A 143,490-nucleotide genomic window follows, 5' to 3' on the forward strand; every position below is an offset into this window, starting at 1 on the left:
GCATAGCTCAACCCAGCATCACACTCTGCATGGGCTGACATTCCCCATCACCTCTGCTGGCCCACTGGCTGGAGGAGACACTCCTGGCACTGAGTCATCACACATCACCCAGCTTGTACATCTCTGCAAGGAATCCAATAATGAGCATATTTTCTGTACCCTTTTCTCTTTTATTATCTTGTTTAAAAATCCAGAGGAGATGGGGTGTGTAGAGAAAAGAGGAAAGGGGCTGATGCACAGGAGATACCTGTGACTTTATAGGTCAAACAGGAAAAAAAAGCCACATATCAGCAAGTAAGTGCTGGTGTTTGTGACTGGCTCCTTTGCATCTAAATAAGAAAAAATTCAAGGTAACCTGCTTAAGATGCAGAGTCAAATATATAAATGAAACAATGAAAAAATCTGAATGTTTTACTGGATGACAAACTGTGCAGGAATCAGTGTCATGTTTGCTACAGAGAACTGAAAAATGTATCAGGCCTTTATAATTAGTACTAAAGATACAGAAAATAATTTTTCTCTGCTGCTCCATGTGATGTGGCTTCAGCTTTTAGGCACACTGCAAAAAAAATGTAGGACAATTGGAAAAAGATTAAGCAAAATTAACAAAACCAAGAGGATTAGAAGTGATGGCTGCCAAAGAGCGAGCTGGTCTTGTTTGGTGTGCAACAGAGATGATTAAAGAGGGGGTTATAGTAAATAATACCCTCTAGTCTAAGTGCAGCTGCTGTTAAGAGGATGTTGATCAATTCACTTTTTCGTTTGCTTCTTGGTGCAGTGAGGAGAGTTCGGTCCAGTTTTCAGGGAAAATTGATAATTTATTCTTTTTTTTTTTTTGGGGGGGGGGACGGAAGAAAAAAGAGCTAAGCGATTAAAAGGGCACTGAAGCACCACCGGAGGCTGCCTGTGAGGAGCTGTGTTTACAGGACGGATTTGAGCCGACAGCCCCCCGAGAACGATGCCAGCCCAGGCAGGGCAGGTTTCCCCGCCTCACACCCCCGGAGGGGCAGCAGCGGCCCCCAGGGCCCGGCGCGAACGCCGCGGCAGTTCCGGGTACCCGCACCGCCGGGCGCGGTGCCCGCACCCACTGCCCCCCGGCAGCGCCAGGCACGGAGCGCAGCCCCGGCAGAACAGGGCGGCAGCAGGGCTCCTGCCCGAGCCCGGAACCCCCCCGGGGCTGGAAGGGAACCCCCCCGGGGCTGGAAGGGGCCCCCGCACCGGGACAGGCTGCCCCTGCTGCCCCGCCCCGCGCGCGGCCGTGGCCCCCGCCTTGCACCGTCACACCCCCCCCACACGACTACAACTCCCGTCAGCCCCCTCTCCCGAGGACGGCGCATGCGCCAGCCGGCTCCCGGCGTGCCCCCGGCCCCAAGGCCTTTTGGGCTTTGTAGTCCAAAATGGCCAATCGGGCCCTTGCCTCCGGCGCGGCAGGGACTCCGTTTCCCGTGGGCCTGCGGGTGGCGCATGCGCTGTGCGGGCAGCGGGGCGAGGGGAAGGGGGGGGAGCGGGGCAGCGCAGGTTCCTGTCTGCGCTGGCTGCGGCCTGGCGCTGAGAGGAGGGGCGGCCGCGGCCCCGGCGCAAGGCTATGGACCCGGCCGAGGCCGTGCTGCAGGAGAAGGCCCTCAAGTTCATGGTGAGGGGTCGCGGCGGTTGTTGGCGGCGGGGGAGGGCACCGGTGTGTGTGTGTGTGGAGGAGGAGCCGGGGGAAGGGGCGAGGGATGAGGAGGGACAGTGGGGGAGGGCCCGGAGAGGGGAAGACGAGGCTGGGGGCGATGGAGAAGGGGAACCTGAGGGTGTGCGAGGCCGGGGGGCGCCGGGCTGGGGGGTGCCGCTCGGCCTGCGGGCGGGAGAGGGCGGTGAGCGGGCCCCGGAGGCGCCGTGGGGGGCGGGAAGGGGCTGCCTGCTGGGGAGGGCTGGGAGCGGGTCCCCAGGTCCGTGGAAAAGTATCAGCTTGTTTGAGCGGGCATCGGGGGGCTGCAAGTACCGCTTAGGAGCGGGAGAGGTTAAATTCAAGTGAGGCAGGCAGTTGGCACAGGGGCCCTGGGAGGAGCAGTGCGTGTAATTCTTGGGGTTTTCTCTTTATTTATACACCTTAGACTGTCCTTCTGTACTGCACACCATCTCTCAGCAATTTTGTTTTGTTTTTCCTTCCATTCTGCCATGAGAGCTGTAAATAGTGACACTTAAATCTTTCACCTGCTGCTGCAGCAGCATATCCTTGATAGTGAGTGTTAGTTAAAAGCATCTACGTTGTTTTAAGTTTTCGAGTTGGCCTTTGGCATGGAAAACAGCTTTGGGGGTACTTTCATCTAAGATTCCCTTCAGATGTGGGTAGTTTACTTAAATTCGAGGCATGGTGCACTTAAGCTTTAGTTTTATTCTCTCTTTCTTAATTTGTTGATATTTTTAAGTGTTTTGTCTGGAAACAAGATTTAGAAATGAAAACAAACTGGTGCCAGCTGATTGAGTGTAAGTTTCAGGTGCCCAAAACTGTTTCTTATCCTAAGGATATAGTTTCAATGACTGGCAATACTTGCTAAAAGTTTGTTTTGGATTAGTGCTTCCAGTAATATAGAATTAAATCTAAGCTCATCAAGAAGAAGCAATTCTATTAAACCTTCAGAACATATGAAATCCCAAAACGAAACTGAGGAAACACTAGTTGCAAATTTTAATTTTTTAGTTGAGCTTCAAAACACTTGTTTGGTTTCTCTTTTTTAATCTTGTAGAACTTGTTTCTCTTGAGACTTTTTGACCCCTTTGCTAGTAGTCTCCAAGTTTGTCAGATTTATTGAGTCTCCGCTCAGTGAAGCGGGAAAATGCTATGGATACCTAAATAGGCAAGGTAGCAATTAGTAATAATAAACGATCCTCTTTGGTGTGTGATTGGCCAAAGGAGTGTCCCAGATCCTGTTGCACTTGTGTTTGGCCAACCTTGGTAATTACAACCTGCCTCTAGATAGTGAGTTTCATATACAGAAAAGTTTCTGCTGAAATTTTTGTCTTCTGCCAGACAGCATTATGAACGTGCTATGCTGACTTCTCTCATATGCTGCTTTTTTCACTCCCCTCCGTTAAAATTCCCATCCAAGGGCTTATTTCAGGTGTTTGAGATCTTGAATAAGATTGGGCCTGGGACCCGAGGGAATCCCTATCTGTCTTGCAGCTGGCTGTGTTCCACTTGAACAATAAACTCCCTGACACTGGGGAGAGATCTGAGCATGAGAGAGCTTCTCTTACAGGAGATGCATCTGTTGAGAGCACCAGATAAAGGCAGGAGTTATTAATATTAGTCTACCCTGATTGTCTGAGAGCTAAAAGCTAAACCAAGTTCCTCAGTGTTTTATTAAAATGCCTCTTGTATGCAAAATGCTTGTAAGAAGTACAGTGAAAGATGTGGCTTCTCTCTGTGCCCTCTGAACTTTTTAGGTTATTTTTGCTTACAGGTTGAAGGGAGAGTGAGAAAAGCTTTTGTTTGACACATCTCAGGCTTTTGCTTTAGCACAGGTCTACCCAGAACATGACTCTTTAATTATGCTGATGAAGTAAAGTTTTTGTCAGCCTTGGTGGGGCCTTTGGGTATTTGTGGAGGTGTGGACCAGGGATATTGTTTTGATACCTGAAGTATCTGTTGCAAGAATCAGCTTGACCCTCCTAGGAAGGGTCTTGGTTCTGCCTTTTAACTTCCAGAAAGTGCTTAAGTGCTGCAGTAATGGTATTGGTACAATTATCTACATAGAGGTAGTAGATCAGCTTGTGCATCCTCTCAACTCGTGCTGAATCATTCACAGTGTATTATCTTGCTCATCCAAGTGTGTGATACACTTCATGTACATCTCCTTTAATAGGTGGCCCACAGTTTGGGCTGAGCAGAGCTTTGCTATTAATTATTGGTTTTCCCTGAGAGTTTCCCTCTTGCCATTGTAGGTAAATACTCAAATAGGCATGAGACTTATTATCTCTCCAGATGTTGGTAGTTTTGTTTTTGATATGGATTTGTGGCAGGTTTTATTTTATGTTAAAAAGCAACCTTGTAGGTGGTAGTATTTTTGTGCTTCTCTAGCAAAGAGTATTCTTTCCACTTAAAATTCTACTTACCTAATTTTCAGCCTAGAGTTAAGTTGCTTTCTTGAGTTACAAGACATCAGGCAAGATGAACCTGGTGAATTTGTTTTTTCATTTGAATGTCTAACTCTAATAGAAAAATGTCATGTGAAGGCTTCATCCAATGCTAATGTTATGAATGAAATCTTATAATCTTATCTTGCTTTAGAGTATCTACTTTTGATGCTTTGAAAGATAAACTGGACTATTTTTTTTTTTTCTTCCCCCCTCCTTCTGTGTGTTTGTGTCATTGTAACTTTTTGATAGGAGTAAAAGAGAATAGCCTTCACACTGGTTGGTGTTGGTTTGATAACTTGCCAATGAAACAAGTTACATTTACCTAATATCTGCTACCAGATTCCCAGTTATCCACGGTCAGCTACAATATGTATAATCTAATGCTTTAAGTAATTTTATTTAACTTCATTTGCCTACTCGGTTTACTTTTACATTTTAAGAAGGCCTAACTTATTTCTGATATTAAATTGCTTTGTATTAGTATTATGCAGTACTAAGCAACTGCTCACCAAGGAAGACTGGTTTTGTTGGTGAATTAGTGTTTTCTATAGTGTATTCTACATGCCATCTTTCAAAGTTTTTTTTTATGAATACCAGTTCATAGATTTAAAATATGATCTTGTAAATGATCAGTCCAGTGTTCTGTAGCTGTGCCAGGCATTTTACCAGAGAGGAACCCACCTCAGTTCACCTCAGCCCCTTTTTATGTTTCTACAATGCTACAGATAAAACTACACTCTTCATAAATTACAGTGTGTACACACAAGCTGAAAAGAGAGATTAATGTGCCCATCAGCTTAAAAAGACCCACACAAAAACCCTCCCAAAAACTCTTGCCTTACAGAGCTCTCTTTTTATGCCTTCAAGAATGTTGGATTTCTGTTGTCATAACCGTTTACAAAAGTACTAGAAACGAGGTGCTCAATAAGTAACTTTCATATTTGAAGGAAGTGTTTTAAACTGTAGATACAGTATTTAAAGTATGAGTGCGGTAGGCTCAACTGAGACTTTGATTAAATGTCATATAAACTACATATGCCTGCATAGAATAGTAGATATTTTTTCAAAGTAGCTTTAAATGGTTCTGTTAAGTGTACGAATGTTCTGATGATTATCTTTTTAATTAAAATGAGAAATCTTTGTTTAAAGTGGCATTCTTTTTTTACGGCCTGTTACAGTCTCTGTAACAATCATTTCTTAAGTCTGAACGTTTTTAATTCCAGGAATCCATTTATATAAAACTATGTTTAGGCTTAATTAAGGAATGATTCTTACAAAGCTTGTAAATAGCCAGGAAAAAAGGGACAGAAAATAAAACTGACATTCACACTTAACAGAATGATTGTTACAAGGTATGTAATATGCTATAAAAATACAATAAAGCCCTTTTTATAAGAGTTCATATTTTTTGTTCCTCATTTTGAAAGGTATTTAAGAAAAATATCAAAGCTCTGTGAAGCAACATCTGTTTTCTTGAATGGACTAGTGACAACTTCAGTTGTGTTTAATTAGCAGTGCTTGGAGCTGTACCTGACCAGCTCGGCTTCCTGTCCAGGATGGTTTGGGAGGCAATATCTTGATATTTAATGAAGTTTCACTTTCTCTTGTTTTTCTGAATGAGCTAATTTGGAGTACTTCATTTAATTTCCTGGCTTGTGAATAGGAAGGTGTTGATACTAGTGTTCTTCATGAATGCCTTTTTTTTTTTTTTTTTTTTTTTTTTAATTTCAACCCCAAATTAGCATTTTCCTGCTCTTTCTGGGACATGTGATTCTGGGAGGTCCTGATGGCCTTCCACTTTCACAGGAGAACTAAAACTTTTGTTTATCTTTTAAGATGCATCTGAAAGTGTGTTTTTTATTTTTAAGGAAACCCCTGAAGGTTCCTTCATTTTTATTTTCTGCTGTTGTAAGAGCTTCCATATAACTGGCAGCTAATGTAGTAAGGAATAGCCAGTGTAATAATTGGAGGCTGAAGGGCAATAGAATTGGAATATCTTTTTTTTTTCTCTCTATTTTCGTGTGTGTGTGTGTGCGTGTATATATATATATATATATATATATATATATATAAAAAAAGGAACAGATGGACAAAAGCTTATATTTTAAAAGAGGTTCCATTTGTATAGAACCTGTACAATTTATGGTGTCAGTAGGACTGGGATTTGTAGGACCTAGGACTTGTTAGTTGTTGTTATAAAACTCGGCTTTGAGAACCTTAAGGTCTTTCTAGTAACATATTTGTGTCATGATCATTGTGAGAATCCAAAGCAAGGTGTTAAAGCCATTAAACCACCTGGGATAACAGTGAGTTGCCTCCTAAACGTGGGGTTGCAAATCTTGCTTAAATATTACATAGATACTTAGTAATTTTTTTTCCAGTAGAACTGAAATAGCATCTTAGTTTGAGGATTTGTTGTGACTAGTATATAACAAAGAAGCTGTTGATTTATTTTCTTCTACACCAAACTCTGTGCTGTAGATTTTTCTACACTCAGTATAGGCCTTTGGTACTTCAGTAACTTCACCCCTGCTTCTCTAGTAATGTTTCATTTCAGCCACTTTGCTCCATTAAATGTATGCAATTAGAAAAGCAAATGGCAAATTTGCTATCGCATCACTGAAGTATTTAGTTTCATAGACTTAAAAAGCAGAATTTGTTGCACCATGCTCTCCACACTATAATATATACCATAAGCATCAGAGAGAATAGGATGACCTTAATATTTGCATCCCAGACTAAATCGCCGCCTTGCAGCAGTTATTTCCCACTGAATAAAAAGTTTAATTTCACGCCCTGATTAGTGCTAGTATGTGCAGGTGGATATTTATTTTATGCAGCTAAACTAATCTGCCTTGGCAAATTATGTGCCAGTCAGCAGAGCTATAATTCCTCATGAGTATTTGATACTAAATTATCATTCTCATTAGTAAGATAAAGGAGACTGTTCTGACCACAAAGTTTAGTTAGGCAAAGAGTTTCCTAACTAATCCTGGGAAGATACAAGAAACGTGCAGTGGCCTCAACATTCCCAATATTCTGCAGTGGTTTGTGATGTGGAAAGAGGTAAGGAAAATTTCAGAGGAAGAAAATAAAATTATTCTGTAGTTGTGTACTATCTCTAGAGGCAAGGTGGGAATGTACAGTGTTGGGAAGTTGCATCTGTAAGAGGTACCTAGTGAAAAAAAAAAAGTAACGGTGATCTTTGGAGCATTTCCAGTGGCCAACCAAGCTCTAATCTCTGTGCTGTAAATGGATTAAAAGATAGTTTTATTGTTTTCTTGTTATTTTCAGTGTTAGTAGCTACTGAGGTAGGGGAAAGAATGACTGAAGACTAGAAGTTAAATGGCAAAGGAAACTTCATGGTCTGTTCTCAGTTAAAATTCACTTCATGCTCTAAAAGCATTTAAAGTGGGGATCAGAAAGTATTTCCTGATGTATGAATGTTGTCTGGAAACACTTGGCAAGTGGATGTGTTGATCCATTGTATTGTTTTATTCGGATTTTATGTGCTGGTAGTTTGTATCATAAAGCTTGGTAATGATAAGTACTGTTTTGTTTTTTTTTTTTCTGCAAGGAAAGTAATTTATACCTGGAGATTATGAATTTTCATTAAGAATTGAGTGAAGGAATTCCACTGACTCTTTTTCCATTTGTATAGGTGGATTTCTTGTCATACTCATTTTCTCAGTCATCACTGCAACAGTATTTAGGACATTTAAGACCAGCAAAACCAGCAAGCCAAGCAACTTGATTTTGTTGTATTATAATTTTCATACTAAATTCAACAATGCAGATGAAATAAGCTGTTTCCTCACTTCTTGCTTACGTTGTGTCATCTCTGTGCTGGTGAGGTTTGTGTAATATTCAACCATTATTAGTGGCAAACTTAACTAGTGTTTCTAATACTCTATTTCCTTCAGTCTTCCTCATCTCCTTCTTTCTGCAATTCAGGAGATGTTCAACAAGAGGTATTATATATTTTAAGTGATTTTGTACAGAAGGGATGTGTGTGTTTAGTGTGGAAACTGAAAATTACTTGTAGCAGAGTCCAGTGGCTGCAGCTAAAATAGTGCTCAGAATACAGTTAATAAGCAATAAAACAAGAATCTGTTTTCTTGAGAGGATGCCGATTAGTGCTGAGAAAAACTTCTTGATCCCTCAGAAACTGTTGAAAATAAACATCCTGGGAGTTGCATTAAATATGTCCCTGCTTATTAAGCTACAATGCTTTCTAATGTTTTAAGGAACTCTGGTGTTGGACAAATACTACCCCTGCTTTGCAGAAAGAGAATGCTGAAGCTCAGAAATTTGCCTGGGGTCATGGGCTGGAGGAATTTGTGAAGGGTCATATGGTAGACTGATAATAGAAGACAGAATAAAAAGAAACAAGTTCTTCTAATAGCTAGCCGTGTGCTTCTGACCATGTTTTGGTTAATTTTACAATTGGCTAGCCACCTGTTAAGATAACACATTTTATCATTAAACAAAATTAATTTAAAAAATGGCTTGAAACTGTCTGTTTTTAATGGAATCTGAATATTCTTAGTTTTAATCTGCCTCATGAGGCTTGTCTTTCTTCTGGGAAGTACATTGTTACATCATTAAAGTATCATCCCCTACTGAGAGAGAAATCGGTCCCATTCACTAAATGGCCATGCTGAAACAATGACAAGTATTTCTAAAAACTGCATTAAAATTCAGTTTTTTCCTCTTTTATCTGCAAGTTCTGTGGTTCCATTAGCCAATGGATGCTCAGCGTGTTTGCAGCTGCATGTGCATAGCCAAATTTGTCAGCTGTGGTGGCAGAAGGTTTGCGAAGTGGCATTGAAGAGTTTCCTTTTTAAATTATTTCACTTTTCCACAATGATTTTGCTTGGAAGCAAATGATTGATCATAATTTTGTGCTCCCTAACTGCTTTTAATTCTCCTCTGTACTAAGAACTGGGAAACATCCGATTTAATTTTCCCTCCCCCCACTGCTGAAACAGGGTATGTGCATTCATCTTGATGAGAGCAGCAGGAAGGAGAGAATGAGGAAGAATGGGAAAACTCAGCAAGGGGTCTTTCCAGTGGTCTTGAGGGAAGGACAGAAGTGTTTACAGTCTGGAGCAGGAGCCATGCAAGCTCTTGGCAGAATCCACTGGAGTAACAAGTTTGGACTAGCAGAAGCAAAGAGCCTTAAGAGCTGCGTAGATTTCCTTTATCCCATGGTAAGATATGGACATGGTAAGACGTGGACATGTTGCAGGGACATACAATGAAGGAATGAAGAGGTTCCTAAGTGCAGTTGTATATTAGTTAGTGGAACAGTAGTAAGTGTATTTCTAACTGTGGTCTAAATAACCCGTCTTCAGAAGCACCTGGACCAAAAGATCTGAAGAATATTGTAGAAAGGGAGTCTGGGAGGTACCAGCCAATGCAGAACTCTGATACCATGTTTCTATCATCTGGCACTATGCCTGTGTATGGATTCTCTTAGTTTTTATAAGTCTTCTTCCTGCTTGTTTCCAGCTAAGGACACAGTTATTTTTACAGATTGTATTTTTCAAGAGGATGGATTAAATGCTTAGGAGAAAGGTGATGGCTGTCTTTGTTTGGGTACAAAGCAGGGCTAGATTGGATTCTGGCTAGAAAAGAAAATGTTAATGTTTCAAGATTTGCCCGTATAGGAACCAAAACAGCCTCTAGTTGTTTCAGAGAAACATGGCCTAGCATGGAAGTCTGTCATACAGTGTAGTCACTCTCCCTCTCTGCACACATTGTTTGCAATTTATTGTGAGAGCGATGCAGAACGGAACAGTGTTTGTGTGGGAGTTGCATTTAGTTCATGGATAGTTGGCCTTGAATCCTCTCTGTTAGGAAGCTGCTGGCAATTCTCCAGGGAGGTTGTTCATTGGGTCTTCTCAATGCCCTTCCTTCTTATATGGCAAAGCTCTCAACTGGATTGTGAAATGCAGCCAGCTATCATTCATCTCCTGCAAATTAGAACAATGAGAAGGAGGTGCAGTTGGAATAAATGATGGATCAATCTTTTGTTTTAGAAGATGGGTCTTAGAAGCCTCTCAACAGTTTTTTTTAAGAATTCCAGTCAATGATAATACCCCCTTCAGATATGTCAGAAGGTGTTTTCTGTTGCTCATAGGTTCAAAAGAACAAAAATCTAAATTGACTGTTGATTTTCTTTTTGCAACTTTTTCCCTTTTTTTGTGCTCCTTTTGCCTGGGATGACTCCAGTGAAGTGTGTTGCTTTTGTACTTTGTCACAGCTGGGTTTTATAAACAAGCACAAATGTCCTGTAAGTTTTTTACTGACAAGAAGATATTCCTATATGTCTGTATCTCACTGATCTTAAAATAAGACTTTATGCAGAGGCAAAGCAGTACAGACCCCATCAGTGAGAGGAAACATCTCCACATGGGATTGGAACAAGTCTTATGTTCAAGTCCATTACTGGGAGAAGTGTACGCTCTGTCCCTTTTGCAACCTGCTTAAAGCAGTTCTTTAGAGAGTGGAATTGTCTCTGCTACTCCATTGTAGAGCTATTCTGAATCTGACTCCTATGAAAGCTAGAATCCTAATTCTTATTTTTCAGCTTAACTTCTTTCATGGCTAATTCATTCTCATTTGCTCTTGTGCTAATGTTGTCCTTGAGCTTAAACATCCCTTCTTACTCTCCTGTGTTCATCTGCATCTATTTGTGGAGAGCAATCATATTCTCCTCTGAGCTGAATCTGGTCAGGCCAAACAAATTTTTTTACTTTTACTTTTACTTTTTTTTTTTTTTTAAATTCTATGATGTTTCCTGTAACTCTTGATCATCTTAACAGATCATAAACAACTGCAGAATTTGATTAATCTATCTGGAATGAGAGTGACTAGAGCTATACAGAATATTCTAGTAAAAGTTTATTTGTTCCTTGTACAAAAGCAGTATTCCTAATTTACCTCTTCTAGGAATTTTTCACTTTATACAATGTCAGATAGTAGTCTTTGCCATCTTCATGGCTGTGTCTTATTGGTGAACTGTCATGATCGAATGAGTAACATACTCCAGGGCCTCTTCCCCTCTTAGTTACTGAGTTTCTAGTTTACAATGGAAATAATGTTACTTTTTAATTTATGTAAGTCTTGTGTTGGTTCTGTTACTGAAGTTTACAAAATGCTATGTCCTATGTATTTATAATGTCTTTTAAACTTTGTCTTCAGCCAATTTCATTAGCACATTGGTAATTACTGGGTTATCTGATGATATTTTAGTATTAATTTCAAGATTAATAATGAATTTCAACAAAGATCAATCTCTACACAACTTGATGGTTCTCTTTTGAAAATAGCCTGTGATCCTTTACCCTTTTTAGTTTCTTATCCTCCTTACAAATCTGGAATTAATCCTAATCCTCTCCATTTTAACTAGTAACTTCCTACATGTCATCTATCAAATGCTTAACTACTTCTAATTTGTCTGGACTTCAGTGATCTTCTTAAAGAAGGAGATTGGGCTGGTCTAGCACTAATTCTAATTTGTTCTAAATTGGGACTAGACTTACTTAGACCTCCCATGGTGACTGCTTTGTGTTGGCAATAATTGTCAGTACTCGGTCTCAGTAGATTTCCTTTCTTGGGAGACATGACATACTGTCTGTGTTTAATTTTTTTTTTTTTTTTTCATTTCAAAGGTTGTCCAGTCAATTCCAGAATATTTTAGACTTATTCTAGTTAGTTTTCTTACTGATATTCTGTTTGGCAGTGCTGCCGAAGGCTGCATGTTAGGTATCTTCAACTGATTCTGTTGCCCTCACTTTAGTCTTGTGTCAGTCCTCTGAGACAGGCTTCTTTGATACTTGTTTTCTGTAGGAGTTTCCTCTAGTTAAGCAAAGCAGCATTTAAATCTTGTGTCACTCTCCAGGAGTTGAGGGCTGAACTCAGTACAGGGCTGTTTAGGTCAGGAAAGGAAATTTAATATATCTTGGTAAGTACTTGGACAATTAGTTATGGATTCCAAGTTGCTTATGAGAGGTAAATAGGTCCCACACTGTAACTGCAGCACAGGACTTTGTGAGGGAAATTAATCAGGATATAATGGCCATTCCTGCAAAAAGGAAGTTTTTTGGTTACTTTATTGAACAGAAGTCGAGTTTGGCTTGAGTGCTGGAGTCTGCGCAGAAATGGAGTGCTCACTAGCTAACAGAAAATGTTGTTGAGTGCTGGAGACTGCTCTTGAGAGCATTTACATTTCTTTAGAAAAAAAAGAACTCCACTTATAAATTTGACTACTTAATATGTGAACTTCAGATTTCCCTTCAGGATAGTTAGCACAGACCTGTAACCTATCTGTTCTCCATACTTTTTGTGTGCTACATAATGTTCAGCAGATCAGGAAAGAGAAAGTAAGCAGTATAGGTTATTTTTCTGATTATGGAGATCATAGTTTTTCAGACTTTAGTTCTGTTCACATTTATTTTTTTCTTGAGTACAGAATTTTCTATTTCTGGTGTTCTGAATCTCAGTGAAAAATCAGAATCCAAGGTGAGCTTTCTGGCTTTTCTATTGACTTTATGAAAAAGAGACAAGATGCTTAAGGCATCAACTTTTATTGATATCTAGACAAGCTTCTGTTTTATACATAATGCTTGCACTGTTGATGTCACTGTTCTTGTTGCTTACTTACCTGCCACAAGCTCAGACGGTAGCATGAGAAATGTAGGTTCTTTTTTCTTGACCACAGATCTTGCAGTCTTGAAGAATGCTGAATTTCAGACCTAAAATGTCAAGTGGTTGCGGAATCAAGTAGGTTTTTACTAATGGGCACAAAAAGAATCTCTTTCCACTGTTGTAGTAAGCATGTTTGCAGAGCATGCTGTTACACAGTCCTTAGAGATTAATGGAGTGCCATCCTGGATCTCCACTTGGTTTGGAATGCTGTAAATTTGTATTCTTGTGAGAGGGTATCCAGTTGTTTCATGTTACAAAAGTAGTTTTCCTGGTAGCTGCTGCTCTTGCAGGATGTGAAAACTTGTCTTTTTATCTGTCAGGGAATATAAATAGATATTCTCCAGTGCGAGTTCGTTTTCAGCAGATCTTGGTCATCTCACTCTAAACAGCTTCACTAAAGAACCAGGGTAGCCATGTTCGCCATGTGTGGTGAGTTCATTACATTTCCAGGCAGTCAGAGCCTACTGTTTGAGAGTGCTGTATCTATCTGAAGGAGTTTGATACAGACAGTGAGACCTGACAGTCAACTTACTCAGCGTTCATTCCTCCTCTAAAATCTCACAAAGGGCACACTGAAATATTGGCAGCTTATGGCTTCAGAATCAGAGAGCTCCTGCTTTTTTCTCTCCTAATAAGAATGAAAGAGTTTGAAATCCTGCCTTTGATTTTGTTGAATTGCAGCCCACAGATCTCACTGTGCTTTATTTTATGTACTACTTTGGACAGTGAATAAGGTATATATTTGGGCCATGAAGTTGTATATTCTGTAACAGGAATTCAATTTATTGCTGTAATGCATAGAAACTGATTAACAAGTTCTAGGCCACAGGGGATATTTTCCTTTGCTGTGGAAGTCATCTCAACTGGACAGTCTTCACTGCAACTGGTCAGGCCCTCCCATGTCAGTGACTGACAGATCTAATTCTGCCTTTGTAGCCAAGAGCCTATTAGTTAATATAGTCATGAATGTTGTTACTCAGATGCAGCCTTCAGAGTATTAAAATGTATTATTCCTGTTTTTCACTTTATATTTATCAAACAAAGTGTTATATCTAATGAATGCAATGTTACCGTCAAATAAATACTGCCTGTAGATCATAACTTAAAAGGAATGAAAATATGCGTAGCTTCACAGATGCTTTGCAGTCACAGAGGGAGATGGGTTTAGCTTGCCTGTTTAAATTGTATGTGATAGAAACCCAGAGTGAATGTCCTCTCTGAGGGAAAAGGAAGCATTATGGGTTATTTGGTCAGATTCATGAGATCCTTAGTACATATATATTTCATACAGGTTTCACTTTTTTTCCTCTCCCATTTCTTCTTACATGGAAGCAGATGAAATGGAGAAGCAGCAGTACTGCCTCACAAGTACCATAGTAGGTTTCCTTTTATAATTATCATTCTTGACATATTTATCCTGTCTTATGGAAGTGAAGATGCAGATATTTAAGAACCCTTCTTGCACAAAAAAGCCTAATTTCCATTCAGTACTTAATTAGCACTTGTTTATGACATGGCATCTGATTTGATTTTCAAAACAAATTGCACAGTAAAGAGGCTGATATTTAAACTGTATAGTAACCACAGCTCCAGCTGTGACTCGAATATTGTAAGCCTTCAGGGGTTGTGTTTAGGCTTAGAAAATAGGAACTCAGGCCTGTAATTAAATGTCCTCTAAAAATCAGCCTTTGTAGGGAAGGAAAGAGGGTACCACTGAATTCTGAATTACTGAATTGTTTTCAGAAATCATCCTGTTGTTTTGAGTCTTACTAGGAACTGTGGAAATAAAATGGATTAAAAATGGAAGAGTAGATGACTAAAGGGAAAAAGTCAGGAGTTGCAGAAAAAAAGATGAGCAAAGTAAGCTATTCAGCTCATGAGTTTATAGACAATTGCAATACATATAATAATATAACTTAATCTATGGGTAATGTATAGATTATAAGTTCTGTAGCCACCAAAAAGATTAAAGAGAAAGTAGACATTTCATATAGAGTAAAATTGCATTTCAGAACTGTGAGTCGCTGCTGGTTATGGAATAAGCAGTCTGTGGTGATCGGAGGCTCATTTTTAAAACAAGCCCTCAATAATAAATGTGAAAGTCTTGGAAAAGGAAGTTGTCAGGGTTGTATTACATATTAATCACTCACCTAAATAAAAATGTGGAATAGTAATGAAACAGTGTGATAGAAGTTAGTGGCTATGGTGCTTTCAGAGTTACTTCTTGAGGTGGCTACTGAAAGAGAGGAAAATTATGCTATCAGTCTGACTTCTAGTCATGGAAAATGCTGGAGCAGATGCCATGAGAAACTGTGCTTACGAATTATATTGAACAATGAATGTAAATGGTGTGTGCTCATGAAAGTACAGAAATGAGTAGATCTTGCTGAACAATTAATTGTATTGCTGATAGAATTGCCTTGAATGAATCATAATCATGGAAGATTTTACTGATTGTTAAACCACTGAAGCTTTCAAACAGGACAGTTACCTGTGTTCCAAATCTTTTAAAGGCTGGGGGAAGAGGGCAAATTCTATTTTATTTTTGTAAGTTACCAAGCATGTATGAGTTCCTCTTTGTAATTTTGTAGTAGTGTGTCTGCTGCCATTTGGACACGGCAATTTGGGAAGTTTTGACCAGATCTACTTATTGAATTGCTTTCCCTTGCTGAATGAGAAGTTCCTGGGTGTCATTCACAATGTGTCTAGGAGAACCACAGAAATGTAAAAATTAGGAGATTGGTTGTAAAAGTTTAGACAATGGTATGTTTGCATTAAAAGCTTGTGAGAGCTCCAAATATTTTAATAAGTTATACTTTTCTATTGGTGCTTACCTTTGATATGACTGGGGGCTTGTGTGTGTAAATATCCCACTTTAATGGTATAAGCAGCAGTATGAGGGTAATGACATGCTTTGTACTGGCAAAATTTGCTTCTCTTCTGTATAGTTTGTTTTCTTCTTAAATGAGGGTAGGCTTATCAACTATACAGACATACTTCACTGAGGGGACTTTTCAAGTATGGTGCTGAGGAATGGGTGATGGGTCTTAGTTTCTCATTTCTATATTTAACTTGTAAGCATTGAAAAATAAATGGAGTTTACACTAGCTGCTAATCTGCTGAAAGTCCTGATTAGTTCTATTGCTAATACTCAAGGAACTTTGTTTCAAATTCACAAAGAACTGGTGTGGGTTAGAGTTGTCTAAATAGAAATACAGTGTTATCTTTGATATTTGAGACACTTTTGAATGAGAGTAATCCTGTTGATGGCATTAGACCTATTAACACACATTTTCAGGACCAAGGTCTTCAAATTAAATGGTTTAAGCCAGTGTCTTAAATCAATTACTCAAACTACTCTGGGCTGATAGGCTTTACAAATGTTAAGCAGCCTGCTGGTCCTAAGAGAAAGCTTTGCTATTATCCTTTAATTTGTAGGTTGGGTGACAGAAACAGAAAGAAATTAAGTAATTTTTCACAGATGTTTTCTGTGATCATGGGCAGATCTGAGACTGGTATTCTGTCTCTTTCCCATGGGTTTCTATAGTATTCTCGCTAAGACACATAGCACTTGATATAAGTTGCTTCCATTTTCAATGCACATCGAAATGTCAGCAGTTCCTCAGCAAACCTGTGAGGTGGGTTAAATGAGTGTTGTCCTCATTTTACAGTAGTAGAGAGACTAACCACCCATGAAGCTAGTGCTGAAGTAAGGATTAGGTCTTGGAGCATGATGCTTCTAGCTGTGTGTCCCCTAAAATGTAGTTTGTTAATGTGTTAAGCATTGCAAATCCAAACTCAGCAGGTGAATGCAGTAATCAGATATACTTGACTTTAATTTATCAGCACAATGATGGTTATTAAAATTCATGTTTAACTGAGATCACTGGCTAGGACGCCAGGACATAATGCTACTACTGCGTTGAAAGATTTTGGAGGTTTTCAATTCAAACTGGAGAGAGACAAAAATAACTGCTCTTCAAAGCATGTTGTAAAATCCCGTGTATGTACTTCTCTGTAGAGGCAAGGTTTTAGTCTGCTCTAGTTCTTGTTTCAATTTCAAATTCCAAGGCTGGAGTGCCTTCCCACCATAGGTGTGAAAGTTTGTCATTCAGGGGTGACAAACTTTTCCACTTCAACTATTTGGGTTTTTTTAGTGTTACAAGTACCAAGACAGACACAGTTTTTACAAACAAAATATTGTGCTGACACAAGGACAAATGGGGATAAACTCTCCTTGAACAGGGCTAATCTGAAAATGAGAAAGATGTTTCCAGCCTTTGAAGAGTGGTAGGAGCACACATCTGTTGGTTTGGAGAGGAACTACAGTGACTTAAGAAAGGGATTGTGAGGTAGTTTCCAGGATTAGGAGAGGTCTCTGGACTGGGTGTCCACAGATGTTCTCTCTGGTCCTGCTGCTTTTTTTTCTGTGGGGGTGGGAAAGAGTTGAATCCACTTGGTTGTGAAAGTATCTTTTTTCTAACTGTAGATTATATATATCTTGTGCTTCCAGAGCAATTGGATGTCTTGCCTTTTCCTCAACTCAATAAAGCATGAAAACAATAAATGGGGAGGAGATTGTATTTGTCTTTCAGTTTGAGGTGTAATTTATGGCTATGTGTGAGTATAGTTTCCTGTTACCCTGGTATTAAGGCTGCACCTCTTCAGGGATTTTCCTTAATCTTTTCATGTTGTCCAGTGTCTGGTCTGAACGTGTTGAGGATGGTGGCTGTAAAAACATTCTCATAGCTTGACTGCTGCAGTTTTGACACCATTTTGCTTTATGTAGTGGCAAAAGCATTAATGACCATTAGCCTCTGCTACAGCACCCACCACAGAGGTGTATTTATCCAAGTGTATTTGTGTGGAAATATTATAGAAATACCTATATATACTGAATTGAAATGTATAAAGGTGGAAATCATGAGAACGGTGGTGGCTTTGTTGGAAAAGTGTTCCTAAAGCAGCTCATATCAGAGGAATAAACAGGAACTAATCCGGGGACTAAACCTTCATATGTGGTTAAAAAAATCTGCATTGTTTAAAATGCTCCAGAGTTTAGATTTAGGATAGCTAGGTCCCAGTGTAAAAGGAGGTCTCTCTTTATGTCTATTCTCTCCTAGCCCCGAATACACATGCCAAAAGATGGATTCCAACTTATATCTTCTGGATACCAAGCATGGCTAAAGCAGGTTGGACTGTATTATTGTTATTCATCTCATGTAAGGGACCGTGTTGGACACCTGTGATTGTCTCATTAGTGAAGTACATAAATGAGGGTGTAATGAAGTTACAGTGCCATGTTAGTTGATACCCCTCATAGCCATCTCTGTTTTGTGTTTATGCATGCTGTGTTTGTATAACATTTTCTCACCAGTCTTACGAATGTGCACTTCCTGTACATAAAAGTTCAAAATGCAGTCACCTGAAAGTGAAAAGGGTTGGAGTGTGAAAAGAAATCTGCAACAAGAGCTCAAATTACAGAATTAAAATGAGCCTTCAAACACAAAGCTGCATGGTGGTGGTGCTGGTAATAATGGGGAGGCCACTGGGTTAAAACTCAAGAGAATTGCATCTAGCATCTAATTCAGATCTGCCTGGGTGAAACAAGTATGGACACCTACATCACATAACAATTGTGCAGTTTGACACAGTCTGACACTGTGGGGACTCCCCACTCGGAAGTGGCCTAATGTTATATTACTCTGGCTATTATTAAAGGCCAGGCTTTAGATGTCTCAGCAGTCTGCCTCTAGCAATTGCTGTCAGCTTTTCACTTTTGTGAGTGAAAAATCCCCCTTCAGAAAAAAATAGCTTAATTTACAAATTGCCTGTACAAATCTCTTCTCTCATGAAGATACATGTATGATGAACCCTGTGTCCTTGAGAATACATGGTTTAAAGTTGCTGTTTTTGTAGAAAGCCAGAATGATTGTGTTGTTATGGCAACAAAAACTGTAAATATGAAAACAGCACAGATAAGCTGCATCCTGTTGTCGTGGCAACGTGTGAAATGATGGAACGTGGTGAAGGGATCTATGGTACTGTGAGCCCAACAGAAACAAAGAGCCGAGTCACGTGCAGAGTGAGCGAACATTACAAACTACATCAGCAAACCCCCTTAAAGCAAACAAGAGTTTCATTGCAGGTGCTAACAGGATGGCTTTGACTTTCTCCAGTCTTGTTTCAGTATCTTACAAGTAATTGTAACTTGTTTGTGCAAGTTATTTGCTGCTGTCGACTTACATTGACTTCTGTGAAACTGAGAAGAGCTGAAACACCTATAAGAAGATGAGCATTAAGTTCTGTATTACATTTGCAAATAATTTCTTTGGGTAACTGATGTGTTGCAAAGGTGAAGAGTGCTTTGGAGCTTCTCTCAGAGAGACCATTTCTCTCTCCAAGTCCACACTATTGGACTAGTGAAGGTCGGCTGGGACACTGAAGCTGATGTTTTCTTGAGTTAAACTTTGCTGAGCTGAAAGCAAGGTATCTCAGAGGAATCTCAACTCTGCAATTATCTTCTCACAGAGCTCAAGTTTGTTGACCTGTGGGGCATGGCATCAGTTTCTGTTTCTCGTGTGTTAGGTTGGGAGAACAATAGGAAGAGAAAGGTGTGACTGTTCTGTTTTTCTTTTACTTCTGAGGCAAACAGACCTGTGTCTGTTCTTGCTATGTCATATTACCAGTGCTCTGATGCTTTGACTGAAAAATACTGAGGGGAAAAAGCCCAAAATGCTCAGGTGGTGAATTTTCTAAGGTGTCTTTCACATTGGGCAGCCTCCAATAATACAAGAATTTACACTTAAAAAACCATATTTTTCTCTGTGGGTGCATTCCTTTTGATTTTTAGTTTACTGTTATTGGTTCTAAACTATTTATCTTAAGTCTTCTTACTCCTCCTTGATCAAAGGAAAAGGTATGAACTGTGTCGTCCGCGGATGCTGCCATGGAATTAGTTTGCTATTCCAATTTCAGTTCTGTGATTTTGCCACAGGAAGTAAACGGGTTAGAGAGTTGATAGTAAGGGTGGAAACATTTGATCAAAAGAAAGAGCTCTTATGAGAAACCCAGAGGTTAATTTTTCTTTGAGGTGAGACTGATTTATTATAGGATATATACCAAGGGTCTTACCTGTAGGATTCTTTAAAAATGTGTATTGGAAAGAAAGCTACTTTTGTTGTATTTAAATACAGGAAACTACTTATGCATCCAGATGGAATGGTGCCTATGCATCAGGTGTATCCTCCTGGTGACTGTTTTTAACAGGATCCTAACATAATGATTTTATTTTATTATCCTCAGCATAGCTGAGTATTGATCTGCTGCCTGGCTTATACATAATGTGAGAAGTATCCCAGTAACACATTGTATTAATGCGGGCTAAAAGCATTTGGTATTACAGATGAGGTGGAGAAAGATGGAGTTCTGCAAGACTGGACACATACTATAAATATCCATAAAACTGACAATTTTATCTGAAAATGGTGCTGGCTGGGTTTGCGTATTTTTAGCCTACTTACTGGAGGTAATAGTTGAACACTACCTGAGCATGGGTCGCCCACACTGATGTGATTACCCTCTGCCCTTTAGTGACAGTTTTTTGTATTTAATGTTACTGCACTGCACTGCAGAGCTACATTTTGTTCTTCTGTGGGCTAAAGGAAATACAGAATCAGTGGCCAACAACACATGTTGCACAGAATCACCTAAGAATAGCATTTTAAGTAACCTATAAAGCTCTCTACTCCATCTGTTTCCTGAGAGTTTATTTTTTTAGAAAAAGTCAAATACCCACAGTTCATTCAGCCTTGATCTTCATTTAAGCCTTTCTTTGAATGGCAGTGTTGTGCTGCCAGCAGTCTAAAAGGTTCTGTTAGGTAAATGTTGCCCCTTTGAAGACAAGCTGCAATTGACTTCTGAGGGGAGGAAGGGGGGAATGTTTGTGTATAAATATGATCCATAGACATGACATTCCAATTCCTGTATTGTATTTATATCTTCTATGATTTAAGCTGTGAAATTGGGCAAATTAAGCTCTTAATTAGCTAAAACACTTACAAAATATTATTTTTATATATAAACAGGGAAGTTAAAAGTATCATTTTCAATGGCTGTGAAACATGGTAATTTAGAGTTAAAGCTAATCCCCTCCCCTTTGCATACCATAGTGAGAAAGTATGCATTACATAGGATCTGTAATGTAATGCACTCATCTGAGCCTTTCTGTCTCCCACTGTCTTTTTGAGTAGAATTTTTAAAGCCAAGTTATAAACCTGTAAATGTGTTTTATGCTGGAAATTCTTGGTGCTACCTGAACTAGATTGGTACCAGCAAATGGTGCTATAATCAAAACAAGGCAGCTCAGGTAATGGTGTGCACTTAAGTCAGCTGTGAAAGAGTGTAAAAAGCAGGCTGTGGTGAAACCAGGGCTCTTGCACTAGAATTGCACTTTTCCAAGGGGAAAAATGCAATGATTTTGGAAATATTTTGGGTTTGTAACTTTGTCATTTAGCATCTCCTCCTTAACTTCTAAAATATATATCCTATTTTCAGTAGATCCATATGTTTTTTAAGATTCAGATACTAATTCTTTGGGTGGAAAGTAGAAATAACCTTTCTTTCTACCATTCATCATTAGTACTTGGCCCTCATAGTACTTTGAGAATGCAAAATGCTATGCAGGTATATTGGTTATCTTTGAAACAGTTTTGTGTGTTAGGTGCCTAAGATGATAATCCTGAGAGATTTTACAGAATTAAATAAAACTAGAGGTAGTGGAAGTCTAATGAAACCTTCATTTCATCTCTCTGCCAATGTAGGTTAGTTTTCTGAAGAAGTCTGACTGAAATTGTACAAGTGCCCAAACTCTTGGAAGTGTCTTAGTTAAAGAATTAAATCTTACTATGCCATTAGAAATAAACTTAAAAAATTTTGATTGCTGCAAAATCAAACTTTGGACATGATGGAGCTTAATAGCAACTATGTTTTCTCACTTGTGATAGAACCTAATGTTCTTGATCTTGTAAGATTTTAAGCCTTCAGATAGTTTTATGGTTTAGACTTCGAGGTTACTTTCAGTAAGTTTGGGTAGGGCTTGCTTTTAACAACATCATTTTTTGGTGTTGCTTCAAGAAGCATGTACAAGTCTCTGCATGTTAACACTCCTTAAATAAGAGTATGGCATCTGAATCTTAAAGCTCTGCAAGTGCACTGTTTAGATTAATCTGCTTCATGGATTAAAGAGCTGTAATTATGAAAACAGTATTGTCTAGTTCAGATATGATCAACAGAACTCCCCTCATGCACTTGGCAATCGAGGATCTTGTACGCCTTATAGATGGGAAGTTGGCCCCTTTCTGAGATGTGTAATTTCTGTTTTTCTGGAATCCCAGAGGTTGAATTCTGGGAGTCACTTTCTGGGATGACATTTCTTCACAAACATTTACCTAAAAGCTGTGATTTGATCCTTCCAGATCCCACTAAGGTAAGAAATTATCTGGATAATCTGAATATGCAAACCTTTTTCTATGTCCCTTATCTTTGATATATAAGAATAGTTAGTGAACTGGAATCCCGTGTAAAAAGTTACTGCAAGCTAAGGAGTTACCAGAAGATTAGGGAAGAGCTGTGTGTACACAGCAAAGCTTGCAGAATGTAGTAACCCTCTGAGCCACAGGATGAAGGGGAAAACTGCTTCACTGAAGTCAGTGATCTGTACTGGGGTAAGAAGTCCAGTATTTCTTATGTTTGGAATCTAGGTAGAGTGTTATAACTGAACCCTTGTAGCATGTTCCAGCCTCTGATTTGTGAGGTGTAGTTGTTTCTAAGACAGATCCTACTGTTGTCCCAGGAACATATTCTCAGTTTTCCCTAAAGTGAGGTATTGGTTTTCTTGATTTGCAGTTTGTGAAAATGCTTCAAGGGTCTTTAATGAGAGAGCTCAATTACTTGAATTGTAGTACAACAGGAGCACAAACCACTTTAATTGTCTCCATACATGCTTGTTGAAATGTAACCAAAATGTCTGAACAAAATAGAAGCTGAGAAATTGTGAAAAGCCCTGGTTATGACAGCAACTGTGTGTTGCCCTTCATAATTCTGGTGCAATATGTGCCAGCTAGAAGAGCTGACAGTTTGCAGGCTAGCTGAACCCTGGGAATGCCTTCTTAGGGTCACACTCTGAGGAGTACTGGAGATGCCTCTTTTTATTTTATAAATTTATCCTCTTACTATGGAAAAACTGCCAAGGAAAACTGCTAGTGGCAAAGAATTACCTTGGTTTAAGTGGAGGGAACAGTGGTCTTGGGTGTAAGGAGGTATAAATTCTGTGTGGGTTTGGGCTATTGTTTTTTGACTTAATTAAGACTTACAGCTTTTAACATTTTTCTAATTTTCAAATGAAAACAGTAAAAAACTTTTGGAGAAAGTTATAAAAGTATTAATTTGCTCTGAGCATGCTAATCTCTTTGGTAAGTTCATAATTAGGCAGGAATTTTTTTTTTTTAAATGAGTATTTTTGTCTCTCAGGTATATAACTGCTCTATAACTGGTAAATCTGTATTCATATGTTAGGGATTCTAAAGGCATATTATTTACACAATTCACTGGAATGGCTCCTTTGAAAGTTGGGTGGCTCTCTCATGTAATTATGTATTTAGTATGCCTTGCATCCACTGTTGGGATAGGAGGGAAAAGAAAAAGCAAAGCCCCACAAAAATCTATTAAGTTAATAATAAAAATCTCATTCCTCTTTTGCAAATTTTTTTTTAAGTTATGTCACATAACTTTTCAGAGAAGAGGTCTGTATGATCAGGTGCTACCCAAGCTATCAAATGAAGTATCTGTGGCAGGTTTTTAAATTGTGAAAGTACAAAAGATGCATGGGAAATTCCTTTGCTTTCTTATTTTTTTAATCATATTTATTTAATCAAAGAGAACACTTACCTGAGCAGTAATGGGAGAAATAAAATAATGCTTTTCATATTTGTGTATTTTTTGGGAGGCTGAAAGGATGAAAAGCAGACCAATGAAGGCAACAAAAAAAAACTTTTTAGCCAGAAGTAAATTTCTGGAATTGTTACTAAGTTTCATGAGACCAAAGTTTGTATGTAAATAGCAGCTGATACATTTCATACAATATGTTGCATTCTGTGGTGACGGGAAGAGTACGCATTGGACAACATGTGAAAGTGATTTGTGTTATATTTTGGCACTAATGAGCTTAAATATTTAATCAAAAAACTGTAAGAGGAACTGAGTAGGTCTGAAAATTATTTGTTTTATTCTCCCATTGGTGGTGTTATATTATAAAAATATTTGTGAATATTAGGAATTCTGTTAACATCTGAGCATGTGTTTGATGAAACATGGTAAAGGATCAAAATTCCTAGGGCACATTTCTTGATCATTATCTCATAGAGAGAATGCAGGAAAATATTACAAAAGAGACTTTCAGGGAGAGCTGTACTTGCCAGCCGTCCCATATTTGCTTTCTAAAGTGATGAAAACAAGAAGGGGGGGAAGATCTGTCTCCTCATATCAAGATCAGGTCTGGTATAAGTAGTTTTACTACTCTTTGGAGCATCCCTTATGTTTTATCTGCTTCTGTTTCATTAGCAGAATTTCTAGCACTTACTTTCCCTTCTTGTCCTATGTCTTTTAATAGTTAAAACTTCTGTTTTTCTTGGCACAACCATATCCAGTCCCATGGCTTATGATCAGCTGGACCAACCAGAAAAAGCCCCATGTCTCTGTTTGTAAACTCTTCAGCTCTAGTCAACATATGTCATGTTCTGCTTACACTCTTTAATGAAAATATTGGGAGAACAGGATCTAAATTTCCATCTCCCAAGATAAGTAGAATTTATTTGCTTATCTTTAGAGTTCAACTGTATCAAGCACTGAGCACTGTTCTAGACTGGAAATAATTCTAAACTGGGGAAGGATTAAAATAGATGTGGTTGGCAACTGGAATTTGCATTATGTAGAGTTGACCAAAACCCAGGCCTCTGAAAAAAGTCTATTTCACTTTGCCACTAACTTGTGAAGATGTGCAAAAATATATATTAGGTTGCCTGCGAATCAAAGGTGTTTTAGGCATGTAGGTTATCATAAGGTTGAGTGCAGGGTGCAGGCAGGGATAATAGTCTATTACACTTTAATATGTTAAAATGCACTATAATTAAAGACAGTAATTCTGCTCTACTGTCTAATTAATTTCTCAAGTGTTTATAAAGGAAATGTCTTTAAACTATTGTTTGGTTGTTGTTCTTGTTTCTCCGAGAGTTCAGTGAAGTGAGTTTGTATTTTCATGCCTGTTCACTATAGTTGTAAATTTTAGTAGTTCTAGAACTTCTATTTTTTTTTTTTCCCCATGTAGAGCCACTTAGTTTTACAGGACAAGGTGATACATTTCTGACCTGTAACACAATTTACTAAAACTGTGTTAGTTACCCCTAGTATATTGTATTTGCTGAAGGACTGGAAGAGAACAAATTTGATTAAAAAAACCCAGTCCGAAATAGTAATGTATAATCTTGTTATGCACTAGCAAATAAGGTAAATAACCAATTTTTAGCAGTGGCAAAAATTTAGCTACTGAGTGTGTATTGAGATTTGTCTTTAGGACATCAAATAATTGGAAGAGAGGGAAGGCTATTAGAGGCACAACATCTGATGTAGTAAAATATGTTCTTGAAATATAGTTACTATAATAATTGAATAGGTTAAAATATGACTTCCTTTCAGCTCATGGTTACTGCCCACTCAGCTCAGCCAGTGACTGTGGATGATTTTAGCCTGTGTTAATTCAAAATAAGACAAGCCCATTTTAATCACCAGTGCAGCAGTTGGTACCGGCTTCTGTCAGTAGGAGGATGATGGTCCTGAAACTGTATTCCCTGTATTTCTTTAGTGGCAAAATGTATTTCAGAGTTCAGGGAATAGGGCACAAAATAAGTTGGAAAAATAAATTCTGCTTTTTTTTTTTTTTCTCCAAATCCCTGTTTTATGCCAGTCAATGTGTATTAAAGATGCTTAGCTTCTATAAATTAAAAGCTTTATTTCTCTATGTCTGAAAGCTGTGCAGACATCCAGAGTATTAATGCAATCAGGAGTCAGGAAGGTAAGGGAGTCCGCTGAATCCTGGCCCAGTACTTTGCAAGCAATATCAGCATTCCCATTTGGCTGTAGTCCAAACGTGGTGCCTCTGTATCTTTGCTTTGAAGAGTCAATGTAGATTGACTTGAGTTCAGGAGAGGATTTTGTCAGTCAGCTTTCAAATATTGAGCGTTGAGGCCAGTCCCTTGTTTGTGGAGTTGACAGTACAAAAGTGAGTGTTTGACACGTGGGTTGCTCAGTTGCTGGGAATAGAGGCTGTTGAGATTTTTCAGAGATTGGGCTGTAAATGAAGTTGTTCCATTGGGTCACTCATCTGATTTACTCACAAGCTGTTTCTATTGAAGCACCTGAGGCCTTTTGTTCATGCTTGTGAATAAGCCTCTTTCAGACACCAACAGTAATTTAAAGTCTCTGCTTCCTTCAATAGGTAAAAGGCAAGTACAGGAATGACATTTTCTCCCACACTGTGTGCAACTGCACACGTATTTTTTAAGATAGGTAGCAGTAGTATAAATTTTGTTATATACTAGAGCAGATTCGGAAGTCATGTAAGGTGTTGGTAATTTTTTTTACTGCATACTTCCTGTCTGTGGAATAACACTAACCAGCGAGAGTGCATGGATGGGTAGCAATATCCTCTGTAGGTGCAGGGAGGTCAGCAGAGTAGTCCTCCAATGTTTTCCTTTGTTACCATGCCAATTTTAGAGAAAGACATTACCTTGTAAGTGCCCTGGTGCAATGGAGTGCCATACCTGCAGCTTGTAGTGACTGACTTGAGCCATAATCTGACATAAACTCTGAAGCAACATAAGATTGCCTTTCCACTGACAGAGTAGTCCTCATTTCTGCTGATGCTGTGTATTTTCATGCTTTGGTCAGGACAAATATTTAAAGTAAGCTCTTGCATCTTGTCAGTTGAGTTTTAATGGCAAACAGTTATTTGAGTTCATTATCACAGCATGAATACTTGAGCCAGCGCAAGGGATAGGAAAGCCTGAGAAGAGGGAATAAATGGTTGGATCAAGACTTTGTTAAGCCTTTATGCAAAAAAAATTTTAAAAATCACCTCATTTATTTTGTATGATGTTATGAATCCTAGGATAGGTAGTAGTAAGCAGGTAATACTTACCTAGTGAATTTGCTCTGCATCATCAGAGGTACCATGTTGTCATTAACCTCCCTTATTACTTATTTACTGTGACATTCTTGAAGAGTGATAAACAACTTTCGTTTAAGTAGATCTATTATTTAATCAATGAAATGCTTAATCGTAGATGTCCACTGTAATATATATACATATATATTTACACACACACTTTTTTTAAAGCTGTCACAACAGCTTTTAATAGCTGGAGTGATACATACTATATTACAAACAAAAGATTGCTGGCATTTGGGAGGTTTTCACGTGTGGGGGTGTTTGTATTCTAGGAGATTAGGATAGCAGACAAGGAAGCATGGCTCAGATTTTTGTTGCTAGTTATAATACTATGGCTGCAATTTTGTCATCAGGAGGGGCATTATCTGCAATTTCATGTGTAATATTAAAAAGTACTCCAATTCTCAAGTTTCAGTATCTCTGTAAAGTGAAGAGTTCTTTTAAAAGAAGTAAAAATGAACGGAGGAATTTATTTTAAGGTATTGTAAACTTCCAATATGCACATTTGTGAAGGTTGTGTTCCTCAGCAGTCTTTTAATACTGTTTCTGGAACAGCAATGTAAAAGGCAACAAAGTACAGCAAAGAACGTGGTGATAGACAGGGTTAATCTCTCTCTGGCTGTCTGCACCATACCAGCTTATGGAGACTGGTGATCACTTTTCTGCTCATTCAAGGATGGGTTATGTTGCTTCTACATACTAATTTAGTGCAAGATTGTGCAAGGTTTTCTAGCCTTTTTAAGAGCAAGAGACTATGGTTCAAAAGGCAGCTGTCATTTCATACCCCTTCCACCTGCCCTTTCCACTCAGATTTCCTCCCATCCCCCCCCTTTTTTTTTTTTTTTAAAAAAAAAAAGGGTGAAAGGAGAGGGCTGCAAAAAAGAAGAGTATGAGGATTTGAAATCTCTAACATCTAATATATCACATCCTACAATTTTCATAGCTATCTGTGAATTTAAAATACACTTTTTTCCCCTGCTTTGCCGGTAACTGGACAAATGCAACAGTGCTAATGGCATAAAAAACTCTGTGGCTAGTAAAAGCAATTGGTAGCATAATGCATCCTTAAATTTTATAATAGTGGTGTAAAATGAACAAGCAACTCTGTATTTCAGGGGACTTTTAACTGGCTTTAATGGCTTTTAACTGTCAAAATGGCTGGTATTTTTCTTGATTGGCTACTTTGATTTCTTTTCTGTATTGGTGTTTGGAGGAACAAAATTAATATATTGGAGTAGCTGTATTTTATGTAACCAATAACAAGGCAAGCAGAAACGTGAAACTACTATAAAGTGACACCAAGTTCTGATACACCTTGGATTGCAAGTTTTTCCTTTCATCCCCTTTATGGGCAAAACCCAAATATTTACTTTCCTTGCCAGTATTACACTTGAAGTTGTCATTTTCTTTTCTGCTTCCCTTGCAAAATTGCTTGCTTTGTGTTGTGCCTGGAGCATGCTTGTGCACGGAGAAGAGGTCTAATTAATTGGAAATAAACTTTTTGTTACTGGAAAAACTCGCACACTGGTGTAGAAAATTAATTTTAAAAATTTACTTTCTTGATCCATAGTGCCTTTTTCTTGCTTCTATAACATCTGTAAAGCTTCTCTCAAGGAAAAGATTCATCAGCAGTTTGTATTTTCTTAAGGATGTCTCAGTCTTTGAGGTCAGCTGCAGTAGTGTTGATGGCTAAGCCTTGAAAGTTCCTGTAATCTGTGCCATCCTGTCTCATACAGTCCCATCTCATAGTTGTCCTTTCTCTGCAGTGCTCTATGCCCAGATCTCTGTGGCTGGGCTGCTCCAGCCTGGCGGACAGCATGCCCTCGCTACGATGCCTGTATAACCCAGGGACTGGCGCACTCCCAGCTTTCCAGGTACTTTCTGTCTCTCCTCACTCCTTTCCTCTCCATCTGTGTACGTGAGCATCTCCTCCTTCACTTGCTTGCTTTATCTTGGTTTATTCTGCTTCATACTGTATGCCTCTCCTATGTTATTCAGATCCCTGGTATTTAAACCCGTCTCATGTAGATTTAGGGCAGCTCAGTACTGGGGCATTTCCATTACCTCGGTATAATGATGTTGTCAAAATTGGCTTGGTACCATCTTTTCCGTTGGCTTTCAACTGTGTCAAGAATATACCACTTAATTATATTTGGCAAACGGTATCCATCACACAGTCTCCAATCTGGCTATTCATGCAGTGATTCCCCTCCTATCTAAATTTTCTGTGTGCCACTTAAAGGACTGAGGGGGTGGGTTCGTTGCCTTACTGATAATTGATGCCAGCATTTGTTTACTTCCATTTATTAGCAGTAGTCTGGACATTTTGATTACAGAAAATTATTGTACAAGCAAGCTGTCAATCAAAAGGCAAATAAAGGAAACCTGTTTTTTCTTTGATCACTGAATTTGTTAGATTCAAGCTTTTCCCTGTATTGAGACAGCTCTCTGCCAAACAGGTTTGTTCAGATGCTTTGGGTAACTTGTCAATCTTACAAAATGCAGACGCTCTCCTGTGGGCTAAGAAGGCTATTGGGTGAGTATCTAGAAACCTAGACAGGGCTCTCAAGATCATTGCAAGCATTTTATCATGACATGTGGCTACAAACAGCAGAGTCTGGGTAGCAGAGATGTTATGTTCAGGTTGGACAGGTGTCTCTGAGATGTTGTGTGAACTGCAGTGACAGAGGGGCCTTAGGAATATCTTAGAGAGCGTGTTTATTGGACCTCATGGAAGTATGGACTTTCACTTCAAGATTTATGCTGCTGGATTACACTACTGCTGACCTAATCTGTGGCAGGCAGTTTTATTCATCAATATATTGCAAAACCAAGCTTAATGAATAAGATAGAATATTTCTAAAATTAAAAGTAATTTGGTGAATGTTCATTATCTGCCTCTGAAGGACTGTATGCGAAGATTATTTTGAATTTGACTTCTTGCTCCCAGGGCTAGGAGAGTTCTATGGAAATAATCCTCTCAGTCTCAGGGGAGGCTTAAGTGTCTTACATCATTTTGCTGCAACTCTTTTTGCTGATCCAGCAGTAGCACTGATGGACTCTGGAAGATGTCTTGCCAGGCCTCCTTTGCTGAAACAAGCTTTTAGCAGAGCTTTCCATGGGGGAGGGAGAAGATGACTTTTTATTAGTCTAAGAGGACTCTGGAGACAACAGGGAGAATTTAGGCTCCTACTTCTAATCCTGATTTGCCTAATTTGACTAAATCGGATGGGCCTCTTTTTTGGGCTTTCTGCTGTTGAATAAATCTCAGATCTCTTTAAGCTCAGGTTTTAGAGAACCTTAGCAGTACATGGAAAGCAATTTATAAACTCAAATTGGTACTCCTTTCTTTCTACTTGAATTATTTTTGATTACTCAGAATAAGCATGTATTTTAGCTCAAGGTATTCTTCCTGATGATAGATATAAACAGTAGTTTTTCTTCTAATGCAGTGCATTGATTTTGGGTCTGAGGAGTCAGCTGCATAGCTATTCACTACGTGCTGCCTTATTGGGAGAGTAGTAGGACTTGGACTTTTGCATTCCTCCAGATTTTGAGAGACATCTCCATGCTTATTTAGTGACTGTGGGAACTGGGGAAGTCTGCCTCACTTACCACCTGAAATGGTATACTGGTATTGTTTCAAAACACTCTGTGTTGAGGAACACATTTAGTACTGACTGAGAGAGAAACTAAACTGCCAGCAACAGCTTCTGCAGCAGTGAGTCATCCATATTTCAGTCTGTTGGGTTTTTTTTAAATTTTATTTCAATGGGCTTTGACCCGATTAACTTGCATGGTTTGAAGAAAAACTCCCCACTATGAGGCATGGCTTCTGCATTTTCCAGTGCAGAAGTCTACATGGGAGTGGTTTGGAGCCTGTTTGGTGTTGTCATGTTGCAACATTTCATTGTTCTTTAATGCTTTCTTTTGATACTGAATCTTCAGGAAGGCATTAAAGACTTTATTGTAGCCCAGCAAATTTTCTCGTGTTATTTTCCTTTTTCCATAGCAAGCTTGAAGTAACTGGAGAAGCATATCAATGTTCTTTGCTTGTGGCAAAAGAGAAGATGCCATCTGGAAGGCTACTTAGTCACTGCTGAATTTGTCTAGTTATTTACATGCTTACCTTCAGATGCTCAGACAGAAACGTGGAAAAAGGCTCTTTTTTAATAGTTCAGTTAAAGCCCTGCTGACTTCTCATGGGAAACATTGGCAGATAGTTGATTTAGAGATTATTCTGTTAATATGTCAGACAACTTCATTTTTCTTTGTGTGTTTTTATTATTGGATGCACTTGTGTAAAAACGGGATCTTCTGGTTCCTCAGCTCTATTTGGCAGTCCTCCCACAGTGGGAAGGGTTTTAAGGCAGGAATAAGGAGCTAGAAATGGTTCTTTTGGACATCTTTTAACTCAAAGGGCTTTGCAACTGATAGGCTATTGTGTTATTGCATTTCATAGAGATCATGGTGGAAGATGGCAGCAAATTGGAGCATGACCTCCTATAAGGCACTGTGGGAAGGGGTCAAGGAGGATATTATAACTAGAGAAAAAGGCCAGCTATTCCATTTTCCGTGTCTTGGATGTCAAATCTTACTGTACTGTTCTTGTGCAAAGCAACAGAAAATTAGGTTGCATGTAAATTCTCCTAATAATAGAAACATAAAATTTTGTAGAGTATGTTCTTTTTCCTAGAAACCATGCTTTGGAAGTTTCTAGATGTACCTGTTGGTGTCTGTTCTCATGACATTTTTTGTTTTAAGCTAATATTCTTTCTCTTTTAAATTTTTTCCATGCATGCTCACAGGTTCAGTTTATGTTGGTTTTAATAGTTGCAGTTCTTTGAAAATTCTGTTTTACAATTACACCCATCAAGTATGACAAGGAAATGATCGTATTAATTACTTCCGTGTTTGCAGAAGACCACGATATTTCCTTGAATTTATTTCTGTAAGATATTTTGTAAATGAGGAGACTTAAGGAGCAATTTTAGTTTTGCCAAAGGTTATGCATCAGGGTAATCACAGAGAACAATCCAGCTTTTCCTTTTTACCTCATTGACACCCATCACAAACATCAGCTTCAGTTTAGATTGTAAACTTTTTGAGACAAGAGTCATGCTTTGTTTTCTTTGTCTGGAACCATGTCTTGTCAGCTTTGTTTTGCCAGATCTGAAACTCTATTTCTGTTAACAGGCTCTAGTAGTCCAAGGGGAGCATTAGGTTTTGTGGTGGAGGAAGCAGTATCTTGTTGTATATGGAACTGTCTGGAGTGCCAGAAATTCACATTTTGCTTTTCCTGTAATGAAGGTCTTGATCATAAAGAACTGCACATCAGGGTTTGATGGGTGAAGGGGATTACCTTCTGCTTGGCTTTGGAGAAGCAAAGTTTGTCTTCCTTGGTTCTGGCAGAAAGCTCTCTCCTGGTTGAGGAAGGTGTGGGTGTACTGTGCTAGGCAAATTGAAGTGAGCAGGAACGCACTAGAGGTTGTGCAGCATGTACACTGCTCCTTTCTTTGGACTGAGATCACTTTTGGAGAGAGTATGAAAGATGTAAATGATCTGTAGTAATGGAAGCCTTTTGCACCCACAAGGAAGAGATGAACTAATTTCTCAAATGATTTTTACACCTGGTTTTTTCTAATATTTATATTTTTGTGTTAGGAAGTGGATCATTTGTTAAAGAAGCATCGACAGTAACTAGAAACACTCATCTTTGTAAATTTCTTTCAGCCTGTTAATGCATTTTTGCTTTGAAAGTTTACACTGTATTTCTCACCAATAAAATGTCAGCGTGAGAAGTAGTAGTACATTATTTATGGTCTTACAGGAGGCTAAAGCTAAAGTCTTGGGGTGGGCAAGCTGTGCATGCTCAGAATGCGTTTGTGAGAAATACGTTTGAAGGAAGTTGTTCAGCTTTGTAGCCAATGTTGGCTGGTGTGTATAGTCCTATCTCTAATTGGGAGAGAGATGGGGTGTCCAGTTGGTAGACTCCATCAGTGTGGAGACATGGCTGCCCTCGTCCCAGCCTGCTTTGCGTTCTCCCTTGCACTCTCCCAGTGGCCGTGTGAAATCTGCCCGCAGGCTGTTTATGGTGTGTCTCTAAAAGGGAATCATAATTTTGGTGACTAATAGCCAGAGCATGTGGCTCCAGCACCCCCCGGCTGGTGGCAGGCTCTGCCCTGGTTATGAATGTAGTTAGGTGGCCCCCAACTGTTTACAAGACAGCAGAGGTGAGATCTTTGATTGACAAGTCAGAAATGCATTAGATCATTCCCTCTGCCAGTCTCTGGTTCATGCTGTTAAAAATGTCAGCCTCTCCAAGTTTGAATGGCAGCCCGAGGGCCTCAGAAGCTTTTTGTTTTCTGAGATGGAAACACAAATTGGATGTGTGCCTGAGCGCTTCATCCTGGGCTGTAATTTCATCTTTTAGCTAAGAACCACAAGGTACATGAGCAAAGCACCCTGTAAACAATAATACTGGGGAAAAAAATAAACAAGGTCGTGTTTCTGGAACGTTGATCCACTGGTGTCCTGACCTCTATCACGTTGAACATCTCCACTCTGATTGCTGTTCCCTTTGGCATTACAATGAGAGGAGAGAGACTGACACTGGAGGCAAACATTTAAAGTTGCAGTGTTGTTGCACATTTCTTGTATTGGCTATGAAATATTGAACTGCCACAATGTCACACCTGTTTTTTTAAGCAAAGTTTCTTGTTGGAGTTGTTTGGCAGCAGTTTCTCCTGTTCCTCCTCATCTTACCACCTGGCAGGAGCAATTATAAAGGCATGAGAGGGGATATGAGAAGGAGCAGAAGTGAAGCCAAATTAATAGCATAATTTTTGCCCCCATCTGTGGTTCAGACTTCTGGGAGCTTCACTGCAGGAGGACCAAGAGGGTTATCCTAGCTGGGGATTTATTTTATTTTTTATTTAATAAAATAGATGCCCAGTGCCTAGAGAACAACTTTAGTAAACAAATGTATTTAAGGTTTTATCCCTCTTTAAATCTAATGGCCTTACCTTTCTGGTGGCATAACCTGCTCTGCGCTGTTACATGTTGGTGCTGGGAAGCCCACTGAGCTCTGACAGCCCCTAGTTTGTGCTGCAAGATCTTGGCTCTCAGGTGGCAGCAAAGAGATGCTTCCCTCCTTTCATGTGGCAAAAAAATCCACTTGTCTGTGGATGAGTGGAGATGGACTGGGGTTTTTTTTGTAGTGTTTAGTAATTAGAAATCTGCATTTATTTTTCACATGTATTGATTGTTTAAAGTTGCACATGTGTTTATTAGTTCTTCAGTCTGAGTATCAGGAAGTGTGGCAGTATCTGTCTCTGAGAAATGCCACCCCAGGATGCCCACCATGATGATTAATTTTAAACTGCACTGTAGCTAAAAAGCCTCCCCTCCTTCAGCCTCTGTTAGTTACTGTGCAACGCACCCGACCTGGTACAGAGAGGGTGAGGTCTTCAGCACACCGGCATTAGTTTGGCGTGGTTTAAAATAAAGGAAACAAAACTCATCCGAGTTTTCTTTCCTCCCTCGTTAGAAGTCAGAAAGGTGTGTAAAACCGTAGTGACAAATGGCATACGCAGCGCCGTGCTGAAGGCGTACAGGTATTTTTAAAGCTAGCTCCAGTTCCTCAGGACTCTGAACATCTGCTTGGAGGTATTGTAGAGCTGCACAATGCACTAATTGAATTACTCTTTTCTGGAGTTGCAGACTGCACTAATTGAATTAGAATCAGGCTGCGCGTGTGCGCGCCCCCGCCTGTGCGCGAGTGTCCGGGAGGGGAGCGGGGGAGTGCGGGGGGGCCCGGCCATCCCACGTCCTGTGCTGCGCTCTCACGGCCCCGGCGGGTACTGCAGGGCCGGGGGGGCTGCCCACCCACCCCCTCCTGCCGCTCCCGGGGGCTCCGGCCCTTCGGAGATCTCTTAACAAAACGGCCTCTTCGCGCGATTTCATTTATTTTCTTTTTTTAAACAACATTTTAGTGACTTTTCCGTGCTCTTCCGAATTCTAACTGTTGTCTAATCTTAAATCTGTCTTGCTTTATATGACGAAGGCATTAAATACACCCCACTGCAGTCCCCTCACAGCAGTTATGTTTCTATGTGTTTAGCACCCGTGTAGCCCCGCTGTAAATCGCTCGGCTCGGTTATCATTTTGAATTCGATGGTTCCATAGGCAGTGCTTCAGAGGAAGCCAGTTGCACAAGATCAAGTTTCCCTAGTTCTTCAGAACTGGCAAAGAGCTAATACCATATTAAATAATAATCTTAATTTAAAAATTAAAATATGGATTTTTAAAACAAATTTTGAGACGTCATGAAATACTTGATCCTCCAGCATTTAAGCCAATGTTAGAATCCAGTGACTCGTGGGAAATACAACATGCAGAGGTAGTTCTGAATAACTTTAAAGGCATGCATGTATAGGGAGAACAAAGTGAAATAATTCTTCCTTGAAATCAGATGTTTATGTGACCACATGCACATTTCAGAGGGACTGACCCAAATATGCAGTGTAGAAATGCACTTCCCAATCTTAAAATTCATAGTGTGAAGTGATAATTACTGTGCTACACTCCATTGGATGGGTTTCTTTTTATTTTTCCTGCTTTCTGTTGGCTAATACTTACATGGTGCCTAAAAGTAGTCAGATACTCCTCTTTTCTATATTCTTTCTTCCACAGACAACCAGATTACTCAGTTTTCCATAAGATTTCAACCATTTCCACTTTCTGTAGGTCATTCTCATAAACATTGAGATAAGATGGTATTTATTTTGTTTCAACGGTTGTTTTAGATTTTTTTTTACTTTTCAAATAGGTGAAAATAATTTACTCAAATGCTCTGCAAACTAAATAAAATTAAACTATGCTTGTCAAAATACATAAACAATACTCTGTGATGTGCATGATTTTTTTGTTTGTGTATTTGCCCCATGTCTGGTGATGTTAAACAGGGCTTCTAATTACCACTGAGAATTAGCAAAGTGCTGCTGTACACAGAACTTGGGAATTTTCAGTTTCGCTGAAATTTGTTTAATAACCTGCTTCCCTCCAAAATGGAAAGCAAGGGGTTTTTTTTAAAATGCATACAATGGTTTTGTGTTGCTTTTGGAGGAGAACTCCCAAACAAATATATCCATTAAATGGATTTTGTTTTTATTTACATTTTTAGTTGCTTCTCTTAGGTGTTTTTATTTTTTTATATATATACACACACATATATATAAGTATAAAAAAAGTAAAATCAGATTGTCAGCCTTCTTGGCTCCCTTTCCAATTAGACTGCTTCTAGTAGTCATTTCTCATGAAATATCCCAGAAACTCATTGGTCTTGGCCAACTGTTTATTTGGGGTTTATGTTTAGTTCTTAAATGATCACGAATGTGATATGGTACTATTACGGAATTTTCTTAATTGTGTCTGTACGTAGTAAGATCAGCCATTCACCTTTTGCCTACCTTCTACAAAAATCCTTGTGATTTATTCTCTCAAGGTACAACCATATGTCCAGCAAACAAAGGAAGCAACTCTTCATTCAGCCAATAAAGCTGCATATGTTTTTACTCTTTCAGGAATATGCCTTGCTCTTCATCTTCAGAGTAATAAACTGTGCAGCAACCCTTTGATGTAGGTAATAACATTTGACCTTGCAACAGAGTACGTTCCCTTGTTGAAATGAAGACAACTAGCATGATGATGTTTTGGGTTGTTCTTAATTTTAAAATAATAAGTTGTATAGCGTAAGACACCTACATACAGTGCCTTCTTTTGGCAGAAGTCAGAAGTGAAGATGGCTGTGTTGGGGGCTTTGGGGTTGTCACCTTTAAAATAATGTGGGAATGAGTTTGTTGCTGCCTTAAGAAAAAGCTGTAAGTGGGAAATAATCTATTCCATCCACTGTATAAAGTGCTTTTGAAAACAATCTATTTCTAGAACCTAAATTGTCCTGGGACCAGTTCTTGATATAAAAATTCATAGAAACCTGTTTTTCTGAGTGTGGTAACTTCTTGCCATAGTGCTGTAGTGTTAGAATTCACATTGGCCAGGTTGTTCTGTAAATTAAACAGTGACAGCTTCCCTCGGGGGAACAGCCAATGTATTTATGATGATGTGCTGATTACAGAAAATACACTGCAAGCAGAAAACAGCTGCAGAGAACAAACCTCTTAAAATAATACAATTACAAATAGCACCCTCAGTATTTCTAGTGGTGAGAGTAAAATACAGCATGCTAATGCAGGCTTCTGGTTTGCTTCCAAAGAAGAAAAGAGATGTGCGAAGAGGAGGTTGAAGTATGGTTGGGTGCACACACAGTGCCAATATGGAGTGGCATGTAATCCCTTTCTGAAGGTGAAGGGCAAGAACATGCCTCAGACCTGCTTTTTAGCTGTCCTTGTTTCTTGAAATTTCTGGGACTGCAACTCCAACAGCACTGGCCAGTGGCACACTGGGGTTCTCTGACTTCTGGGTGAGCATCATACTCACTGTCTTGGTTAAAAAAATTGAGATGTGATTAGATGACCAATAGTTTGTGCTACCAGTCTGATCATTATGAAACCTTGCAGGAGATGTTATGGGGGAGGGAAGTTCTTGGCTTTAAAGCTGATCTTTCTTCTACTGCTAATTGTTTGCTTTGAGGGAGATTTTAGAAATAAATTTCAATTGTTTTTTTTTTTGCCTAGACTGCTGTGTTTAATTTTTAAAAAGTCCCTGGTTTGTATGTTTAGGACAAGGCCTTGTACAGGCCAGTTTTGGACACAGTTTAGGATATGACATTGAAACTTGAAACAAAATGTTACTGGGAAGATAACAGAGGTGGGACTCTGCTCACAGGCTCAGGACACAAACAGACCTTGGAAGACCAGAGTTCCTTTGAACCTTTCTTCATGTGGAAACAAAAAATGAGAAGTAACTAGGGTTGCTTTGTGTGTGGTGGCTGTATGCAAGACAGAAGTTAGAGTAAGGACTGCTGTGGTGGATTTTGTGTGAGGGCTTGTGAAAATCAGGAGAGTGTGGCTGTCGCAGCTCCCAAGGCTGCTAATGTCTCATTTTGGAGGGCTACAAACAACAAAAAAAATGTCCTCAACTGCAAAGCACCTCCTTATGTCTGAGATGAGCTGTCACACTTTAAAATACAACATTCTACTTACGGCTATGTCGTGGATGTATGTGAGAGAGTTCAAATACTGAGAATGCCTTTTCCATCCACTCTTTGAGAGTAATTGATAAATAAGTGTAATGCCTTTTTAGAAGTCTGAGGTGTTTTTTTTGGTGTCTTTGTTATGTTCCAAGACCAGTCTCAGTAAAACATGTTTCAAATGCTGGGCAAGAAATAATCTGCTTAAAATGAAGAAATGTTTCCCTTTCAGAATATAGATCTGATTTTAAAGCAGATGAGATAACAACATTGGCACTCTAATTTGGAAGGACTTTAATTCACTTGCTTAAAAAGAAGAATCAGGTTTTCCATCTATGGGTTGCTGGCATGTACTAATAGACTGTTATTCATCTGTCTGTATTTTCTTTAAATCGTTTTTGAGCCTCCCTGTGTTGTCCTACTCTGCTGACATGTATCCCATGTGGCAAGAAGGAGTTTTGTATAATCACCCTGCTTTAATCAATAGAATAATTGATAAACCAGATAAGATTTAAACTGATTACCTCCCCGAGTAGAACTCCCTGAGGGCCTTGGACTCTCTTAATTTTGACATGTATGTTGTGTACCCCGTGGATGAAGTGCAGTTTGAATTATCTGTTTTTATTTGCTTAATGATGGGGAGGGTGTTAAAGTCAAATGTTTAATTAACCCAGCAATGGGCTGCGCTGTCACTTACACACACATCCAGCTGATTGAGATATCTCACCGAGAATACTGAATAGGAATGATAATGTGGCACTGAGATGGAAGATTGCTTTTTCAATCCATTTGCTGGGTCACTGCTTTGAATGTCTTATTGGATGAAAGGCATTCAGCCTGGGAAAAAAAAAAATCAGCATTTAAGTACATTTTGTTTTCCTGGCCCCTCTCCACCAAGAAGTTAACTAAAACAGATATGTTGTAGGTTTAATAAGCCATTCACATTGTACAAAAAGATGTGAATAGTGGATCTTAATAGGCAGTGATCTAGAGCTGCGTAATTTCCTATAGGAACAAAATGTTTGCTAGCCTCAAGGTATCTGAAGACGAGATGCTATATACACCTTTATCTTTCCTTCTTTGATTGCTTGACTACCCACCCCACTTGATGGTCTCCATAGCAGGTCCAACTGCTCTTCCTTACCCAGCAGAGTGAGATTTACAATAATATTTTGTAACTCCTTGCTATAGTTCAAGAAGATGGCATTTCAGAATTGGAATAATTTTGCAATAGCAGAACCTAGTAGTGGGCTTTTAAATTGCAAGAGGGGCTGTGGTGTCACCACATTCAAATTTGGCATAGCCAAATTAAGAGGATCCAGGGGTTTGTTTCTTGGGTAGCAGCTGTTAAAATTCCATGATGCTTGCCAGCCAAATGTTAAAATGTGCAATGCCTGATCTGTAGTTTTCCATTCTTTTATTAGAAGATAATAAATTTTTTTTGCTTAATGTGATGGAAGGTCAAGACATGTTTAGACCTTTTTTTTTTTTTATCACCGTGAGGGTTTTTAACAGCACTGTATGGAAGTAAACACCATGTATTGGAAGTTAACTAAATTTGCCCCATAGTCTAGCAGTGGATGATGCTTTCTGTAAAAAATACAGCTTTGGAAGCTGGAAACAGCACCAAGGCCTGCCTGTATGGACAAATAACTACTGTGAGGCAAGTCAAGGAGGTGGAGCTATGTTGCCTCAGCTGCTCCATGGTGACTCTGTAGGTGCCTTGAACCTATTCTAGATAGAAGACCTCGTTGCTTTGGCTGCAGGGTCACCTAGTTTACATTGTCTAAGACATAAAGATACAGGTGCCTGTACATACTGTGGTCTAGACAATACGCTGTGAATTCAGATCAATCTCACACTGCAGTGAGATCACTGGCTACCCATTTCTTCAAACAAATGAGCTGCTTTCATTCATTCACTGTTTTGAGGAGGGACTGGGCCTAGAAGGTAACACAGTGTTGTAGACAGAGTTTGGGGTTTGTTCATCTATGTTGTCATTTTTACTTTGGGCAAATAACTTCTGCTTCATTGCTTTTTGTACCTCCTTTCCCCTTCTCTGCAATGAAAACTAGGAAGGAGAAACCAATAAGAAAATAAAACAGTACAGCAAGATGAGGACAGAGTGATTGAGTTATATGTTTGGGAGTGAGAAAGTGACAGGCTATAAGGAAGGGGTGTCATGAGAAGTGGAGATGTTTTTGTCTGCTTGCCAGGAAAGCTCAGAATTAGAGGTTTTGGGGAAAAAAAAAAAAATCAAATTAATAGCTGTAGGCAATGACCAGGGATGCGAGGGGAAGGTGTTTCATAGTGAGACCAGTGAGGCAGTATTGGTCCTTTGATGGAAGTAGTTATAAAAAGTTAGAAAACAATTCTTCAAGGTGGACATGAAATCTACAGCAAAAGTAGCCAGTTTTACAATCCATTTCTTAGAGCACTTGCAGTTCCTATGTAGATGAAGTTGTAATAAATATTGTACCAAGAAAGTTAATCTGTGCCTGGAGAATTTTAATAAATAAAAAGTTTTAAACAACTCTCTCTGGATCCGTTGGCTCTTGCTAACTCTTGTTAGTACTAGAAATACGTTTTTGACATGGTTTTTGGATGTTGGGTTATGTTCAGAGACTGTAAAAGCTGACTTTGTGCTCTTTTTTCCCCCCTCTTACATTTTGGGGAAAAAAAGTCTCATTCCAGCATACAAGCCCACTGATAAAAGCTATGATTCTTGGGAGGGGGAGGAAAGAATCCTGTGATCTGACAATGTATTATTGCAAACTTCACTACTTTAACAATCTGGGAGGAGTGTTGAAAATGATTATTTGTGAAACAAAATGTAGCAAAATGATGGCAACAAAGAGCCAAGCCCTGTTGAGTCTTTTCTTCTTTGAAAAGCTTCTGTTGCATGCACTGTCACTCTTCTTGAAGTACATGTGGCACAACTGCAATCTGGCAGGGAAATTAACATTAGCTAAAACTGTTTGAAGACAAATTTGCGTAATAATTTAAAAAATTGGAGGTAACTTTAAGGTTATGCTGAAGAATAGAAAGGCAATACTCTTTTTAGTCAATGTGGGGAACAGATATGCAGGATAAGCAGCTTGTGAGAGACAAACCAAAGCACAGTGATAACAAGATTCAGAACAAGCCCTGACACCAGTCTTACATAAGTGGCCTGGTTGGATATTTGGAAGTATACCCATATTATGTGTATTATGAAGTTAATTGGATGTTTTCATCCATGCTTTGTGGGTATATGTGCTTTCTGTTCTTAAAAAGATGTAGATAGTCTTGAACTACTATAAGATTTTGGAGTACAAGATGTAAGCTGTAAAGTCATGCACAGAAAGTGCAAGCTATAAAAACATGTATACCTGTGAAGGTGCTGATCGATTTGTGCTATTTAGGAAAAGAAATTCTGAAACAAACCTGGCTGTGAAAAAAAATACAAACAACAAAATTCAACTAGAGGTCCTCAAGGCTTCTTAAGCTCTAACCTTGTTATGAGGAATGGGAAGTTGAACTGCCTAATGCAGATGTCTGAGTTACAAAAATAACCAGATGTCCTGATTAGCAGAAGCAAATGTTCTTCCCTTAATCCACGTGAAATTATATTCAAAGGCTCTCCGGATGTAATGCTTGTGTAAATAAGGCACCAACAAACATTGGAATAGAAAGGGCCATTGGCCAACTAGCTTGCAAGGCTTGAAAGCTTGAATATTAAAAACAAATTTACCACTGCTGACTCTCTTAAATTCACAGAACAGAAATGTTAAGCAGGGCTGCTTCCCAGGGAATGTGGAAGACTGTTCTCATTAGCTGTATTTTCTCCCGCTCTCTCTTCATCTGACTCTCTCACTCTCATGCGAGAAATGCATACAAAGTAAAGCTAGCTTTAAAAAATTTCCCTAAATAGCTTGTACCAAGCACCTGGTTTTTTATTTTTTAACTACAATTAGATTAATGCTCTTCAAAATGCATCTTTTCATCAGATCTTTGATATTTGTGCTGTCAGGGGAGTTGAAACTCAATGATCTTTAAGGTTCCTTCCAACTCTAACCATTCCGTGATTCTATGATTTTAACAAACTGAATTTACTGTTCTTCTCATAATGTTAAGATTCCTACACCCTTAAGTTACCCTTTGTAGCCAAGCAATAATTAAGAAGTTAAATAACTTGCTAATAAACTCTTCTTGATGTAATGAAGTTCCATTTTTCAAATCTCATTGCTTTGAAAATGTGTATTTTTCTAATTATTGATTGGAATGAAAAATAAGGAAAAAATATGAAGGATCCATTCTACAGATGTAAAAAACAGAATCTTGTCCTGGTTTTCAAGTGCAAAAAAGGTTGTTTAAACTTTTGTTGTAATTGACAGCATTAATATAGATGCAGACCAAACTGGGTCCTGCTTGAACATGTGTGTGTGTCTGGTTGGAGGAGCAGGGTTGTACTTCTCCATTGTCACTGCTGTCAGAGCTTCAATTTTAAGAGTTTAGCTTATAGTAAATACCTGATCTGCTCAGGTATGAACTTGAACTTCATTTCTTTAGGTACCACACAAATGTTCCAGGTGGGTATGGCAAAGTCTCTGTCATGGGGAGTTCATAAATATATTGGAGGAAAAAGAAGTCATGATTCTGTTCAGCTAACAGGATAATAGATACATAATCATGATGCATATGTGCATACCAGTCTGCAGGCACTGAGCTGGAAGGCTAGTTAAGCTTATTCCCCTTCCTTTTCTAATACTGGTTGCTGCAAGGCAGGCTGCAGTTTCTCTGCCTTCTCCTTCCATCATTCTAATGCTTAGCCATGAGCCCCTTGCAAAAGTACAATTTAACTTTAAACTTTTAAGAGCTGGGAAACTTGTCTGTGCCTTCATTCTGGGCTGAAGTCACCCCCTTGTGCCTACACATTGCAATTTATGGTGTTCTCTAAAAGGATCTAATCTTGGTGAATGTTCAGAGCAGCAAATGCCAAAGAGGAATAAGGTCTGATACTTATCTCTGCATTTTCATTGCTGTGGATCTCCCTGTGTGTTACAGCTGTCATTTTTATTTTATCTACTGAACAGAGAGAGAATTGCCTTCAAACTTGCAGCTTTCATACTTGTTTTTCTCCAAGAACATTACCATTGTTAAGGACTGCTTTTATATATTGTAGTGACTATCCAAATAAGCATGAATTTGAATGTTTTGGTCTTCATGATACGAGAAAAAAGGAGAGGCTATCCTTAAATGTTTTTAGTGGATGTTAGACACCCTTTTTTTTTTTTTTTTTTCAAGCCCTAATACTGCTTTCAGGCTGACATTGGCTACGCCAGGATTCATCCTAACACTGTTTAGAATTGGCTGAGATATTTATAAACTGACAGACAGCATTTATAAAATTGGGATGCTGACAGTCCCTTAATGATAACAATGGGCTTGGACTCATCTATCACTTACAAAGGTTATTGGAAAGGGAACGTAAGGCTTATGCGTGCCTCTGGTCTTAGACTGGCACTTATTTTCACACATCTCTCTCTCTCCTCCCTTCATCCCCCTCCCTCTTTCAGTCCACTTTGGCTGACATGGGCATCAGGCAATCACAGCTAATTTCTCCATACCTTTACCCAATGTTTTACCCTTGTCCTGTTTCCTCTGAACAATTGATGAAAATTAGAAGATAGGTGACTTTGTAGCACCTTGGCACAGCCCCCTGGCTCCCCTCCTCCTAAACAAGAGAAACATCCTGACTGCTAGCAGGCTGCCGGCTTGAATTGGGAAAGTATAACAGTGCATTGACTGACAGACTTAACCTGGGGCTGGGCGGGGGTTAGACAGGCCTTCTGCTTCCTTTTCTTTTCATGTATCACCAGTCTGCAGGCAGAATGCTGATGTACTTACTTTATTCAGTGGTTCCCTCTTGGCTGAGACACTACCCCTCTGTCCTTGGTGAGGAGGACCAAGTGCAATGTGGGGACACTTCAAGAGACATGAAAGAGGATGTCAGTTATTTTCAAGCTATGATAAATAAAACACTGTATTCAGTCAAGGCACCTAGGAGCCTGAGGGTTGGGTTGTATCAACAGTTTGCCCTGGAAAAGGGGAAATGCACTATTTCACTGGTGGCTGCTAGAGCATCTGTTTTAATGAGGTAACAGAAATACCAAGACAGCTACATCTGGCATCCAGTTTGCCCTTGAAACATTTACTCTACTGTAACTGTTTGGACACTGTGTTCCCACTGTATTATTTGCTTAGAGACCTGAAATACCCAAGTAGATTTCCTACATGCTGCTGGATCTGCTGATACCACTAAAAACATACCCTGACCCGCTTCTGTTGGAGCTGATGTTTATGCACGCAATGGCTGGAGCGAGACTTGATTGGCTTGAGGGGGTCTGTTTATCAGGGAACTCGATTAAAATACAGACTGCACATGACATCAAATTTGTAATCATTTTTCCACAGCAAGCAAGCATTTTCTGTATTGGATGCAGGTGTTTAAAGCAATAGTGTGTTTTAAGGGCCAGTGCAGCACAAATTCTGGCCTTTGGGATAATGATAAGTGTTTTGCCTGCATAAACAATATATATATATATATATAATTTTTTCCCCCTGAGGTCCACACACACCTAGTTTCTCTCAAGCTCATCATCTCTGTCAGGTTAATCAATAGGCACCGTATGGCAGAGGGTCAGTAATCAGTGTCATCGTGCCTTTAAATCGTGTTGAAAATTTGCTTAAAGCCTGGGCCAATTAACATCGAGATGATGAATGGATGGGTAGATGGGAAGAGCCTGGCGCTCAGGGGCTTTGTGAGAAGGAGATGCTCAGCTGTTGAGCAGCAGACACCAGCGAATAAAATCAGCCATTCATGTGAGCTCAGTCCACCCACTCTTAATGATAATGTCAATCTAGCAAAATATATACACATTGGAGTTGTCATGAGTTCATAAATCAAAGGAGTTTGTCAAAGGCATTCAGATTAACGAGGCAGCAGCAATAACAAGTCAAATTTGCATAGAGAATTGCCCGAATCTCAGTAAATTATGATCCTGTTTTTCATTTGATTATTTGCTAATGTCTCAAGAGGGAGAATGATTATATTAGCATGCAAAATCTACTCCAGAAGTAGAAAACTGAGGTATAGCAGACCAGCACATGATGACAATTAATCAGTTTCTGCATACTAGCATAAACGCGCAAGGCCCAGAAATGAACTCCTTTTTTTATTATTATTTCTCTTTGCTACTGATCCAAATGGTTCAGCTTGACAGAGACTTTATATTGCTTTAACAGTGTTCTGAATTGTGCCTGCAGGCAAGACATAGTTATGCAGCTATAACCAACCTATCCATCTGCCAACCAGATTGGAATTCTCCTATCCAAGGCTTCCATTAACCCCCACTGACAGCTCCAAACAGGATTAAGAATTTGAAAGCATAAAAAATAGTTGTGCTCTTCACATAGACACACGCTTCTTCCCCACCCCCGCCTCCCTACGCTTGGAAGAAGGCTGCGTCTGTACTCTTTCATAATTAGTGCAGGGCAGAACAGCACCAAAGAAAGCCTCCCCCAGCTGGCAGGGGTTTGATTTCCACCATGACAAGCGAGGCGGTTCTAAAGGTAGCTCTGCCCAATTGGTAGTCCCTGGGAGTGCATTTCTCTGTGTGTTATATCTCATTCCCAGCAGTGTTTTGCTGGGCTGTGTACACAAAATACTGCATGTCATCTCCCGTCAAACGCTTCCGTCTAGGGATCCCCGTATGCATTGTAGCATGTTGTGTTTAGTGGTGGAGGAGGCTTCATGGGGAGAGTTAAATAGTAATAATTTCATAGTTGTCTTTAAGGCAACCTGCCATGGAGTTATATTCTGTTAATTACAGGCTGAAGTTTTAAATGCAAATCAGATTTAAAAGGATCTCATCACAGACAGTAGCCATTTTAGGAAAAATGAGCTATGGAGGGCAGAGCTCTTTTACAGGAACGTCCTGCTAGAGGGAAATTGTGAAGGTTACAAAAAATGTGAGCTTGGGTTTCCTGGCTTTTCTTCACAGTGCTTCCACTGTCGTTGTGTGACCTTGGGCAAATAAAAATTTTATTTCACTTCTCTGTGGAGGTAGGGAGGCGGGCTGGGGTGGCAGTATTTATCTCACCAAGATTGATCAATTTGTGCTTTGGAGACTTAAGCACTTCTTCCCTTACCTTGCTTGTACTTGCTCAAAAGGAGAGACCCCTGCATTTAAGCGCAAACACCTTTGGCCAGTTTGGCTTTAGTCCGAAGGAGGGCTTGCCTGCAGGGTTTAAAAATTTTCCCTGATAGAAGGGATTTTTCAGCTTTTTGTATGCACTGTTTTTCTTCACTTCTTTCACCCTAATAAATTTCATCATTCCTCTACTCTGTGTCAGCTACAGTCGCTGCAGATCTTTAATATTCCCAGTGAGTACACCCAGCTTACCGTCTGGATGCCAAATGCTACTTTCCAGGTCTGTGCTGGAGATGTGTGTCAGTAACCACGAGAGGGTGCTCAGAGCGGTTCCTCCCTTTGTCTGCCTCTCTTGTGGCCGAGAGGGAGCATCACTGAAGTCCTGCTGAAGCAAACCTTATTCTGACCTCGCACATGTTTATCCCTCCTCCCACCTTGTTCAGCAAGGAGAAATATATAGATGTACTGTTTCAGTCAATTACGTTATGCTCTTCCCATGGCCAGGGCTAAGTGTTTCCCTAAGTGTTTCCACCCAGCTACAGTTAGTCCTGAAATATGCAGGGTCTTTTACCTGCACCAGGATTGATGGGTTTCCTATTCCTGAGAAATGAGCGGGAGTTATAAACATCTGTGCTTTTTCTTAAGTGTAATGCTTTCCAGTCATTCTGTCTTCACCAAGCGTAACTTACTTGTCGACAAAAGTGCACGAGCAGCGCTCCTCTTTAATAGTCTGCTATCGGAGCTGCTGTGTTGGTGCTGCAGAATGGTGAGACGCCAAGCTGTGAACCACCATATGCACTTGGCAGTCTTTGTCTGGTCTTTGTTCAGCCAACCTCTTAGCCTTGCCACCTATAAAGATAATGAATGCAAAATGGTCCTCTGCTTGCTCTTAAAATTAGATGCTAAGCTTAAGGAAAAAGTAGATAACTTGATGCTTTGCAGTAACTAGGAATTTCAAAACAAGGGCTGACAGTTCACCAGCAGCACTGGGTTTTCTGCTTAATGATGTTTTTTGAGGGAGGATCCTTAATGGCTCTGAAAGGCAAGAAGAATCTAGGATTTCACTGTTGTAGATAAATTGTTTGGAAGGGGAAATAATTTTGGCACCTACTGTAGGGATGGGTGTGGATGTTGAAAAAGCATCTAGAAATAGTAAACAGCCCCTCACACACCTGCCCAACAAAATGTATTTCCTGGAAAGGTATAGTAATTCACCTCAGATCTTTATGTTTCTTGTACTTGGTCTTTTTCTCTAAAAGACAAAATATAAACTCCTTACTTGAATTAACCACTTACTAAACTGTTTCATGAGCAGAAAAGAGCAGCTTTAGTACTTGACCTTCCTTTTTTGGAGATACGTGATTCTAGCTTGTATGTTTTTATGATCACAGTCCTTCCTAAGCTGCTTGTAATGTAATAACTTGGTCCTGGCTGAGGCCTCATATGAAAACTATTAAAAGCTGACCTCCAACAGCAATTTATCAGGCCTGTTTAGGATTGATTCCCATTATAAAACCCTTGTTACAGCATCCTGGATGTCATTGTACCATGAAAGTTCTGTGTCTTCTTTAAAAAAAAAACACATCTAGAATCACTAGTTGGTCTGCAAGCCTTGATTTACACAAAATCCTCCTGACCAGTTTATTACATGCCAAGTGGGATTTTTTTTGTTGTGTTTCCCCCTGCTTATCTACTGTTTGTCAGCAAACAGCTTCTACCTCTGTCCTGTGCCTGCTGGCTGTGCTTTTTCTTCCCCTACACCAGACCAGCAAGCCTGAGCTGCCTAGGCAGTGCCTGATCACGCAGCACTGCAGTGGGCACACAAGCACACTGCTCTTCTGATGGCTTCCCGCAGCCTGCTTGCTTTCTGCTAGCCCTGCTCTGCCACACTGGCCATTCACAGGGCCCAGCTCCTCCCATGCCAACAGATGCTACTTCTGTCTCCTGAGGTGCTGGACTGGAAGCTGGCTCTGCAAGAAACCGGACAGAGCTGTGCTCAGGGAAGGACAGGTTATTTGGGGGACATAGGGGGAAAGATACATAATGCAACTTCTGCCTTAAAATGCACACTCCTGAGCTTGTCTCCAAATAACTAGAAAACCACCCTTTTCCTGGCAGAGCTCTCCCTAAGCAGTTTTTCTGTATCTCTTTAAAACCTGTTTAGTTGCTCACTACTGAATTTGTGGGAATGTGGCCTAAGGCTCTGAATACTGTGGTGATCAAACTGATTTTAGATGTGTGTGTGGGATTCCCCCAAAGCTGGCTGTCATTACTCTGTTAACACCATGGCTGAACCCATGCAAAGGACCGCTGTCTTCCAGAGTATCTGACTTTGGCAGTGAGGACAGGATTCTCCCACATACCCAGGAGTTTTTAACCAAACATTTGCTACAGACTGTTCATGTCCTGAGATAAACTGTAGCCCATCTTTACTCTAAGGCAAGTAATAATTGGTTTCAATCATGAGGTTAACAGGGCAAAAGTCTGCTAGTGGTCTTTCTTAGCCATGCTGGAAAAGCCCTTCTATGTCTTCTTGTCCACCTTCTCTTCTTTTACTGATGTTCTTTTTTTGGAGATGGCATCTTAAGTTTTGGAGCATCAGTCTTCCGGGAAATTTTACGTTGCCAACAGTCAGGGGCAGGAGGGAAGAGTTTAGCCATAGTATCATACACTACCTACACAATTTTTATTTTTTTTTAAGAATCTCCTGACTACCTCTTTTACTAGTATTTAGCTCTGTCATAATTTCTTTGTGATTTTTGGCAGACAGACAGACTCAGTGCAATTTATAATTGTTAGGCAGATTAAAAGCATAGGGGCACAGGGAAGTGTTGCACCCATGAACAACCTTTTTTGTTTTCAACAGGTTCCACTGTTTTAAATAGTTATTCCAGGGTGTTCAGGAGCACTGGTGTTGCTATGCTGATCAAACCACCATTTCAGCTTTTCAAAGTGGCCATTATTGGTAGTTTCAGAGTAAATCCCTAAAGCACAGGCTTCTTTAGCAGGTATCTCCACAGTGGTGCATTGTTGTGTTGAGGAGGAGAAATTCTTTCCCTGCCATAACCAGCTATTTGGCTTAAAAGTACAAATTAGCCTCTAGTATTTGTATGTGTAAAATACAGTCTGTGTAGTACAAATATTTTTTCTTTTCTCCTTGCAGAGTAATATTAGGGCTAAGAACTGAATTAAAGCTTACTTTCTTTCACAGAATTCCTCTGAAAGAGAAGACTGTAATAATGATGAGCCCCCTAGGAAGATCATTCCTGAGAAGAATTCACTTAGACAGGTATGTGATCAGTCTCTTTAAAAATGCAATAAAACTTTCTAGCTATTTGAATCCTTAAATGCTTCTGGAAATTGAAGTCTAAGTTGTGGTCATGGAAATCCTTTCTTTTCTCTTTTGAAGTCTGAATGAGTAACATTGTACCCAGAAAAATCAGACATGCAGATTTAGCTTTCTGGAGAGTCTGATGACTCTTCCTGAAGAAATCTAGACTTCTGCATAGTGCAGCCAGCTGTGACTCTCTAGTTTTACCTTCCTCCATTTGATGTTTATCAAGACCTCTTCAGGTTTTTCTTCTGTAGTTGTTCCTGTCTTGTTTGTAGAATATTTTGCCTTCCAATTGTGCGTTCAAGAATCATAAAGTGTTCTAGAACAAGTAAGATTTTCATTGTCCTTGAAGGGAAATTTTCTTGGAGGTGATTTCCAGGTTAATAACCTGAAAAATTGCCTACTTTTGTTTCTTCAGCACTCATATAAATTACTAATGGGTAGAAAGGAGAAAGGGTAGACTGATAAAACAAGATCTCTTTGCCTTTTGTATATAGTAATGCAAACTTCTTTCCAATTCAGAAAAATTACTTTTTTAATGCCTGTGGTCAACAAATGGGGCCTGGCTTGTGATTTCTTTGGAATTTAAGTTGGATTTAGTGATTTCAGATCCTGCTTTACATAGGACCTTGCTCTTCCCACTGCAACCTGCAGGCAGCAGAAACAAAAATATGTCTGTCCTTCAGCTGCCCAAGTTTGCTGCCTGGTGTATCAGAGGAAAACCATTGATGAAAGTGACTGAAGTAAGTACCCCAGGCCACACGTTGCAGGAGGTGAAGAATCAGCACATTTTCTTTCACATCTTAGCTACAGGAGCTGCAGTCTCAGACAGAAGAATAGGATCATAATACACTGCCCCACTGCTATTTCCAAGAGGAAGTGTGTGTCAAAACCATGGTAAAGAAAGGAGTATCTTTCTGATACAGTATGTGTTCCAAGTTGGTTTTGAGAGGGTGGTGGAGTAGGGTATTTTGTTGTGTTGTGTTTTTTTTTAAAAAAACATAGTATTAGAAGTGCTTCAGTTTGTGGGAGTAGGTGTCACGTGAAGAACTGCCCGTGGCTAAGACAGGTCCATCTAACAGACATAGTTCATGTCAGTCTTTTAGACAAGAGGCAATATGCTATGATAATGAGTGAGGTCCCAGATACTGCTGAGAAAATTACCTTGTAGAATTGATTAAATATGTTACACGGGTACACCAGAAAACTGGGTTTTTCTCATCCTAGAGTTATCTTATTGATGGGAAGCCTTCAGGTTCAACAAGATAAGGCATATGTCTCTACTCCAAGAAAAAGTTCATAGTAGGAGATGTTATAGTCAAAAGTAACACAAGTTACCTGTCATGTGTGCCTTCTCATTGTACTGAGTCCTTCATCATGATTATTATTTAAGGAGGAGACAATTACTTACAAGCAGTATTCTACAGATCAGGAAGGTATGGTTTCTTGAGTTGAATTTCCTTTCCATTATATTTCAATCTGCAAAAATGTTCTTAGTGTTCAGGGAAAGCTGTCTTCTCCACAGCCCACAATTCATTGTAACCAAGGTGCCTAGATATCAAGAATACACCTAAAAAACACTGGTACTGTCTAAATATTTCATATTTAAAGTAATTTACAAGGATGTTGTTCATGACAAAGATGGTTGGCTGTGTTTCAGGACATTGTTGAGATGTTGTATTAGTCTCCATCTTTGACCACAACTCTCTTCTTTCCTTCAACCAGTTCACAATTCACCTCACTACCTGATCATCCAGACCATGCTTCCTCAGTTTAGTTGCAAGGACGTTGTGCGAGATTGTGTCAAATGCTTTACTGAAATCAGGATTAACCACATCTACTGCACTACCATAATCTATCCACCTGGTTATGTCCTCATAAAAGGCTATCAGATTGGTTAAACTTGACTTCCCTTTGGTAAAACCATGTTTCTGTTGTCCTTGGCCTCTCTTACAAGGCTTAATTCCAAGGAGGCCTTGGCTTTCCTAGTTGCCTCCCTACATCCTCTGGCAACAGTCTTATATTCCTCCCACCTGGCCAGCCCCTCATTCCATGATCTGTAGACTCTCTTCTTCCACTTGAGTTTGCCCAGCAATTCCCTCTTTAACCATACAGGTCTCCTGGCTCTTCTTCTTCAGGGAATATGTGATGTCTTGACATGTTCAGCTGTCGACAAGTTTATGTAAAGATGCATTACCTTTTCTTGCCTTGTTTCCTGTGCTGGTATGCAGCCTTAGCCATAAAGGGTGGGTTTGTGGAACAGACATACCAGGAGATGAAGATAATAGGAAGGTGTGGTGGTTACTTAAGCATCTGAGGTTGTAAGGAGGGGCTGAAGGCACCCATTGCTCAGTGCTAAGGACCTCTTACTTGGAGAAACAGGTTGATTAAAATGTTTTATGGAGAAGGGTGACTTCAGCAGTCTCAGTGAGTGCAGCTGCGTTGTTGGCATGCTGGAAGTGGGAGGCACAGCCACTCTTAGGTGCTCGAAGGATATGAAGGTAGGAGGGACATGGATATTAGCATTGGGAAAGGAAACAGAAAAAGGCAATGAACTTGACGCTGTTGGCTGGAACAGTGTAAAGATACAAGCTATGACAGTAAGGATTCAAACATTCAGTTGTTGTTGAGTGCTTGATGTGACAAAATTATGTTTTGAAGGGGTAAACAGAAAATCTAAGTATGAAAACACTTTAGAAAAAACAATGACAAGTGACAAAAGTTTTTGGCAACTTTATTTAAGCTAACAAACGAATTTTCACACTACAAAGTTATAAATTAATTTTAATAGGCTGATCCAGATGGTCCATTTGGAAAATGGATAGCTTGATCTGTTGAAAATTAAACTAAATTTATCTCTCTCATACTTCAAACTGAAGTAAGCGTGAGAAGAGTGCCCATTAAGTCCAGCTCATACAGATGGACCAGCAGGTCACACATGGGACTAATCTGATTCATTTTAAAAATAAATGCATGAGTTATTGAATCAGGTTCCTGTTTTCAAGCCCTGCGTGTGAGCGTGTGTGTGTGTGTGCTGCCCTTTCAAAGGGACTCACAAATGCTTCAGTGCCTTTTTAACCTGTGTGTTTCCATTTTAATTCAACTTCCTTGCCAAAAAACATAATTAGTTTTCAGTGCCTATCATTTAGCGTTAGACCCAAACACTAGATTGATTAGGTCAGGCATTTGTTATTTTAAGGGCTATGTCTCCATTCTTTATTTATGAAGAACATGAGCTCAATAGTCTTGGGGAGTGAGCTGGCCTTTAGAAACTGGGAAGGGGAAGCTCTCTGGGGGCCCCTCCAGCCTTTTAGCTTCTGGGTGTTTTTAACAGAGCTATGAATGCAGATTTGTAAATTTATTGCAGTGCCATCTGGTTTTTTTGCAGGAACCGTATTATTGTTGGCTCGTATCTGTCTATTGTGGTGGTCACTCCCTGGGAGCTTGCCCTCATAGTCCTAAGGAAAGTGATGAATAGTGGGGGTCAGCATGAATAGGTCACAGGGCAGCTGTCCGGGGCTGCCCTGAACTTGATTACCCCGCTGGTTTTTAAAGACAACAGGCACAATGCAAGTTGTTTAAAACCCTCCCTCCCTTCTCTTCGGTGCAGCAATAATGAAGTGCCTTTTGCTGCTGTGGTTTGTCTGTGGGTGAAGGTGCCTTGTGGGGAAATGCTGGCAGCAGCGAGGCTGCTGTGCTGTACCTCCTGCAAACCTCACATTGCACTCTGCTGTCTTTCTGTCAGCTTCCAGATGGAAGTCCGGGGGAAAAAAATCCCTGTCTGCTACCCCATTCAAACAGGCCCCTTAGCATTTTCAAGAATTTTACCTCTTACCATTTTGGTGTGGAATATTACCTAAATTCGCTCTTACAGATCTGAGATAATTTTGTAAAATTACATGTGGCACCTAAAACACGCTCTAGGCGCTATTTCAAAGTTAAAATAGGCATAGTTTGATCTTAAGAGTTTAAAGCCAATACAAGCAAACTAAGAATCAGATCACAGTTAAAGAAGGCAGAGCAAAGGAAAGACAGAAAGTAGCAGCCATCAACTGTTTACTTCCAGCTGGTACCCTCATCCTGCATTTAGGGCTCCCCTCCAGGCGTATTTCTCCTCCTCAAAAGTGTTTCTTCCATGCAGACTTGAAGCCCTTTTCAACTGTGCGGAAAGTTATGTACTGGGGAGAGAGTGAGGGTCCTTTAGCTCCCTCCCTGCGAGGAAGACACTGCAGTTTGAACTTGCCTTCTGTTGGAGAGTTGGCAAGGCAGGATATACCTGGTCTGTAAAGTTTTCCTGGTTACCTCATCTTTTACACTATTAATGCCAGTTTGTAAGGTGGTTGAAAAGCCTCCTGAAATTACTACAAATGCATTCTTAGTCTTACTTTTAAGATTATTCTGTTTAATTTTTTTCTTTATTTTCAAACAACAAAAAATAATTTCCATTCCTCTGTGGGACTTAATGCATGTTTAAAAAGTAGCCAAGGTGTGGGTTGTTCTGGAGTCTTAAGTTGCAATGGGCGTGCTGCCTTGTGGCAGTAAGGCCACTGGGCTCTTTCAGCATTAGTGCTAATAGGAATCTGTCACCCCACCGCATTTCTGCATTCCTCTGTAATTGAGTAAATTGCAAGTGTTGTCTGCTCCCCCCTGCCCTTTGTGTCCATGTCCACTTACCATCCCAAGAACGTGGGCAGTGATAAATAAAGCTCTGAACAGGGCTCTCAACTCTTTGAAAGCAGCGTGTTGCCAGCCCCCTAGTTATATTTCTTTAAGTGTTTATGTTTTTCTGTATTCTTTCTCTTGTGTGGCTGGAACCCTGGGGATCCAAAGCCATGAGAGAGGCCAAGAAGCTAACAAAGTAGCTGTCCCCTTGTTAGCTTGTTCTTTTCTTCTTTAAAAAACAAGACAAAAACCATCTGGCTCAGGGCATTACATTTTCCTCCCCCATGCACCTCTATAGATGAAGAGTTTCACCTGCAGTGAGGGTTTACATTGATTAGGGAGAGAGCAGTAATTCAAGCCTCCATCCACTTCAGTGGTACTTTGCAGTCTTTAAAGGTGCTGACCCATTGAGTTAAACTGTCAAGGGAGGATAAAAAAGGATCTTCATCCCAGGAGGTAACAGCTGCCAGGTTTTCAACACCTTGCACGCTGCTGGAAAAATGTCACAAATTGTCAATGGAAAGAAAAATCACTTGGCTGCCATCTTCCCTTAATGATGTGCCTTATAAAATGAAAGATTTAAGGGTTTAAAAATCAGCAAGTAGCTATCAGGGAAAAAAAAAAATAAATCCTGAGGGCTTTTGAAAAATGGGCCCAAGAAGATGTATCCCAAAAGACTGTAAATAATGCATCCAAGTTGGAATAACTGGATCAGGTTGGGGTGACCATGATTATCTTTGCACAGTGGGACAAGAGGGAAGTGAAAGCAGCAGCACACAAGTCTTAACATTACTATGCCTGTATTAAAAAAACAAAAAAGCCTGGTTCATAAGCCAGTGAACTGAGAGAAGACATACTGTATTTCTGCTCTTTTGAGGACAATTTGTTTTCAAGCAGCTACCAGATGGCTAAATACCACGACATTTCCTTTTTCCTTTTTTTTTTTTTCTTCTTTAACAAGAGATCCACTTCTCCTTCTCTTTGTTTTTGTTTGTTTTAATGCTTTTAAATCGCTGAACAACCCTGTGGTGTTTGGGCATTGTGGCATACTCTTTTTTGTTGTTCCCCCCCCCTCCTGCCCCCAAATTGATGGATGAGGAAAAAAAGATCTTCAGCTTTAATGTGATTTCAGATAACGAGCAGATTGAAGTAAAGCTTTTTGTTTGTATTGTCTTGAGTTTTTTTGGTTTAGGGGCCCCTTTTTTTCCCCCCGCTGTTTGTTTTAGGTAAGTCATTTTAATTGTATGGAGTAATTAGAAGGTACACACAGCCAAGGGAGCTTTGTTATGGTAATTGCTCAAGAAAACCCACTCCCCAACTTCCATTGCCATGTGTTGAGACATGCCACGTCTTCCCTCTAGTGGCGATATTAAGGACTCTGGCTTTCACAGTCGGCAAGGTGTAATTGTAGTATGACAAACTGTGCTTTAGGGAAAATCCTGCAAATGATCTAATGTTTTTGTTTAGCTGGTCTTTATTTTGTCTTAAAACGTTGTGTGGAGACTACCCTTCCCAAGGCTGGGCTAGGGATAGCAAAAATTTCATCTTAAGAAAATAATCACAGTGAGTCCTGGATAATGTCTTACAGCTTGACTTAATTCTAGTCTTCTTTTTAATTGCCTTTTTATAAAAACGTTTTTAAATTTGTTGAGATTACTTTATTCTTTCAGAAGAAGCACCTCATTTGAAATAAATAAATAAATTGCATTTATTTTAAATAGTCCATGTGAAAGACCTTTAAAGGGTAATTAATGCAAGTCTCCTAAGACTCTAAGTAAGATGAAAGTGATCTTTCCAAATCTGCTGGAGTGATTTGTTTATATAACTTCCCACTTCTACAGAATTCTTCTGAGTCTAATAACTTTTTTTTTTTGTAACTGTTTGGCAATTTGTGCTTAGCTACAAAAGCCCTTGTTCAAAAAGAACAGCTTAATAATCTTTTCCCGGAAAATGATTTGAAGGGAGCGTATGGGGTTTGTCTTTTTGCTGTGTTTTTATTAGTGTTATCTTTCTCTGATAAATCATGTAATTATTAACTATTGGGGGGGAAATCTTATTGAACTCCTGGGTTGCAGCTTCTATTAAAAAGTGGAGCTTTGTTCAAAGACTGGGGATTCTAGGAGTAAATGGCCAAAGAAATGGATTTAAGTTGGCAGAAAAGCTGCACACACACACAGTTCCTCCTGGGGTTTGAGGCTTCAGGTTGGCATTCAGCATTTGTCCAGAGCTACACAGACAAGAGTAGAAATGTTTATGTGTTTATGTCAAAGAGGAGGATCATACTTTCTTTAAAAAGAAAAATGTAGCCAAAGACACTTATGGAATGAGATCAGATGCAGCTCTATCTTTAGTGAACTATAGTCTATCGTCTCTGTGGCACTTTAAGCCTTTGGCTGAGAGCGAATACAGCTTTGTGGTTCCCCTGCTTCTGACATGATTTGGTGCTGCCATATATTTGTTGGGTGTTTTTTTTTTTCATTAGAGCTTATTTTGCTATAGGGCTGCTTAACACTGTTTTCAAACGGCTTTTGCAAGGTTAAAGGAATGCGGCTTGGTAACAAGTTTGTGTCATTTTAAATATATACCTCCCAGTAAATAAGGAGGAGCCTTGCAATCAATCCCTTTTAGTGTGTTATATGTTTCACCTGACAACTAAGCCCTCTATTGATTAACCATTACTTTGTTAGATAATCTTGTGTCATTGAAGCCACTGTAAAAATTAAACTCTTTAAAATGTTTTACCCTAGCAGCAGTGTGAAAATTGAAAACTTGTTCAGAATTACAGCCAGCTTCCACAAAGAGGGTAGTTTTCAACAAACTGGTTTATGTTTGCATGCTTTATATGTAATATAAAAACATCTTAAAGCACTCCAACGCAAAGCTATCTGCCCATGGCTTTGAACTAGGCTACCATTTCAGACTACTTTTCCTTGGTGAAGAACCTCTTATCTTGATGAAAGGTGAAGAGAAACCTGAACGGTTTTGGTGCAAATTAGACAAGATTCGTAAAAGTCAGGTTTTAAAGGTGAGCTTGAGAAATTTGCTTTTCTGAGGCTTGGTTCTGGTTTTAATTTTCTTGGTTTTCTTCCAGGTTAGTGTTCCCATAGGCATCAGAGCGAATGAAGGAAGGTAATCCGATGTTGCAGTTTAGCATGAAGACACCGTCAAATATTTCACCTAAAATGTAGGGCTCTGCATTATTACTTGGTATGATATTCACTCTACTTTCAGTTAGGTCTATTCACTAGTGACTCTTAGTGTGCAAACACAAATATAACAATACCAGATGAGATCAAACCTCTATGTCCAGCAGTAATCTTGTGTCTCACAATAGCCAGTAACTGCTGCCTAGAGAGAAACATTAGAAGAGGGCAGTCACATAGTACTACCTGCATGATACGTTGTCCCAGCTTCTCATGGCTTGACTTTGTGAACCATATGCAGCTTCTTTGCAACAATATCAAGACGTTTCCATTGAGACCTACTGAGTAGCATGACATTACCTCTTTTTTTTCCCCCATGGACTATAAGGGAGATCTAGACTTTCATCTGAGGTTTTACTTTAAACCTTTTAAAACAAATTGTAGAACATACACATTAATCTTCTTTTTATTCATGCCACATGTCTAATAATGTGAAAATTCTTCTGTGAGAATGTGAAAATAAAACCAAAACTTTGTAACTTTGCGAACATAATAATGGACATTGAACTGAAGATCACTGTGTTTTATTCTCAAATCTGTGTTCTGATGGGTTGCATCCATTCTACTTGCTCCTTTTAATTTTCTTTTTCCCCCCACTACTTTTATTGAGAAACAAAGAGCTGCTGACGGACTAAATGGTACTCAGGTAGTTTGGCACTTAAATAGATCTTTATGTAATGAAATTACTGTGTAAAAGGTGATTCTCACAGTAAAAGCATGTTCTTGTCTCCTTTCTGTGGCTGAAAAGGTTGAGAAAGAGGGATTTAAGTATCGTTGGCATGTTGTGAAAGGGCAGAGAGATATTGAGAACATGGGAATGCCAAGGTCAGTGAGACCCAGTGTGCGCTTGTCCAGTGCCAACTCCACATCTCTCAGTGGAAGATGCTGTTGAATGAGAGCAAATGGATCTGACAGATCTGTATGCTGCATTTGCCTTCTGCTCCTGCAGCATCTACCACTGTTGCACTAGGCGTGTCAGGGGATATCTCTGCTGAGTACTCTATGGGCATGCTGTCCATGAGTTTGCTTAATCCCTTTTCCACTTGGTGATGTTGTTTCCATGGTGTCCTGGGGCAGCAAGCTCAGGAAGTTCACTGCCTGCTGTGTGAATTGTATCTGTTTTATATTTATGCTATGCTAGTCCCATCAAGTGTCACTAGTCCTGGTATTGTGGGATTTGATGAACAAGTTATGCTGGAAATTCTGCTGGTGCTGTACACACCAAAACGTACTGTGTAGATGAAAATAATAAAAATTAAGCAAGACATTGGAATAATTATTTGTATCTACATTCTGACATACACATAACTTTTAAATAGTGTAACAGTGCACTTCTGTCCTTCTCAGAAAGTTCTAGGGCTTTTAGGTTTAGCATTTCATATTGTGTCTTTCCATTATGTGCTCTTTCCCATTTGTAAATGTGAGAGAAAGCCTGTTGCTGAGCCCAGCTTTTAAAAAGCTGGCTTGCTACCAAGGTTTGTGCATACCTGTCTTGGGAGGAAAAAACCTGACAGGATCTGAGTTCAGTTTATGGTTCAGTTCATGGAGCGACAGGCTTTCTCTGTTTGCTTTCAGTAGTTGTTTCTGTGGCTGAGCTTTTCATCTGCAAAGTAGAGTTAGCTTTCTTCAAGTCAGAGCTCCTCATAAAATTTACAGTATGTAGCAGATAAGGTGTGCAGAAAGAATGCTACAGGAATTTTAGGAATTAAGTTGCAAATGAAAGAAATCAGATTTATGATAAATGGGTTAAATTACACAAATGTAAATAATGAACAAAGAAACTTCTCAACTCTTTATGATTTTTTGCCTTCAGAATCTGTTTGAATTTAACTAACATGATGCTTATAAAATGAGGTTTACATGGTATTGTCTGAACATCAATACAAAGCAGATGGTGTCAACTTTCTGCCCACCAGTTGAGCCACTGCATCTAAACTACAATTTATAGTAGTTTATGCCATTCTGATCTTTCTTCTGAGGAGAAAGTGCTCTGCATACCAGAGTGATGGTTTTATGATGTTGGCAAATATTTGCAAGAGGCTAAGTTGAGTCCATCAAACTTCTCTTTGCTTGTGGCCTAATCCCAGTTTGAATCTGAATCTCCCCTGCTGAAAGATGCACTCTGTTCATCAGCACATCACTTGGAAAGGATTCACATTTGAATTTTTCATTTTATCCTTCTGAGTCCAGAGTCAGAAGTTGCTAGCTGGCTGCTGGTTGCAGCAGATACCAATGTTAAAAATTGTAAGGAGATCTGCTGGAGCTAGGATATTCTGCATTCCTGTCCATCACTGGTGGTTCTCTGGTTAGAGAGCTCACTGAGAAATAGAACACGAACTGCTAAAGTGTAAGTAGGGTGGAAAGGACTATACGATGGAAAGGACTATGACTTCCTGAATTTCCGCAGGAGTGTTTGTAGTGTGCAAGACCAGTACAGCTCCACCTGAGCCAGTATACTGATTTCCTGTGGTGGACAGTAAGAAATGCTTAATGAGGACTGTAAGAACTTAGGTGAATAATGTTATAAACTGATTGCTAACACTCAGTTCACTTGTGCTGGTTTGTGTGTTGCTGCTGCCTGCGTCTTGTGTGGAGTCAGGCCTGTGGCAGAGGGGCAAAGAGGGGAGATCATTTGTTTGGTGCTCAGCATGGAGGGAGTCTGGCTCAGATGACATAGCTTTGAAGCAGAGGCGGAGTTTTAGGAGCCCTTAGCATGCCAGTGTTGCCCGCAGGTTTTGTAACCTATGGCATGTTTCAGGTTGAATTAGTTTCAAATTGAACAAATAGAAATCTGTAGCAAGCCCTGAAAGAAAGATCTTCAGAGATTGCCAGTGAATACCACAGGGAAAGAACTGATGGGCAGTTCACTACAAATCTTAGTGTGTCCTCCCCTTAAGGCAATCTTAAAAATATCATGAATGTTACTAGGTTTTACTTAGGGCTCTTGGAAATGTCTTTGTAGCAAGTTTAATTTCTTTCTCTTTCCTCCTGGATTTTCCCCAAACAACTGTTTGAGGTAGCAACATCTCTGTGGTCCAGTTACTACTCTTGGAACGAAGCAAGTTTGTTCTTGCTTTTGGGCTGCCACTTTTGCTTGTGAGCAGATTCCTGTAAGTGGTGACAGGGACGGGAGTTTTAATCTGACACTGGAGCTCTTAGGTGCTACTATGCTCCTCCTACTAGTAGAAAATGTGAACTTAATCAAGTAGTAATTTGAAAGGTTTTGAAAGTAGGGGGGAGGGTCTCCATTAGAAACTTCTAAATTCTTCAGACATCTTAGTTCAAGGAGCCAGATTAACCAAAGTGTAATTTTAAGCACATTTCATAAGTACTGCTCGTATGCTGTGTTTAAAATGGGATAGATTATGAGTATTGTGTCCTGCAAAGACTCTGAAGTCTGCAGCCTCAGTGAGAGTCCCCTGGGCAGAACAGTGTATGACTTAAAGAAAAAAGACAATCTCCTTTAACAGAAAAAGCTTTCAAAAATTTGGAAGATTAAATACAAGAAGTGAGATGTGTCCTGCAGTTGCTCTGTTCTGAGTATAACTTTTCTACTGTCCCCATATGTTTTTACCTGACAAAGATAGGGGGATGTTTATTAATGGTTGACACGCACTGTGATAAACTAGCATGTAGAAATCATCTTGCTTTATTGGTTCAGTTATGCAGCATTTTATGAAAAACCAAGAGATTGAAATCAGTTACTTTTTCCTTTTTCAAAGGAGAAGAGGAGGAAGAATCTGTTTTTCTTTTTCTTCTCTGTATCTGAAAACTATACAATTGTACATAGCCTCTCAGAGCACATCCATGCCCTCAACATAGGCTTTTGCTGTAAAGTAGTTTATTTTGGTTCGAGACATTTACACCTTGGGAAAAAGGAAATGTAGTAGAGTTGTTGTGGGTTCCTGTGCCAAAAATGTGATGCCTGAAAGAAAATCATACTCTTCAATTCATAACCATTTTAATCTTTCTGCAGACCTACAACAGCTGTGCCAGACTGTGCTTAAACCAGGAAACAGTATGTCTAGGAAGCACTGCTATGAAGACTGAAAATTGTGTGGCCAAAGTAAGTAAGAGAACAGTTTTGGTTTTCAGGATTTTTTAGCAGATTGTTAATCTAGAAAAAGGTCCTATTAAAAATTACAGTTAGAAAAAAAAATTAAATAGAAAGCAAGTGTTTTAGGTAGGCTTTTCTGTCCTTCAGTGTGGAGTTTTCTTCAGACTTGCTGGTTTTCTCTGTTGGAAATGATTACTTGAATCCTGAGATATTTAGGATTGAAGTTTTCATTCTGCTCCACAAGTAATAGGCTTTTCCAGAGGGATGACCTGTGCCTGCCGTGTAATTAGCTGTGGCAACTTCAAATGATAAATGTTTGGATATACGCTAAAAATACTGTATGAGCTCTCTTTGTGTCATGGTTTCCTTTCTTAGCTACCAGAGGGAAGGTGCAAAAAAGAAAGACCTTTCAATTAAAATACAGTGAATGCTGTATGTAAGGTAAAAGGGAGATACGGCAGTCAGAACTGTAAGAAAATAGATATATTAGCCCATCAGAGAAAAGTGATTCCTTGAGAATTGTAGTAGATGTGATTGAAAAGATAAGGTGCCATTTAGCCACTCTCTTTTCTTAAAATTTGTGTAATTAGAATAAAAGATCATGCATGTAGGGCTGTTGGTGAATGGCAAACATTTGAACTGTGATGCAGTGTGTATGGAAAGGCTGCCTGAAGGATGCATTGAGCCTTGTGTGAGCCTCATATTTCCACTGAAAGGGAAGTTAGAATGGGCATGCAGGACAGATCAGTGCATGCAGCCATCTGTTACCAAAACCAGCTGGCATTTTGTTGCTTCTCTGTCACCACAAACCTGATCACTCAAATGCCTGTTTTCTCTTTCGGTTATTTGTTCCTTGATCTTCTTGAAGGCCTTTTTTTCCCAACTTTGAATGATTGTTAAAGGTGCCTTGTCCCTTCAGGTCCCACTCTTTATTGACCTTTAAGATAACTTCCCAGCTAAATGTTTGTTGAGATTTTGCTGGAGAAATTTGGATGTCCCATAACTTTTGTTTCCTGTCAGGGAACTGGCCATCAGAAAAGTCTGTCATGGTGCTTGCAGGTGGCTTAGTGCTTGTAAACTGTGCTTGACATACCAGGTCATCTTCCAGTGGACAAGCACTTCTGAGAAAAGCTACCAATCTTGGCACAAAGTGCTTATATTTAATACCATCTTAGCTTAAGATGACTGGCATTGCACATGCTGCTCCCTCTTTCCTCAAGGCCTCATGCATCGATATTGAGATACCTTTTTTCAGACTGCAGCACTGTCCATCCATTCAGCTCTGTTGTGAAGGAATGTTTCTGTACAGGACAGTAAAGAGTAATTTGCTAACTTAACAACTGGCATTCTTTGCAAGTTGCAGGGAAAATAAGTTTATAACTTACATACATGTATTTTCAATTATGGAGAGTAACATAGGAACAGTGTCTTTCTGACCACTCAAGGAAGTCTGTGTTGGGAAACCTTGTCTGCCCAGTCTTTACAATGTTAGTCTGACTATGCAGCTCATTGTCTTGGAAACCTATGGGTTAATTATTATTATTCAAGCATTTAAAATAAAACTAGAATATTGTGTTCTGATTAATGTTAGAGTTTGGTTCTTGGCTGTGGTTTTCTGGTGTTTGGCCTCTGAAACTTGATTGGTGAGACTTGGGCATATCTGGATAGAAGCAAAGAAGGAGCAGTAGAAATTGTTTCAAGTGTACTCATGTTTTGACTAAAGAGGTAGGATCTTGAATTAAAAATTGTATCTTGTGATGTTCAGGTATCACCTGTGTGATCTGTAATATTGATTCTCTTCATCCTTGGGATTTTTTCCATTAATGTTTTGGCATCTTTTTGCCCATGGCATTTGAGTGATCAACAGGTCTGATGTATATTTAACCAAATGTGTTTAAAAAGGAAATGTAATTTCAAATTGTGTTTTGCTATATGTGTACACACAAATATATAAATCCTCCTATTTGTCTCTGTGGAAACCAAAAAATGTCTATGGGAGAGTTTCTTCTTATGATACTAGTGGTGTGCAATCACAATAGTACAGCTTTCTCAGGAATTGGTGCTAGGTGCTTAAATAAGGTAGAAGTGTGGCATGAACCTGAGCTCCAAGGACAGGGAGTTTGGTTTTAATGAGGCTTATTGAAATCTGGCCAAATGAGCATCTGTTCCTATTGTTTGTTCCATATTTTGTAAGCCAGTATCTTCAGGCCAGATAATGGTGTTGGTGTGTGCTTCATCCTCAATTAGAGAGGGGCACACTTAAAAATCCCCTGGCATCTGGTATGTCACTAGGATTCTTGTGATGCTCCTGGGTGTGCAAACAAGTTTCTCTTCTGTTCTGCATCCAGGGCTACTTACTTTCTGTGGTGACCTTCACATTCTCTATTTGCTGTGCGGTAGGAGAGGCTCCAATATGTCTCCAGCCTCCTCGGCTGAGTCTTTGCTTGGATGGATTACATATATTCCTGTTTTCCAAACAGAGGTCTTACCTTTGCACCCTTTCATAATGTGGGCTGTATTAGTTTTGCTATTAACTTGCAGTCCCTTAAATTTTGCACTTTCCAGGCTCATGGAAATTCTGATTCAAAGTTCTGATCAAAGTGCACTTTTCTTTCCCAGCAAGAGACTGGTGTACAGCTGATCTCACAGAGTTCTACAGTCAGCTCCCATTTCCTGTATTCATTAGACAGGTCTTTACTGTTTATGAACTCCTGGAGTCAGTTCCAGCTCATCTGTATCTGCTGTATAAAGAAGTATTCTCACTTTCATTTTGCACATTGAATTCTTTCCTACACATGCCAAAGATAGGCACCCTATGGCATACCTGACAGAGACAGCACAAAGACACCTTCTAAATAGCAGGCAGCATTCCCAGGTTTCTACTTAGTTCTGAGCTCAGCAGCAGCTGGAAGAGGTTCCCTGCCTCTGTCTGAGGTAAGTGAAATTGAAGGAAGAAAAATACAGCCAAGGACACCACCCTTGAAAAATTAGACTTCTGTTTCAGGCCACTCCTTGCTTACCCACCTGTGAAAACTGATCCTGCTTTTTAAGGTCCCAGCAAACCTGGAGATTTCTCAGTCTCCTTCAATCGTCCTATGTCTTCTAGGGAATCTTTCACTGCTGTGCATCATTCTTTTAAGTGTGCATTCTGCAGTGATTACAGGATTGAACCAGGAATCTAGAAAGGGTTTATACCCTTTATTTTAAGCACTGTGATTTTATTCTCTGTGGCCATGATGGCTTTTCTTGCTTCTCTTCAAAAAGGAAACTAAGTAACACTCTCCTTGCAGTAATGTGAAATGTAACTGTGTGATGCTTTTTTGACCTTTGGATATAAAGTCCTGTTTATACATGCAGTGATGTTCTGCCTGCTCACCAAGCTTTCTGTACTGCACAGGGAGACAGAGCTATGTTCTGCTCAATTTTGGGAACACAGGGCTTGGCACTTCAAGTATTCTATGTGAAATTTTGTTTCAAAGATGCATAGTTTTATTAAGCTATAGCTACACATTTTACATTCAAGGATGATTCTGCTAAAGCAAGGAGTGGGTGGAAGTAGTTTGTAATTTACCTTCTTTTGTTAGTTCTGTCTGCATCACTACTTCCAAATTTTTAGAATAAAATAATCTGCACAATAATAACATTGAGTTGAGAATTTGTCTATTAATTCAAAGGAGAAACCATGAGTACTCTTTAATAAACAAACATTTAGGGTTCCAGGCTAGATGTTCCAGTTGGCAGTAGGACAAATTGATCTGAAGTGTCCCTCTTGTACTCTCAAGTCCCTTTATGTCACAGATTGATGGCTCCTCTTCCCTGAGAGTGTCCCTGCATTTACTTATCATGAACAACACAACCAACTTAGAGTTCTCCTGTGGTATATCTTCAAATAATGCATAGTTTTCCAGTGCTTTTGAAGCTTTTTCAGTCCTTGAGATTGAAATTAGAGGAATTTAATAATGAGCAAATATTATTTGACAAGTTACATTTAATTTCCTGATATTCTTTCCACTGTTTTAATGAGAAAGCCTCCATATCATAATTTTTCTTGTTAAGCTTCTGTGTAATGAGGCAGAGGGGCTTCCAGCTCCAAACCCCTTCATAGCAGCATCCCTTTTTGTGGCCTGGTAATACCTTTCTCTGGGATGGCAGTTTTTGAGGACATTGCAAACTGGAGAAAGGCTGTCTGATAGAGATTTAAGCATGTCATTTTACTCTACTGTTGTACGTATTCTCTGTAAAAAGGGGGTTGTGTGAACATGGGTTGTTGCAGGGACATTGCTGGGATTACTTAATGTTCAAAAGGTCCTTTGAAACTGAATTCTCAGTATGTAGACAGGACAAGTAGAAAACAGCATCAGAGTTTTATTTAAAAGCTTTGACCTAATGTTGATGATCTTTTCTTAGTAATAGGTCTACTTTTATGTTAATTGTGAATTTTAATATATATATATATATTTAGGTCAAGACAATCTCTATGCTTTAGCTTCCCCTTGGTCTAATAACCTCTTTGCAAATGACTGAGAAAGAAATGTGATATTCTTGCTCCCCCCACCCCACCATACACATTCTCCAGATTTTGATAGACTTGTTTTATTTATTTCCAAAATTATATCCGCAGGAAACAAGCTGTTTAAATTCAGATTATGCTGAAGCAAAATGGTCCTGGTATGAGAAGCAACGTGCTGTTTTATGAGCGCAGAGTCCCTTTTCTCATAACTGATTGATAGTAAATATTTTCCTGAAGAATTATTGCCAACCATGAACAGTGCAACTGTTTCACTTTTTTTTTTTTTTCCGTGCTACTTTCTGTATCAGCCATTGTCTGTAATTAAGATCTACAATTCACAATGCAGACGTTTGCACTTCCTCTGGGTCTAAGCTATTTATAAGGCATTTCAGCTGTTCAGAGTTTCTTTTGAGTGTTAAACTACATGTAAACAGGCTTCTTTAGTCTTCAGTTATGCAAACATTGTGGAGTGGTTGTCATCTCTGCTTTTATCACCCAAAATTACTTTGTGTGTCATTGAAGCCATGAACTAAAAAAGAATGACCCTTTGTTTTTTTAAATGCAAAAGTTACTATGAAGAAATATTAATAGTTAACTCATAAATGCTGAGAATCTTTCAGTGTATTCTGGAGTTCAAAGCTCTGCAGTAAGGATGGTCAAGTTGATACACAAAGTCTTGATGGAAAGAATAATTTCCCGAGTTCAATCAACTCAGTTGAGCTGTTTTTACTTTTTGGAGCCCTGGAATTGGGATCTCAAGAAAGCAAATTGCATTAGCTGTCAAGTTGAGTTCAGTAACTACTGAAAGGGCTCCCACACATCTTAGAAACTCCTTCCCAGTTTTGACTGGCTATAAGGTAAAATTTCTTCATGGTGATGACAGCCAATGGAAACAGGTTGCTTGCAGATGCTCTGCAGCCTCCATCTTTGGAGGTTTTCAAGACCAGGTTACCTGGTTTGGCCTCATAATGCATCCTGCTTAAAGCAGGAGATTGGGCTGGAGAACTCCTGAGGTCCTTCCTAATCTGGATCATCTTGGTATCCTCTCTGTATACTGACAATTTAGATAGCTGTAAGAGAACTCTTCTAAAATTTAGAACTTGACCTGGCATCCTTAATCAAAATTTCTCTGCACCTGTATTGTGTGTAGTGTCACATGCTGTAGTTAGCTCCACTCCAAGTGTTCGCCGGTTTGGTGATTGATACTCTGCATAAAGAATTACAGCCTTGAGGTCTAAGATCCTGTCACATTACGCTTGTAAGGAGTGTTCACCAGGATAAAAGTTATCAAACAATCTGGACTTGCACTTACAAAGTACTTCAGGATCTTTGTGCTGGAAATGTTAAACAGTTTGGAATCCAGGTAGTTGGTAACTTTAAATGGTGGCAAACATCAAGAGAAGCATCACTTCTTATGTGGTTATCTGCGGTGGCAGTACCCTCAGATGGTAGAGAATACAGATACCATAATTGTGACATTAACTAGATGTGTCTTAATTATTTTTCAAATGCAAGAGTTGAAAAAGTTGTTTGAAAAACAATTCTTGCGCTAAAGCTTGTGGTGTGGAATACTCATTTCGTACTGTAACCCACTGCAGAGAAGCCATTGTGGTGACCAAGTGCCACACTCAGAAGGCAGAATGAGTTCTGAGTTTAGCTTAGCAAGAGAGTTGCTAAAAATGAGCCTTTTTTGTGGATCAGTTGGGGTTAAGGTGGGGTAGACTCCAACGTCTTTGCTGTTAGGAGAGGCCAGGGGAGGGGAGATGGTGTGCAGCGAGTTCATCATCAGGCGGTGCTGCAGCACTGCCCAGCCATGCGTGCCGGATCACCCGCACGCAGAGATCACATGGCTCCTCCAAAAGTCAAACGATCAATTCGCCTCGTTTTGGCTCTGTACTTAATGCACAAACAGTGCGATCTGCAGGGCTGTAATTGCATTGTTAGGGCCAAGGAACAAGCCTGTGCCTTTTCAGCAGACAGCTGGCAGGGAAAGAGGCATGTTGTTAGGAAAGAGAGAGGCAAGGCAAATAAAATTACTGCTAACGCTCAGAGATCGGCAGGAGTCCTACTTGCCTAATCTTACCGGTGGGAGCAAGCGGCTGTTGTAATCCAATTATAGCAGCATAAGCAATTTGTTAGACACTCCGCATAATGTAACAATTTCCCAATAAACTCTGACTTGTAATAACGTCGGCAAGAGCCCACATAAATCTGCCCGAATGGTGGGGGCTGGAGTGTTCGGCTGGGGGCTTGTAATTTGTGCCATCAGCACGTTTTGTTGGAGTGTAGTGTGGTGCAGTCTTTCAGTGCAGGAATTTTAAGGAGAAAAGCATGGCACGCCCCTCCAAGAGAAAAACATTAGCAAGGGTCAAAAGAGATACCAAACAAAGCTGGGATGTGGCTTTTCTAGGAGGGAGGAAAAATCAACCCCCAAATGCAAGGGTCTAGCTGATGACGATTTAAAAATATTAAAAAAGCAGTAATGAAAATTGTAGTGATTTAAACTACAGCAAGAGGAGGAGGGGGAACTGGAATTACGTCTGTTCTGGAGGGCGAGGGAGGAGACTACACTTCCTTATATTTAAGCTATTTAAATATTAAAAAAGAGGCTTGAGTATTGAAAGGGATGTTCTGTGCTTACAAGACAGAGAAACCATGGATCTTGTCCCACGCAATTAATAATCTACAAAGGGAGAAATTAAACCTTTTCTGGTATCCAGTTACTCTCCTGTTGTCTTTCTTGCAGCTCCAAGCTGGCTTCATGCATATTGGCACAGCATCTTGATGATGTGTCTGAGAAATAAAATGTAGGTCTAGAACCATTCACTTTGAGCATACCCCAGTGAATTTAACTTTTTTGGCACAATGATGAATGTCCCCTCTGGTTCATGCAGATCTACGCAAAGAACTAATCTAATTTAGATATTATTTAAAAGTAAAATCAGTCTGCTGCACTCTGCCTGTCACTCTTAGAGCACATTGCGAGTTACAACATCATAGGCACTAGCTTAAGGTTTATGTTTAGCAAGATTTAAGGTAGCGTATTTCTGTTAACCCCTCTATTTAGCATTTCCCTTTGCTGAGATGTAAATAGGCAGCAGGCAAAACGATGTACATCCTTTTATATCCAGCATTGAGACTGTCAGAGGTCCAGGATTTTCAGTGTAGTTCTTAGCACTGCTGCAATGTAAAAATGCCTGACTTCATAATGCTAACAATACTTCATTCATTTCTTAGCTATGGGATCCTGTGAGGCTTCAGTGTGGAGTGACATTTCTGCTCTGACTCATTCCCAAGTTGTGGCAGCACAATGCTTTTTCGTAGGGGAAAAGCAGTTCCCAGCTGTACAAAACAGTTTCCTTTATCAATTGGAGCTCCTGCTCTCAATCCTTATGTTTTGATGCTGAGCTACACAGGCTCCTTTGCTTAGCAAAAAAATAAAAAATAAAAACGAACCTAAGTTGTTGACCTTGTACATACAGCTCACAGTTACGCCTGTACTGCGTTTGTCTTTATGGTAGTACCATATTTTATGCAATTTTGGTGTGTATTTACATATTCACATGTCATATTGGTACTGAGATGATTTTTATTTAAACTGTAAAACAGTAGCTGAGATGTGCAGTCAGCTGCCATGCTGATAATGCTGCATGTTTTGCCCTTCTTTATGTGGAAGTCAAGCCTCCATTGTTCTTAATCTTCGTTGTTTGCCAGCATATCAAGATAACAGACCGAGACTGCAAGCATTGCCACAAGTATCCTAATAAATATTTTCTTTCAACATAAATAAGCCCCAAAAAGTGTTTAAAGAGGGCAGGTATTATCTTAGTTTACCGAAGCTGCATCAATAAACTGCAGTGCTTCTAATAAAGCCACTCAGTGTCTGGGTTTAACTAATGGCTGATTTTCACGGCTTTGACAGTGAGCTGTGTGCGTTATTTTCTCCTGATATTGTAAAAATAATGAGAGCAAATTAGAACAATCAGTTTACCCAGATAGCTGCTGATTGGAGGTGATGGGCAATATGGCAGCGGGTAATCCATCTTCGGGCTCCTGTCACATTAACTTCAGCAGCGTGGAAAAGATCAGGCGGAGCGAGCGGGAATCCTGCCCAATCAGAAAGCCGAAATTAATGAGAAGAGCATTGTTCTGTGATCAACCTTTTAATTAGCAAGAGTGGAGATGGAGGGAGTGATGAAGCTGGCAGCACAGCTGCACAATGCTGGGCATGTTTTCGGTGAGGGGGAGGAAAAACATGGGTTTTAAATTACCCCTTCTGTGCTCCCTGTACACCGGCAGTGTGTCTTCATTCTAAACCCCTTAAAAGATCTTAATAAACAGCCACATCCAGGTTAATATTGCAAACGTGGCTGTTACTAATGAGTAGTTTCAAAGTAGGTCCTTTCGGGGGTCATTTAGGAAAATGTTGATCACTGTTTACAAAAAAAAAAAAAGAGAGAGAGAGAGAAACAGGGTTTGGTGTTGGATTTAAAGTTTCACTGCATCAAGGAAAGAAGACAAGGGAGATGGATAAAATTAGAGTAAGGGACTGCCTGTTTTATTACTCCCCTCCTTATTTAGTATATATTTGAAATAAGATTCCTTGGCATATATTTGAAATCAGACTCCTCAGTTAAAAATACTGTGCATGCCATGTGGCTTTCAGCAGCAAAAAATAAGAGGAGAGATCAAATACTGTGTTGATTTCCTTTTTGTTGTTTTGGTTTTGGTTGGGTTTTTTTGTTGATGGGGTTTTTTTTGCACCAATGTTTTTCAGTTTATTCACTTATCAACAAGAAATCATAATTTGAAAGATTTGGCTGTTGTAATTACTAAGAAGATGGACTTGATTTTTTCTCCCTAGAGGTCTGACAAAATCATAATTTTCTCAAGTATATCCCAAAAATAGAAATGGGAATTAACGACTTTTAGATCTTAATACCAGTACTAAGAAAACTGGTATTTTTGTAAGAGGAAAAATAATGTGGGGAAAAGAATTATATTAGGGAGTGTTTTCTGGGAAGGACAATAAGAAATACTATGAAATGGTATTAAAGTTTGCAGTGCATGGAAATCCAGCTACTGCTGATTAACGTGGTTCCTCTGCATTTTGTTTTTCAGGCATTACTTTTACCTTCCCCATAATTCCCCAAAAAATTGTAATGGTTGGGGAGTGAGTCTTCATCATTCTGTGCATGGTGTCTGTGCTACTTCTCTTCCATTTTTATAATCAGAACACAGGCTCTCTTCACGTACAGATATTCCACTTTTTGATACTGAAAAGCAAGTAAAAGCTTAACAGTTTGCAAGAGAAGCCAGCGCTCTGCACCCAGCAAACCACATCTGCTCGTGTGGCTCTGCTGTAAGCTCACACACACCCATCAGCTTTGTTACTTACTTTTAGGCAGGTAGCAGTAGACAGTTGAGCTAAAAAAGCTTGTGTGGGTGAGGTTAGGTTTTTTGGTTTTTAGTTCTAGGCACTGCCTTTGCTTACTGTAGTATTTTGACCTTCCTTACTTTTTAACAGTCATGTATCCTCTTCCCCCTCCCTCCCTTTAAAATGAGTAGTTGCGATAATCCCATACTTTTCTAGCTTTTAAGACATTGCATCTCTGCATAGAAGTTAATCTGACAAATCACAGACCTTTCATGCTATCTAAACCAGTTGTATTTCTAGTATAATCATGAGCGGAGCTTGCAGTTCTGCCTGTTAAGGTGTCTAATATTTTCCTTTGTAAGAAAGGAATGTTTTTAAAACTTTGCTACTATTTAACCATTTGAAGTTAAATTTTATTTTGGCCGTGGTCTGATTTGTCTTCTTCCCTGCAGCCTGAGGCACAAATAAAGTTTGGTGTGTGGGATGAACTGTATTCACTTAACAAAAAACTGTTCAGGATTTTATTTTATTTGTGCTGTTTGTTCTGTGCCCAGGGCTGTATTTATTACATGCCTTTTAAGCCCTGGTCAAAATATGGAAATACAAACTTCCTCCTGGGGATTTCCCCTGTAGTTTGAGTGCTTCACAAACCTTAATTAATCCTTCCAGTGTTTTCTGGGGCGCAGGCTGGACTCACAGCATTCCTTTTTCTCAGAAGAAGTTCAAAGTTACTTTTGCAACTGAAATCTAAGGAGGAAATAGTTTATTTTAGTAAGCAATGAGGCCTCACAAGAGGAGTATCAGATTAGGAATTATGGCTCCAGATTTGGTGACATCTTTTGTCTTTGTCATATTCTGCTTTTCCATCTCAGTTCTTCCATCTGTAAAAGGGCACAATGCTGCTTAACATTTCCTCGTTAGACATTTGGGGATCTGGAAACATGGTATCAGCTGAAGCATGTTTTGTACTTAAGCATTCTTTTTGTTTATATGCATCCAGTTTTGATTTGGGCTTTGTTCCTCCGACACCTCCTCTCTCCCCAGTTCCATCTGCATTTTTAAAAGCCATGTATCTTGGGCAGGATGCACTTGCCAATGGTTGCAGTTGAATTTGCAATCAAATATGGTCCTTATGGGAGGCAAGGGGGAAGTCTTAAACAAAAGTGGACACTATCTAAGCCAGCGTTCTTCTTGTTGCATAAAACACCAAAAGCTCTCAGAGCTCTTTGTTCTCCTTTAATAAAAGACAAAAGCTAGTCAATTATTCCACAGCTGCTTAAATCAGTTTGTCAGTTTCGAAAAAGATTCCCATGTGGGCTGAAACCGAATGGTAAATTCTTGCCCCAAAGTAATCTAACTGCAAGAAAATAGCAGGAAAAAGGTGATGTGTTGGAAAATGCACCTTAAGTATGGAGCCACCACCATGACTCTGTAATAGGGATGTCCCAGCACGGGGCATGATATCATAAATAGTGTAAATATGCCACATGTGAATTAATAGGCATCCTAAGGATTGTTAATGTTTACATACATGTTAAAATGAACATACAGCTAATCTTAATTTTTTTAACCAATAAAATAATTTTGTTCTTTTTCCTGGTTGGCTTTTGCCACTGGATGATTTTATCAGTGTTAGAAGTTTTTGGTTTTTTACTGGATCCTATTTTATTTAAATTTAATTTGAAATGTTTTGCATTTTCATATTCATTTTTCTGTATTTTACATTTTCTCAGTGTAGTTTTCCTGCTTCTCTCTTTCCACCCCATATGCGACTCTTCTGACCCCTTCTCTTCAGTCTGAGAGCTGCTTTGAGACTGGGGGACATTCACTTCCTAGCTGAGGGAAACTTCATTCCCTGGAGTGTTTGGCTTCACCTTTTTTGCCTGATTACTCTGAAGTTTTTCTGTAACATCTTTCAGAATCCGAGCTGTATGTAGGGTATTACGACTTAGTGTCTTCTCCCTGAGGTTCATAGTTGGTTTAGGGAACAACAACTCAGCAGTGCCCTGCAAAGTAGCTGCACAGTATCTCAGGAGAAATGGGACATCTTAGCGAGGCTCAGACCAAAACCTGAGGAGAACCAGGAGTACAAGTTGTCCTCTTCACTCTACTGACAGTCTGCTCTTTGGCTATAACTGCAAGTTCATCTTTCACAGATATGTGCTTGCTTTCTGAAGTTTCACTGATTCTCATCAGAAGTTCAATAACCATCACCTCTTTGTCAGACTCTCTAAAATACTCATTGTGTGAATGTAACTTTGTGAACATCAGCACTGACATAAAAGGGAACCCCACAGAGCAATATACCTACTTCTGTAAAGCTAGCAAGAGCCTGAGGCCACCACGAAGGCTTTGATGTACAGCCAGGTTCTCAGATGATGTTGTATGTGCTCTGAGAAGGTTACAGCCTTACTGGCTTCTGCCATCTAAAGAGATCATGTACCAGCCAGGACTCCTCTGTAGAGAGGCAGCTTTCATCTTTGAGTAAGCTACCCAGAATCCTTGTACAAACGGCTGCAGGGCAAGTTGTGTGGACAAACCAGCCTAGTTTGGATCTAGTAAAGAAAATCATTAAGTAAATAGAGCCTATATGGGAAGAATTTTCCCAGAACCTTTCCCTTGCTCTCACCCTGCCCAGTAGCTTTCAAATAGCTCCCACAACCTCAGTGAACACATTGCTAGAAACAAATGCTCAGGCAACTACACACACGCCCAGACCGTGTTGAAGTAACAAAAGTCTCCAAAGCGTTTCTGCTGTAATGGGCCAAGCAGAATGCTACACTCCATGGATTCTATACCTCTGCACTTCTAAAATATATATGCTTTGTCCAGCACACTAAAAGCCTTCCTAAATACTGTTGGTGAGGCCAAAACCAAGCCTGTTTGTGTTATATTTTAGAATTTTCCTACCTCTAGGTGAACTCTACACTTATTCCAATTATCCATTTTTTTGCTCTGTGAGGGTTAGCAAACTATTTACTAGCTATTGACAGAACACCAGCAACATTTTCTTTAACATTTCTCTTTTTAAAAAAAACCAAAAACTTGAACTGAATCACAATTTTCAGACTCAATTTAACTTAAAAGATTATTTAAAAAAAAAAAAAAGTGATAGCAAGTCTCACCTTTCTAGAGGGTTTGTATCATTTTTTTTCCAGCTGTATTATCAATATTCTATTACCCAGGAATCCTTCCACACTTAAAAATTACAGTAGTGTATTTTTATAGGTGAAACACTTCAAAGTTTGGAAGACTCAAAGTTTTAACTTTATTTTAACTGTCCTGTTTTCATATGCACTGTATGAGTCAACATGTGATACACTAACTTTGTTTCTCAAGTAATGAAATGCATATTTGATCTATAAAATGTAAGTGCATGAAACTTTTTGTGAATTATATAAAAACAGAAGGAGAACATTTCTTTAAAGACAAATAATTTTGCAAGTTTACTTATTAAGGTTTTGATAGCTAAACATTTATTAGAGAATGTCATTTGTCTTTAGAGAGGTTATAAAACCTTTGCTGTACTAATGAAATCAATACAAATATTAAGGTACTAGTCCCTAAAATATACCTTGTAGTTCTCATGAAGGTGGAGCCAGAGAAATGTAAATTTATAGTTTGAATAAATAAATTATCAGGTGGAAAATGGGAGCAGCGCTGTTGAGTCTGCAATCTCATCTCCTTCAATAATGTCTAATAGAATAAAACAGTTCTCATTGGTGAACTTGATGTCTTAACCTTGGTTTACTTAATTTCTGACCATTTGTCACCTTTGTAACTTCTTTGGATCAAGTGCTGGCACTTAGAATGCCTTCTAATATGAAAACCCAGATAAACAGGCTCCAAATCTTGTCCTCAGATGGAGGCACATTTACCTGCAGACTTTTCTGATACTGAACTAAACAACTAATCTTACATGGGACCTGAAGTGACTCAAAGTAAATAGTCTGTCTGGAGGTTGCATACTTGCCTTCATCATTCTGTCTCTCAAAATAGATCACCATCAACTGGCAGGACCTGTTCTGATCCTGTTGCTTGTAAGAATTTACTTGGAATCATACCAGGCTCCAGATGGTACCTGTCTTAGTTTTTCCTCTTTGTGGACCCAAGAAAGCAGATAGCCATTGCACCCTATACCCAGATAGCTGGTCAGTTAAAGGTAGAAGCTAGCAGAAGACAGCAATAATGTTGAAATCAGCCATGTGTCTTTGCTTCCAATTATGGAGATAACAGATTATTGTTCCTGGAGACAATGGAGTTCATAGTCACAACAGCTGACTGCCCAGCAGGTCATAGCCTGATCTTACCAATCAGTGGTGACTTGAAGGTAACACCTCCAGCAAAAGGGCCTCCACATCAGGGACTCTAAGGTCACTTGCATTGCTAACATCTGGATCTTATCTTCATCTAGCATTCAGACATGACATGAATGAACAGCTTAAAGGTTTGCTCCAGGTCCCATGAGAGTTTACCTGGAAGCAATGAAGGTGTGAAAAGAGATATTCTCTGTTCCCATGTAATACATTTGTTAGAAATGCATCAGAGACCATGAGGGTTATCCTGTTGAACTAGCTACAGACACAGTGAATATATAGTCTCAGGGCAGCCTGAAGTTACCTACCTATGAGTCTTCTGGAGCTGAGACAGATGGATAAAACCATACCAGAATAAATAGTGTTCCTCTGTGTCATACGGAACTCAGTTGTACATTTCATAAATCTCAGGTCTGCACAAGCTCATTGGGCACATGCCAGACTGAAAATCGACATCTCTTTTTCTGGCTGAAGCATTTGCCTGTCACCCATGATAGAGGAACGAAGCCCTGCCTTTGTACATTTAAGAGAGTGGAGCCCACAGTCACATCAGTGTTCTCTGCTCATCAAAAGTAATTTTGCTCAGTTACCAGTCAAAAAGTTTGCATCTGTGCCCTCTCAAGTATACCTTAAGCTTTAAGATGACATATGTCCTCCTTCAGAACAAGACATTGCCTGGTCTGTGTCGTTCTCCTTCTGAGACCTCACAAATCACTGTTTCCAGCCTCTTGCTCTTGCAGATACTATTTTGTCCCTTTAGTGAATTTGCTGAGTTTCATCTTACAACCAATTAAAGGCTGGTCTGAGGTCTTTTTTCCCCCTTCTGTTTCCTTCAGAAGATGATTCCAGAACCTGATTGTTTTAACGATTGGAAATCCTCTCTGAGTTTCCAAGCTAGCTTGTTCATGGAAAGATCGTATCGTTGGTTCTTTGGCTTGTTTCTTCCTTTTGTTTTAATTGTTACTTTTCCCTTTTTGGTGTTTATCCCCAGTATTTTTAGACAGCAGTCATAGCCTCTCTGTTTTATTAGGATAAATTTAATGATCCTTGGGGAGTGGCTTAATTTAAGAAATGCGGGAGGAGAAACAGTGAAGATATTTAAGCTTTTGTTGTTGAGGAGTTTGTTTTCTAGGAGGAATTTACTATTCTTTATTTTTCTGACCACTCTCTTTTACACAGAAATTATCAAATTGTTGTCCTAAACTGTACTGCAGCTATTAACACTCAGTCTTATGTACATGCAAAGATGTAATACTTCTGGCTGATGCAAAGTTTCTGGTTTAACTGTCATATCAAGGCAGTGACACCACCTGTATTTCTTCTGAAAAGAAAAGGAAGCTTGGGTAAACAATTGGATGCTCCTCCTTGTTATTGTCAGGTATCCTGGTCCCTTCGTTCTCTTGGAACGCTGTCCTGCCTTTTGCAGTACTCAGCAAATACTGCTGCTTGACTAGAGTAGGTCTCACCAGTAGTCACTGCCACTAATTGGACAGGTTTTAAAATTTAGAGTTTTCTCGGAGGGAACCCAGAATGGGAAATAACTCATGTTGTGCAGTAAAAGAAACGGTTCCTTATTTTCCTTCATGTATATTTAACGCAATCTGTAATTTACAAAAACAGATTTGAATTAGTCTGCCTGTGGAAGCTCATATCCAAGATAACTTCAACAAGGCAGGCAGTCCCTTGTTGCATGTGACTGACAGCATAATTGAGGCTGGAGTTGGAGACAGACAGCAGTACTCACTGCATACCTTGCTGAACCTTATTGTTACAGAAAATTAAAAATGAGCAACCAAGTAGCTCCTCTCGCAGACCTGAAAATAGTATTCAAAGTAGCTGCAATTACTTGTTTTGCTGTAGTAGTGAATCTCGACAGACAAGTGGTCCTTACCTGCTCAGCTCATGGAGTAGTTTGAAATTAGGGAACGAAATGGGTGCTGTATGTAGCAGTGCTGTTTGGGTCCTGTGTCCAATAGGCAAACTTGCCTTTGTGATGCCCCAAGTTTGTGAAATATGATAGGTCTGTCCTACTTGTGTGCACAGGTTCAGATTTAACTCTCTTCTCATATCCATAAAGTCTGAGATCCTCCTGATGCTTCTCAACACAAAATGAAACCTTTGAACAGTGACCACAAACTGAGAATTTAGTTAAAATACACGATGATTAAAATATTTCAGCATTGTTTTTTCTGACCCCACTCCTGTCAATTTAAGCAATAGCTTTTGTGCTTAGATGAACATTCATTTAGAAGAAGATAAAAGTGAAAAATACTTAACCATAATTAAAAAAAAAAGACTGTTAATTAAGTAAGACTTGTAATTTTGCAGCAAAGAAAGCCCTCTTTCTGACAAGAAAACCTTCCTTATAAGTCTTTTATTGTGGGTAATAAAAACTGCAGCTTAATGCCAGTTACGTGCATGTGTTGTTTTCTTTCACGTCACTGGATTTTACAAAATTTTGTGAACTACAGAGTTGAATCAGGTTGTTCTCCTGCCATGTTAAGTTAGGTCTGGCAGCCCTGTTCTGGAACATAATTTCTAATTGCAGATAGTTCTGAGGTGGGTTATAGTGGTAGTATTTTGAGATTTGATTTAGAAGGCTGCAGACTATTAGGCATCACAGTCAATTAAATTGTTGTTTGGGACCTGAGTTTTGAATTTGATTCAGGTAATAAGTGAAGGTAAGTTTGGAATTTAATAATTTTTTGAGAGAATCAGTTGCAGTTCTTAGAGAACACATGCATCATAACAAAATCAACAGTTTTTGAAAAAATGTATGTAGTTGGAGGGATGGAAATGAAAGTCAGGATTGGATGTGCAAAAAGGCCCCTTGATTACTACATGCTCTCAACTTGAAAGCCAGAGAGAAGGCATGTCTGTAGTGCTGTTAAGAACCTGGTATTGGTTGCTACAAGAATGAATGATAGAACAACATCAAAACTTATGAAGCTCAGAGTTGGGAAGCCTTTAAAATAATAATTCTCTATACAGCATCTTCTAAAAGGAATTTCAGATTTTGCTTATGATGACATATATCAACATCAGACAACTCTAACTTGGCTTCAGTCAAAATCTAAATAGCTTTTATCTCCAAAAGCCTGGGAGGTGTAGATAAGCTTTGACTATGAGGTTGGAAATACGGAGTCTCTTAGATTGAAAGAGACCTCAGGAGGTCCAGCCTTCTGCTCAGAGCAGGGTCAATATTGAATTCATTAGTCTCAGTTAACCTCCATTGCTACCTCCCTTTACCTCCTAAGGTAGCACTGAGGATTTCATTAAGTTCTGAAGTCAGGAAGTACCGAAGGCACAAAAACAACAGCTGGAAACTGCTTCCTTAATGAAGATGGGAGATACATTGCTTCTAATGCACAAAAATGCTCAGAGATCTCAAAAGTTTTAGTACTTGGTCATGTGTATGTGTACTGCCGATACCAAGTCTTTATGCAGTTCGGTCAGCATAACCTCTCTCTTACCTGTCTCTGGTTCATATCCAAGCCACAAGTATTTGGAGATGGAGGGGAGAACAGGTGGACTGCAGTGTCAGCCCAAAGAGGCACACAGCTGAGTGTTGCCAGCATCACTAACAGATCTGCAGCTGTGGAGGTCTTGCTATCACTTCAGGTGTCCTTTTGCTCCTGCTGCACAGGTCAGATATTGGACTGTAATCCTCTCCTGCTGCATGTGAGAGGTGTAGGGAGAGAGAAGTTGTTGCCAGTGCTTTTTTCCAAGTCCTCTTAAGGGGATAAAGGGAACAGCCTTGGATGCCATCTGTACCACAGGAGGGGAGGTCTGTGTGTTAGGATTTGGGTGCAGCAGCAGGACTGTGTACAGAGTTCGGGCCCAGAATGGCAAGGACAGCTGTCAACCAGGACTGAGGGATACTGGTGGGCAATGCTTGGAAGTTTTTGTCAGGTGCTTCTGTCATCTACTCGGGTCTAGTTACTTCTAGTCTTTCTTACTGGACTTGTCAGAGATGTGAAAACATATCTGTGGATAGCCTAACACATCCTATTGTATTTCTTGGTTTCTGTCACATTCTGATATTAAAATTGCAAACTTCTAAATCCAGGCAATGTTTAGAAGTCCCCTGGTGGTTACATACTGAAATTACTGTGATGAGTAAAGGAACTTAACTGAAGTGCACTCTCCCGCGGGTGCTTACCTTCAGGGTGTGCCAGTTGTTTCCACGTTTCTACTGATTTTTAGAAGTGGTATTTGGATGCTGTGGCTCAGTTTGAGAAAACTCAAGGTGAAAATTTTTTCTTAATGCACTCGATCCTGCTTTGGAAGGCTACTGAAATGCTTAGTGCAGCTGCCTTTTTTCTAATAGGCAAAGTTAAGATTGTGCCCTTTCTAATAAGTCAGTTTTGTTTAGTTCTTAAGTGACAAATGTGTTTGCCAGCGCTTGAGGGAAAGTTTGCACTCATGTAGAGTGTGGTGTGGTGTCGACTGCTGACATTGCCCTCACTGAGCACCTTTTGTGCAGAGGCCTCCCGAAGACTTTCCCAGCACTAAGCCGTGCTTTGCCTGTGTGTGAAGTGTGTTAGGATGCATCTGTTTAACCAACAGACCTGTGAAATAGAAAGGAGTGGCTTGCCTATGGCAGGGCAAGAAGGCAGTGGGAGAGTTAGGAGTGAAACTCAAAAGACTTGCCTTCCATTTTCCTTTCTCATTTCTATATTGTGCTGCCAGCTTTCAGTGTATCAAGAATTAATAAGTAATAACCTGTGATTAAAAAGGGCTGACGCTGCTTCTGTCAGGAGATGTTTCTCTGTCTTCAGTGTTGTGCAGAACTCAGCAGAGTTATACCTTTTGAGTTTTACTTAAGCAGAGTTACTCAATATTTAATGCTGAAATAGAAACATGTAATTCACAACTGCAGGCGACCTGTCAGCTTCATTGGGATGTTTGTCAGCTGCAAGGGAGGGTGAGATTGCAAGACTTTTTTATGTCACGAAAACTGAAAATTTTCAACAACTTCTTCATTTAATTTCTTGCTACATTTCACTTTGTACACACAGCTGACATGATAATCCTTCAGCTGGTCCTAAATTACGTTTTAAAATAGAGATCAGTTAATTATAGCAATCTGAGTATTTTTAAGCAGCTATAGAGAGAATTTCTCCTGACAGTTATTTCTCCTGAATTTCTGATAAAGTAGTGGATATATTCTTAATTATTCATGTTACAGCAAAAAGTAAATAAAATAAAAATTATGGACAACCCAAGACTGCCTTGTATGAGACCAGATAATCACAGCTTACCATCTATGGCTCTTCTGTCTCAAGAGTGCTAGAGGGAGCTCTAACCCCTCGATCAAAGCAGGCTATATGAATGGTGCATTTGATAGTTTGGTCTGTGGTAGGAAACACTCAATTCTCTTGATGTTTAATTTTATTTTGTATCAGAAATTTGCATATGTTTTTTCAGGCATGATCCCAAAACTCCTCCTCCTAAATGATAAGATACAAACAGTGTGTTTTCAAGTATACAAATACTAGATTAATAAAGGCTGTTGTGGGGACTGAAAATACCACAAACAAGTGAGAGTATCACAGAGGTGTTGAACAAATAGCATAAATTGGTAAAGTCTAATATCCCCTTCCTTTCACAAAGGAGGATAATTCTCACAATAGATGACCTAATGATATTTAAAAGAGGATATATTTTAAACTGTTGGAAGGAAAAGCTACTTTACTCAGCATGTAATTGGTTCATAGATGTTTAGCCAATTATTATAGTAGAAGTTAAAGAAAGTGGTGATTGTTACATAAATTTACAATGGAGTGCAGCAGCTCATGAGGATGGAAGAAATTTCTCACATGATATGCTCCACACTGGTTGTATTCTTGATATGACTGGGAAGTAACTCTCAGTAGTGGGATGAAAAGAAGGAAAAAAAGCTTAGCCTGTATTTATAGAAAGGAAAGCGCAGGTAGATTTATACTATTTTCACTGTTTATTAATCTCACTAAAAGGAATGGTAGAATCATGCCTCTGAGTGAAAGAACATGATGTGGAAAACACAGTATATTGAAGGACCAAGTGCCACAATTTACTGATGTTTTTAAATTTCTTATAGGTTATAGGCAAACTGTTCCACTTTGATTGAGTCAACTATAGGGACTGGGATACGGGAAGGCTCCCTCTTTTCTTTGAGGGGTTTTTCTGGAAGATTATTGGCAGCTAAGCACTGAGCCAAGGAGGAATCCCAAGTGTGTTAGTCTGTGACTGAGGCTTCTGACTTGTGCAATTTAAGTGTCAGATGATAGGGACAAAGTCTGCTCAGCTGTGAAACTGAATATGCCTTCCTGAAGTGCTGTTATAGTCAGAGCTGGTCACTTGTTATTGCAGAGGGTAATACTTCTTGCATTTCTTCTGTGATGTACTTTCATATATCAACAATGTTTGGCCTAGCCCAACCTAATGCAATTTCTGAAGATACAGAATTCATTTGAGAGTGTCCTTATATTTTTGGAGTCTTTTCCTCAGGTTATGAATTCCATGTCAGATACCAATGAAAGAATAGACCAACGCAATCTTAAGATATACAGTCATGGAAGAGTTTAAGTTAGGATGGACCTCTACAGGTCTCCAGTCCAACTGTCATTTCAGAGGAGGATTACCTTCACAACCAGTTCATTTTGCTCAGTATATTGTTCACTCGTATTTTGAAAATCTTCCATATGTCCAGAGTTTTGCTTGTTACAGTTTGTGCCTCTCACCCTCTTCCTGTCTTTATGCACTTCTGAAAAGACTGTCTCACTTTTCTTTGTAACCTCCCTTTATGTGGTGGAGGCTGGTAGGTTGCCCCTAGTCTTCACTAGGCCAAACACATCCAGCTCCCCTAACAATCTTAGTGGTCATCCATGGGAATCACCCCAGTTTGCCAGCAAGGTAATGTTTGACTGCAGGGTTAGCAGGACAGCTCGTCTGAAGAAGACAATGCTCATTAGTGAATGAGAGTTATGGGATTATTTTGCAGGGGTTATAGGAGGCTACAAGGCAAAATCTGTCAAGATTTTGGCTGCAGCTCACTGTCCAGCTTTGACCTGCCACTGTAAGAGTATTTAATGTTAATTTTATTAATGTAATTTTATTAATTTTAATTTATTTAATTTAATTTTATTAATATAATTAATTTTCCTTTTACAGCTGCCTCTGTGATGGCTGCTAACAGCAGTGGTATTGGTATCCGCCACCATGGAATGATGAGATGTCCTCTTCTAGATCTAGCTCTACTGGTAGAAAGAATACTAGTCAGCCTTCATCTGGGTGCTGCAGGTTGCTGCCCTCCAGGACTTGTCAGCAGAACTGCTTTCAGTTAAGATGAGGTGTTTTAGCTTAGACAGTTTAAATAGCAGGTCTTTGCTAACAAGCTTATTTTGACTGAAATAGGTGAGGGAGTACTTGTGTAGCCAGCACTGCCAGCAGATCTGAGTACATTTGCAGTGGGAGCAAAGCACATAGGTGAATCTTGTGGTTCCTCAGAATACTGCTGCAGTTTTGTTTGTTGAATCTCTCCAGTACATCTGGAAATATCTAGTACTCCTGTAGCTAGGAAATGGTATATGGTATGCAGCATATATATTCATGACTTCCAGTTCTGAGTAACTCCCTTTGCCTTGGCTGGGTAGTTTGTTGTGCTTGTACCCTCCTTGTTGTAAGTAGCAAAATGCATCTCTGTGGAGGAAACCCATGGAAAATACACTGGGTAAACTCTCTGTTTTATGATGATAAAAGCTTTCCGTAGACAAAACCACAGTGTTTTGATAATCTCAACAGAGTTACAGAGAGGAGGTAAGAGGTCTTTGGTATCATTCTTCCCCTCTATTCCCAGTGTTGTTCCCAGTGATATAGTCTTCTCTATTCAGCCATGCTTTGAATCACTTGAGTCTACCTACCTGTTCCTGACTGCTTTTCTCTCTCAGTTAAGAGAGTTCTTGGAGCAAAAAAAAACCCCTCAACAGTAACACCCGTAAAGAGTAACTTAAGTCAGGCAGTAGATCATGCTCGGGTGTTTTAAAAACAGAAGCAACTGTTCCAGAAAACTATGAAACTGCTGCTTAGAGTATAGCTTATGCCTTTCCTTGCCATAAATGAGCCCTTTGCTGCTACTGGTCATTACCCAATGACTTTAGTAGACTGGTTCTCCAGGTGATAATGTGCATATTCCTTCCCTCCATTAACAGTAATAACATGTAATGGTCCCAGCAGCTCAACTCTGGTTCTGGTAGGTGTGTTGAGGAAGAAAAGCATTTGCTTTGGTGACTTCCACTGGAAGTGATTTGTTGTTATTGGTGGATCTGCTTTGAAATTTGTGTATGATTACTTTACTACTAATAAAAGTTGTGCTCTGAAATCTAGCTCTTTAAGAGTGATGGTTTCTGTCCTTCCCCTCATATGTCTAAATATGCATTTGGTCAGAGATGGTCGTTTGGGAAAGTAACATATGCCAGTGCTGTGCTGATGCAAGCAGATTTCTCATCAGTGCTTGTTATTTGCAAAGACAACTAGGAGATAGGGGAGGAGGAGGAGAGAGACTCCCAATTCACATCCATTGCTGGCATCACAGGAATATTATTTTGGAGAGTTCTGTCAGCACTTAAACTCTAGATAGGAGACCTGTATCAAAGGAAATTTTACAGTAAGAGCTATGAGATTCCAGACAATTAAACTTTATTAGTCTGCTTGAAACATTAAGTATTAGCTTAAAAGAACAGTTTTTAGTCTCCTCTCCCTGTTGCTGTTTACTGTGTAGCAGTGTGGGAGGGGAACAGCTTCTCCAGCATGGTTATTACTGCTGCTCTTTGTGTAGCCAGTGTGCAAGTGCCCATGGCACAGGCCTGCCTCCCCAGTCCCTGGACAGACTCAGCATGTTACTTTTCTGATGCCTTCAGCTTTCCCTGGCCCTAAACCAAAAGAGCCTTGTCCCTTTATTTTTGTGTCTGAGGTAATATCTTTAGCCAGGTGCCCTCCAGGCTGACACCATATCATAGGTAGTTAGATGGTACCTCTGAAAACTATTGCCCCCCCAGGATTTCAGAAAGTTCAGCAGGTTGGGCTACTGTGTCCAGCATAATTCCAGTGATCTTTCATCTAGATGTATCCCTTCTTACAAAAGTTTTTCTGCAGTTTGATTAGATACCAGATGTGGAAAAGCAGCTGAAAACACCAGACAGGCAAAGTTGATTGTTCCTTAGCCTTCTAGGGGACTGTTAATTTAAGTGAGAACATGTATTTTGGTTTTTCTCTTGAAAATAAATAGTAAAGATGCTGCGTTTCTTTCATGGTGCTTTCTTTTTGACTCTCAGATGTGATTGATGATCATCTGCTTCTGGGTTATGTTCGTTTTTCAGAATGTTTCAGGGAGCTTTGCAGCGTGGAAACTAATTCAGTACTGAGCGAGTAAGTCCATATATGTGCTAAACCCATGGTTAACCTCAAAGAGACTGTTATGTGAGATGGAGGCGGACGGAAATGGGTAGATTCTAAACTGAGCTTTTAAAATAAAAGTAAATGGAGTGAGTTGTTTAATGACCTAGCATTGTAGCTTTGCTTTCAAGTCAAACACTGGAAAAGCAGGTTCATCCTGCAGAGGAGAAAAAGGAAGAGCCAACTACCCTTCTCATGTCTTTTGGGTGCTGTGGCTTACAAGCTTCTGCTCTTTATGATGAGACACCCCCTTGCGACCCCCCAGTTCTCAAAGCAAAAGAGCTATTTAATAGGAAGCTGCCAGTGAGGAGCAACAAAGGACTTCCTCCCTCTTTACTTAGCCTTGGCAGTCTTGGAATCAGTTCTGTAGCATTTGGTAATTACAAGCCTAAAAAAGAAGCTGCCAACCAAAGGCGTTGAACCTGTATCCTTTTAATTATGCTGTTACTGCCTTTAGGCCATGCAAACAACACCCTTTCAACAGGATTTTCAAATACTAGCACTGCCCTTTAGTATGGAGGCCTGGCGTACATTCTTAGCTCTGTTCCACCTATTTTGTTACTTTGCTACATGGGAGAGGTATTGAGTGGTACTTCATCGTGGGCCATAGCAAGCAGTTTCATGGCCACAGAAGTAGCTTTGGAAAAGGCAGCCATGCTGAGGTTCTCTGGTTAAGAGCAGCTTTACAGGCCTCAAACCAAATCATCTCGCTGCCACACTGGTACTTTTTAATCCTTCTGCTTTTCCCACACAGCTTCTAACATGTTCCAAAATCCCCAAGCTTTGTGCTGCTGGTGAAACAAGTTTCATGTCTGGATTCACTGTTGTGGGTATTTTTATTGTGTTTAATTTTGAAGAATATTCAGGATATAGACACAAGTGTGGCTTTGCTTTCATTGTGAAGTGATCTTCCCCCTCCATTCTGGACATACACATCCACAGTTCCTTTCTTTGTCATCCCATTTCTTGTTTTTTTCCCCAGTGTCTTTTATCTTGTGAGTAAAGTTTGAACAGTACACAGAAAGTTAACTGCCTGGAGTCTTTTAAATATAAGTAACACGCACCCAGTAATAAGCTGTCGGTTGTTTTTTTGCTGCCTGCAAAGAAACATAAACACAGCGCTCATTTCTGGCAGGTTTTTACTGTCAGAGTTTCTCCTATTATATTTATCTTACAATTTGCCAGGGGGTGAAGTTATTAAGTTTTAGCAGCAGCCATCGATCAAGTTCACAAGTTAACACGATAAAGGCTCTGTGCCGCTCCGATCCGGGAAAATGATGATCCTCACTCGGTAATTAACTAAATGAGAAAGTTAAATCTTACTTGAGAGCTGGGAGAGATGAAAGAGAGGTGTTTGTCAGTTTCTCAGTGGAAATTAGAAGCAGTTTTCTGCAATTCCCTAAGCTGCTGCTCTGTCATATTTTACATAAGCTCTGGGAAAACGTCTTGTAATTAGTGCTGTCATGGAGGATTTTTTTTGCTGAAGGATGTTGGAATAATTCATTAGATTATCAAGAAAGGCTTGTGTCCTGAAATGATTAGCACAGTGAAATTTAAACCATTAACGATAACAAGTTTAGAGCTTGCTGCAGTGCAGAGGCACCCGGGGTATGTCTGTGCCTATTTCAATCATTTCTTATAATTAAACATTATGTCCTCTTTTTTCCTCCCCTTCACTAAAACCCATCCAAAATTCCTGTTAAGGTGGCTCTGTCTAGATCAGTGACTTCACCACAACTGGCTGTGCAAGCAATTAGAGGTGAAATGCTGCAGTTGCAATTAAGCAGTAGATCTCTCTGTGTCAGAGCCTGTAGTCCCAGGGAGACCGGGAAGGAGGGGAGAAGCCCAGTGTGACCTGTTGGTACTGGAATGTTGGAGGGAGGTATCTTCCTTTTGTCTGAGAAAAACTGTGAAAAATTTGCAGTGGTGGTCCAAGTTCTCAGTCTTTTTAGAGCTCCAGTATGAAGATGTTTTGAAGGTTCAGAAGGTTCCAAACCTTGCTGAGACCGTTTAAGCCACACTCAATAATCTAAGAAACAGCTTTTCTTTGACTTTAAGAGATGTCTTCTAACCTTAGGAAACATATAATCTGAGTTTGTCCACCCTGTGGAAAGTGCCTTAACAAAAGTCCTCTGCAATGATTAGAGGACATGGTGTTTTTTAAAAAAATTACATAGAAGTTGTGACCACTCATATTGGTGGAGAAACAGTATACCTATACCAGAATCAGAGAACTGTTCTTCTGTTTGTTTTTATTGTTCTTTAGGAGGTTCCTTGGACCCTTGTATGGAAAAAAAAAACCAAAAGTCATATATGGGTTACAGCTGTGATATACCATGGCTGTTTTATTTTATTTGCAGAGCAGTAGATTTATCCAGGCTTAATTTATCTGTGGTGAAATACTGCACCTTCCTATAGTTGCAAGCCATTATTTAGATTAAAGTCCTTTCATATATTAGTCGTCTTCTACTTCACTGGGCATACAAATGTGCTTTGTGTTAAATGTAGCCATTTGGAGAAATGGTCTTGTAATTACGGGCTGCAATGGAACATAGGACGTAGCTCCCTGAGCTAGTACCAACCTGAGGCACTCAGTCCCTCGGGTTTCCTGGCACAGCTTACTAGCTCTGGCACACCAGTGTAGGAGGACACCTCTGCTGTTCCTACAAATGAGGTGTTGTGCCTAGAGCCAGCTTGAGCACCTCAGCCCACACTTACAGGGGATTTTGAAAAGAGAACCAGAAAAGCTTTATCTGTTCTGAGTAGTTTGCTCTGTTACACCCAAACTTCCTCCCAGGTAATGGACTACCAGTGCGTATTCTTCTTTGCCACTTTTGGAAGTGAAGCTTATAAAAAAGCATGACTGTAAACAGTGTGTTTGGATGCATATTCACCCTAACAGTATGAATGGCATGTGGGACAGTTCTTTCTTTTTCAGATGATGCCCAGTTATTGTACCAGGAGAGGGAAGAAGCTGTAGATGATCATGTGTTCCAGGAAATAGTTGCTGTTATTGTTCTGAGGTAGTTTGTAATGAGCTTGAGGCAGTTGATCAGAATAATTGAGTCACCAGGGTTTCTCAGGAAGCCAAATCTATCCTGTTACTGAAAGTAACTGCCCTCCCCCCCATCTCTTCAATAATACAGATGCTTGATGTTGTTGTTTTGTTGCCTTTTTTTAATAACGGACCTTTTCACTGAACCCCCCCAGTGGATTTTCAGTAATCTTCAAATGGAAATAATGGAATTTTGTTCTGAACTCTAGCTACAGGTGGTCTGGGAGAGACATTTGAATATGTATTGTGTTTGAGTGATTTGGGAGCCCTGTGAGTTCATCTGCTTCTGCTCTGCACAACTGGTGTGTTTGTGGCTTGCCCTGTCCTCCTGGTCCCTTTCTTTTGTAGACCACATGACCTGCTGGACACACCATAACTACCTCTGGGCTTGTCCTCAATTTTTGATGAGAAACCAAAGCAGGCAAGGGTGCAAACCAGGTCTCAAGCTGACATTGTCAGACTGCAGCTAAAGTATTTGCATGTCCACTAGTTTGGACATAAACATGGTAACATTTTTTGTGTGTTTCTTAGTAGAATCTCTACATAACCCTGACTTCCAGAGCTGTTACAGGTGTTGTTCAATGGAGTCCTCCATTTACTCATTATTCCTACCCAGGAGACTTGTATGCATTTGGGATCCAGGCAGGATGGGTTGTTTCGTCCCATCTAAGCCATCTGTCTGTACACACATAAGCCATTACTTGTTTTTGCAGATGTTGCATCTTCTGTTTGATACCCCAAACCAATGTTTTTTTAGACGTAACTGGGGAGCTGAAGGCTGCTGTGAGAAGAGTGCTCAGGAGGCAAGGAAAGGCCAGAATCTGGTGTCACCCTGTTAAAGGAGTTGCCCCCTTTGTGGTCTTGGCACATCAGGTGTCTACTCCACTCCAGCTCAGCATATTGGTCAGACTTCACAGTCTTTCACATTAAAAAGGCAGAGGTATAGGTTTTTAAAAAATGCTTTGTAGAGAGAACCTGTTGTGAGCTGCACAGCAAATAAAATGAGAAATTAAGTGAGAGCAAGCTTGTATAATACAAAACCTCTCCACTGTCTTAATCCAGCATTTTTACAGGGGTGTCTGTTACGCAGGCAGTTTAACTGCAGCAAAAATGACCAGAATCCCTTAAGAATGATGTTCAGTGCAGTCCACTGATGATAATTTTTTTGCCAGACTGTGGCCTGCTGTGGACTTTGCTAGGAAAAGTCCCAGCCTTTCACACCTTCATGCCCTGTGACTGTGGACTTCATGCCCACAGTCCCTTGAGATATTTCTCTCTATAAAAAGTTAGCCTGAGAGAGTGTGTTTCTTTCCTTCTGCAGAAGAACTTGGTCTGCAACTCACCTGTCAATGCTGTCCCTGTGGTGACCAAATGGAAGCGTCACTCAGTCATAGCCCTTGTCTTGCAAGATCTTACTGGGCACATACAGAAATTTGCAGGGAGTGGGGGTAAAAGTAAGGTTGAAAACACTGAACTGCAGAATTGAGCACTGATGATATGATTTCCATGTCCTGTGTTGTCAAAGAAACTTAAGGCAAACCATAATTCTGAAGTAGCAGAAACTTGTTAACTTGCTTTTTTAAAAAGACAGCTAATTACTGTCTTTTTCTACACTCTGTCCAGCTCTGCTGGAAATGCTGAAAAAGAATATTTAAGTGGATTTTCTCTAGAAAATGAAACATGAATGGTGATTAGGTGAATAGATTTTCCAGAAAGCTGTTTGGGTTGGGGTGCTATCAAAATACAGGAATTATTTACTCTTGAGAGATGAGAAATTCCTGCATTCTAAATCCAGTTTTAGTAACTAGAATTTGTGGTCTCTAAATAACCCACTGTTTTGGCACTTGCTGAAAAAAGGTTTTTTGCTGTTTTTTTCTTTTTCTGTAAAATCAGCTAATCCATGCATTTATTTTAGCTAATTAGGTACCTTTGCATAGAGATTTAGGTAATCGTTTTTTCCCTTAAAGTTAATAAAGTCTCCTGATGGGGTTGATGTCTGGAATTATCATCATGAAACAGAAATATGGCACCTCTATGTCAATGTTTTTGTATTCTGATATTTGAAATTTGTTTCTAATTATCTAATAATTAATAGAGAACCTGTAAGTGTATTTTGTAAATAAAGATGATGTAATAATACTGACTGTTACTGCAAGCTCTCTGGTGTTAAACCATTGCAATGAAAGAGAGAAAATCACATTTTCAGCTTTAATGCAAACTTTTTGACCAGTATGGGAAAAAATAATTTCCCAGCAGACAGTCAATCTTACTTGGACAAAGAATATTCTTGCAATGTAAAATGTGCGCTTTTATTCCAGTAAAAGTGTTTAGAAAGCAGAAATTGTATCTTACTATCAAGTAGTAAATTGAAATGTCTGTGTTTTATTTTATCCCTGAAACTCTTCTTTGAGCTGAGTTCTTCTGACAAGATATTAATAGTGCTCAGAATGTTGAAAATCTTTTATTCCATGAAAGATATACCAAATATTAAGGTGTGGTTTAGCTGGCTTTGCTCTCAAGGTATAATTTTATACTCAAAAGAAATGCTGATAATTTTTTTCTCATCGATTTCATGCATTCCCTATGAATTTGAGCAGAAGTCCATTCTTTAGAAAAGCAACCGAAATACAAATGGAGTTTTCTGCTGGTTCATTGAATTAATTGGTAACTGTAGATTAGGATTCCAAAGGCATTTTCCTGTCTACAAGATGTAAATAAAACTGTGTTTATGCTAAATTGCCACTGAAGGTTTCCCATCTAACCAGAGTCCTTTGTGCCAATCTCTGGCTTGAGCCAGTGTGACGTCCTGCAAGGGTTACAGCTGATGGTGGCTGCACTCCCACTAACAGCACCAAATGTGCTTTTGTCCTTCTGCTTTTTCCCTCAAAAAAATCATAAAATCCCTTGAGCTTCTTTTCATGTGTATGATTTGGGTTTTTATCTCCTTTCTGTTTACAGACAAAACTTGCCAATGGCACTTCCAGTATGATTGTGCCCAAGCAAAGAAAACTGTCCGCGAGCTATGAGAAGGAGAAGGAGCTCTGCGTCAAGTATTTTGAACAGTGGTCCGAGTCTGACCAGGTGGAGTTTGTGGAGCACCTCATCTCCCAGATGTGTCACTACCAGCATGGACATATAAACTCATACCTCAAACCCATGTTACAGCGGGACTTCATCACTGCACTGCCAGGTATTTCTGCAGCAGAAGGAGCTTCATCCTCCATCTTGTCTTTCAGAAAACTGTTCCACTCTGGCCTACCCTGCTGGAGAGGTCTCTTCTAGGGTCAGTTTGCAAACCAAATCATAGCTTTTGAATGAAAAGCTCTGTACTGGTATGAATACAGTAATATTTTACTTTGTATTCCTGTTGTCTCTCAAGGCACATTCTAATATCACCATGGTTTGGCTAGGTTACTCATGATTACTTACATGATTACTTACATGATTACTCAGAGATGTGTAGTAAGGATAGTCATGCCAAGCCACAGGGCAGGTGGTTGTACTCACCTGCCCACAACAATGCATGAATAACACATTTTTTAAAAATTAAAACTACTACTCTTTCTGGTTGCTCAGCTGAGGGTTTCCTTTTTCTTACTCAGATTTTTTTTTTTCTCTCTCTCCTAGTAAAATACCTTCTTGAAGCCATGACTTTGATTAAATGTTTATTTCTAATAGAAAATGGAGGACATAAGATCAAAGGATAGAGGTGTTCTGGTTATTGCATCTGTGTAGTGCTTTCCATTGAGAATATTTCCCCTGCTGTTCTCAGATGTTGCACTGGCTTATCTCATAGAATGAACACCTGAAGTAGTGTATGTGCAGTTTTATGTTGGCCTTGTCTTGTAGATGGGAAACTGAGGCTGTGGGAGATAAAATACATACAGCAACAGAGTTTCTGGCCCAGATTGAAATTCCTGGCTCTTTGGTCTTTTTTTTCAGACCATTAGATCATACCTCTGCAGATAGATAATAGATTACCATTCCAGTGGCATGGGTTCTTAGTTTGATACAGACCTGAGCAAGTGCTACAGATGTTGTGTATAAATAGTTAGCTGAAGAGTTTCTTGCCAAAAGTTTCTCTGAATATCTTTGGAGAACTGCTGGTCTCCAACAATTTCTTCAATCCAGTAATTTGAACGTTCTTCAGAAGGGGTTTCTTGACATGAAATTTCAGTCTAGGGTTAAAAGACAGAAAAAGCACATCTAACTGTAAATTGTACAAAGCATAGAGGCACTGAAGGAGTTTTGCTATGAAATTAAATACTTATACTCGCTGGATTTTTAAGCTCATTGTGCCTGGTAATCAAATGGCTGTTGTAGCATTAAAAAAAAAAATCTTAGTTATGCTAAGTACCTACTTTATGTTAGTTTTTAGTAATCCAGTGGCAATAATCTCATGTACTTAGTGCAGCATTATAACTTGTGGAACTGTTCTGTTTCAGAAAAGTAGTGAGTATTTTAAAAGTGCATTGGTTTCCGTACTTTTAAAGAGGAAGTATACACATAGTTACATACACAATTTTACCAGATCTTTCTACACAAAACTCCATCAGAGCAAGCCAGCATATCTCATTTGCATTTGTTTAATTTCATCCTACAAGCCTTTTTCTGAAAACTTTGGGAAAGTGTTGTGAATATTTTCAGAGGCATTCAAAATTTCTTAGCCATATCACCTTTGTTAGTGGTCTTTCACAGTTACTCTGGAAGCAGCTAATATTACTATCTCAGAATGCAGAGCAGATAGGAATAAGGCAGCTAATCTGTGAGTATTTGAATAGTTGTGTGAACTATGTGCTTAAATAATGTATGTGCATCAATTTGCATATTTGCGAAGTGCTAATGTCCTAATGCATATAGCTCTAAGGGAGAAAATTAATGGCAAGGAATTATACTGGCACAGACTGCAGTCTGTGCAGGATGTCCTGAGTATAGGCAGCTTTCTAATGAGGGGAATGGAAAAGGGAAAGGTAAGAAACTGCATGGGAAAGAGCAATAAACCTACAATTTTAAATAAAATCACATAATAATAAAAAAACCCATGCTTTTAGTATTTTTTAGCTTTCTGAAATTCTCAAGTGTTCAGTATTCTGATTTCAGTTTTACTCCTTCATTCTCTCCCCTGCTCTCCTCCTCAAGTAAGTATAACAATAAAGCTGCTTCAAAATCAGGAGGTATCTTATCTGTGTCCTCCTGTCACTGTCCCAAAGACTGACCAGAATTAAAGGTAGTTTTAGATCTTGAGCATGTTTAGAGTAAAAGTAGCTCAGATTATTTTCCCAGTACTTTGGACAGAATTAAGGTTGTTCGAAAAATACAGCTTAACTGTGTACATAACAAACTTTGTTCTGTTTCTGAAAAGTAAGTTCTCTGCTTAGCATTTCCAAGCTGTTTAACATTTTTTATAACGAAAGTCATTTTTATAAGGGTTTCATGTGTGAAATAACTGAAACATTCTTGTTGTGGAGGGCTGAATGGCTAATCGTGTTTCACATCAATTTAGTAAAAACTTCTGTGAGCAGAGATTTCTCTTTCTTAAGGCAGTCATGCTTTTTTAGGTGTATGTCTCAGAGGGTTGTGCTGTTCCTAAGAAACCAAATAATAACATTGAATTTGCAGCCAGGCCAAATCCTCTGCCCATCCACTTATCATGAATGTGAGGAGGAGAGGCCAAAACATTAGTGTTCCTTCTCTGGGAAAGGTCTAGGATCAGTGGCAAATGACGACTAATGTTCATGGAAGTTGTTGCTACACTTCAAGATCTGAATGCAACTACTGATGATCCAGAAAGGCAGACTTAGGGTGAAGATTACTTGCCCTGTTCCTGCAGCATAGCCTTGCTTCCTAAAGCCACTGGCTGTTCTGCATATAAAATAATGTCTTGCTGTGACTGCTGACATAAATCCATCAGTATTAATACTACACAAGCAGGCATTGTAAATGTCCAGGTGGGTCTGTAAAGGTCTGCAGGCCACATTGGAAGCAACACAGACTGGGAAAGCAGATATGACATTTCCACCCAGTAGAGCTCAGGGCTGCATGTGTCAAGGTCAGGAAGCTGGGGAACATGATGTCCATGTCTGCCCTACTGAAGTGCAGAATTCCTGCAAATTCCTGCTCAGGTTCACTAAAACATTGCATCTCTGTTTCCACAAATTGCTACAGAATCAATCTAAATTTACAGACACTCTTCTGTTGTTTGTTTTTTTAAAAATAATTTTTTGTCATGGCTGTATATATCTTTTCAGATTAAATACATAATAAAGGCTGCTGATGCTTTTATTTCTCCAGCTTGACATCTAATTTTGCATCTATAAAGATAAGAAATGTCAGACCTCTTTCTGCACTCTCTGATAGTGCATGATATCATTCACATGCTTTTTCTACATATGAATGGAATCATAAAACTCTGGGCTTCGTGTCTTACCCAAAGTATATTACCAGTTTAGGATGTTTGAAAGGAGCGAGAGGAAGCATGCTGAATTTTCTCAGTTCCATGCATTGGGAGATAATAAGCTTTCAATTAAAAAAACCCAATGGTTAGGCATTTGTGTCTCATGAACTCTAATCAGAATCAGCTGATTGCACCCCATTTGGGTTTGCAGAAGTATGGACATGTGACTGTAAAAATGCACTTACTGCTTTCCCTGTCACAAGAAGGGCCTCGTCTTTGAGGCTGTTGTTTTAAAGGCAAGAAAATATGTGTTTAACTCTGTCCCAAATGTGAACCAGGAGGAAGATGCATGTAATACCAATCTGCCGTGCTTCTTTTTTGGTTGGTCTGAACATTATGCCTGAGGGATGATGGGGTATAAACTGCAACTTTCACAAAGCCTCTAAAATTTGACCTGTGAAGTGAGATAATCTCTTAATGATGTGTCTCACTTGTGAATTAAACAGCCTCCAAGAGAAGCTGTATTTATGCAGCATCTCATTTAAAAGGCATCTTATTTTCCTGAAGTCTTGCTTGTGATTAAATTTGAGTGCATAAGGGCACATTTTTACTGAATACATCCATCCAGTTAAGAAATGTTGCATAACCTCCCTGGCCCCCAGCTATACAGACATTACATCGGGCTGCTCAGTGCTAACTGGGCAAGTGCTTTACATTTTGCTCCAGCCATGATGAAACAAAGCCAGTCCTGGTATTCACACTGGAAAATATTTGTGAAGTATACCATTTTGATGCATATTTTTCCTCCACTCGCTAAAATAAATAAAGCTAGGAAACCTGCTTCACTTTCTCTTTACACAGCCTCTCCTTCCCTCTCGACTTCCCTGTGCATCTGCATATCTTTCCCTCCCCCATGTCTAAAGGTACCACTACCCTTCAGGGCACACATTGGGAATATATATTTTTTTCTTCATTACGTTTAAAAGCTACTGCTTTAGCAAAAACAGCTTTTGAGCCGTTGGAACATGAGAACAGCTGTAGCAGTGAGATGAGAAATGGTCCTAATATAGAGAGATTTTGGGGGCTGCGTCGCTGAGTTGGAAATGCCATCCATAGAATATCCCCCTAGTGCTAAAACCCATCGAAATAGATTGGAATGACTTCTTGGATTCTTTATTATTTTTAATGACTTGTTGTGTTATATCCAAAGGAAGTTGGAGAACACTGTTTGCTCCTGAACTTAGCTGCAAATGGTCTTCTATGCATTTGATCCTGCACATGGAAGAGGAGATGGAAAGAGAGAGTGTCTTTGTATTAGCAAGGGGAGTTGTTTTATACTCTCTATTCTCCCCAGCAAATAATTATTTATTTTTCTTTCTCCACCAGCTCGGGGATTAGATCACATTGCTGAGAACATTCTGTCATACCTGGATGCCAAATCATTGTGTGCTGCTGAGCTGGTGTGCAAGGAGTGGTACCGGGTGACATCAGACGGCATGCTGTGGAAGAAGCTCATCGAGAGAATGGTCCGGACAGACTCCCTGTGGAGGGGTTTGTCAGAGAGGAGAGGATGGTGAGGAAACTGCATCTTCACCTGTTTTGCCCCCATTCAGGACAGTAGGTGATCTGTGTTTCAAACCATGTTTGAAGAGGGATATTTAGCACCCTGGAAGATGGTGTTGGTTCCAAAACTGACAGTTGCTTAAATAAAAATGTGGAGGTTGGGGAGTTAGGGCATCATTTGGCTATGCAGGAAATGGGAGGGCTTTCTCCTCACTTTCCTCGTTTGATCATGCTCTTGTCCCACTGTGACAAGTGAGATATACAGACTGAGACTTTTACACCCAGCTGTCATTTGGTTCAAATTAAGACGCTATGTATGCCCCAGGGGAACACTAAACTAGTCAGCAGTTCAGAGCAGAAGAGCTTTTTTAGGGGTGGCAGTGGGGCTGCATTTGCTATGAATTAGTTGTTTCCTGATAGGTCTGTTTGTTCTCCTCAGCAGATTTTCACTATTAGATATCTGTTTAATTTTCAAACTGGAAGCTGAGGGTAGGTACCACAGAGAATAGGGGACTTTAGAAATGCAGATAGATTAGTTAATAATAATCTGGAATAGCCTTACTACAATGTGGGTCTCACTCAAGTTTGAAGCTGCTCTGTTAACATTTCATTAGAACTTTCCCTCTCAGGGGTACGTCCTTTAATACATAATTTTCATTTCCAAGGGTGTCCCTAGGATGTTGGCAGAAAGGAAGCTGGGTATGAATATTTCATAAACAAGATAAAAGTGACAGCTCAGGCATTTTGGTTGCTATTAAAAAGAAAAAGATACAGAGTTGCAAACAAAGACTCCTGTTTTATGGTTAATTTTGTTATACTGTTTGTCTCAGGAAGTAAGGGCGAGTAAATCAAGATTATGAAACATCCTTTAAAAATAAATACTATTTTGATCTTCTTCCAATAGTGTAATGGCTATAAAGAGTGTAAAATAAACACAAGCATGACAGTGATAACTTTTGCATTCCTTTTAGTGCCTTATTCTCTCCAGGACTTCTATTTTTGCTCTGTGTTGTTGAGGTCATAGTAAGTCCGAAGAGGACTTAGAGAAGTTGAGTAGTTCCTCCTGTTTCCCAAAGGCAGAGCCATGTTTCTCTTATGTTTGTCTAACTGGTTCTTAAAAAACCTTCACTGATGGAGATTTCCTAGGCCTCAGCTGGGCAAGGAATTCCACTGTTTCACTAACTTCAGTGTTAGAAAGATTTTCCTAAAATCTAGACTGTCTTCCCAGCTGGAGTTCAGCATGTTATATTTATCCCACACAGGCACACAGCAAAGTTTCTCATTCTCCTATTTGCAGTGATCTTTTCCATGTTGGAAGGTGATTGTGTTTCCTACATTTTTGGATTTGCCAACCAACTAACCATAATCCTGTGTTGAATTGTCCTCTTGCCATTCTTGTTTTTCTCTGTTTAGACCCTCCCCAATTACTCTACTTCATTTTTGGAGGATGGTGTAATCAGCTGGGTGTCCTACTTCTGCTGAGGCATCGCCAGAGTTTGGTGGTGTGAGAGGCATGGCTTTGCATGCCAAATGGAGGACACTCCATTTCAGGCTTTCCAGTAGAACATGTGTACTTTTTTTTTAGTGGTGGTATAATACTATGCACTCCCTGTTCTATTATTTTTTATTAATTTAATGCTCAATAATGACACATCTAGGACAGACTCCACGCAAGATCCCAGTTGCTGTCCTGTTTCACAGTGCGCCATTGAGAAATTGTGGTTTCCAGCCATTTGTGTCTCTACCCATGAGCTCTTCCAAGACCAAACTTCTGTTGCTAAGTCATGAGAATAGCTCATGAGAAGAATTAGCTCAGTCTGACATGGTGTATTCTGGATTGATCGGTGTTGCCTGTTATTTGTCATTTTGTCATCTTCTAGGCTGAGCCATCAAAGCTGAGTTGGACAGTCCACCATTTCCTTGGTGGAACTTATTCCCTTTTTTTAAAATGCATGAACTGCATTTGTCTTTTTTCTGTTCTCTGGAACTTTACCTATTCTCCGCATCTTGTCAAGAGATCATAAGTGATACTTCTCAAGTTGCTTCTTCCAGATTTTAGAAATAATGTTAGCACTGATTACATCACACAGACACATGACATTTCTTAAAGAACAATTGGAAAATCCTACTTGTCATCTCAAAGGACAGTCACACCCTCTTACTCTCTTACTGTACCTCTTTGTCAGATTTACACTATGTCCTGGAGGTTGCTTTGACACAACGGGAGCAAATTGTGCCTTTTCAAATTGCCCTCTGACTAGCTCTAGAAGATACAACTGCAGGCATGGTGGGGCAGTTAAGAGAGACAGACAAGAAATACCCAGTGTAATTGCATCTCTGTCATACAGAGCTTTATAGCCTGTAATCAGCACTAACTCTGTGCATGACACGAGGAGGTGACTAACTGGACAATTTGGACTGATAGATAACTGGTGTTATTTGCTTACAGCTCCTTACTTTGCACACGGGCTGCCTGATTTCAGCATTTGCAGCATGTGGTTTACAACAGAACTCCACAGTTCCACAACACAGTAGTCTTCACTGACAGTTTGTCATGGAGTAGTAAGGGTTACACAGATGCAGAGAAATACAAAACAGAAGTCCAAAATTTGGGCATGATTGTGTCCATCTGAATACTTGATTGAATTGGCCAGTTATCAAAACCTGCAAACAATAGCTCCTTTTATCCCAGACCCAAAGCCCAGTGGTCACTGGGTTCCCTTGGGAATTACAAGCAATCCTTTAGATGTACTGTAAACAACTGACTCTACATGGAGCAAGGCAGGGCTTGTGGACAGCAACAAGACTTTGTATTAGGTCAGCCAGTAAAGTTGGAAACAATAGACATGTATAGACGCACATAGGCCTGTATACAGATTGTTGTAGACCTACCCTAACTTCCAGGATGTGTCCTAGGTATTCTGTGTCTCTCCCAAGCATTTTTCATCTCTCTGGGCAAATAATTTTCTTGTGTGCACTTCCATGTGCACTTCCCAGTGTGTACTGTATTTGAAGACTCAAATGATTGCTCTCGCTAAGGTGGGAAGCACCTTTCACTCAATGCATACTTAAATTACTTTATCTAAAGAACTATCAGAAGGTGTTTTCTTGGGGATTTGTTATTTTGTTTGTTTAGTCCTATAGTTTACTACAACTCTATACTGAGTTCATTGTTATGATTTCCCTAGTTCTGGTACATCAAGGCAGCTAATGTACAGTCTTTCAAATGAGTTTCAAGATACACTGTATGGAAAGGACAAGAAAGAAATGTCCAAGGAAGCATTGAGCAATTAATTACTCCATAATGGAGCAAGGGAGGGAGAAGTGGAGAGCTGGCCCAATGTAAACTCTGTTCCTCTGATGCCAGGATTACCCTCAGAGGCATTTGTGCCTCTCTCCATTTTGTGAGGCATGTTGCCAGGCAGAACAGCAGTTACTACGCCCATGGTGGGGTTTACTAGCTTCCACACCGTGTTTGGTGGCTTCTTAACTTCAGGATGAGGAATTAAAGTTTTTTACACAGCAGGTAGTGATTGTCATTTACAGAATTATTTTTTTTTATGCAAAAATCTAGCTTGGGCTATGAATATTCCAAATCAGGGTTGAAATGAGAGAGGCACCACAGATGAAGTGTTGCTTATCAAAATACAGTAGTAGCAGTAAAATGTCCATGTACCAAAACTGATACTGCTCCTGGTAGTGCAGATAAAACTAACCTTGAATGCATAGTGAGTTTGAGGGTTCCTTGGCTTCTCTCATTTTTTTTTGTACACTCTGTTTTAAATGTGATATGAGTATGTGTATTGTGGTCATGAGCCATTCTCACCTCCTGTTGAGTTGAATGGACTAATGTCCATAACAGATAATATATTTCCCTTCCCTGAGTGACTATGCACACATTTTTCATGAGTATTTCAGTGTCAAAATGAAATGCTGATATGTTGCAGGGCAAACAAACAAGGAACCACCCCATCTTGCTGAGTAAATGAAGTTCAAATGTGAATCTGTATGTGCTTTTCAGCAGTGGTTACCCATTTATAAAATGCCAGGAGGACCTTTCTTCAAAATGCTGAAATATGATTTGTGCTTAATAGGAATGTTTTTTGTCTTCCAGGGGACAATATCTATTTAAAAATAAAACTCCTGATGGGACTGCACCACCCAACTCCTTCTACAGAGCACTTTACCCCAAAATTATACAGGACATAGAGGTAAGGTAATAGCTTCCAGATATGGTGGTGTTTGGTTGTTGGATTTGTTAAATCTCCCTGATTTATTAATAATTCTGAAATTGTGACAGTATTTTTTTCTAATGAACTGTTTCATGAAATCTGATGTGTCTTGTCTGTCCAGAGTTTAGATCCAGGACAGCTATTTAAGGTCCTGGGCTTTAGACAGAGGATGAGTTGGATTGTTCAGTGAGCTGTTTGCAGATGGAGTCTCTACAACTTGGATGTCAGATGTTACAGCAGCATTGTAGCATTCCACAGTACTTTGCTTCACGCAGTGCAGTTGAGAACTAAGATGTTATGGGGAGAAATCAGCAACTGAGTCAGGGAGAAAGTGCACTGGTAAAGACTGCAGTCCGAGGACCCAGGGAGACAGGAAGCAGCTGAGCATAGTTGCCTTGTACCTAGTGTGAGCAAAATGCCATGTTCTGGTAGTTTCCTAATGGCAAAAGCAGTGCTCAGGCACTGTTGTGATAAGTCTATACAAACACTTGGCTAGAGCTCAACTCAGACTTTGTCTTCAGTTGTTTAGTTGTTGAGTTACAGGGGAATTAAAGGTTAGAGACAGAAAAAGGCTTTTATGTCACTTCTCCCTCCTCGTTCCACAAAATCACTGAATTTTTCTGGCTGTAAAAGATCTTTCAGATCTTTGAGTCCAACCATTAACCTAACTCCACCGAATCCAGTACTAAACCATATCCCTAAGGACAATTATGTCATTGTATGGGCCTATTTGCAGGAAAAAGTGTGAAGAAAGGTGTCTGCTGTCTCCTCAAGCAAACAAAAAAAAAGGGAAGATAGTTCCATGCTTTTTTTTTTACTTCTCTTTTGTCTGCTGTCTCTCCTCAAGACGATAGAATCGAACTGGCGGTGTGGAAGGCACAGTTTACAGAGGATCCACTGCCGAAGCGAGACAAGCAAAGGGGTTTATTGTTTACAGTACGATGATCAGAAGATAGTAAGTGGCCTACGAGACAATACTATTAAGGTGAGAATGCTCCAAAATGGCATACTAATGGTTTGCAGTGTTTGTGCTGCAAATGATAGTGTCCTAATTTCAGTGACACCTACTTAATCTTTTGTTAGTATCCTTGCCTTCTCCTCCCCTCACCCGACACCTGCACAGCCTGTATACCTCTTTTATCTGGCAAGAGAGGCACTTTTTTTGTACAAACAGGCTTCACTAGCAGAGTTTTTGTCCATCAGTAATTACAGGCTATATAATTACTGTGCCCTGTACCCTGGTGAGAAGGGTAAAACCAATGTTTGTAGTAAAGCCAGTAATATCAAAGACGTTAATGTATTGCACCAAAGAGCCTGTAGAAGACTCTACAGGCACCGCTAATGGTGTTCTAACTGCACTGTGCATGATGTGTTGTTGTAAAAGAAAGATCAGTAGTTGCTGAACGGTGAAAACCTCACTGAGCTGTCTGGTTTTGGATGTTTGCTGTCTTAGATCTGGGATAAGAATACATTAGAATGCAAGCGAATTCTCACCGGACACACAGGTTCTGTCCTGTGCCTCCAGTACGATGAACGGGTGATCATTACTGGATCTTCAGACTCAACAGTCAGGTGCGTTCTTGTGATTTGGAGCTTTCTGTTTGCCTCTAAGATTTTTGCCTTGCAAGCTGCTGGAATGATCTTTTATTAAATGTGTGCTGTTCAGTTAGTTCCATGTCAAGTATTTCAGCATATTTGTTCAGGAGTGTGCTGTCCTTGCCTATCGGATTTCGGTGCAAATGACTGTCAAGGAGAAACGAGAACCTAAGCAAAGGCCAGTCAAGGTCAAGATGACTTAGGAAGGCCACCAAGGTTTTGCATGTTCTGGTACTCCCTGAGAATGTTTTACATTCTCCCTGAGAATAACTTTTTTAAAGTTGGTTGAAGTTTTCAAAGCAGTTCTGAAGGTTTAGTCATCCATTTTAACGTAATTTTAACAAAAGATGCATGATTAGATCTCCTGTGACTTTTAATTCCATTTCAGCATGATGCTTCATTTCATTCAATCTTTCTAACCTTGCATTCTTTCCAGTCTCCAGCGAAAGGCTGGACAGCTCACCTCAGCACTTGTGGTGCCAGTCATGCAGATGTGAAATCCACTAGACGTATTACAGGATCCCAGAGAATCTAAGACTGCTATTTAAATACAGGCACATATGAGTTAGTAAATTGCAATATGAACTTGGATGTGAAAGAGCAAGTCTGTATTCTCCTTATTGTTATATATTCTCTTTTGTCAGAGCACAAACAGTGCCCATGCAGTGAAGTTACAGACCATGAAAAGCATTGTCAATGGCCTTTTCTGAAGCTATTATCCTGTGTTACTATGGCTGCAAGCTCCTCGTGGTTATCACCCTGTTTGCATGGAAACTATGACTGTTAAACAAATAACCATTAAATTAAATTTCTGACATGCAATGCATGCTGTCTTGTGGTGCTGCTACATTTTGGGGTCCTATCATTAGTAGGAATCCCGAATTTCGGCAACACCACCTGCCTGAATACAGTGTGGGAAATGCACTGTGCACACAGATTGCAAAAGGAGAGACTGATTTCTGTAACAAGAACTATCATCTTCCATGTCAAGCCAGGCAGGCCAAATCAGAGACTGGCTACTTGCCCAGAAATACTTTGTTTCCCACTGTATCTGTAAATGCTTGTACAGACCCCAGAGGCAAGTAGGATGCATCACTTTTTATCCTTGGGTCTCCTCAGGAAGTGGGGCTTCATCCAATAGTCAGTACAGATGGGCTCTTAATGCTTCTGAGGTCTCAGGGATGCACTTGCCCAAAGAAGTCAGTAGGTCTCCAGCTCCTGTTCAGTTTGGCAATCCTGTCTGCAAACTGCTCATATGTTAATGGCTCAGGTCTTTAGTCTGACAGTTTTTCTCCTTTGCATTTTGTAATTGAAATGTAGTTTTCTTCCTCATTTATAGTCTATAAGTTGATGTACTTTCAGCCTCCATAAGTTAGAAAGTAAGACATTAGAAGTCTTTCTCACATCCTGCCTTTTCTTACTGCTTGTCTTATTGGCAGAGGAAAGTTTAAACTTCTGCAATGTCTGATGTGCCTGATGATACAGCCATTTTCTGTTCTTATGTAGTGTATCTGGGATACAAGTGCTATAGTGCCAAAGGAAATCTCTTTATGGAGGGTAAAAGAGCTTTGCCAACAGAATAGCCTAAAAGAAACATTTTTAAGGCTTAAAGTCTTCATTTCAAGTCCTAGAAGTTCTGTATGAGGCCTTTGTCTAACTTTCATCTTAAATTATCTTTCAGCTGAAACAGTTGGTTCCAGTAACATTAAATTGACGTAAATACTCTGTCTTAATTTGGGTATTCAGCACATTCCTGGAATGTAGCTGTGCACCAGATGCACTGCAGGGTAAATGCAATTCATGGTGCAACTTGTGGCAATTACTTACATTTATTTGAAAAGCATTATCTAGTCTTCTGCTTCTGTAGAAATTATCCTTTGAGTTGATAGTCCTGTGAGAGAGATCAAAAATGACACCTGTCACTGAACTTGCTTCTCCACAGGTCATGATTAAGTACTAATTGACTGGAAATGGAGTATGTGGTAGGCTGACACAACCAGGAAACATCAGTCTATAAGGCCATCAATCTCATACGTTTCCTCAATACTAAATTCCCTACGTTAAGAATGCTTTTTTCCTGGCTGGGTTATTTTTATGGTGTTAACTGCATTGCGGGGTTTTTAGCTGCTGGACTGTCTCAATGTCTGCAGAATCAAGGAGTTTATGAAATACATCTTTTAATGAACTATTTGATAGATGTATATTTAACTTGTAGTGTTTGCTTCTCTAATGTTGCTAGAGAGTCAGTTACCTCTCCCTGTCCCTCTCTTGCTCTGCAGAAAAACTACTGTACAGTTTGTTAACCCTCTTCTCTCTGGTTTCACATCTGGAACTGCAGGGTGTGGGATGTAAACGCAGGCGAGATGCTGAATACACTGATCCACCACTGCGAAGCGGTGCTGCACCTCCGCTTCAACAACGGGATGATGGTGACGTGTTCCAAGGACCGCTCCATTGCTGTGTGGGACATGGCCTCACCCACAGACATCACCCTGAGGAGGGTGCTAGTAGGGCACCGAGCTGCTGTCAACGTAGTGGACTTTGATGACAAGTACATTGTGTCAGCATCAGGTGACAGAACTATAAAGGTGAGGTGTTTCAGCGGCTTTTTGTTTGCAGCACTGGGGTATTTAATAAGAACAGTGACCAGGCAGGGAAGATGGTCCTTGGCAGTGATTACACAGATCTTCCTTTAGAAGCAGGGTTCTGCTGCTGCTTCTTGCCACTTGTCCCTCCTCTGTTGAGCTTGCACAACTTGTTTACAGAGCTGTATGGTAAATCAGATCCAGGTACAGATGCGGTTGAAAAAGGACTTGTTTTCCTGTGTTCTTTTTCAACTTGACTGCTCTATAATCTGTTTTAGCATCAGTCATTCAAACAGTTGTCAGAGGGCAGCATGGGGACAAAAGTGAAGGTGAGTGGACAGGAGTCACTTCAGTGTTTCTGCTGTGATCCCAATCTTCAGCATGAAAACTGAAGGAAATCTAGATCCTGTGTAACTAAATCATAGCCTGAGAGTGCTAAAGCCTGATATTGAAAGCTAATTCTCAAACAGTGAGGCAAAATCCTTCTGTGCACAGTGACTTAAGCTGCTAACAGTTGCAGACTATGGTCACAAGTCATTGGAGGGCTAATTTTCTCAGTCTTAATGATAGCATCTTCAATTAAGAGCATTCTGGATGCACCTATATAACATACAGATACCAGCTTTTGTTAGTCTCTTCTTAATAATTTTGTCTCTGTGTGGTTCCTTCCCCTCTTCCTGTCACAGGTATGGAACACTAGTACCTGCGAATTTGTGCGCACCTTAAATGGCCACAAACGAGGCATTGCATGTCTGCAGTACAGAGACAGGCTAGTAGTGAGCGGCTCCTCAGATAATACTATCAGGTGAGAGACACTCCCCATTGCAGAGTTCTGTGCAAGTATTCCCTGGGTTGTGCAGAGGACAGACAACTGAAGTGCTCTGTAGCCTCATCACCTTTGAAATATGTCATCTTTGGTATAGAAACATTGGAAACTGCTGAAAGAGATATTAGAAGCAAGTTTTACTGTGTTGTCTTTCATCCTCTGTATCTCAGGAGTCCCATACTAATCAACAAGTTGCATTGCTCTGACAATTCTGGTGTATGAAAGAGCTAGTAAGTACCACTTTCTGTGATGTCCTCTTGTGATATTTTAATTGGGCTGTGTGTCAGGTTAAAGGGGTCAGATTTGCAGTAAGAGGCATTTAATCCTCTGCAGAAATCCTGCTGGGCTCTTGCCAACTCTTCTTGTGGTACTTGGCACCTGGTTAAGTTTGGAACAGCTGGTTTAGAGCATGAAGTTCAGTTTGATGCCTTTTGCACTTCTCCAGCTGCCCTGGTTGCAATCTGAGATTTAACTCCTTCTGGTGTCATGAGCCAGGATTTCTCCCTACATCCTGCAGCTGCTTGCAGAGGGATGATCTACTAATCTCAGTGGGTACAGAGCAAGCTTGAATAGTAGTGTACTTGTGTCTTTGTCATTGCTTTAACTAATTGTCTACCTTCTGATAAAACCTGAAAGCTGGACTGTGTAAGCAGAAACTCTTCAGTTTGCATGTCAGTAATAATCCTTTGGTTGACATCACCAGGTCACTGTGCCAGATTTTAGTATGGGGCTGTCTGAGAGCATAGCCAAGAGAGCTGGAACTTCTGTCTCATAATCAGGGGAAAAAGTATAACAGGCATTGTGTAAGGGTAGCACCACCTACACATGATGAGAAGTGCACTTCAAATAGAAAAAAATAACCCTCTGCAATTGTACTATGAAACTTTGTCTCAGAATTGGAGTAAGAAATAGTTAAATATTACAGCAGTTAGGGAAGGATTAAAAATATTGCTTGCAATGCTAATAAAAATAAATGTCAAGATAGTGATCATGCTAAAGAGGAATAAAGTTACTTTTATACTTACATTGGACAAAATCCCTAGTTGACAGATAAATCGTGCTAGAATTTCAGGAATGTTGTCAATGAATCTTAATGGAAGTCAAGTTTGGCAGCTGTGTGGGTAAGGCACAAGACTTACCTGGTCACATAATTTTCTCCCGGCCGTTAGCAGAGGGCACAAGTCAGTGGAAGGGTAATAAGGAAAGGGCCAGCCACTAAGTTATCTTTGTGGCTGGCTTGGTGCTTTCTTTGTATGCTTGATTTTAATCTACTGTAAAATGCCAGATGTTGTGTGTTGGCCTTTCAGAGACGCTGCCTCCTGATACAGAATTTGAAGTTGGTTGTTCCTCCATTGCAGGGAAACTTTTTTCCAAAATGCAACTCTGTAATTTCCAGTTTTGAAACTGCAAACATAAGGACACATGAACTAGCTGAGAAATCAGTATTTTTCTTCTGTAAGGAGATTCCATGTAAAAATGGTTTAGGTTTTGTTTTAGGCCAGAAATTTCACCAGTGTAAGAGGACACAGCTACATAGGCACCACTATCATGGTGTCAATTTCCATCTGATGGGAACTGGTCCATCGAGTTCAATCCAATCGCTTCAGTGTCTTAGCCACTGGGGCCAAAGTTCTTCATTGCTACAGACAAGCATGGTATAGGGGAAAAAAAAAAAATGAAGAGATAATTTAGAGCAGGAAAATAGAATTAGACTACATCATCTTGGGTTAGTTTTTAAACAGGTGGTTGATTTGCATGTGTGTAATCAACCTCTAGTGTGTGCCCACATGCGATCTGATACTGGACTGTTCAGATAACATTCTATCTAGGAGATGGGGTTTCAGGCTCACCTGCTTTATGTACACATTCTAGCTCTGCCAGGACTTCAAGTGAATTAAGGGCTGAGATAATTGTAGATATCCTCCAGCTCCCAAAGCTATAGGAAGAGAGACTGATAGAGTTTTTGACTGCATATGCTTTGTAGGGTTTATTTTTTTAGTTCTCAAGCCTTAAGAGTAGTTATCTTGCTATTTGGTCCTTTGACTATTTAAAGAAGTAGGCATTTTAGAAGGTTATCAAATCTGGGAGATACCCTTGGCACCAATTCTTCTACAACATTCTGCTCTCACATAGTAGTTATCCCTTTTGTGCATTAAGGCGTATTCCCCACATGGCTAGGGACATGATCATACCTTCTAATCCCATGCAGATTCAGGTAAACCTCAAACTGGGATCTGAATTAGTGTGATGCAGCCTTTCAGAGCTTCTGGCGATCTCAGGATTGATGGCAAGGAATAGAAACACATGGCATGAAGATTCCTGGCACAAAATTGCTCTTCAAACCTTTCTGCACCAGTTCACTTTCGGCATTGTCCATCCTGTTCACAGTCATTGATACACTTAATGTTCTCTGACCAGCCAGAGTGCCTTTGGCTGACCTTTGCCATGGAGTTGCTTCCTCTGACCTTGACTTGTGTGCTTGTAGTCGTGTGAAAACTACTGGGATCTTCACAGGTTCCAGAAAGATCAGCTTCATGGATTCATGAATCATCTATTGTTCCTCCTTGGTCTCAAACATGTACATAGACAAATCCTTTCCCAATTCTACAGTGATGAAAGTTCTCTTCGTTCCTGTTTCCAAATTGAGAGTGACTTGTGGTGGCAGGACAACTACCACATTATCCACCAACCTTGGGCACACATCCACTGGATCTAGATTCTTCCCTGAGGGACCTCAGGAGTAAAATATATGGGAACAATTTACCTTTTTCTTTGTCTCTCAAGTAAAAGTGACCTGAGCCCTCAGCAGCTGTTCTGCTTGAGATGTGCCACCCAGAGAAATTCCACAAAACATGCATATTTCTTACTGCTGTGAAGTTCATGTCAGTCTGGACACTAACTGAATGAGCATTTAAGAGCATTTGTGATTGCTTTCTTTCAGCTGTGTGTCAGGGAGTCACAGCAGATACTAAAAGCTATTAAAAGATTTCTGTATGAGCAGAGCATGTCTCAGCCAGAGGTGGAACATATCAAAGAATTTCAGTTCTTGTAGACAAATAATCTTTCTTTATCCAGAGTAATCAGGAGTCATGTCAAAGAGCTGACAAAAGTATGGAAAGCAGATAGACTTACTTCGTAACTATTTCAGGCATTTTTAGCATATTTTTCAAGGTAGTGTGCAAGTATGAAAATGAATGCATTTTAATTTATTCTCCATGCTAAAAGTCCTTTACAAAGCCCAAAGCTCTGAGATAGTTACAGCTGAGAGAATAATGTATTGCTGGGTCTCTTACTGGGACAGTGTGTACTGGTTTTGATGCCAGAACTTTTAAAAAATATTTGATTCTTAGAAACAGCAGAGAGCCACAGGAATTATTTGAAGACAAGAAGAAAATGCATTATAGAATCATAAATGTAGGGTGCCCATTTTAGCTTATGTGTTAGTTGCCTAGTTTACAGAGTAAACACACCTTCAGTGGGAGAAATGACAAATAAAAGGGGCTCGTTAATTCTCATACTTTCGTCACTGTATTGATGTCTTAATTTGTCTGATGGTAGTCTGCAAATCAGAAATAGGCATGTAGGGGTACTGAAAGGGGCATGTGCCCTGTGAAGGTGATCTTACCAGTTGGAACCAGCTGGTACAAGGGGATCGGCAAGTCTCCCTCTCTTAATGTGTCAAGGCAGGATTTTTATGAAGAATCAACTTCAGTAAAATAAAGTTTTAAGGCTCACTGTGAAGATAACTGGGAGATGTCCTGTGTTACTGGAGCAGTAGATATTACACACAGGTGGTCTTTAAATTTCTGGATCCTTAATAATTTCCTGTGTGATACTGTAACATGACAGGGTCATGTTGAAAAGCACACATCTGCTTAATGGCAGGAAAAGAAGTGGTGAATGTAGTTTGTTTCTTCTTTGTTGCTTCATCATAAACTTTATATCCAAGTTTCCATTAACTACAAGCAAAGACCAAATGTTTTGTTGCAATGGTCAAATATTAAAAAATTCTTAGTGTTTTGTCCTACTGTCTCTCAGGCTGTGGGATATCGAGTGTGGGGCGTGTTTACGAGTACTGGAAGGCCATGAAGAGTTGGTGAGATGCATCCGCTTCGACAACAAGAGGATAGTCAGCGGGGCATATGATGGGTGAGGCTGTCAGTGCGGTCATCCTTGTATCTTCCTCCCCATCTCATTATCTCACATCCCACTTTGTTGTGTCTCCTTTATAAATATTAGACTCCTTGTCTGTCATACCAAGAGGACCTTTTCATGGCGAGTAGATCAGGACCATGCTACAAAGTATACTTTTTTTTCTTCATCTTTTGAAATAAATCAGCATTATTTGATGTGTCTGGTCCAGTTCTTTAGCTTATAAGAATACCTGACTGACTCACCCTGAAACCTCTTCTAGCTGAACCACTGGTAAGAACAATCTTTCCCATCTGTGGTTATTTCTTCTGAACCATTTGCCATCACAGACTGGTGTCTGCACTTCCACTTTTCTCTTAGTTCACCTGCTCTTTAGATGGTTTACTTTGTTGACAGCATGTATTTTTCTCCCATTAAGCTCTAAAAGTTTTACAAAGGGGAAGTGCAAGAACCATGTCTCTAGAGCAAAAGGATTGCTGTAATTTTCCTTGAACTGGTGTATTGGCTAATCTGTACTAACAGTTAATTCTCTTCTGTGAGCACTTGCTCTTTTCTCTTTAACAGAGCCATGGTGTTTGTCTATTTTTTCACTACTAGGAAAATTAAAGTATGGGATCTTGTGGCTGCTTTGGACCCCCGTGCTCCAGCAGGGACCCTCTGCTTGCGAACCCTTGTGGTAAGAGCTTTTGGTAGGGGTGCTGGAGGGAGCAGAGAAGTGGGTTTGATCAGGGCTATCTTGAGCCATGAAAATTCAAGTCAGTTTATCCTCAGTCTGCAGGAGCTAGACATCATTTCTAGGGGTATGGCTTCTTTGGGTGCCCAACGTTTTTTTCAATGTTGCAAGCTATAAAGCATTAAAATGTAGAACCTATGGAGATTTTATTCACTTTTTAACAGCTTTGTTCTGTGATTTGAAGTTAATAACTAAATCCATTTTTGAGAGTTGTCCTTCTGGGGTTCTATGTGCCAGTGGGTTTACTTTTACCTGTGTTTACTGAATGATGTACTAGTGTGTTGTCTGAATTGCTGACACAAAATTCCTTAAAGCAAAGGAGTACATTCTGAATTTGAGGAACAAGAACAAGAACACCCTTGGGATTGCTTTTAACAGGCTTTTGGGTGTTTAAGGAAAGAGAAGGTAAGGACTGAAACAGACAGTAAAATTGCATCATCCTCAAACAGGAACTACTACTTTAATGCTGTCCATTGATACTTAATGCAGGTCTTATGATGCTATGGTTAAAATTGTGTGAGCAGTAACAGCATTCACAGTCATGCTTAACAGTGGCTCTGTTCTAGTCTTAGTATAATATGGGGAGGTTGTGAGAAAAATGCCAGTACAGCCAAGGCTGTGGGATGCTTCCTAGAAGTATTCCTCCATCACATTCATCCCAGAAATCTTGCACTGTTGTTGCTCTGACAGAACATGCCCTAGGGATGAAGGAAGATCTCAGTCTAGTACCAAATTCTCATTGAAAAAAGAAGTACTAAATTCATTTATTTTTTAGGTGAGAAATGTTTGGGCAGTCTTGGATCTGGTATACATTAGGCCTTTTCCTGCTGTGGCCTGTGACTGCAGTCTGTGCTCTAACCCAAGATCATGCCAAAGCTGTCTGATTCTCTAAAAGCCTGGTTACCTCTCACCAGTTGAGCCATGGTAGCTGACCTTTTGCACACTCATCATCCACCTGAACTGCTACTGTTGCTGTAGATTTCACTGAGTTATTTTCCTTCACATTTGGCACAGGCTGTGGGGGTTACTGTGACTCAGCTGACAGGCAGTAGGTCATTAAGCCGTTCTAACTCTTTTCCAATCGTGTATTTAGACCACTAGCTGCAGAGTAAGAGTCTGTAAGAGCCTTGGATGCCTGCAGGTACTATGTTGAAAAGCCTTCTTGTTAGCCAAATAAAACTGCAAATAGTTTCATGGCTGAAATCCAGAAAAACCCTTTGTCATCAACCACCCAGTTGCAAACTATGGAACAACTCTGTGCTCATGAGCAGATATCGTGAGAGTTTCAGACTTCGGCTTCATATTAGCAGCGTTCCTGCCCCAACCTGAGACAAATGTGTGCCTAGTAACCTGTAGACTTAATTTAACTGGAGTGATTTCCTCTGCATTTTCCAGCAGTGGACAGCCAAAGTGCCCCAGCTAATTGTATTATAAATCAGAAGCAGTGGGATGGAAACGCTGTAGGAATCTCAACACATGGATACTCATAAATCCCCATTTGATAGCGATGGAGGGGGCCAGAAGAGGGGGGCAAAGGAGGCTGTTGTGGTGCTTTTAGGACTTCCCATGTTTATGACAACAGGGCGTCCTTATACCCACTTACCCGTGGTTTGGTTTTTTTCCTCTTCCCTCGGCCTTCAAAATTAAACCTGGCTGCACAATGAACATCGTGAGTCTCCTGCTGCTCGTGTTCAATTTTCAAACAGTAGGAGGAAAGTGCACAGATAACAAATGCTCACTGTGTACCAGGTCCCTTCCAGTTTTGTCTTCCATTAGCTGGAACAGCGGCCACATGAATTTGACAGAAGCTTTCCAGGTGCAGAACAAGCACACAGTTCAGCTTTCCCTATGAGGTTCAGGTCTTTGTGGCCTCAGCTTAGGATGTCCAGTCTGCCTATTGCCACTGCACCAGCAAAAGGCAGCTGCTATGTGGAACTTCTAGGGCAACCTTGCTTAGCCTACAATAACTGGGAGAAAGAAGGGAGCTTTGTAAGTGGGTTTTTTGGAAGTACCTCCCTCTTTGGGTGGATCTGTGAGAAGTCCCTCAGTGAATCTGGCTGCCATAGTGATTTCTTTTTTTAGCAAGAATTTCACTTACTTCACTGCTACAGCACACTCTGGAAGAATATTTTTCTTTGGAATAGGTGGGAAGATAGAAACCTGTAAAGTGTTTTTAAGACAAATTTGAGTTATGGTTAAAAGGTCAGAATGGTTCCAACGACTGGACCTTTTTGAAAATTTATCTTAAAAATAGAATCTGGCTTGTGTGTATTTTCCACTAATTTTAATTTTAAAATGCAGAGCTTCATTTTAAAGCAGCTGTTGTGCTTTGCAAACCAAGCTGTATTTTTGTAGTCTTCTGCCATATGAGAGGCTTTCCATTTAGTAGCTAACGATTGTCTTTTGTCTAAATGTTTGAGAAACCTATATTTTCAGTGCTAAAGTATTTTCAAGCATGTTTTTTTTTTTTCCTGACCCTAGGTCCCTTACAGCATGTGAGCACTAAAGAGAAATATGTATTAATAGAAGAGATAGGGCTCACTCTACTTGCCTGGTTTCATTTCCCCTCTGACTGAGGAGGCCACTGCTCTCTCTTGCTGCAGTGTAAGCACCAAGAAAAAATAGGCAATACAAAATGGAAAGCAAGGTGGATTTGCTCTGTGATATCCAGGATCTTGCCTTTACTGTCTGTTAATTACAGTCTGAACTCTGGCCAAATTGTCATGCCATTTCCACTCAGCCTCAGAGCAGAATGCAAACTACCTATAAAGAGTGCCCTTTCTGGTTCATATTTCTAGAACTGCTTAAGAGGAATTATCACTGTGTCACTGGACTTTACAACAGGCTCTTTACTGTCCTCCAGTATTAAGCTCTTTCATCTTCAGCAGTGGCAATGATGCCAAGTCTTGAATGAAAAGTTCTTATCTCCCTCCCTGTAACCTATTCCATCTGGGAATGCTGTGATTTTTGGAAAAGAGTTTCACCATGGACCAAGAAAGACAGTTCTCCTGTCAGCCTCACCAGACAGAATTGTGTGGTGTTGGGAGCTTGGTTTGTTCTGCACAGTGTATGTCCAATATTGGGATTTAAGGAATAACAGGGTAACTGTAACGTAAACTTCCTGTGAACCAAGTACTCAGATATGGCAAAACCTTTTCATTGAAAGGGTTTAATTTATGCTGTGTGATGGTGAGGCACAGTGTGCCTTATGGGGTTTACTGGGAAATGAAGGTAACGCTGGAGTCCAAGCCCAAGTTCATCTTCCCTGCTCCCTCCCAGGTGCCAGCAAGTTTGTGAATTAACCTGCTGTGTGTCTCTCTTGCATTTAGGAGCATTCTGGAAGAGTCTTTCGACTTCAGTTTGATGAATTCCAGATCGTCAGCAGCTCACATGATGACACCATCCTCATCTGGGATTTTCTGAATGACCCAGCTGCCCAAGCAGAATCTACTCGTTCCCCATCCAGAACGTACACCTACATCTCAAGATAAATAACACTACACTGTACCTCACACTCGCACAGGTAAAAAAAATGTTAAAAAATCAGAGGCTCAAAGATGACAGTGGATCTAGTTTGAACATGCTGCCCGAATAGCTAGCTGAGTCTGTCAGTATTTCTCATCTTGGTTGGACAGTAATTACAGTGTCCTGTAAAAGGACAGGAATGGTTGTGATACCTTAGGATAGGGACTTCATTTTAGGATTTGTGGCATGTGGCACCTGTGAGTTCCCCTGTAGAACTCCTCCTCCCTCTGTCCATCATCATCAATAATTAAATCAGCTATTGCTGCTGTCCAGAAGGAAGAGGGTTTCTGCAGAGCGAGTAGAGCAGCTGCTGCCTAACAAGGGGATGCAGATGGCCTGACCCTGGGCAGTTGTCACCAGGCAGGAGGGTTTTGCCAAGAAGTGTCAGCTTTATTCCCTCTCTCTGAAGAGGTGACCATTCTTCTCACTCTGCAGCAAGCTGATTCAAGAGAACAGTTTGACTAGGGGAGAAGACACTGAGGCACAAGCCCAGGCAAATTAAATTGAGATGCATTAATGTGCAAAATAATTTACTCATAGCGCCTAGCCCTTGTTTTCTCTAGCACACAGCATGGATGTTAAATTGTTCATGTCACAGCCTGGCTGGTTTGCTCATCACCTTACCCTTTTGTCATGGCCCAACACAGTGTGGGGAGGACATAATGTTCCATATATTTGGGTCAGTTGTAGAGGGGATTTGATGTATATGAGTGAAGTGGGATAGCATGATTGCCTGCTTTGGTGGGTACAAGCACCGCTACTGTTAGTAGCTTGAGAAAAATGGCAGAAGAGCTGACAGGATTCTGCAGGGCCATGTCCACAGTGACATTTTCCCATGAAAATGCTCTGTAATGGGGGCACATCCTGTATCTCGTTTGATTGATAAATATACAGTGCTGCTCTGTAGCTCTCAGATCAGCCATCTTGGTTTTCTCAAACACTCTGGTCAATCAGATGTTCTTTTAAATGATTAAAAGGCTTAGTATGAATGGGGTTTGTTTGGTTTGTTCTGTTTTTTGTTCCCAGGACTCATTTAAGCTGCAGTATTTAAATTATCTGCCAATGCCAGGACAAAAGAACTATCCACGTAACCAATACTTGCTGAAGAGAGAGGCTCTCAGACTTGTTTCTGGAACAAAGTTGGCATGCGGTTGATCTCAGACAGGGTCTACTCAGCGCGGCTGACTGCTAAAGTGCTGCTATATCAGAAGATGACTTTTATCTTTCATGAACAGTTAACATTTTTAAACCTTCCCATCCTTTTCCTCCCTTGTTCCCCTCTTCCTGTTCACTCCTCTTCCCTTTACCCTGTTTGGTTCCCCTCCAAACCCAGTCACAGATGTCCTATGAATATATTTAAGATGTTGCCAGAATGTGTTGCTTTGCTGTTAAGCAGAAGACTTATAGCCACAGTGCACCCTGCTGAGAGAGTCACTTCAGGGTGGGTGGGAGGGAGGGTAAGAAGGAGGCTGCTACTCTCAGACTGAAATCAATATCCATTGCTAGGCCTTTGAAAAAGCATTCAGCCCTGAAGAGCAACAGAGACACTTGTAACAGCCAGACCAGCCCCACCCCCCCCAACCCCCCCCAACTTCCCTGTGGCTTTTGGCTGTTCTGACTGCAGACCTATTTTTTGTGGTGAGAGGACCCTTGAAATTTTACTGTTATGAGCCAAATCCATCTCTTTCCTCTCCTGCCTGCTCTACTAACCCTTTGGAAGCTGGACGTATATTGTAGTTTCCCTTAACATCTGCTTGGCTGAGGAATGCTAGTCAGTGAAAAGTTAAACTCTCTTCTGCCAAAGTCCCAAGCATGATGGACTGGGGCTGAGATCCTGCCACCCCTGCCCCAGATGAAACATTGGCCCAGGATAGTATTTCACTAGCAAAGGGATTTTCTGTACCATCTTCCTCCTGCAGCTCTCCCTGAAGACAGTGTGGTGTTGATCATTCTGTAAATTGGAGGAAGTTTGTGACTGGGGTGAGGAGAAAAGCTGGACATTGCTCCTTTCTTCCCCTTCCTTCTTCCCTCAGAGAGTCTGTAGCTGGGTGCTGGAAGAGGGGGCTGCTAAAAGCTTTGTGAAATTCTCAAGATAAAGCCACCCTAGTGTGGAGACACTACACAAGCACTCTGCCCATGACAGTAAGTTTTTGCTCACATGAGCACCGATGGGGTACAGTCCTCTGGTGATGGCAGGTGGGTGAAATGAGTGTATATGTCCATGAGTACAGGTGGCAGTGGCTCCAGGCCAGTTGTACAACATTTCTGGGGCTGGTCTTGCTAGAAAACCTTCAGAGGGAGAGCCTTTGGTGTGCTTTTCTTACATGCATGCTGCATTGCCATTTATGGACATAGGCTGATGAGTCCCTTTGCTGATAGCTGAGCTGGATCTTTGCTTTCTAGCTGAGACTTTTGCAAATTACCATTGTTTACAAGATAAAAATAGCCCTGAAGAGGACAGGCATGAGAAAGAATTCTGCATGTCTCTGAAACAGGCAGAGACATCTGGGGGAAAACAGCTGTTTTTACAGAGCTGGAAGGAATTGCAGTAGGCCTGCATTTGGATGAGGAAAGACTGTAAAGCAGTCCCTGTCCATTCCAGGTTTAGGCCCAAATATTCCACTTTAGGTCTTGAATAACCCCCACTTCCGAACTGGGGACTTGCTCCAATCCCACAGTAGGAAATCACAGCCCTTCATCTCCAGGCTGGAGGGGTTTTAAACAGGCTTTGTTAAAACCCTCTAAACTTGGAACTTGGCAGATGGGAATTTTTTTAAGCTATTCTCATCAACTTCACTTTGCTGGGGAAGCAGTTGCGTTGTTTCTAATTGCTTTGGATGCGCTTTTTCGACCAATGAAATTTTGCAAGGAGCTGGGCCAAGAATCCCCAAAGAGCAGTCCAGAGGGCTTAAATCATTTTGGTGACAGCTAAGACAGACAAGAAGGCAATGGAGTTATGCAGGACGGGAGAGCTGGTGCCTGGGGAGTACCTAGTGCAGTTCCTGAAGTATGTGGGCAGCAGTGTTGAGCACTCAGCTCTTTATATTTTCCTTGAGCCTAGAAACTACAATAGTTCTGAAGTGCATTTCAGACCATGTGGTGACACTCCTATTTTCTGTTTGAACTATGACTAAAAGAATCAAAAGGTTAAGAACTTGACTCTGGTCAGGTAACACTGACAGTGTGACTTACCTCTGCAGAGTCATAAAAGTTCTGACTCACACTGTTAAGTTCATCCACAACTAGTTTTGGCACTACTTTTAAGTCTAGAAATGCTGTTTTGGATTCCAGGCAGCTCCTATATATTAAACATACTGCAGTCCCAAAGCCAAAGTGGCAAGGGACCAGAGAGAATCCAAGTTTACATCCCAAACTTTGCTGAGTTGGAGTTCCGAGCCTTATTCTTAATGTTATTTGAACACTTCCTCTAATTTCATTTATTATAAGGTCTACAGCATGTTTGCATATCACCAGGGGTTTATACAACCTTGGCTGCAGATTTAATAGTTCTTTTCCTCACTTTGGTCATCCTCTGTCTTTTACATTTAGGTTATCGTAAAAAACAATGATCTGCTACTCCAGCCTCTGAAGGCTGCAGAAATTCCTTCTGTTTTCATTGCATCTTTGTGGGCAGTACCTGCAAGGGTGTATTTTATTTTGCTAGTTGAAAGAATTTGGGAGAACTGGAAAACTGGCTGGCCACACAGAGAACCACCATTGCAGATTGTCCTGGGTTGTCATAGCCCTGCTGCTCCATGCTGCTATTCTGTAACTTCTAAGCACTGTTGGGTCTTCAAGTGGTACCGTAGTTTCAACTCTGCTGGGAAGAGCTGTTTAAGGTACAGTTAGTGAGCAACAGCTGAAATCTGTTTTTGGCACATGGTAAGAACAGCATCTTACCCTCCAGGAAGGACTGTGTCTGGGTACTTCACACAGAACTGCAGAAGGGCAAGGATTCCTACCCCACTCCCCAAGTTGTACACATTTTCTGATAGCCAAGAAGGAAACTGAAGTTAACTGATCTAACTTGAACTTGAAACTGCCACAGCCTGACACTTGGTGGTGTTTACTGTGCACCCAGGGAGGAGCAATCTGGTAAGTAGATCTCCCAATGTCAGAAGAAAGTGGCATTTTCAAACTTCCCCCCTTAGGATATGTGTAGTGTGTGTGTGAGTGTGCAAGAGTGCATGTGAGAGAGAGGTTTCAACATGAATTGGATGGATAATCCCTCAGCCAGGTTGGAGTAATTGCAGAATTTATAATGAAAAGAACTAGAACGTGCTTGCTGAAAGGAGATAAAAAAGGGCTGGAAGTGTCTGTGGGCTTTAAGTGTTGCACATCGTTTTGAAATGAAATACCTCTGCTGCGTAGACATCAGCACGTCTCCCACAAGTAGGAGGCTCACACTAGCTTTCCTTCTTGGACTATGGGATGGAAAGTACTGGAGGTGTGGGACATTCAGAGCAGGACAATCTGTTATGGCCGCATCATCTCCTGCTTGTGACTCCTTTGCAATAGGGCACAGTTCTGCTGCAAATATTTCTCATCCTCAGAGCTTGCTTTGAAATATGCAAATAGATAATGAAGGAATTTGCAGCGAGAAGTCTTCTGCAGCTGTCTCCTCTGGAGCAGCTCCCTCTGCTCCCTGTTAACATTCAGGGACAGACACATCCGCTGTTGGAATGGAAGGATTCAGGTGACAAGTTGATGATCATCGGAAATATTGAAATGCTTTACACTTCTTTCTAATCTGGAAGCTGATTTGGACTGCCATGCTCTGTGTGCCCACCACCTGCTCCTGCTCCAAAGGATCCTTTTTTCTTAATTTTTTTTGAACACTGAAAAAGCTGGAGAGTATCATGTGCATTTCTCCACTCCCAGGTATGAGTTTCCTGCCCATGACACAGGTCCCTTTCTCAGGCTGAGCAGAGCTCCAGGCTTGGTTCTGAGTTTTTTGGCATCCAGACTCCAATGGGAAGCACATCTCCAGGTTGGGCTCTTTGCCTAACTTTTTTAGCTTCCTTTAACACCATTTTGGATCTGCCTTTTGTGGCTGATGATTCCTAAGTTCACTTGCAGGGGGAATATTTGTGTATGATAAATCACAAATTCTAGCAGCTCTTCCTAGTTAGAGAAGCAGATGAGAAGGAGCAGCCAGCCTTCCTTCTGCAGGCTGGCTCTTATTTGTGGGAGGAAAACTAGGAGACAACCCAAGTGGTTGGAAGCTAGGAGGGGGTGCAGGGATCGAGACAGATCTCTATGAAGTGGGAAAAATGCTGAAAATAGATCGATCTCTTGGCTTGTGTAGTTGACTCAGAAGAATAGAGGTTTACTGTGAGAATACTGGAAGTCATCAGGAGGTAATCAAGTAATGCCTCCAACTGTTGAAGTTGTCAGTTGATGCCCCTTTTAGGTTGCACTGGGGGTTGAGGAGAAAGGGATGGTCTAAACTACACTTTCCAAGAGAAGAATGAACTTTGCCAGGGTCTCCAAGTGGCATGCATGATGCATCTGACATGCTGAGCCTTGCCCTACAGTTGTTCCCCCTGAAGCAATAAGCAGCAGCTTCCCAGAAAGAGGAGGGAAAAGCAGGTGACCCAGCTGTCCCCAAAGGAGGTCTTCATATGAAATCCCTCCATCCTCCTGCCAGCAGATCCCTACCAGATTGATTGGCACAAGGGGTCACAGGTTTTCTGTCCCCAGTTTTAATTCAGAGACTCAGAGAAGCAGCAGGTCCCTTCAGTTTGTTCCTTCTCCACAACCCCAGCAGTGGGTTGCAGGGAATGGCTGCCCACTGCAGCTGAGGAGTTGTCATCTTCTCCTTTCTCCCTCACTCCATTTTTTTTTTAAATGAAGTGTAGCCAAACTACTGGCAGATTCTCAAGGCATTTCTCCCAGGGTGAGCCTTGGCACACTGCCAGAATAAATCATCCTTTGTCTTGTCAAAGAACTCTTCCTGTGACTTTGTGCTTGTTCCCAAAGACCGCTGGGCTTCCACATTTGTTGTCCAGCTGACATCCCATGGGAGCTGGTCACACTGGTTAATCCTTAGTGATATTCTCAAAATCAGAGAGATGTTGATATATATGGATGTACAACAAGCTCTTTAGATATTTTAGCCAAATCCTAAATAAGTCCCTTTTTTTTTTTTGTAGCCTGTTGTCATAAAAATCCTGTTTTCTACTCAAGCAGGAGCCAAGTGCGGCTGTGACCAGATCAGCATGAAGTACCAATGTTCATCACAGAACATGAGCTGTGCTCATACCTGTGTGATGAATGAAAATTTGTTGCCTTTACATGCAAAGTGTTTTAGTCTCTGGCACTCGGGCATTGGTTTATGTCAGAGCAAAGCTCCACGTGCAGGAGGAAGGCAGTTCAGCCTGTCCAGGGCTATGTGCAGTGGCTTTTACGAGCAGTGAGCTGCAAGAATTTTTGGGCAATTCAGTGTGAAAATCTGGAGCTGCTTTTGAGGGTAAAATTTTGCTATCAGCTACTTTGTCTTTATCATGCGAGATGTTGCAGGGCTGAGCCCAGCCACCGTTTTAGCATGGCAGAAAAATAATATTGACCTCAGCAAAGTGTAACAGATCCAGTTTCTCCCAGTCATGTCACATTGCTACTTTTAGGAGAGCTGCACACCTGCCAGGCCAGCCTGTGCTGCATCACTCCTGCCTGCTCAGGCTGAGGTGGGTGTGGAAGTGGGAGAGGTGAGAAAGAACATGGTTTCTCCAGAGTTTTCTGTTTGTTACTCTGCTATATTTGTTATCTGGATTCTTAAGTAATGAGTGCTTTGAATTTTGTGATTATGTTACGGTGATGTGTAGTTAATGTACTAATGTTCACTTGAGCTAGGATCATGGTAACAGTGTGGTTTGTTTGGTTTTGTTTTTTTTAACTGTTCAGAAAATAACTTAAATACAAATACAAAAATTAAGCTGTGAATCTCTCCTGTTTTCCTTTTGGAGTGAAGGACACTGTTAAAATATCAAGCCTGTATCTTCCTCAATCCTCCTGTCTGTGAGTCACACTTCTGCTACCTGTGCACTGTACATCACATTTGCAGCATGAATACCTGGAAGTGCTGCAGCCATTAAGGTCAACAGCTTTGCCCCAGGGCCTGGGTAGATGCAGCTTCACAGGACATGAGTCTGCAGTGGCCAGTCCCACCTCAGAGCTGCTGATCATTGATGAATGCAGCATAAAAGACTGCTCTGGCAGTCGGGGGGAAAAAAAAAACCCACCACTTAGTCCTAAAACCACAGCATACTTTTTAATTAACCAACTCTCCATTCATAGCTGATGGCCTCTGGCTGGAGAAAATGAGTCTGTCCTGTAAGCCCAAGGATGGATGTGACTGACATGGAAGAGCTGGAGCCATCTTGCCCATTAAAAAAGTCGGGGGGAGAAGCTATAAAGACTTTTTTTTTTTTTTTCTGGGTAGTGTTGCAAGATCCTGGTAGGAGAAGCACAAATTTGTTTTATAAGCTAATCAGAATCCTGCTGTTCAATAATGAGTGAGTAATTGACATATCTCAGCACTGCCATGCAGCTCCATGGCTGGGGATGCTGCCATGCTTACGACTCGCCTGAATTGTAATGCAAGCACCCTTGCCCTCAGAATACCTTTCTCTTAAAAGTGCTCCTTGGATAGGAGCCTTGCATCTTTCTGTTTTACTTAACAGCCCCTTTTAAAACAAAGGCCACTGCAGTTTTAAGATCGTCACTCCTGGGGTGGTCAGAAAACAAACAAACCCTGTGCTCCCATCGTCTCTCTCCCTGCTGGCTCCATTCTTGGGAGCCAGCAGGGGACTGGAGATTGCAAAGACTCCTGCTTTTCTGAAGCGCTGGGAGCAGGATTCCTGTCACTTCCAATCCCCGTCTCTCCTTGTGACAGGGTTGCCAGCAGCTGCGTGCTTTGTTTGGCAAGAGTTTGGGTTTTTAATGTGTGAGTTTATATGTGTATCTTAAAAAAAGAAATGTATATATCTGTATTTGCACCACTTTAACCTTTTCTGTTCCTTTCCTGCACTTTCCTCCCATCAGATAATAGGTTTGCAAGAGGAATTTCAGTGACAGGCTTTATTGTTTTGGATCAGTCTGTAACACAAGATGCAGCTTTACTGAAACAACCTGTGACTGCCAGGGCACACAGTGAGACTCCTCACCTTTCATACTGCCAGTCCTGCCTCTCTGTGTGTGTGCCAAACAACAGGCTGCCAAGTTCTCTGTGAAACAGGTTTTCCTTGTGTGTTACTTCTAGTGGTTTCTTAGTCCTTCCCCTTCTTCTTGGTGTTTAAAGATGACAGCAGAGTTGTTTAATGCAGTTTTCTAGGACTGGGACAGTGCTGTGCTGCAGGGCAAGGGCTGGAAAACTTCTCCCAGGAATTCTGGTATCAAATCCAAAAAAACCTCAAGTACTAAAGAGAGTCTTTGAGGAAGAAAAGCAATCTCAATTGTAAATTTCCACTGGAAAAGAATGAACACCAGACAGCTTATCTTAAATAGATTCAGTGGTTAATTACCCTTTCTGTTTAAAAATGTGTGGCTTATTTCCACTTCAAATGAAGGAGGAAAGTAATGTTTACCATAGCTTCAAATTAACAGCATTTGATCAACCTACAGCTTTAAAATTAAATCTTCTGTTGGGGCTTTTTTATTATATAAATGCTTTCAAGAGTATAGTAAGGTAGGTTTTGAAATGGTGAAACTGACCAGTTTAGACCTGCTAGGCTAGAATTAATGTAGTTACTACAAAAAATGTTCAGGATTAATTTGGCAGTTTGGTGGTGCTGCTGCATTGGTCTGAAGAGGGGTGGGAGGGTGAGTGCTTAGCAGAGGAGGCAGCATGGCCAAAGAAACAAGCCCTGGGCAGATAGAGATGCTCTAGTGCTGCCATTAGTTTGGTTTCTGTGGGCGAGCTGTCCCATTGTCCTGACAGCCTCTGGGGTGTGGACTGCCCTGGGCTCCAGCAGCATCCTGCCCCATTTTGCCAAAGGCCACATACTGCAGAGCTCCAGATGTGGGGGCAGACCCGTGGGTGCCATGGAGGGTGGGGAAATTATTCAGCATTTGATGGGAGTAAGATGCCCCTCCTGGGCTTGAGCTCCTGATACTAGCTGTGCCTGCAGGTTTCTCTTTGCCAAGTAGTCATTTTGCTTCACATCCGGTGCACACCCTGCCCAGGGTGGTGTTCCAGGAGAAAAGCACCTGCACTGCTGAAGGAGAAGACTTAGCAGGGGAAAATAAGATCCTGCTTGTGCAAATCTAGTAACAGGCTGCAGCCATCCCGGGGCTCAGCCTGTCCCCTCTGCTGGCTGATCCTTCCTTGGCAAGTATGGCTGAGGACATCTGATGGACAAGGATGTGATGCCCATCTAGCAAGCTCCCAGCAGTGCATGTGTGTACTAGCTGCTTTTGTTTGCTCTAAGAGAACTCAGGCACACATTCATTATCTCCTCAAGGGATACTTTCTGTTTCTCATCAGTGTTTTCTTCCCATCCTGAGCTTTGTCTCCTACTGCTGACATACACCTGGCTGGTAGGAGCAGCTAGAAATCTCCAAACCAACAGGGAGTTTATTGAACTGTGGAGTTGTTCTCCTGGTCATTACTGAGGTTGGATAAGGAATATCACCAGGAAAACCTGGGCTTGTTCAGGTAATTTGCCTTTCTGCAGCTGGAGAATGGGGTTGGATGAGCTTTCCAGTGCAACAGAGACAGCAGCCTGAGCAGTACTTTCAGTAGGGACACTTCTGAGCTTCTTCTGGAGGCCAATGCAGTTTGCAGAAACTCAAGCCTCTGGTTAACATCACGCAGCTGATGTGTCCAAAACTCCCTGTCCTGTGCCAAAAGAACCCGCTGGCATTTGCAAAGGCAGATCTCTCAGAGGGAGTGAGACAGGAGGCTGCTGGACCATGTCCATTTCTGCTGTGTCAACTCTGAAAGGGCAGTGCTGGCAAACTGCTCTGACCTTTTGAGCTGTGATGAGCTTGAGTGGCTCTGCCTGCTGTGCCTGTGGTACCAAGTTCCCTGTCCTCCAATACAGGGAAAGGGATCGGTGGCTGCTAAGTAAAACATCTTTTTTGCCTACATTTATTTGAGCTGCTTATTGCTTTCTCTGGGACTTTGTTCTAGTTTGGACTAGGTGGTGCTGGGCAAACACCAAGAGGGAGCAGTGAAGACCAGTACCTCTTCAAGGGGTTTCCAGCTTATCTTGGGAAGGGAGAGGGTCTCTCCCAGTGCATCTTTACAGATGCTGCATTCTCCAGTCCTACAGAAATCCTCATAACATTTTTTGCAAGTGTTTTATGTCTTTAGTGTGGAGTCCCACATTGCTACCAGTGCCTGGCCATGGAGAACAGGGCAGGGAGGCAGGAGGCACCTGGTGCTCTGCCATTGCAGCAGGCCTGGCTCTGTCCTTCCCCTCCACACAAACTCCTTTGGGGAGGCTGGATCCTGCCTCTGCGCACACCATGGGCAACTTGGCTCTGCTGGGAGCCTGCACAGCACTACACCATCAGCTCAGGTGAAGCTGTAAGGAGAGCATGGGGCTCCCAACAGCATCTCCATCCTCCTGACCTTGGCAAATGCCACCACTTTGTGCTGGATGTGTACTGGTACCGGCTCTTCTCGCTGCTCTGCTTCTTCTGGTCCTCCTGGGTTTCTCTTCATGCCCCAGGCGCTGTGTGTGTGACACCTGGAGAAGAGGAGGCATGTGATCATCCCACGGTGTGGAGAGCAGAGATGGGGACAGCCCCATGGCTGTGTCTGGGGACTGGGGCAGCAGCAAGGTAAGACTGGGACAGGAGCTTCTGGCAGTGACAGAGGAGGTAAGGGTGGCTTGTGAGCTTACAGCTGCTTTCCCAGCTGAGGGGGTGTTTCAGCCAGGGAGTCCATGCACAGAGGCAGGGAAGTAACAGGGACGCCTGTAAATTGTGGAGACGAGCTCCCTGGCAGCACAGAACAGCAGGTGTTTCTCACCAGCAGTCATCCCTATCTTACCGTGTGCCACAGTCACCAGGTCAGGTCACAGGAGGGTCTCCAATTAACCCAGCTCCCTGGTGGCCCTTAATTGGTACCCCAGGCTTTCCTCCTCCTTCCTCCCTCACCTGTACATCTGCTCCTGGCATCCCCATCATTGCTGGGAACTGGTGGCAGTAACCCAGATTTGTCCCCTAAATCAAGGCAGCAGCCACCCCCCTGCCTTGGAGCACCACCCTGAGGGTATCCCTGCTTGTTCCCCAGTACCAGGCTGTGTGGCTGGAGGGAGGCTGTCTCTGCACAGGGCTTGGGGATGGGTAAGGGCCTCAGTGCAGTGGGGCTGGGAAGCTCCTGGAGGGTTTTTAAGTGGTTACTTGCTAGGATGGCTCAGGATGGGGAGGAGATGGCTGATGCTGTTTCCTCAGCTTGCTGTGACAGAGAGCACTGGACTGGGCACGTTTAACCCTTCAAGTGCTAGTCTCAGAGATACGCCATGTATCTGGATGACCAGAGTGGGAGCATGGCTGTGGCACAACAGCATGGCCTGGTTTATTGTCCTGTCCAGGGTTTCCTGCTTTGCTCTGTCTTAGCACAGGGTTTGGGGTGAGTCCTGGGGATGTTTTGGGCTGCTCTGCATCACTGCAAGGGCTTTGGGCATTGCTGCTACCCACTTGCTGCGTGTCCTCCTTCCAGCTGGGTCCTCTCACCCATGGGCCTGTCCAATGGATTTTTATCCTGCTGCCCTGGGAACAAAATGGTGTCATACTCTGAAGCCCATTGACTCCCTACAGATCTCTCCCCACAACAGCCCTGTCACCAAGGTCTCAGCAGCCACCCAGCACACCTGCACGAGAGGAAAGGTGATGCCCCAATCAAGACATGGATTCTGAGCAAGAAAGACATAGGAGCTCTTGAGCAGGTGCCTGCCCTGGGAAAAGCTGAGTTCCAGCAGGCAGGGAAGGGCTCGTGGCTGGGGCAGAGGGCACAATGGAGAGCTGAAGGCTCTTGTAGAGAGAGATCAAGTTGCAACATCCCGTGTGGGAGAATGAAGCACCTGGGCTCTACCTCATTGGAGACAGCCTGGCTCGGGTTGGGCACGGCCGGCCCAGAGGTGCCCGTGGGGCTCTCCCAGCCCAGCTCCTCTGCCCCCTCCCTGCGGGACCCCTCCTAAGGTGGGGCCAGCCAGCCGGGGCCTGTCCCTTTTAAGCCCTTGGAGCTGTTGCCAGCCGTGGCTTAGTGGGGTCCCCATCCTTTCAACTGGCTGTTCGGCAAATTAAGAGCTTGCTATTAGGCTGCTAATTAAAGGCACTTCATTAGCAGCAGGGGAGGCAGCGCCTGGCCGCAGCAAAATTGGATTCCTCTGAGCTGCCGTGAACCCAGCCTCTTTTCTCTGGGGCTGCGCCCCTTCGTGTCCAGGGAAGGCAGCTGCCCCGAGGCATGGCCAGGTGGGTACCAGTACCGGCCTACCGAGGTGCAGAGGCAACGTCTGCCCGACACGTCTGACTCGGTGGGAGAGAGGTTGGGGGGTGATGGGGGTGTTGGGTGATGTGGGGCTGCCTCTTTGTCCCCAGCCTCGGGGGTGATGCAAGGATGCCACCCTGCTTACAGTCCCCGGGGCCACCGCGGTTTGGAGGGCACATGCGGGGGCTCTCAGCCATGGCAGAGCATCACATCAGTGGTCCCGCTGTCCTCAGGCTTAGCCATGACCCCTCGGCGGACTGGGCAGTCCGGACGTGCTGGTCTGCCCCTGCCCCGGCAACTGGGGAGGCTCCCGGACTCCTCCTCCGGCCGCTCAGGCGCCTCCAATGAGCCCCGGGGCACCCAGGCTGCCTGCCCTGCCTTCCCTTCTCGTCCCGTCCCTCTCCTCCTCCTTCTTCCGTCTAACAATGGGAGAGACTAGCCAGGCCGCCGGACCGGGGCTGCCTTCCTCCCGTCCTCCTCTTCCTCCCTCCCCCCGCTCCCGCTACAGCCTCGCCCCGACGGTCGGGAAAGGGACCCCACAGCCCGACGGGGACATCACTGGGGTGAGCTCCCTTCGGGCTGGGGGGCGCTGCCCCATTCCGGGTCCCCGTCTGCCCCACTATGCTTCCCCCCCGCCCCCCAGCCCCTGCCCTCACACCCCCTGCTCCTTTTCCGGCTTGGGATTCCAGGTGGGATTAGCGGGGATTTGCTGTGCGTGAGCCGGGAGCTGCTGGGTGCTACGGATCCGGCTACTGTGCTGCAGGGGGAGGAAAGGGTGCCCTCCCTGCTGCAGGGCTGAGGTTTGGGTGCTGGGACGGGGGATTGCTCCCCGGGGTCACAGACTCACCCTGCCACAGCCTTGTCCCTGTAGGGCCATGGGTTGTTTATTGCCGCAGGGGAGACAGGCGGGTGCAGCACCTCTGCTGCTGGGGGGGTGGGCTGAATGCCTCTGGGGTCCTGCTTGGCACCCCGACCCCCGGCTGGGCTGGCCTCAACCCTCTCGGGCTGGGTCGGGACTGCAGGGTGTCCCCCGCAGCTGGAGCAGGTGACAGAGACACTAGTGAGGACAAGGGTTTAGGAGGTGGGTGCATGTGGCATTTTGGGAGGGCTGGGACTTGCCGTGGAGAAGTTCACCTCTCAGCGGTGTGGGTCTGCCAGGTGGGGAGGGGTGTGTGGGACAGCTGGCAGCAGAGCCATTTGGGTGCCCCCATCTACAGGAGGGGACGGGTGTCTCTCCCTCCTTCACCTGCCCCTTTCTGCCCCCTCCCAGCCCAGGGCAGGAGTCCCTGGGCCAGGCAGCCTGAGCTGAGCCACTGCCAGTGTCAAGTCTCACACTGCAGCCATGAGACCAGCAGTGGGGAAGCCGGATCTGCTGGGCTGAATGCTGGGTGGTGACATGAAGTGGTGCTCAGCACAGGGCTCTGTCACACTGGGGTCTTTGCTCTGGGCCGGGGACACCCCTACTATTGAAGGAGCAGGGACACAACGCAGCTCATACCATGTGTGAGCTTAGCCCTGCCAGCCAGGGCTGTGCTGATCCCTCATCCTCTTTCCCAGCATCTCACCTTTCCCCTGCTGTCAGTCACTCTCCTGGTGTCCTTCGGCTCCTCCATGCTCTATGGCTACAACCTCGCCGTGGTGAATTCACCGGCAGAGGTAAGAGACAGACAGCATCTTCAGGAACAAGGGAAGGGCTCTGCATCCCTCCCTGAGGGCAGAAGGACTGCTGCCCAGCAGACCCACATCACAATGCTGCATTTCCCTTGGGCAGTAGCCCACAAAAAGCAGCCCAAGGAGAGGGACCACGTGGGAGGGACATAGGAGCCTGTGTTCTTGTACCGCCCCTGGAAAGCAAGGACTGGGGAAAGCTTCCCCACAACCTCCTTCTACCAGCTCCAGCTCTGCCTGTGGCATCTCTGTGTTGTCCTTAAGCTCCTATGGTGCTGAGACTGGCTGAACAACCAGACCAGCACATCACAGACATGCCCAGTCATCTCCTGCCCCACATCTCCTGCAATGCTGTTAAACTTATGTAATTTCCCCTGTGGGGCTTGCCTTCCCTTGTCTTCCCCTTTTTCCCTGTGTTTGGTGCCTATGTGTCTCTCTCTGCCCTGCAGCACATAAAGGCTTTTTACAATACCACATGGTCCCAGCGGTACGGGCACGGGCTGGCTCCTGGCCCCCTGACCCTCCTCTACTCCCTAACTGTCTCCATCTTCGCCCTGGGTGGGCTGTTGGGCTCCTTGCTGGTGGGGGTGCTGGTGGAGCGGTACGGCAGGTAAGGGGGTGGCATGGGACAGGGTGGTCAAGGGGCAGGTCAGGGCTGCTTGCGTCCAACGGTTTGTGCCCTGCCAGGAATGGCACGCTGAGCCGCAGCACTCTCCTCGTCCTCCTGGCTGGTGGCTTCATGGGCTTCAGCCGGGATCTGGGGTCCCCTGAGATGGTGATCATCGGCCGCTCCATCACGGGGCTCCACTCAGGTAGGTGCTGTGGGGCTGTGCATGGCCCCTTCCTCACAGCACTGTCCCTTACAGTCCATTCCCAGGGGACTGAAGAAGACTCCATATACCCCATGCCCACAAGTTCTATGGTGGGATTCTCCATGGGTCAGACAGGGCCGCCTCCTTGGCCATGGGGTCCCCACCATGGATGGTGCTGGACATGGGAGAAGGTGCACTGCGATCCCTTCTGCCCCCCGCAGGTATCTGTCTCAGCGTGGTGCCCCTCTACCTGGGAGAAATTGCCCCCAAGAACCTGCGAGGTTTCCTGGGCCTCATTCCCAGCATCTTCATCTGCCTGGGAGTTTTCTTCGCACAGGTCCTCGGACTCCCAGAGCTGCTGGGCAAGGTGAGCACCGTACCCCAGCCCATGGGCACTGGACCCTGCTTTGCCCTCCCTCTGACATGTCCTATTTTGACTCCTCCCAGGACAAGTTCTGGCCCCTTTTCTTGTCAGTGGTGGCCATTCCTGCCTCCCTCCAGCTCCTGCTGCTGCACTGCTTCCCTGAGAGCCCGCGCTACCTGCTGATAGAGAAGAATGACATCTGTGGGGCCACCAAGGGTGAGGGGGTGTCCTGGGGGAGACTGGCTCCAGGAGGTGATGGTCTAAGGTCTTCCAAGACCAAGGTGCATCCTCACAGCATCCTTCTGCATCCAGACCTGACAGCCCACCATAGTCCTTATGTTTCAGCCCCTCTGTCACACGCAGTTGTGCTGTAGCATTTTTGGTGCCCATCATAATGGTGAGAGGCATCTCCTTGGTTCCTGTGGATGCTCAGCCCTTTGGGTCAGGAAGGTCTTCTAGGAAGGATGAGCCAGGACAAACCCAAGCCCTTGCCTTCTACCATACCTGTGAGCATCCACCCTGTGGTGAGCAAATGCATCTCCATGACCCCAGCTCTCCCTACAGCGCTGCGCCGGTTCCTGGGGACACCTGACGTGCAGGGTGTGATTGAGGAGATGAAGGAGGAGCAGCAGTCACTCTCCTCCGTGGAGATGGTTTCTGTCTGGCAGCTGCTGCGGGACCGCTCTGTCTGCTGGCAAACCCTCTCGGTGGTGGTGGTGAACGCTGGCATGCAGCTCTCGGGGATTGACGCCGTAAGCCCTGTGGGGTCCTTGCCCCCGGACCTGGCTCTGCAGAGGGCTGAGCTGAGACCTGGCAACTCATTTCATCAAGTTCTCTGTGCTGCTGGCTCACGCTAAGTCACCTCTTCGGCAGATCTGGTTTTACACCAACACCATCTTTGAGAACGCCGGGATCCCCGTGTCCCAGATCCCCTACACCACCGTGGGCACCGGTGCCATCGAAGTTGTTGCAGGACTTGTTGGGGTGAGTGACGGATGGACAGACAGACACAGCCCCTCAGTGCCAGAGGCCTGTCCCCAGCACCATTAAATGAGGGGTACTGGTTTGACCCCAAATGCCATCTGTGCCACATCACAGCCCCTTTGCTGGTAGGTAGAGGGTTTGGCAGGGAAATGGGGTGGGGAGATGGGATGACAGGGGCTCAGTTTGTGGCGCCACCTCTAGGGGGAGTGGGAGAATTTTGGGGCAAGTGGGTAGCAGGATAGATGGGGGGAGATGCCAGGCAAGGAGCAGGTTGGGGGGGGAGGGAGGGGACTAAGGGGTTCCTTCTGGCTCCCTATTTCATTGTCACTCAGTTATCAGAGCCACATGTCCCAGTCACCCCCCCTACCTCCTGCAGCCAACTACCAGCCTGGCCCTGGGCTAGCAGCCCTGGCCCCCCCAGCCAGGCCTCATTTAGCTGGAGAGTTAGCACTGGGCCAGGCAGATTTATGGCCCTTGTCCCATCTGCGAGTGTCACCTGGGGCCAGCCTGAGCCACCCAGCACTAAATCTGCTCCCTGACAATTAGAGAGATGGATGAGGGGTGGCTGCTCCCAGAAAACAGGCTGAGAGGGAGCTGCTCCCCTTTCCTCATAGCTCAGCCCACAGCAGAGTGAGGCCCCCCCCAAGTCACCCCCCTGCCTCTCCAAACTATGCCCCCTTCTTCCTTTCTCCCCTGCCCAAGCCATGGGGCTGCCCCAGCCCTGGGCAGCAGCCCAGCCTGCAGCTGGATTGCTCGGGAGCAGCCCCGCAAACGGCCCCCTATGGACGTGCTGAGATTGGTTATAAAATTACAGGCATTTGTTCTGCTGTCAATACCCTTCCTGCTCCAGCCACCATCGTGCTGCCTGCCCAGGCCCTGCCTCCCCTGCCTGGCAAATGCCCCGTGCCCAGCTCAGCACCTCTGCTCAGTCCCCATGTAAAAGTGGCCATGAGGCCACCCCTGACAGCCCTGACCCTGCACCCTAACAGGGCTCTGTGGGACCTCACTGCTGCCCAGAGCATGCTCACCCCAGGACCCCAGAGTCCTGGCTGTTCCCATGACCCACCCGCAACCCTGGAGCTCTGAGTTGGGGCTGTCCCTACCCTTAGATGCCAACAGGAGCATCCCTCCACCTGCAGCTCGATCTGGGGTTCAGGGGGCACCCTTGTCTCAGTGACAAGAATTCTTTCACTGTAATTACATCTTTAATTAGGAATTTAATAGCTCATTGTTCACAAACAAGGATGAATAGGAGTTTTAAAACAAAAATATGTATCAATTCTGGGCAAGCTGTAAGAGTCCATCAGGGGCTACCCTCCTCCTTCACTTCTTAGCACTATTCTTTTGTTTATCCCTGTCCTTGGAGCATCTTCTATAAGAAGGGCCCCATGGTCTCTGCTCTCCCTTGGCAGTGCTTCACCATTGAGAAGCTGGGTCGGCGGCCGCTCATCATCACCGGCTTCTGCGCCATGGGCATCTGCTCGGCTGGCATCACCGCCTCCCTGCTGCTGCAGGTAGAGTCCCACTACTGCCACCACCCTTTGGGCCACTGACGTGGCTGGGGCTGGAGCCTTGGGCCCCTTAATGAGGGCTGGGTGATAAAGGGGTGGGTATCACCTCGGGAGAAGCAGTGTGCACAGAGATGAGAGGTGAACCAACTCTTTCCAAGCAATGTTTTCCCTTCAAGGGGACTTCAAGGGAAGGAAAATTCAGAGCAAAAAGCAACCAAAAATGCCAAATCTAAGTAAGAAAAGTCCTACCACTTCTGGTAGGTTTTCTTCAGAAATAGTTGTCCCCAAGGAGAAAACTGTGAATGGGAGGTGGAGGGGTCTGCTGGGTTTTTCCTTGCCTGCCTGCTCCTGAGGGATGTTCCCACAGCTCTGGGGTTGTCTCAGCATCATAAGGCTGAATCTCACCAGCTTTGCCCCACATATCCTGTGGAGCCACTGTTCCCGAGGGCTACTGCTGAGCCCAGGGGAAGATGTGAAGCCCCATCCCAGAGTCACTGGGCATGGAGATCAGCTCTTTGTCCCCTTGCAGACCACCCTGCCCTGGATGAGCTATGTCAGTGTCGCCTGCGTGGTTGGCATCATCGCTGGCTTCTGCATGGGACCAGGTGGGTCTGGAGGTGTTGGAAGCAGGGGGCAGTGGGATGGAAATGGGAGCCCCGGGGGTTGAGGAACACTGGGGTTTGCAAGCAGGAGGCAGGACTGGAGCTCTGGCCCCTTTCCTGCAGCCAGATCCTGGTTTATTGTGCTGCACCCTTTGAGTGAGGCCCTGTCACAAGTCCCTCCAGCCCCACACATCCCCAGGGTGTGCTCCACCTCCTCCTCCTCATCCCTGCTCCCCGACCAAGTAGGGAGAAAGCCCTGGCAGCCTTCCCCAGACCTCTCTGGAGGTGTCTGGTGAGCATCATCCTGCCCTTAACAGAGTCTGGGCAAGAGAGTGAGCTTGAACAGTGAGGAGTGAAACCTGGACTGGTTTACCCGGTTGATGTATTAGCAGAGCTGTTAACAGATCTATAATTCATCCTCAGCCCAGACCTTATTCACTGTAATTATGTCTTTAATTGGGATTTTAATGGTTCATTGTTCACAAACAATGATGAATAGGAATTTTAAAACATATATATCTATATCTATTCTGGGCGAGCTGTGAGTAAGAGTCCATCAGGGGCTACACTCCCCCAGCACCAACAGTTTGGCCCATGGGTGCTGCTGGGCTCCAGCCCTTTGGCCATGAGGCTGAGAAAGGCAGCACGTGTCAATCTGGGGGTTGTTCGTGGCAGCCTGTCACCCGCACCCTTGATCTGTCCTCTCTCTCTGCAGCTGGTGTCCCCTTCCTGATGACAGCCGAGCTCTTCACGCAGTCGCACCGCCCGGCTGCCTACATCGTGGGAGGATCCCTCAACTGGCTCTGCAACTTCACCATTGGCTTCATCTTCCCCTTCTTGCAGGTACCGGTCTGGAGGGGCCCTGGGAGGAGGGAGGGATGGACAAAGCCCTGTTGCTCCACCAGGACAGGGTGTCAAGCCAGACTTAACCCTAGGGATGCCCATACTCCTGGCTTGGCTGGATTCTGACCAGAGCCAGCCCAGGGAGGGGTAACAGGAGGGGACACTGCCTCAGGCCATGCCCAACTTGGAGGTGCCTGGCTCTCTGTCCCTTCCCTGCTCTCTTATTGTCCCCAGATGTCAACTGGTGCCTTTTGCTACCTGGTTTTCTGTGGTGTCTGCCTGCTGGTGGCCCTGTATGTCTACTTCATCATCCCTGAAACCAAGAACAAAACCTTCATGGAGATCAGCCACATCTTTGCCACCCGACACTCCCGTCTCTCCATCCCAGCCCATCTCACTGGGATGATGAAGCTTGATGGCTATGGAGCCTTGGAGAGCAGCTCCTTGGAGGCTTCAGGCTCCAGCCTGCCCTGATCTGGGTGGTCTGGGGGCAACAACGGTGATGTAGGAGGCTGGAGACTGGGGAGGGAAGTGGGGCCAATTTGCTCAGACTCAATTAGCTCTGCATCTCCCAGGACATCCCACCACCATGCAGCTGGCAGCCAGGGAGTTCACATCACTCCTGGGTATGTGGACATGCCAAGAGGTGCCTGTGTGAGGTGTTTAATAAAGATAATTGCCTCCAGAGCCATTATTTGGTAAGTGCAGCCCAGGACAGCAGCGACTCAGAGTGTGCTGACACAGGTGGGTACTCCCCTGGTGCCAGGAAGCAGCAGAATGGGATGGGAGTCTCATCGCCCTCCCTGCTGTGCCTGGCTGGTCATTTTGTAGGAAGGGTGGCCAGGATGGCTCCTGGATTCTTGTCTCACCCCGGGTGGTCATGCAGAGGCTGCTGCAGAAGGGACAAGGAGCAGCTCAGAGCTGGGGGTGACCATCCAGCCTCTGTGCCCCATGCCCAGCCTGCTGGCAGCAGGTGGGAGCTGCCCGTTTTCTGGGACTGCTGTGGGCACAGCCTTCATGTGGCCTGGGAACCCTACAACAGCTTCCATGGACACCTTGAAGTCAGAGGCTCCCAGGTCAGCAGATCTCAGGAAGCTGCTGTTTGCAGGTTAAGTACAGTATTTTGCTCTGGTATTTTGCTAAAAGCTGAGTGGTGGAGAGAGCTGCATGGCCAAAACACTCTAGTGCCAACACAGATATGATTTATTTAATTGCAAATGATTTCACCCTCGTTTTTCCAGCTCCCCACTCTGTGATGGGCCCAGAGCCTGCATGTTTGGTGCTTGTGGTCCCTTGTTGGTGTGGTGGGCTCCAGCCCATGTGAGTAGCTCACCTTTTATGCATGACTTGGCAAAGCCTCCGGGTGCCTTGTGGGGTGAGTGGGCGCTGGGCCCATGTGGGGCTGGGACAATGCACTGGGCAACCCAGTATGGCCCATCCTCAGCAGCCAGCTGGGGGCTCTCCAGCACCTCAAGCTGTTTAAAGGACATCAGCCAAGGTGGGGGTCACAGCTCCACAGCATCAGCCACTTCCCACTCTGTCTCCCTCCCAGCCCGGCTGCTCTCGGCGCAGAACAGAGCGGTAAATATGTGCAGCATTACATATGTATAATGGAGTGTAAATAACCCCAAAAAGTGCATTGTAAATAGACTCCAAGTTTATCCTTTATTAATGAGGCACTGAGTGCCCTGCTGTTTTAGAGCAGCGAGACTTTCATAATATCAAAACCTAAATTACACTTGTGTCTCTCATTCCCAGCAAACGACAGCATCATTTCAGGCCTCTTTGCCACTTGTATTTATTTATTCTGGTATTTATTTATCTCTCCCACCCAGCATGCAGGGCAGCCTGGAAGATGCCCTTTGCAAGGGAGGCAATGCCCCCCCTGGGAGCAGCTCCCACCCATCCTGGAGTCCTGACATGGTCAAGGAGCCACTGTTGCCTTATGGCCAAGGACTGCTTGGTGCTGGCTGGTGAGATTGGGTAGACCTGGGAAACATGGGGCTGGGATCCTTCTCTGTCCAGGGCTTCAGGCACCTCCACAGCCAGACATTCCCTACTTCCAAGGTCTGGAGGTCACTAGCAAAATCCTATGGCGCGTTTTGGAAATCCTCGTGAGGGTACCATGCCAAGGCATGCATCCTTCCTCCTTCCATTAGGACCTGGGAGGACAGGAGCAAGGAAACTGCATGCTCATTGGCCCCAATTTCTCGTCATCTTTTTCTTTAGGAAATTGAGGCAGGTTCTCTGTTTAGGGCTGTCAGTCCAAGCTGGCCCACACACCCTGGGTATGGTAGCCTTGCAAAAGAGGATTTGGGCTTCCCCTCTGCTTACTTGGCCCAGGAAAGAATTTTCAGCTACGCTGTGGCAGGCATCTTGGGAAGGGAATGGCTGCATGCACCCCAAGCTGCTTCCCCAAGTCCAAAACAGCTCTTTGGATTCAGGCCTCCCAAATCACTGGTTCAGTTTGGTGAGGATAAGGCTGTATCCTCTAGCGTGTCCAAACAGACCTTGAACAATGGGAGAAGGTGCAAAGAAGAGTAAGAAGAGTCCAAGAAATTAATGTTGATGCCTGAAAATACTCCTAATTCTCTTAAGGTCTGAAGAAATTAAGATGAAGGTGACTTTTTCCGAATGTCTAAGTACCATCTTGTGATGTATCCAATGCTGGAGGGCGTGTGGGTTTAACCACCGAGGTATGCACATGCTGGGCTGGAGCTTGTACCAGCCAAACTGGAACGGGAAAGAAGGTCCTTTTGGAAACAAAAGGAAATGGTCATAACCAGCCTCTCTGTCTGCAGCCTGAACTGGACACTTTTGAGGGGTTTGGGGGAGATTTAGCCCCTCCAGAGGCCCCAGCTCCTTGGGGCCATTCAAAGCAGAGAAAAGCTGGCAGAAGAGACAGCTTGGTGTGGGACTCCAACACTGATCGTCTCTGGTTTGTCCTCAGGAGGGGGGAGACGTGGCCATGGGGCTGCATGGCAGTGAGGTCATGATTCATCTGGCACCGCCCACCATGTAAAGCAGCCCATGATGACAAGCACCTGAGACCCCACCTAAGCTTAGCATCAATGCTCATTGGGGTTTTGAGACTGCAAGATGGACACTGCCATCCCCCAGTTCCCCACCAGTGTGAGCGAACACATCTTCAGTTAATGCATGGGAGGGCAAAAATAAGGGAAAAGGGTCCCCTCTTTTTGGATACAGGGTTTTTCCTGTAGGAGCACCTCTGCCCTCAGTAATGTTCCTGGAAAGGGGTTACAGAGGTCCTGGCTGCACTTTGGTGTTGGCAAAACTTAAGCCGATGAGCTGTTGCACCCCCAAAATTAGGTTTCCCCCCCCCAAAATGAGAAGTTTTGGGATGGAGCAAGAACATCTGGCTGGGAAGGGTGACGTCAGCCAGGAATAGAACCTTTTGGTACCTTTCCCTTGTCTTTGCTTTGCACAGTGGGGGCAGAAGTCCTGCAAGAAGGAGACAACGATGTGGTGGGGGTGGTGTGCCCGTTCCAGGTGCCACAACTCTATGCATCCTCACACTGTGGTAAACCTGGCTCACTCCCAGCTGAAAGCCATCCTGCAGCAGGGGCTCATCTCCTTGAAGTGCAGAGCCAGCTCCAGCTGAGCCTGTGGTTCATATGGACTCTGCTCAAGTGCCTTTTTGCAGGGAAAAACCTAAAATGGGTGATTTTTTTAATGTGTTCCAGATAACGGGCACCCAGCTGGAACCCAGCACTTCAGAGGAGTGAAGAACAGTGATTTATTTCTTTTAAAAACCTAAATTATTCCCTCAGTGTCAACCAGACCCCCTAAAACCTCTTAAAAAGCAGATCAATAAATACATATAAAATGAACAATTTAAGGGTGTATTTGGGAGGGGGGGGGGGGGGGGGGGGGGGGGGAGGTGTTTGCTACCCTATAGAAAAAAAAATATAATAATTCTACCTGTATGTCAGCAGATCCATGGCTGGGGTCCTACAGGAACAGGTCTCTGCAGAGGGCACAGCGGGCCAGGGCTGATCCTGGAGTGGGTGCCCAGGGCTGGGGTGGCCGAGGCGAGGGTGCCCAGTGGAGGGTGCTGGCACCAGCAGATGGCACTCCCAGAATTTATTGCTACAGCAAGCTGCCTCTCAGAGAGCAGTCATGTAGGAGATGTCCTATTATATGGGCAGTTGACTTTAATAGTCATTGTGTGCTTAAAGCACAGCAAAACAACAGTGGGGAAAAAAAAAAAAATTAAAAAAAAATCCCCACTCCACTTGGATGGCCCTTTTCCCCCCAGCCCTGCTAGTCTATTTGTACAGTAAATTAAAAATATGAATCACTTCTCTCTACTGCCTCCCCAAACACTCATCCTGTCAGGCTCTGTGTTGTCTTCATTTGTATTACCTTAATTTAATGTTAATTATGTTCTTCATTTACAAAGAACAAGCATTTACACTCCCTGTCTGGGGATTTTCCACGCTCACAGTCTCCACAGACTGGGATGTGAAGGGGAGCAGTGGAGGCAGTGGCACTGGGGAGGGGGCTGTTAGCAGGGCTGTGGGGACAGGAGGGGAGCAGGGTTGCTCCTGTGGCACCCCCGGACGGGCCGGGGACAATGAGCGCTGTTGCTTTTCGATTTATGAAACCTATGGCTGCCTGTGCTGAAATCCCCCCTAATAAATCCTTTTAAAAAGGTCCTTGGCCAATGGAGGGCAGTGATTTATGGTGGGGACCAGGGGTGGAGGGGTTTGTTGCCAGGGAAAGCTGGGGACCTGGCTGGGGATGTCATGGGCTGGGAGCACGGCCACTGCTGGGCAGTGCCAAGGAAACTTCCTGGACACCTTTTCCTTGACATCTGCAGACTTGTCAGGTGATTTGGTAATGGAATGACCTGTAACCATGGTGTGGAGGAGGACTGCTCTGTGCCTCAGTTTCCCCATCAGCACCTGGACACAATTAACTCTCTCCCAGCCCTCCCCATCCCAGAAACTCCTGGCTGGGGTGACAGCCTCAGACACTGGCTGAGGACCCAAACTTTTGGGGACACTAACAGAAATGTCTCTCTGTGTGTGTCCCCATGTGCACATACATAAAGTGCCCAGATCTCTAAAAAAAAAAAGCCACACACCTGTATCCAGCCTGACCCTCCTTGGAACAGAGCCTGTGTCCGGAACAACGAAGGCTGGAAAAAAAGAAAAAAAAAAATAAGATCAATTAAGGAAACCACTAGAAGCCTTCCTGGGACTTGGGACTCACGTGTCACTTCACGGCCTGCCCCAGCCCATCCCCTGGGATGGGGAGAATGTGGTAGTGAAAGCTCTGTGCCCAGCCCCATTTTCAAACTTTGTGCCCACCCTTCTGCACTAAGCAGGGTTTGAGCCCTGCCCACAGCTGGCTGCTCCCTACCAGTGTCTGGTCCTCTGGCCTCATGTCCAGCTGCAGGTCAGAGACATCAGGGACTTCTCCAGGGGAATCTGTGTGTGGGATCTGAGCAAAGGAAGAAGAATTTTGGACCTTATTTCTGGTTAACCCCCCTGGTCTGTGTCAGAGCTCCTGGAGTCTGGTTTTCTATGTAAATCAGGGTTGTACCAGGACATGGTAGGAGCTGGGATGGCAGCAAGCAGTGCTGGCTGAGCAACATCCACCCCAAAATCCTCCCAAACACCCAAAAACTAATAAAAAAGAAAAGAAAAAAAAAAAAAAAGGCACTCAAACCTTCCTATTCTGAATGTTCACAGGAACCACCACAAAAGCACAGAAAACAGAACCACCCCAAAACCCCACAGTGCCACACACCCTAGGCTGCCCACACACCTTCTCATCACCACCACCTGTTTCCATGGCAACAGCCAAATATGATGAGGTGAGAACCTGACCCCTTTCCCGCTGAGCCAGCCCCAGGGCCTGGGCAGGTCTCCTCGCTGGCTGCTCCTGGGAGATGGGTCATAGGTTTGGCCCTCCAGACTTTGCCCACCTCTCACTGTGGGTTTTCACCCTCCCAGGATGCCCGCGTGTAGCTGCAGAGCCTGGCTGTGGGGTGCTCAGCCCCCTCTGCCTTGACCCCAGCCAGCGGCAAACCCTTCAGGGTTGCCTTCCCCCTGCTCCCCATCCTGCTGCCACGCAGGGCTGAGGCCACTCACTTTGTGACACGAGTGGCTCAAATAAGCCCCGCAGGACAAAATCCCCAAGGGGGCAAGGTGGGAGGGGGGGGGCCACCATCTCCACCATCCTCCCCTGGCTATAACTGCACCCTCCCTGTTCCCGTGTGTTCTCCCTTATTAACAATGACCTTTCCACCGCGCTCGCCGCCGATTCCCCAGCCCCAAATATCTTTTAAATGGGTTTCAGGAGCTGAGGTGGCTCCGCTAAAAGGCCACAGCCTCGTGTCCCCCCACGCCACAACCCCCCGTCCCCACGCCGTGCCGCCCATGCTCGCACTAACATTTTAATTAATGACAATGGCTTTTTTTTTTTTTTTTTGCATCCCCTCCCTTCCCTCCCCCCCCCCCCCCCCCCCGCTTCTCCCCTCATAAGCACTTTAATGTGTGTTCGCAGCCCGGCTGATCCCCACAGCCATGGAAATATTAGGTTGACGGATGTGGTCTGTCGCCAGTGCTCCCTCAACGGGTCCGCCTGTCAGCTCGCCGATGATGACATTAACACGGGAAGAAAGTGATGACAAATGCCCGTTATCAGGGAACGAGGCCTGTGACAAATCGCACGGCGCCTCGCGAGCAGCCCCATTACGCTGTAATAAAAAAAGATGGATGGCTCAGCGCACCGGGGCCCCGTGCTAATGCGATTTCGCCTGGTCTCTCCGGGTTCTAATTAAGGCAGAAAATGGAGAACGAACAGGAGTCCCGAGTGCCCGCCCCCAACCCCCCCCCAGCCCCTCCAACACCCTTACAGTGATGGGTGCTCGCCCTGGGGGATGGTGCCACCCCAGTCACCCCAAGTGTCTCAGCCACCTGGGAGAGAGGTTTTGGTGGGGTTGATAGACAAGAGGTGCAGATGTCTGGGGGGGGCTTGTGGTAGAGGTGGGAGCTGGGGCGGACCCTCCAGCCTATGCCTGTGTGTCCTGCCTCTGCTGGGTGGGCTCAAGGCTCCTCCATCCAAGGCAAAGGGAGGAGGGGAGGACACGGCCACCATCAAGTGCGTCACTCGCAGACAAATGTCACCTCACCATCTGCTGCAGCATGTTGGGCGGGGGGTGGGGAGCGCTGTGCGAGGGAGAGGGACAGCATCACCCTGGGAGGAGGCTCAGCCACTCTGGAGCAGGGACGTGACCCCGGCCACCAGGTCTTGTGGGGACAAGGAGGGAGTGGACATTGGGGGGTGCTGAACAGTGCCTGAGGGGTCCCTCAGTTGCTCAAGGGAAGAAGCAGCTTGCTTTGGGACAGGGGTGAGGGAAGGTAGCTGCAGGGTGGTTAGACCCTCTTGGGGGACACAGCTGTCTGTACCCACCGAGCACATTTCTGGCTGTGCCCTTGGTGGCAAGGAGATGGCCACAGCTGCCAGCAGGGGTGAGAGAGTGACATACCCAGCACCTGCTGGAGGAGAGGGGCTGCGAGCCCCCTGTGTGAGGTGCACAGTGAGGATGAGCACCCCCTGGCCCCGGGATGGGATGCCCAGGCTGCAGATGCTGGCGCTTCTTCCAATGGACCCTGCACCTCCCCGCTGCCACCCACCCCACTGCCTGTGTGCCCCTCATCCCCACACAGCACCCCAGCAAGGGGGTAGGTCTGCTCCCCTTCCACACCTTTGCCCACGTGTGGAGCCAACAAGTTATTTACCTTGTGCCAGGCAGCCTGTAGGTTTAGGCTCTCCATTTCTTTTGCACCTTCACAACTCCAGGCAGGACACAGAAAGGGGATGTCACTGTCCTTGGGCGAAGGATGCTCAGATGAAAGTTGCTCCCTGTCCAAGCACCACGCAGCTCTGACCATGCTTTTGAAAGTACTTTTTCTTTTCAGTGCAGCGCTGGATTTCTTTTGGAGGGATCTGCAAGTGATCCGTGCCATGTCCTGGCCTTCAAAGTGGGTTTGACAAACTTGAAATATTGCTGGAGCAAAACTGACTCCAAATGGCAACTGTTCTCAATGGGAGCATCCCAGCTCTGTAGGGAAAGCTGTCAGTCTGAAGCCAGACTCACCTACCTGTAGTCATCCACTTTTACATCCCAGATCTAATTCTGGGCCCGTTCAGAGTACGGAGCTGAGCAATGTCCTCCAACAGCTTCTTCTGAATGAAGTTCAGCCTCTGGTGCAGCCAGCAGCATAGGTTTGTTCTGCTCTTCTGAAGCCAGAAGCAGCACAGAGGCCATGGAAATTATTTCAAACAAATCACCTTTGCTCAGGGCTGGCTGGGAAAGCACTGAGCTTCAGCTTCTGCAGCAGGTTCAAGCCAGGGTACATCCTTCCACAGCTGGGCTGAGCTTTCCATGCTGCATCCAGACTTGTCAGTGGCCAGTGCTCAAGGATGGTGCAAGCCACACATGGTTGCCTGAATCTGGCTTAGTCCTAAGAAAGACTCTGAAAAAAAAATAAATTACCCCCACAATGTTGAAAAATGCCCTGCAATGAGGTCAAGTGAAGGACATGATAAATAACTTGGGGATGGGTTGCTGGCAAGGACACAAGCTTTCACTGAAGCCTTGCAAACAGGGAGCAGAAGTGTGTGTTATTGGTTGGGTGGCACAAGCATCAGTCTAGATAATGGCAGATCTCTCAGCTTGCAAACAGTAGCAGGAAGCCTGGTGGGACCACAACAGACCCATTGAATCCACAGGACAGCCAGGCAGGGCCAGGAGAGGCTCGCAGAGCCCTGCGTGTCTGGCCAAGGGGGTGGCAGCCAGCATGGCCCAGCCCTTGGCAGGAAAGCCCACCAAAAATGAGCCCTTCCCACTGCAGGCAGGCAGACAGTGCTCTCTGGGGGAAAATCCTAATGGCTACACAGATAGCGTTTGTCACCTTCTCATCCTTCCCCAGCAGAAAGTAAAGGCTGCATCACATATGCAGCATCAACCTGAAATCTGGGCAAGACCTGTGGCATTTAACTCCATTCAACAGCAGTTCAAACAGCAAAAACCTGGTCCCAGTCCAGTCTGGGGGGTGATGTTAGGAGAGATGCTTGTGCAGACATCTCGTGGGGATGCATTTGTCACCCCAGGGAATGTCTCAGCCTCAGGACCCTTCACTGCTCCTGGGACCCCACGTACCTCCCTGTGAGTGAGTCCAGGGCAGGGGGTGAATCACTGTATTGTTCAAACACTTCCATAGAGCTTCAAGAGTCAGGAACTTTGTTCTTCTTGTGCGCTTCTTTTTTTTTTATGTTCTCCTTTATCACCAGACAGTGGAGAGCTCTCAGTGTGTGGCCAGGAGTGGGGCAGGTGACTTTTATAGCATCTCCAAGGGCTCCCCTAACCCACTCAGACCACCTAGACTGGCAGGTCAGGGTGGCATCATCCCAGTACTGCTTGGTGGGTACACAAATATCAACACTAACAGCTTCTGCAGGCAGGGATTGAGGTGGCAACTGAAATAGGTGTTCCTAAAGCTCAGCTCCCATAGTCTGGCCATATTGCTGGGCTCATTATCCAGCCCATCCTGGAAAGCCAACAGGGCTTATTGCTAAAACACCCCAGAGACCATGCCATGGTGTGGATGAGTGACTCACAGTCCGTGTGCACGGGGTTTGGGACCTGAAGGGACATGTGGGGGAGGTGGGATGAGTATAACCCCTCACAGGAGATTTCTGCACCCCAGAGCTCATAGACTATAGAAGGTGGGGGGCAACAAACCAAGGGGGATGCTTCAAGGCCACCTGCTGTGGGATGGCACTCTGCTGTACCTGTGCCAGGTCCTCCTGGTCCCTCATTCCAGCCCATCCTGGGCAGGGGCTGGGCTTAGATACCTGGTGTCCACTGTGGATTTTCTGTTGATGTTCATGAAGTCATCAGTCTGTGGATGCCTCAGCTTCCCCCAACAAGGAGCCATTCCACCAGGCTTGGTGCTGCTGATCTGGGACCTGCTGTGGGTAAAACAGGAGAGCATAGTGAGAAAGAGCCCTCAGGAGATGAGACAGTGACAGGGTGGAGGGGGACAGGCTGGGAACTACATCTGCTCCAGCCCTGCAGTCCCCAGCTCTGGGGAGCTGTGCCACTGCAGCCAAGAGCCTTGTCATCCTCCCCAAGCCCTGTGTACCCCCTCCCTGGACCCCCACCAACCACTTCACTTTCACTGTAGCTTTGCTGACCTGCCATTAGTTAT

At 42.4% G+C, this 143,490-nt stretch overlaps 2 protein-coding genes across 15 annotated transcripts; both read left to right on the top strand.

The window, feature by feature from the left end:
• Positions 1-1,516: 1,516 nt before the first annotated feature.
• On the top strand, positions 1,517-120,951 carry BTRC (beta-transducin repeat containing E3 ubiquitin protein ligase). Of its 11 annotated transcripts, none has more exons than XM_051617469.1 (17): positions 1,601-1,633; positions 14,173-14,213; positions 17,961-18,029; positions 28,885-28,992; positions 49,674-49,751; positions 61,638-61,727; positions 91,370-91,601; positions 96,192-96,378; positions 100,483-100,579; positions 101,448-101,585; positions 102,054-102,172; positions 104,535-104,784; positions 105,468-105,586; positions 109,646-109,756; positions 110,357-110,435; positions 113,822-114,015; positions 115,044-120,951. In XM_051617469.1, the coding sequence occupies exons 2-16, from the start codon at positions 14,178-14,180 to the stop codon at positions 113,981-113,983; spliced, it is 1,875 nt and encodes a 624-aa protein (XP_051473429.1). In that variant the 5' UTR covers positions 1,601-1,633; positions 14,173-14,177; the 3' UTR covers positions 113,984-114,015; positions 115,044-120,951. The 11 variants fall into 11 exon arrangements, 10 of the variants coding, with proteins under 10 accessions (XP_051473427.1, XP_051473430.1, XP_051473436.1 ...); XM_051617468.1 differs by having other exon boundaries at positions 1,614-1,633; positions 14,170-14,213; XM_051617467.1 differs by lacking the exon at positions 14,173-14,213 and having other exon boundaries at positions 1,517-1,633.
• Positions 120,952-128,016: 7,065 nt separating this feature from the next.
• Positions 128,017-137,086, top strand: LOC127384761 (solute carrier family 2, facilitated glucose transporter member 9-like). 4 transcript variants are annotated; one of them, XM_051619643.1, is made up of 12 exons: positions 128,017-128,112; positions 128,574-128,734; positions 128,812-128,936; positions 129,158-129,303; positions 129,384-129,516; positions 129,865-130,052; positions 130,174-130,284; positions 131,697-131,798; positions 132,325-132,400; positions 133,113-133,240; positions 133,475-136,372; positions 136,689-137,086. In XM_051619643.1, exons 1-11 carry the CDS (start codon positions 128,068-128,070, stop codon positions 133,712-133,714), a joined length of 1,455 nt encoding a protein of 484 aa, XP_051475603.1. In that variant the 5' UTR covers positions 128,017-128,067; the 3' UTR covers positions 133,715-136,372; positions 136,689-137,086. The 4 variants fall into 4 exon arrangements, with proteins under 4 accessions (XP_051475603.1, XP_051475604.1, XP_051475601.1 ...); XM_051619644.1 differs by having other exon boundaries at positions 133,475-135,936; positions 136,191-137,086; XM_051619641.1 differs by having other exon boundaries at positions 133,475-135,213; positions 135,839-137,086.
• The last annotated feature ends 6,404 nt before the right edge of the window (positions 137,087-143,490 follow it).

Source organism: Apus apus, chromosome 4 (genome assembly GCF_020740795.1).
Source record: "Apus apus isolate bApuApu2 chromosome 4, bApuApu2.pri.cur, whole genome shotgun sequence".
Classification (NCBI taxonomy): domain Eukaryota; kingdom Metazoa; phylum Chordata; class Aves; order Apodiformes; family Apodidae; genus Apus; species Apus apus.

Bases quoted from the DNA above. Each gene is read 5' to 3' on its own strand.
- BTRC (XM_051617466.1), top strand. From the start codon at position 14,163: ATGGAAGCAGATGAAATGGAGAAGCAGCAGTACTGCCTCACAAGTACC. The intron at 96,379-100,482 runs GTGAGGAAACTG...TTTGTCTTCCAG, and splicing joins TTGTCAGAGAGGAGAGGATG to GGGACAATATCTATTTAAAA. The intron at 110,436-113,821 runs GTAAGAGCTTTT...TCTTGCATTTAG, and splicing joins TCTGCTTGCGAACCCTTGTG to GAGCATTCTGGAAGAGTCTT.
- LOC127384761 (XM_051619643.1), top strand. From the start codon at position 128,068: ATGCTCTATGGCTACAACCTCGCCGTGGTGAATTCACCGGCAGAG. The intron at 128,113-128,573 runs GTAAGAGACAGA...TCTGCCCTGCAG, and splicing joins TGGTGAATTCACCGGCAGAG to CACATAAAGGCTTTTTACAA. The intron at 130,285-131,696 runs GTGAGTGACGGA...CTCCCTTGGCAG, and splicing joins TTGTTGCAGGACTTGTTGGG to TGCTTCACCATTGAGAAGCT.